Source organism: Lissotriton vulgaris, chromosome 11, assembly GCF_964263255.1.
Source record: "Lissotriton vulgaris chromosome 11, aLisVul1.2, whole genome shotgun sequence".
NCBI lineage: Eukaryota > Metazoa > Chordata > Amphibia > Caudata > Salamandridae > Lissotriton > Lissotriton vulgaris.
This window is the reverse complement of record NC_141699.1, coordinates 461,962,800-462,106,978: the sequence shown is the minus strand read 5'-3', so window position 1 is coordinate 462,106,978 and position 144,179 is coordinate 461,962,800. Positions and strand designations below refer to the sequence as shown.

Here is a 144,179-nt window from a genome sequence, read left to right as displayed (position 1 = left end):
GGAGTCCGGTGGCGTGGCTGAAGACGATGTCCTTGCTGGATGAGAAGACGGGGTCGAGTGTGTGTCCGGCGTAGTGGGTGGGAGTGGTCACCAGCTGCTTGAGACCGAGGTTGGCGAGGTTGTCCAGCAGGGTGGTGGTGTTGCGGTCGTTGTTGTTCTCCAGGTGGAAGTTGAGGTCCCCGAGGAGGATGTAGTCAGCGGAGGGGAGGGCGTGCGGGTACTGTTCCTCAAGTTTAGGATAATTAGGAAAATCAATCAGCAGGAAAGCCTTCTTTCCTGATGAAAGTAAAACCCCATCCTTGTCATTTTTACTTCTCTAAAGAATCGGAACACTGAAGAGGGTCTGCAGTAAGCCTCATGTTTGCAACTTCTGCCTGCATTTCCAGGGTGCCTTTGCTCGTTTCAGTACTTGTAAAATGAATTCCCTGCCTGTCGAGAGTATTCCCAGGTTCTCCATCTGATTAAATGTGTGATCCTGAGCAAGGTTCTTTCCATTTCACTGCCTCGTTCCCCATTTTTGTCAACTTCAGCAGTGCTTTGAAGCCGGTGGGCACCTGCATTATGTGTAGTACATATTGAACAAGCATTGGCATAGCCAATAGGTCTCACCTTTGGGTCCTTATAAGTATTTAGTTATGCAGCACAACTGTTGCATGGCTAAACACTTATAAGGTCCAAAGGTGAGACCTATTGGCTATGCCAATGCTTTTTTTTAACATTCTGTTTCACTGGAAAAAAAATGAGTTGTGCAGGCTGAGGCGGTGGACGTGGAGTTGCAGAGGTTTGCAAGTTGCACCCCATTACTTGCTGTTTATGCTCCGTTTGTACCAAGTGTTGAGGCAGCAGAGTTAAGAGCAGGGCTTCGAACCGAGCCTGCCAGAGGAAGCCACATTCAAAGCCCCCTCAGCCTCCAACCCCTCAAGGCACACTAAACAGATGCAGGGCTGCCATATTTTTGTATTTTGTTGAGCACTCCAGCATTGGAAAGCTGCTGCTCACTACCACAAACTTAAGGGAGTGTATTTATTGATTTTGGGACAAGGCTAATTTGTGTTATTTTTTACAAATTAAAAGTACACGAGTCGTCCAACATCTTTTAGTATTCAATCCGAAGCGCTAAAAATGCGGGTTTAGACATGAAACCCGAGCCTGGCTGTGTGGCCCTCCGAGGGTCTGTGAATACAATCCTCTGTAAGCTGGTCACTCCCACCTGAGCCTTTGGGCACTTTCGGGGCGCAACGGCGACGTAAAAGTGTCGCAAGGGGCTTGTAAATCTGTCCCTTAGGGTGGGACTGGTAGTAACCGTAGCACATTGACAAATGTATCACGTGTGGGTTCTCGCCTCAAACGAGATCCCAATACTTGGGTTGCCTCACGTCACCTATCTTTGGCACAACCTTAATGGTTTGGCTTGGCATCAGCAGGGAACACCAGACCTATGGGAGCCTTGGTTGCATGAAGTCCTTAGGTTAGGGCAAGCACCTGGCCTCCAGCGGTTTTTAGGGCTTTAGAAACCAAACAGCAGTGTTTGGGCCTGGCACGAAGGAAATACGTCACTGGCCAGCACGCTCTTTTTCTATGGAAACGTGTAGGTCCTGGAAGTGAGTTTTCTGAGGCACACATACACTCCCAATACCTATGCAGAGACTAGATGACAGGGCTCTCTCTGGAAACCGGGACATTTACAATTCCAGGTGTTCTTCTATCCCTTCACTCTCAGCATCTTGAGATGAGTCCTGAAGGAACAGAAGTCAGCAAGCATACTGAGGTACAGCGCTCCATGACTCTTCCAGAAATATGCAGAGTTGAGATGCTGGGGCTCGAATACGGAGTGTAAAACAACAAAGCCTTATTCACGAGCAAATGGTCTTTTAAAGACTTGTGAATTACTCGGGTGCAGCTGTGTGTGCCCGGGATGGGGTGGCGGGATAGGTGGAGGAGGAGGGGGGCTGAAGCCCTTTGAACTCAAAGGACGCTGCATGCCTGGCCGGCCAATAGCAATAATGAAAGCAGAACTTTGATAGGTAGTGCATTCGTGCCTTAGATGGTCCAGCTTTTGAGCAGGGGGGACGCCGTCCACCCTGTAAAATAAGTGGGGGGATGCCGTCCACACGAGTGGTCCCCTGACTCGTGCCCTGACAATGCCAATAGCTTAAACTTACGGAAGTGCGAGAGCTATTGCATAGCAAATGCTTGTTTTGTTCCCTGGACAGTCCCTGGCTGTGCAGTGACTGGCCTCCAAATGCAAATTTCTCTGCTCCAACCAAATTCACCTGATTGACCCACTGAGTAGCTCTGTCACGCGGCTGCCAACTTGTTTTGTGGAGGGTTGTTGGTGTGTTGAGGCAGAGGGCGAACCAAAGACAGGATAGATAGGGAGGGGGCTGATGCATTGTCAAAACAGCACTAGCACCTGTGGCATGTTATTAAAATAGTTTAAACTGAATCAATGAAGCCACGCCACCCACTGCTCTTTGTATGACCTTAATGCAGACAGCTCTGTGTGCCCTTCTGAAGGCTGGCCTTGGGTGTGAGCCCAGCTTCCCCATGCTAAATGCTTGCCATGTCTGCAACAGAAAAGGCCTGGTAACATAAAAAGTGCCATCAATAAAATAACAAGTGCCACATTAGCGTGATGCGAAAATGAATCCCCACAAACCATGCATAGCATACCTCTGAGTCTGATCCTCCATTTGCAGCAGCTACAATTCCACACAGCACACATCAGGCCGAATTACAATCTGACAGGCATCCTGTAAGGTCAGTAGAAGCCCTTTTCACGCTCACCTAGTGGCAGATGGCCTGCCACATTTAGAGATCCCTGCCTTATGGGTGAGAATTTCTATATTGAAAGTGCATACGTGGATGCAGTGAGTACATCTTCAGAACATTTGACAGTGGGACAGAGCCATGTTGTTGGGCATCCTTTTTCTTTTTTATTAAGCAAGCACCCAAAGGTGGGGCATTTTGTTCTTTTTCTGCCCAGAGTTGCCATACCTTGCATTGTCTTGGGTAGGAAAACAAACAGTGGTGGCTACCCTGCCATAACAAAGGGGCAGAGCTTCAGCCATTGGGACCCCACAGCTGTTTGGCAGACGGTGGAAGCTCAAGGGCTTTCCGATGGCAGTGCCAGCTGAGGCCCCACTGTAAGGAAAATCTGGTGGTTGATCCACCTGTAAATGAGGCAGGAAAGTTATGAGTTTGGCAGGGTAGGACAGGGACATCTTAAGGATTTCGAGAGCCCTGGGCAAAACATATTTTGGGGCCCCTGTTCAGAACAGCTTTGAACTTATGATACTATTTCAGCTCTTTCATGCCCCCTTTGGCCAGGTCACTGCAAGTACACAGGCACACTTGTCCAAATTCTAAATGTGTTTTTCATCTAACATTCAGGGATAGTGCCATGTGTTTTCAATATTATAATACAGCCTTGCCCAGAGTCCTCTCTGCCTTAAAAATGTCTCTGGGATAGGAGTACAGCGTATTTAAGCTGGTTCTTTCAAACTGTTTTATTCTTAATTCCCCCTTTTTCTTGAAGCTCCACACAATGATTTGTCTTTAAAAGAAAATTTCAAACGGAGCCCAGAGACTATTCAAAAGCTGCTACAATGCTATTGATACCTTTTTAGGTCTCGCCTAGGCAGCGCTTGTGCTGTCTCGTTGAGACATGCAGTACATGCTATAGCAGGGAAGCTTTGTTTAAGCTCCGCCCACTCTCCGCCCATCTTTTGGATTGGCTTACATCCTAAATGCTGCATTCTGATTGGTTTTTAGCTTGTTAGTCCCTCCTCCTGACATTTGTATCCTTCCCCGGCCCCTTTACTCCAACACTATTTTCTGCCCTGTGTTTCACCCAGCCCCCTCCCGCAGTTCTGACTTTTAGCACCCCCCTCACCCCCTCCCACTCCTGTTTGTGCTTTCTTAAACGTAGCCCTCACATTTGTAATGCAATACGGCTCGCGTAAATGCAAGTTGTATTGCATTGCAAATGCTTGTTTTAAAGTTGTGCGCATTGTGAGCAAAGACCGTAAGTCAGGCGTCTCACGCCTCAGTGTGGGCGAGGCTCATGTGCACCAAGAAGAGCTCCACACATTGGCCCTGTTCTCCTGTCCCTATTGCGCCTGTTTTCCCTCTGCTGCTCTACAGTGTTAAATGACACACACTTGTAGTGCGCTAAGACCATGAACTGAATGCTGCATCGCTTCCGAAGGTGAATCTCATGCACTTCACACTTACTTCCGGGTAGGGCAGGTTCATGAAAGGCAGGTTGGCTGCAGTGCGCGTGCGTGCCACTTTGACATTGGCTCAGAGAACAACAGAATGGCTGCGCCCATGCCATGCTGCCTGCCATTAGAGGTGCTGGGGAGGAAAAGCACATGGACTCTCCTACGGACGCCCGTCACTAAGGTAAGCTTTCATTGCACACAAACTGCACCACAGGAGCAAGGGCGAATATGGAAGAAGCTAATAGTAAATCTCCTTCACATTTCTTCAGAGCCTTTACCTATAGGTTCAAACAAAACAGTTTGATTACCAAGCCATGCGATGAATCAAAAGAAAGTCACTACATGTTACCTAATTAGAAGTTCCAACGCTCTTACTGTGCAGTCATTTCTCTGCCGTTTGATCTCTGAGCCACTGGCAATGTCTCCGAACTCAATGCTGTTCTAGTTACTTACTTAATGTATAATCTCTACAAATGGGCCAAAGTTTTCTTTTAAACTATTAACCTTGTTTAACTGGATAACCACGTTCACGTACAATAGCTGCCGACACCTCTTTACTAAACACTCAGGTACTCACCAGTAAGGGGAAACATTTTGGAGAGACCGATAATTGTATAAATCGATAGTTACACCCTATGTAAATTGCCTGCTTGTTTACTAATGAGATGGTTGAGCTTGAGAGTTGCTGATGTTTAGATTTCTTTGCATTTTTAGCTTATTAGATATCTGTGGCTACCTTGTTCGTTGACACGTAAAATTTTTGGGCCAATATCCTGAAGACCGTTTTTAACTACTATGACCAATCGCCAAGCAGTAGTAATATGTAGTATATAGATAGCTATAGATTTTAATACTGTTTGTTCATTTTTATAACAAAACGTTCGTATCCCTTTTATCTATATTTTATTCTGCCTAACCCATTTTCGTTGTACAGGTACATCGCGGGCGAGCTCTGACTCACCCGTTAATCTTGACAAGCCTCTCCTGGCCCCTTTCACCGCGGCTGTTGTTACGGTTGTGGTGAGGGTGGGCGGCCATCTTGAGAGTAGTCCCTCTCCCCAGCAGAACTGGTGGCAGCGCTCTAGCTGGGGGAGAGAGGACACGGCATAAAATTAGCATGCCTGCAATAGCGCGCAGCGGTCGCGCATGGCGGGCGCGCCTTAGGCGCGCCGAAGGTAAGCCAAAGGTCAGCCCGTCTGAGCCCGTCCGCGCCTCGGATGTGGCGGACGCAGGGCGGGCTGTCATGCAGGCGCATACCTTGATTACCTAAAATTAAAATGTGTTGATATTGACCCTGTAAGGCTCAACTCTTGCTCTGCCTGCGGCTTTGCATGCTGTACCAACAATATCACTCCATCAAATTTTATCTGTGACTTAGTTTCTATTTCAACGGCTTTAATAAATGCGCGCTCAATGTGCAAACATGCTTCAGAAATGTTTTCTTTGCTAGAAGAGGGTACTTTGGACCTGCTATTTATTACAGAAACTTGGTTGAACGGTCTATGTGCTCCTGACATCGAATGGGCCATTCCCAGAGGGTTCAAAATCCGAAGGAAGGACAGGGTTAGTGTAGGGGTGGAGGGTTAGCAATTATTTTTAGAGACTCTTGGGTTCTTAGTGTTGAAGATTCAGATAATCTCGCAGAGGGTGAGATTGTGAATTTTTCTTTACTTCTGTCCCCACATTTTACATTGGGTGGCTCCCTTATTTACCGACCTCCGGGCCCCTCTGGTCTCTTTCTTAAAGCTCTCTTAGAGACTCTCGTTCCCAGAGCAGTGAGGTTTTCTCGTTTTTTACTGCTCGGTGACCTAAATATTCATGTAGACTGTCAGGAACGTCAGGAAAGTAAGCTTCTATCTGACTCCTTTGACTTGGCCTCTCTAACCCAATGGGTTTCCTCCCCTACACATACAGGCAGGCATATTTTAGATGTCATTTGTTCTAACTTTCCGCTGAAGGTTGAGGCCCCCAAATATTAACTTGGACTGATCATCTACTTATCAGATTTTCGTGGTCGGCCATGAAAGATTCACCCAAGGCCTCTATGAATATGTGCCCCCCAAAGATCAATGTAGGTAATTTCTCTGCTTGGCTTGATCAGAATAGGCCTATTCTGGGAGGAGAATTAGTTTCTGCAGTGCAGATCTTTGATAGTTGGATACGAGCGGCTATGTCTGTCTCATCGAAGGTGACAGATCCTGGTAGAGGTAGGATGACTCCTTCGCAACCCTGGTATTCGCCCCAACTACGCACTAGTAAACTAGCTTGCAAAAAATTGGAGCGAATATGGAGGGTGGCCTATTGCCCACAAGTGAAGGCAGCTTACCGCTCGGCTCAGCGAGATTATTATGCTAACATCAAACTGGCTAAAACTGAATATTTTGCTAGAAGAATTGAGAGGGCGAATAACAACAGCCGTGAAATTTTTTCTATAGTTAAGAGTTTTCTTTGTCAATGTGCTGAACAAATATTGATAAACCTCTCTACTGAATGGTGTGAAAGTCTCTCCTCCTTTTTCTTGACAAAAATCGCTAAAATTCAACAAAGTCTTAGAGCAATTGGCGGGGGGAGTTGGACTGCTGATAATGTTGGACCTAATGTTTCACCCATTTACACTATGGAGAGTTTTATTCCACCTTCAGTGGATGATACCTTGGTGGCAATTAAATCGTTAAAATCCGGTGCCCCTGGTGATACCTGCCCGGCCAGGGTGTTGGCTGAAGTGGCAGAAGTAGTGGCACCTGAGGTTTCTCAAATAATGGGCTTATCTTTTACAACAGCTAGGGTTCCTAACGAATGGAAACAGGCTAAGCTGCTTCCCTTGTTGAAGAAGACTGGTGCAGATCCAACTGTGCCTAGTAACTACAGACCAATATCTCTACTCCCAGCTATGGCAAAAATTGGCGAGAAACTTGCATTTGCTCAGTTGAATGCCTTTGTAGAATCCTCGAAGGTTTTACATCCTGCTCAGTCTGGCTACCGAGCAGCTTATAGCACGGAGTTGGCTTTGGTGGAGATTACTGAGGCAATCAGGCAGAGCGGCTCTGATTTTATTGGACCTCTCTGCCGCCTTTGACACTGTCCCACACTCACTCCTCCTGACTCGTTTGGCTGAGATTAGTGTACTGGGTTCAGCATTGGAATGGGTGAAGTCGTTTCTATCGGATAGGTCTCAGCAGGTTTGGATCCCACCTTTCTCTTCCTCAATTAGGCCCCTTACTACCGGGGTTCCTCAGGGATCTACATTGAGCCCCCTGCTTTTTAATATATACCTTACCCCTCTTATTGTGCTGGCCGAACAAATGGGAGATAAAATCATAGCGTATGCAGACAATACGCAGATTTTATTTACTGGCAGGATGCAGCAACTAACACAGAGGTTGTCCGTTCGTGCCTTTCCGCTGTGTTTAACTGGCTAGCAGTGGCACAGCTGAAGTGCAACAAAGACAAAACTGAAATTTTGTTGTACGGCCAATTTCCGCCCAATTTTAGAGAACTCTTGTGGCCATCTGATTTTCCCCAACCAGGCTCAGTTACTATCTCTGCAAAGAATTTGGGAGTTTGGTTTGGAGAGGATCTGAGATTCGAGGCACACATAAAAAAACTCACAGGGGTGTGCTTCGGATCCCTTAAAGCCATGAGAATGTTCTTTCCTTATTTGCCATCTTCAGCTAGAGAGTCGGTTGCGAGGGCTTTAATTTTATCTCGGCTCGACTACGCCAACTCTCTTTTTAGCGGAACTCCGGCCTTTTTAGTTGCTCGACTGCAGATTATCCAAAATGTGACCGCACGTTTGTTGTGCAAAGTCCCAAGTAGAGAAAGTGTGCGAATACATATGAAGGAACTACATTGGCTGCCGATTGCGCAAAGGATAATTTTTAAAATCCTTACTTTAGCATTCAAGGCAGTCAATGACCTTGGGCCTTCTTACCTGAGGAAGAGATTTAGCCGCTATGTCCCCACTCGGTCTCTACGCACATCTGACTGTAATTTCTTGAGAGTACCCCGCTTTCAGCGAGTACGTCTGGGAGGTCAGTCGCTTGCTGTTGTCGCAGCTCGGACTTGGAACACCCTACCTCTACCCTTGAGATCGATTGAAAATTGTGTTCCTTTTAAGAAGGCACTCAAAACTTATCTTTTCAGGATTGCCTATTAGCTTTTATAATTCTTTTCCTATGGTCACTTGCTTGTTTTCTTTTTCGCGCCAGGATACTCTGGTAGTAATAGAGCGCGCTATAAAACAGCTAAATAAATAAATAAAACAGCTAAATAAATAGCGAATTCGTTCATAACCGTTGCCTTGTCTGAAATCTGCTAAGTGAGGTTATGCGAGATAGAGATGCGCTCTGATTGTGTTGAGATGGGTTTCGTCTTATGGTTAAGCTTGATGTGTCCGGAAGAGGTGAGATGGAGCCCCAAGTTCTACGTTTCTGTTAGGATAGAAATAAAAGATTGCAGCTGGTATTAGTTGTAATAGTTAGATGCTGCGCTTGAAGACCAAAGCAAGATGTGCTTCTTTTGTTTCGCTTCCATTTTTCGTATAGGATTATAGATGTGGAAGGGCTTGTGGTCCCACGTAAACATGTTGTAATGTGGTTGTTTGGAGGCTTGTCCGGGAATCGTTGCCCATAGGTGGTCCAACTAGTGGTAACTGTAAACATTCAAGGTGACCACTCCATTTGTAGGTCTGGTTTAGGTGTGCATCTATCGTATACATTGTGAACATCAGTTTTCAAAGTACTACTGAAAGGAGTTTTGACTCCTCTCATGTCTTGTCTGAAGCACAGTATTTCATTATGCAGAAGTCAGTGAAAATTTAGGGCAATGTTATTATTCGGTTTTAAAGGCTGGAAGCTTGTATGTTGTTACTCTGGTCTCTGATGTGGTAGGTAAGGGCTTTTTGGTGTTACTTGCTCCCTGTGGCAAACCGTGACAATAAATCTGTGCTAATCTTTGTTGGGCCCTCTGAGGAGAGATAGTATTTTATATTCCCAACTGTAATATAATGTACATTTGTAATTTTTATTAATATTCCTGGTAGGTGCCTTGTCTTGTGTGAGCTTGCGCAGAATACAGTAAGCTTGTGTTGGGGTTATGTTCACAACCAATGGTGAAGACTATGGACCGGTTTGGAAAGCTATGTCTGACGTAGGCATGGTTTACTATGGAAAGTTGTAACAGGAAGTCTAACTGTGAGGCGCACACCGAGCGGAACTTTCAGGCACCGAGTGTCCGCTTCTAAAACTTCAAACAACTGCCAAAATACGAATACCTACCCTGAATACGGATTAAAAACACCAGGGCCATCTTTCCAATCAAATTGAAAGGCAGTCTTAGAAGACAACCATTTCTTTCATGTGGGAACAGTTAATCACAACAATAATAAGCTACGTGGTCCTGAAGAGAACTACCCTCAATTGAGGGAGTTTGAAACGCCTAAACCATAGAGCCTTACGAGTGTGTTCATAAGATACAAATTAGACTATTACTAAAATGATTTCCCATGGCTGTGATTTGTAAATAACTAATGTAAAATGTATATATTGTCTTTGCAAAAAAGAAGATTTGGATAGGTTGTTGGGTGTATGTATGAATGGATGAAATGGAATGTGAGAAGGAGAGAGAGTGAATGTAATTCATTTTTGTGTTTTCTAGGATGTGTTAAGGTGCAAATGTTAATCATGCGTTTATAAATATTACAAAAAAAAGTGCTTTTCATATGTAAAATTGAATAAAAGAAATTGATTAATTTCAGACTGAAAAAGAGGTCCATGGTACCTATTGTTTCAAATCACTACGTTCCCCCTAAAAAGATATTAGAATAGAGTGGCAGTACTGGCAGTTATTTTGTTGTTTAGTTACGTGAGGCTTGGCCTTACTGCTCTGAGCCCCAACCCAGTTTTGGTTTCAGAGGAAGTGGCTCTAGCATTTTTATTGTGAAACACTTGTTTAAGCCAATAGGCCTTCCACCACAGATTATCGTACCGTTACAAGTTGTAGACATGCATTTTTGTTGTTGTTGCTTGAACTCGCACGTGCTAATACGGGCAGGCGATTTGGTGTTGGTCATCCTCTGACAAACCGTGGGTGGGGAGAGTAGAAGATTTTCATTTTGATCCTTGCTGCACCATTTTGAGAGAAAATATACAAATATCAACTGTTTTTGTATATATTTTTAGTCTTATAGCTATATGCATGGAAGTAGGCCTGTTATGGCATTACATCAGTGAAAAGGCTATAGGCCTTATTGGCTCACTGGGTAAAGCCATGTCCATTCATAGGTTAAATGTGTTTATTATGAATAGTTGTGACAAGACAGTAGGCCTGACTTATTGTGAAGAGCATGCGTTAGACAGTGGCTTTATGGAATAGATTGATAGATTACTACTAAAGGTCAGAATACTGTAGCAGATTAGGGTTACAAGATTTGCACTGTAATCATTATTGTTGCAGTCTTAGGAAAACCTGACTGGCTAAGTTGTCCATCAGGACAGACACACACTTTAGTTTTACCAATAGTCCCTCAAATGGATGCCATTTACACTTTACTATGAAACCATACAACATTGACTTTCCATTTGGGTAAATGTGTTTGATTGCAGGTGCATCTGTGTAGAAATTAATGCACTTTCGTACTATGGCTGTTGTGCCAGTAAATTAATTTTCCTTCCCCCCCTTTAAAAAACAAAAAAAAGAAGTCCCCTTTGATTAGTTTTAATTTAATTATTTGGGGGGGTGCGTACTATATATCCCTTGCCAGTGGTAATGAGACATTTGCTTGCTGCTCATCTCATCTGCTGTCGCTCGCAGCCACTGCCTCTAAAAATCTTACAACCATCATGGAATAGTATTGGCCATGCAATGCCAGAACTTTACAACAGTGAAACACTATTTGCCATACTGTTCTAAGATGGACACCAGCTGATTTGACTTTTAGTTTGTTATAGCAAGCATATTCCTGTCATATTTTGACTAATATTATTTCTTCTTTGAATTTAGCTTGCATATGTTTTATTTTATTTGGGTAAATGCAACAATGAGTCATGCAGATGAATCAATGAATGTGTGCAAGGATGACTTTGGGAGCCAAAACCATCAGTGATCAAAGAGGCAATTTTAATTATAAGCTAGGCTTATTGGCTTTGCTAGTGCTCGTTCAAGAGTTAAGGGGCAACGTGTTTAAATAACCCTCAGGAGTTAGGAGGTGATCTTCATCCCTATAAAATGTTTGCTGACCGTGAGTGTCACTTCTCGAATTCCATATTCCACTATACTAATTCACCACTAATCCTTTATGGGTTCCAGAGTAGAGTGCTACTCGCCAATAAGCGCTTCAACACCCCATCAGGATTACAAGCGCTATATAAATGCAAACGTTTTTCCCTTTTCTAACCCTTCTCAATCCAAATAACTGACTAAAATATCCACCACTCTCTCAAATTACTTCATATTTCACTATACTAATTTTCTACTCTACTCATTTATGGGTTCCGGAGTAGCGTGGTACTCGCCAGAAAAGTGATTCAACGCCCATCATGGGTAACAGGTGCTATATGAATGCAAACATTTCTTCCCCTTCTATCCCTCCGCTATCCTTCTCACTGCAAAGAGTAATATCCACCACTCAAATTACTTTCATATTTCACCATACCAATTCACCACTAATTCTTTATGTGTTTCCGGAGTGGCCTGCTTCCATACCCCATCAGGGGTAACTAGCGCTATATAAAAACAAAACTTTTTTCCTCTTCTATCCTTCCGAATCCAAATACCTTACTAACATATCCAACACTTAAAATTTACTTGCATGTTTCACTATACTAATTCAACACTAATCCTCTATGGGTCCCAGAGTGGCGTGCTACTCGCTAAAAAAGTGCTTCGACGCCCTATCAGGGGTAGTAAGTGCTGTACAAATGCAATTACAATACAATACAATACTTATCAAGACAGCTGATCCTCATTTTCCCAGCACACTTTTTAGAAGCTAGCTTTCCACTTACATTTTATTTTCTAGTTATAGGAAGCTGCTAGGATAAATCATTCATCGTTTCAAAATACTAGCCCAAGTGGAAGCAAGAAGGAGATGTAAAACTCATTAAGGGTACCCGGAGCTTAACACTTGCATATTAGGCACTTCGACTTAATAACATACTTTTAGGAAAAGCATTGCAAATATCATATTCACTTACTTCTAGGTTACTGAACCAGTGGTGTTTCTGGGACTGATTTTTAGGGAGGGCATACAAGGGGCCACAGATGGGGAACAATCAAGACATACCCATAGGAAAGAATACTTTATCTTGATTTGAACATTTTATACTTGTGTTTTTTTAACGCTTGCTGTTTCACATGGTTGGTCCGGTGGGACTTGTTTTGTTGTTTTTCCATGGCCGTTTACTCGTTGCTGCCTGTCTGTTCACTGTCTCCCTTGTGTGGTCTTAGAACATCGGTGGGATCTGGACAGGGCTCTTACAGAACCCACAATATTGCAGACAACTTCCTCACAAACATGCATTGGGCAGGATAATTGTAGAGGGGTTAGGTACGTCGATTAATTGAAAAAAACTCTCGGAACGCTGTGGCACCACCCCCACATTATGCTTTTAAAAAATAAACGATAAATTATCTATGTTGTTAGAGAAACAGGTTTGGCATCTCTTCGAGGGTGGTCTAGCGAGGATTTGGCCCAACATGGTGTACACTGGATGGGTGCTCATGGTTGTAGGGTTCCTTCTTTTTCAGATGAGCACCATGCGTTTTGGTGTTTGAGCGTGTGCTTCCTTTCTGCAACTTCTAACTGTGCATTCTAAAGTTATTTTCACATCCACTGGGCTTACTGGAACTATGTCCTAGGAGACTTAAATCTCCATTTTGACCAGAATCATGACGCTACTATCAGGAATCTTTTAAGTGATTTAGCGGCCCTGCAATTGGAATCTTTTGTCCATACTCCGACACATGTGGCGGGGCACATACTTGACCCTCTCTTTTCTAATATCTTGGAGCTTAGAGTAGACATCCCTAAATCCATGGGATGGATGGATCACTTTCTGATTAAAGCTACCATGCAGGTCAGGGAACCTTTCAAAACTATGGGGTTGAACCGGGTCCTCAAAAGACCGTGGCACAAACTTAAATCTGACGATCTCCAGTCAACATTGGGGATGTTTCCCGGTGGAGAGGAGCCAGATGTTAACGCCGCATATTCCATCTTCCAGGATTGGATCGTGAAGGGACTTGATGACCTTGTCCCTGCCAAATGGACTAAAGGGCGTAGGTCACCATCCCACCCTTGGTATAATGATTCCCTTAGAGCCTGGAGGAAAGAGTGTAAGAGAGCTGAATGCCTATGGAGGCGTGAATATAGGGATGAACATAAACGGCTGTACTTGGCCAAATTGAAACTTTACCATAAAGCCATTTGTTCCGTGCGTGCCACTTTTTACGCTGAAGAAATTAAGGTCAGCCCCAACCCCACCAAATGTTTGTTCAAACTTGTACAAGAGCTTCAAAATAGTAGAGCTCCATCCTCCAATATAACCTTGGCACAGCAGTGTGAGGATCTGGCCACTTTCTTTGTTGAGAAGGTAAATACTATATATAGCTCAGCACCCTTCTGAGTCCTGTGCTTACACTTGCCCTAGTTCTAAGGGGGCGGTCCTGGCCTGTATCCCCGAGATTGGCTATAATCTGCAAAAAAGTTAAATCTGGGAGCATGGCAGACCCTATGCGGCCTGCCCAATTTGTTGATTCCCTGAATTTTTTTCTGTTACCCATCAGATCTCTTCTTAACCTGTCCTTTTCCACGGCAACAGTTCCTGACGCTTGGAAACAGGCCTGGGTCTCCCCGATTATAAAAAAGCCGACTCTGGATCCTTCCAGACCGGAGAATTTCAGGCCAATATCCCTTCTCCCCTGGGTGGCTAAGGTCGCTGAAGCCCATGCCAACTCTGTGCTTGAACAATTTGTGCACCAAAATGACATCCTGGACCCATCCCAAAATGGGTTCAGACCGGGCCACAGCACAGAGTCTGCATTGTTGGCTACTACCGAATACCTCCGAGAGATCCTCGATGCCGGTCAGAGTGCAGCGCTGATCCTGCTTGATCTCAGCGCTGCCTTTGACACGGTGTCGCACAGGATCCTGCTCTGCCGCCTGAAGGAATTTGGTATTAGGGAGTGTGCCCTGGAATGGTTTCGGTCATTACTTCAGGACAGATCTTTTCGGGTTTCCGCCCCTCCTTTCCTATCCAAGTTTCACCATATTGGTCAGGGTGTCCGAGAGGGCTCAGCCCTTAGTCCGTCCCTTTTTAATCTTTATGTGCAGCCGCTTGCTGCGATCGCCAGAAAGTGGGGCTTGACGCTGGTATCATATGCTGATGATACTCAGCTGGTCGCCACACTCTCTGAGAGTCCATCTGTCGATGCTACAAGATTTAGGGACGGAATAGCTGCAGTTGCTCACTGGATGACCAACAACCGTCTCCAGCTGAATGCCGGTAAAACGGAGATTCTGCAGTTGGGGAAGAATATGACCTTGTGGAACGAACACTGGTGGCCTCCCTCCTTAGGTCTGATGCCTGCTCCTAAGGCCTCAGTGAAAAACTTGGGTGTCTGGATGGTTTCCTCATTGGGCCTCCAGACCCATACCAAGAGAGTGGCAGCGACTTGTGTAGGCCTATTAAGGAACCTTCGCCCCATCCTGGGCTTCTTTGAACCCGCTATGCGTCAGCTTGTGGTTCAAGCTATCATCTTGTCACGCTTAGACTATGCCAGTGTCTTACTGCTAGGTGCCAACAATACTGAAGTAGCCCGTTTTCAGAGAGTTCAGAACTCGGCTGCTAGGACCCTGGTTGGTCTTCCCCGGAGATGCTCTGCCAGAGCTATGATTAAAAAACTGCACTGGCTCCCAGTGGAATCTCGCATTAAATTTAAGGCACTTTGTCTGGCATTCAAAATTCTTAAACTTCAGAGCCTGGCCATTTTGCGCCCTCTTTTGACTCCTTATGTCCCGCAACGTAATTTACGCTCCCTTGGTCAGCACCTTGCAATCATCCCTAGGAGCAGGCTCTGCCGTATGGGTGGACGCTCTTTTCGGGTGCTGGGAGCCAGGCTCTGGAATTCCCTTTCGGTTGCCATCCGTGGTATCAAGAATCTGCTTGCTTTTCGTAAAGCTGTGAAGACCTTCCTGTTCTCCTCTTCCTAAGGCTTTGCCTTGTTTGGCCCACTCCATCCACTCCACCCTCATTGATCGCTAGCGCCGGGACGCCTCTTTGCTGGGGCAGCTGTTGCGCTCTTACAAACTAATAACATAACATAACATAACCTAACAGGCTCACTAACACAGTTAACGTAATACAGTTGAGAGGTATATGAATTTGCAGGAGAGAATATTTCCTGTTCGTTTTCAAGTCAGGTACCTTTGTCCAAGTAGGGACCTTGCTTCTACTTAGGGTAAGGGGGATACACACTTTACATAACCCCTGCTCACCCCCTTGGTAGCTTGGCACGAGCAGACAGGCTTAACCCCAAAGCACAACTAGACAATAATAGTTTTTTCAAATCTTGTATTTTCAGTGATATGACCACCTAAGGCCCTGCTTTTATATTAAAAACAGAGCTTTGGACTATACCATTCCCCACTGAAAGGCAATATTTCTCTACATGTTTTCCCATACCTACCATGCCACGCAGTTTGGTGCTTACTTTCCCTCCATATTGAACAATAGTAGATGTTTCAGCACCCAGGCTAATGTGCTTCATAGCTAAATACATATAAGACCCTAAAGGTGAGACCGATACATTGCAAATGCTTGTTTTTAAATCTAACAATTAATAGTGCATTTCTCCCGTTTAAACACTGTAAGTACCAGTGGTGGCTCCTCCACTAAGGCGGAGGAGCGTCACCCCACTGACAGGAGCAGCAAAGAAAGGGAAAAATAAAATGATGAAACTGAATGTTATTATCACTTTTTTTCCTCCTGCTGCGGCATGCGTGAGGGGGCAAGTGGAGCTGCAGGCGAGGAGTGGTAGAACACTCCTGTGCGCAATGACTGTTTGGTCAGTCCTCTCAAGTTTCCCAAAACAGTCATGCACACTTCCCTCTAGTCCATACAGGCTGCATTTAAGCCTGCATGGAGAACATGCCCACTACTACAGCCCCTGGCTGAGCACTGAGTCACGGTGCCAATCACAATGCTCCATTGGAGTGTTGTGATTGGCTTAAAGGTGGGAGACTGGCTGCCTGCTTCCTGTTCTGACCTGGAGTCAGACACATGCGAGCAGGAGAGAAGATGCAGGATGTGGCGGCAAGGTAAGTTTTATTTTAGTATCATTATTTTATTTAATGCAGCCTGCGTCCCCCACCCCGCCCCCTGCGTCTGCTTACTCACCTGCGAGAAGTGCAGGCTGCCCCTGGTAAGTGAATAACAAACAAGAACGTAGGAGGTCTATGAGCTAAGCAAATTGCTGGCAAAACTGACAAGTCTATCTCTATGTCAGTTGGTGCTCCAGTCACCATGTAACAATGTCCAAAAAATAAAGAGAAAGCGAGAGACACAAGTGTGAGAAAAAGGGAGTGGTGATGTCTAAGACTCAATCAAAAACTGGTCAAACCAGATCCAGTACACATTATTTGTGGATAACCATCAAACAAACCCAGTGATCGTTCCTATCATTTGGCCGTCCACACTGAGGCCTGGCGGGTCCTTCGATCATCTAGACCTCATGCCACCCAGTAAGTAGTGAGTACTGGATATGGTCCACAGTAAAAAAGAATTGAACCTCCAATTGTTGGTCAATTTATGATGGTTAGTGAACAGTGGTGAAAATACCGTGCAACATACAATAAAGTGGTGAATCTAAAATAGGGTGATATGTCTAAACAAACGCTTTAATAGGAACATTCCAGCGCTAGTCTAATAATAAGAACATCCAATAATTTTGAATATCGCTATTCCCGGTAGCGTCAGTTAATTAAGAAGTCTCTGAGAAAGATGAGAGTCATTATAACCATATCTTCGCATACAGGCTAGGACATGATATAAGTATATTTGTGTCATCTAGCCATTTGCAAAATTGTCAAAATGGTGGTCAGATATACACATATAGTGTGCGATCGAGACCGTACTAAATGTAAGATGAATAAGTGTGGCTTTAAAATCCACGTTATTTAGCTAAAGGTCTTTCTAACTATGAACTTTAGGGGTTTACTGATTTAGCAAAACTGATTATGTTGCAACATATAAAGTTACTAGTGTTCACAAAATGAGAAGATACACCCTTTGAATACAATGTTCAGATAAATGAATATTTAAAGAGGGCCGTTTCACAAATGATTGTTAGGATGTATATACTCAGTATGTGATGTAAATATGTGATATATGTATAGATCTTTGAAATTAAGTTGTATGTCATAGTTCTCAATCAAAGCTTCAATGTAAATTTGAACTAAGTGTCCAAATTGAAGCTTTAATGCATATCTGAATTGAGTCAGACTGGAAATCACTGTCTTTGATAGAGAGAGGTTTGGTGTGATATGTATATATTACTATTTATGTCCCAATATAGGGGATTGAGACTGTTTTTTAATTACAACTCTGTCTTTTAGGGTTTTCAAGATATGATTCATATGTCCTGAGGATGGTCTCATCAACTCAAGATTAGAGACTGAAACGTCGACATATACGCTTTGTCTGCTTAACTAATAGATCAACTGTGTACAGGCGGATAAGCGCATACAATTGTTATAGAGAGTTTTCTTTTGATTGCTATTTCTGAAATATTCTTCCTATAAAATTGTTATTTATTCTGTACCCTTTTCTCAAATCGATTCTTGAGTATTAAATACAATTTTTTCATACACACCCTCTCCCTCTCTTCCATTTTGATCACTTGAAGTGACTTACGTAAATTGACTGAATATCTGTTGTTGTTGCTTTGCACTATCGGTCTTATGTGTGCAAGGCCGTCAAGTACTGTTTGAAATTTTGTCTGAAATACATCATAACAAAATCCCTTGAAGGTACTTATACCCTATCATATCCTTTGCCCATACCCTCAAGGGTATATTGGGTTGCTAATTTCTGGTTACTACTTAATAGGAACAAGGCACATCCCCTAATTAAAAAACAGGAACAGCGCAAATGACAGTATGGAACAAATGGCTGTCACGATTCGGGCCAACATGTTTCTGCCACCCGGGCAGTACGTCCCTTGGCTTTCATCAGGGCCACTGCTCTTAAATGGTTGCTATTGTTGTGTTTATGTGAAATCAATAATACATCTATCTAATCAGTGAACATAAGTATCAATAATGATAGTAGGAACGATACAACCTGTATCTACAGTTATATACTCATCCTCCTCGTCAGTGGACACTCAAAGTGATCTAGGAAAACATATGTACAACACTCATATTAGTAACATAATTTAACCCACACACGTGCTCTCATCTTCTTTTATATGTGTAATATACCATTAAGAAGTAAGTACCAGGATTTCGTTTTATCCACTTTAAAAGCACACAATTTAATAAGACTCACAAAGATGAGTTAGCATAGTCAGGATTCCTTCTTGTGACTTGCAGATCATTAGATATCAGCCAAGAACAATAAACTCCTTTCTTGCTAGCTGTTGGCATTATGGTAATTACTGAAAGGCGGGTAAAATGACACAATAGATTCTAGCTGTGAACTATTTTATAAATAATCACCAACCAGTTTCTTTTCTTGGCAGACACACTTGTTATAAATTAATTCTGAGCGCCTATGCCACGTTTTCCTAACGCCAGCAGATGAATATGTTCAGAAATATTAAATATTGTGTCAAATCTAATTTTACACCACATTAAAAAGGTCTTGATGCCAATTGAGATTATATGGTACAGCGTTTCCCTAGAAGAGTCCTCTGATAGTGTAGAGGGCGTTTGAGAGTAGATGTGTGTCATCTTTAAAGTTTTAATGAATCCCTCTACTTAGACTAATGTTCTGTAATGTGCTTCACATATAATTTTGATGTCGTGTTTAGGATTTGGGAACCTAATTTGCCATGGTTACAAGAGCTTTTTGTGGTTCCAATTTAATAATACTTGACTGCCTTGTATATTCAGTAGTCTGACAGAATATCGCAAAAATAATATGGAGAGACAAAAATAATTTGTCAAAAATATTGGTTGCCATAATAGTGTGTGCCTATACTTTAATGGGAACAACCAAATATAATGTCAGAAATCATGTTGAAAGAGAATATCGACCAGAAGAGGTAAAAATTATGGGCCCTATTATGATGGTAGTTGGACGAGCGTCCGACCACCATCACAATGGGAGTGGGACCGCCCGACAAGTTGTCAGCAGTCCCAACTGCCAGATTATGATGCAACTGCTGTGTAGGCGGTCTGAAACATTAGCATGAAGATGGGGACCCCCTCTAGATTTGCATAGAGCCAGGGAGAAGAGGGGAAAGTATAAACACATCAAAGAAAGCGTTTCCCTAATGGCTCACATATTTTATACATTATGACATGTATGTCCTTCAAAATATGCCAATAACAAGTTTTTATGGATTTATCATTACCAGATTTTATTTCTTTTTCTTACATATATTTGTATCAAAATCTTTTTTCTAAAAAGTGTTTTTTTTAAACATTTCTTTTTTACAAATTCATTATATTTTTCTTACGCAATTTTAACACATATAAAGACATGATTCATCTTTAGAACACTTATTTGCAAATTTTTATACTCAAAAGTTATAAAAAAACACCCTGACACCACCACTAAAATCACACACACCAGCTATTCATACATATATATCGCGGAGCCTGTTGATATCTACGAGGATGCTCGTGTTAATTTTGGCTCCCAAGATGAAAGTACAATATGTCTCAGAAATATAGATTACATTGTGCCTCACTAGGTAGCGGGTGACTGGAAAATGGATCTTACCCCATGTAGGGATCTTTTCGGTAGTGATCTTTATTCAGACTGTATTCTGGGCGACTTCACTCTTCCAAATCCTATACAACTTTTTGTCTTCAATGGGGGTTTCTAAAAATATATATCAATGCATGAGTCCAAGTAGACTTTTAATTATCTCTAGAAACGCTAGAGGACTCAACGTGGACGGAAACATCCCTTATTCAATTGTGGCTTGTGCTGTGGCTTGGAAAAGCGGCACGGCACAAGCTAAAATAGAAAAGGGGATGCTTTTAAACATCCATGCACTGTGTGCCAGGCACCACATGTGCCTCCCTGGCCACATAGCGGAGGCCCACAGGAGACAGGGGCCCTAATAGGAGCCCCAAAGTCTCTATCCAACAGCCTTTCCATGGAAGTGGGACCCCCATGAAAAGGCTGTGGGAAGTGGACATCGTAATTCTTATGAAGATGTCTGCTCGCCTTCATTGTAGGGTTTGTGGTCCAACCGCTGCCACTGTCAGAGATATTGGTTATTTTTCCCTCATCCGCTGCACTCTGACTGCAGGTATCATAAACCGGCAGTTGGACCATTGCCCTGTGTTGGACTTGGCCCTTTTTGGCTAAAGTTCCTTAAACTTTTTGCCTTCCTCCTAGACCTTTTCCTGACATTATGTTGCCAACTTAGATGCTTTGGCCACTTTCCCACTGCTGATGAGTGTCACAGTGCAAGTGCTCCCTGTATAAAGTGTTATGGTAATTGGTTTTCCATAATTGGTATGTTTTTCTTACTAGTAAAGTGCACTATGTGTGCTAGGGATGGTAATGCAAATGCTACTAGTGGGCCTGTAGTACTAATTGTGCCACCCACACAAGTAGGTATCTAGAGAGAGAGTACCCCACTGTCTCCAGGGAACAGGGTACAGTGACAATCAGTCAGTAAGGAATCCCTGGGTGCACACTCACATATGGTCTTGTTCTACTTTCATGCCCATCTGTCTAAGCCCTCAGACTCGAACAAGAAAAACTGATTCAGTACACTGTATTAATTAAATGTTAATTTACACACCAGAATTGGAACGTTCACAGTCTAATTTTAATAAAAACATATACATAAATAAGTTGGCACAAAATAACAGGTTAAAATTTCAAAGAAAAATTATTTGAAAAAATAGAATAAAACAATTGATCATAACAATTCATTACATGTACAATCAAATTCGACTTAAAATTGAAAGCAAGAGAATCATACACAGATAAATGCTATAGACAAATATTTCATCAAATCACAAATCACACATAGAAGAAAATTTTGGAAAACATATTTGAAAACAACCCCCTATATTCACTGTGGCCTATTGATATTTTTGCCACTGCTGATCTCTGGATCCAAAGGTCTTGAGTTCTTACAAAAGTGATAACAACAGTAACATTTATACATGTATATCAGTTGCTCACTGGACCCTAGTTGGATTCTACATATGAGAAAATGCGTCGACGCGTTTCGGTGCGGCACAAATGATACTGTAGCACCTTCTTCAGGACTTCTGTATTTGACCCCAAATACAGAAGTCCTGAAGAAGGTGCTACAGTATCATTTGTGCCGCACCGAAACGCGTCGACGCTTTTTCTCATATGTAGAATCCAACTAGGGTCCAGTGAGCAACTGATATACATGTATACATGTTACTGTTGTTATCACTTTTGTAAGAACTCAAGACCTTTGGTTCCAGAGATCAGCAGTGGCAAAAATATCAATAGGCCACAGTGAATATAGGGGGTTGTTTTCAAATATGTTTTCCAAAATTTTCTTCTATGTGTGATTTGTGATTTGATGAAATATCTGTCTATAGCATTTATCTGTGTATGATTCTCTTGCTTTCAATTTTAAGTCGAATTTGATTGTACATGTAATGAATTGTTATGATCAATTGTTTTATTCTACTTTTTTCAAAGAATTTTTTTGAACTTCAACGTCCAGCATCCAAAGCGCCAGGAGGCGCCCACGCGGGTTCCAGACATCGCATATAAGCGGCGGAAGCCCCTACGGAGAGTTTTCATTTCCCTGCACTTGACACTCTGCTTGTCTTGTTGGGACTTCAACATACAGAGTCCTAAGTGCTAGGAGGCACCCAAATGGATTTCAGGCGACGCATATAAGCAGCCTTGGGCTCCTGCAGCTTAAGAGCCCCTACAGACGGTTTTCATTTCCCTGCCCTTGCCACTTTACTTTTCTTGTTGGGACTACAACATCCAGCGTCCCAAGTGCCAGGAGGCGCCTATGTGGATTCCAATCTAAATACCATAGAGCCACCCAATAATCCCAAAGGGACTAGGTATATTCCATAACAAAGTACAATTGTTCCTAAAGGAATTATTTTTACTGTCTTGTTATTTTGAAATTACGTCACAAAGGTGATCATTAATGAACATGTAGGAAAGGAATATCTGAATTTAAACAAAATACTCCAATGTATCAAAACATTATATTTATTTTCATTTGTATTCAAGTTTTTCTATCAATTTATTTTAAAGTTTTTGGCAACCATCACAAAGCTGATAATTTAGATTCTTATTAACAGCAATGCTAAAACACCTTTTGCTCAAATAATGGATAGTTAAAACACCATTACAGATGATAATTCACCAGACTGTTTCATCTAGTACATCAACCCATAAATCAGAAGAATACGCAAAACGGTGCTAGATGTCGACGTTTCGGTCCCTCGTTGGTCTAGTCGATCCGTAGGACCATCATCAGGACGATGAGGTTGCACAAATATACAATAATTCTAAAAAACACAAAATACTCCTTTACTCCTACAAAATAAGGTATCATTTGTTCACACACAAGGAAAACAAATAATGGAACCACATCCTCAGTGAAAAATGTGCTACCCAAAACCACAAATAGTGCCACATAAAAGACATGCCACCGTCCATCAGTGTAATAAAGACACCATTTTAACAAAACTACACTAGAAAACCAGACTAAAAAACAACTCTTTAAAACAATGTGACACTTACATATAAGTGTGAAAATTAAATTACTAGGGAGTGTCCTTTGTATCGAGCAATGTCAATCTGCCCAAGTTCTAGAAAACGCACAGATAATCAAATTTATATGCTTATGTCCTCTGTATGCTGTTAGCAGAGGTCCTGTGTAGGACTACAAAATACTCACATAGTCCTAATCTATTGTCACTTCCCAACTGCAAAACGAGAGGAAAGAAGAAAGAAAAACAAACTATTTAGTCCAACTACTTAACTGCATGTAAACCAAGTTAAGGCCCATCCGACACCACCACACGTGTCTACTGACTTACTTTGTATTTCAAATCAGTCTCTCATCACCTGTAATATAAGAAAAATCTAAATCTACAATCAATAGACTCACAGAGTCCAACAACAATTCTGGAGCTTTCCACAGCGTAACTGACTTACTTATTTCGAAAACTGCCAGCTCTGTGTCATTCAATCCGTGATCTTCAGCTAACCGAGTCAGAGTGCGGAACCATTCGTCTCATTTAGATTAAGGAGTGGAACCTCCTAGTAGATGACGTCATAAGGCCGCAAAAACGTGCGGCCATCTGTAATGGACTAAATATTTCAGAAGCGAGTAGCACTTACTATATGGTCATCTGTTATGTCTCGCTGTAGTCAACAGGATACCTTTAAAATAAGATCTGACATCCCTGTTGTGTATAAAATTCAAAAATATTCGAAAAAATTTGAGTTCATGGATGGCAGCGAGTTAATAAAAAGATAGAAAAACAGATCAAAACCAGTAATGAAGGTGAACTAAATAGTCCATCACCACCACGATAATTGATAACACTGCTGCAAACGACTCAAACCGTGACAACAACAGAAAAAAGTCGAAAGTCGATTTCAGTGGCCATATTCTAATGTGGTCATATATACAACATCTAGATCGATCCGATTTTTAAAAGCTATCAAAGCTGAAGCAGAATCACCAGGGTTAAGCCGATCAATAGGTTAAAGTCGAAAATCAGCACACCTATTAGATGCAAGGGTCCCTGCATTAAATCTGCTTAGAATCCAATTATAGAGTCGCTAGAGTATGCCATTCAACAAATGAATTTAAACCATTCTGAACTGTATTGCATGCCCATATTAATTTGGAATGTCTGACAAAATATCGAAAACAAAAATATCGATATACAAAAATATCGGAACAAAAATATCGAAGTCAAAAATATAGGAATCCTATCCCTAACAAGGTAAGTACAAAAATATCGAAAATAAAATATAGAATGACAAAAATATCGTTTTTTGTAAAATATCGTTTTTTTTAAATATAATAAAAATGTAATATTAACAAAATAATACTTATAAATGTAATAAACATATTTAAAAATGTACTATAATATTTAAAATTAATACATAATGTAATACAAATTAATGTTAATAAATATATAATACATAATATATTTTCATTAATAATAACTCTAAATTAATTATTGTCATAACTTAAAAACAAATAAAAATGTAATAAATTACTAATACATTTATTTACATAAAATATTCACATAAATAACAATTATTAACAACATAATACTAATAAAAAAGCTAAATACATTTTAGATAGCGTATGAGTAAAAATTACTATTTCCACTCCAGAGAGTGCGACAGTAGGGAAAGTGTTGGATAGCGTAGCAGTAACAATTACTATTCCCACTCCAGAGAGTGCAACAGTAGGAAAAGTGTTGGATAGCGTAGGGGTAACTATTACTATTCCTACTCCAGAGAGTGCAACAGTAGGGAAAGTTTTGGATAGCGTAGGGGTAAAAATTACTATTCCCACTCAAGAGAGTGCAACAGTAGGGAAAGTGTTGGATAGCGTCAGGGTAACAATTACTATTCCAACTCCAGAGAGTGCAACAGTAGGGAAAGTGTTGGATAGCGTAGGATTAAAAATTACTATTCCAACTCCAGAGAGTGCAACAGTAGGGAAAGTGTTGGATAGCGTAGGTTTAAAAATTACTATTCCAACTCCAGAGTGTGCAACAGTAGGGCAAGTGTTGGATAGCGTAGGGGTAACAATTACTATTCCAACTCCAGAGAGTGCAACAGTAGGGAAAGTGTTGGATAGCGTAGGGGTAAAAATTACTATTTCCACTCCAGAGAATGCAACAGTAGGGAAAGTGTTGGATAGCGTAGGGGTAACAATTACTATTCCAACTCCAGAGAGTGCAACAGTAGGGAAAGTGTTGAATAGCGTAGGATTAAAAATTACTATTCTAACTCCAGAGAGTGCAACAGTAGGGAAAGTTTTGGATAGCGTAGGGGTAAAAATTACTATTCCCACTCAGGAGAGTGCAACAGTAGGGAAAGTGTTGGATAGCGTCAGGGTAACAATTACTATTCCAACTCCAGAGAGTGCAACAGTAGGGAAAGTGTTGGATAGCGTAGGATTAAAAATTACTATTCCAACTCCAGAGAGTGCAACAGTAGGGAAAGTGTTGGATAGCGTAGGTTTAAAAATTACTATTCCAACTCCAGAGTGTGCAACAGTAGGGCAAGTGTTGGATAGCGTAGGGGTAACAATTACTATTCCAACTCCAGAGAGTGCAACAGTAGGGAAAGTGTTGGATAGCGTAGGGGTAAAAATTACTATTTCCACTCCAGAGAATGCAACAGTAGGGAAAGTGTTGGATAGCGTAGGGGTAACAATTACTATTCCAACTCCAGAGAGTGCAACAGTAGGGAAAGTGTTGAATAGCGTAGGATTAAAAATTACTATTCTAACTCCAGAGAGTGCAACAGTAGGGAAAGTGTTGGAAAGCGTAGGGGTAACAATTACTATTCCAATTCCAGAGAGTGCAACAGTAGGGAAAGTGTTGGATAGCGTAGGTTTAAAAATTACTATTCCAACTCCAGAGTGTGCAACAGTAGGGCAAGTGTTGGATAGCGTAGGGGTAACAATTACTATTCCAACTCCAGAGAGTGCAACAGTAGGGAAAGTGTTGGATAGCGTAGGGGTAAAAATTACTATTTCCTCTCCAGAGAATGCAACAGTAGGGAAAGTGTTGGATAGCGTAGGGGTAACAATTACTATTCCAACTCCAGAGAGTGCAACAGTAGGGAAAGTGTTGGATAGCGTAGTCGTTTGAATTACATACTTATAAATTACATCTATCAATTAATTAATTATTTAAAATTAATAACCAATTAATTAAATTTATTTACCAATTAATAAAAATAAATGTATGCTTCCTACTAATTAATAATTAATTCTACATAATGAAATTACTTCCCACCCTATTCCCCTATGAACCCATAACCCGCTACAGAACATATTTATCAATTAATTAAAAATAATTACCAAAATAATTAAATATAGTTACCAATTATTTTTAAATAATGTATGATTCCTACTAATTAATAATTATTTAAACATTATTACATTACTTCCAACCCTATTCCCCTATAAACCCATAACCCGCTACAGAACATAATTATCAATTAATCAATTAATTACATTTATTTACAAATAATTCTCAATTAATTAATTAATAATTCCTACAAATTAATAATTAATTTAACATAATTAAATTACTTCCCACCCTATTCCCCTATAAACCCACAACCCGCTACAGTACTAAAAGACAATATTTAATTAAATTACATTAAAAATAAATAATAAAACATAATAAATACAATATAATATACAAAAAATTTATTTAAAAATCGATATTAGTAACATCGAAATTATTTTTTTCGATATTTTTGACATCGATATTTAAAACTTCGAAATTACTAATATCATACTAATATCGATATTAAGACTGTCAATATTACTTACCTTCTATATTATGTCCCATCGATATTTAAACTTCGATATAATTGTATATCAAAATTTAAAACTCAATATTTTGTCTGTGTACCATTAATTTGTTTTCTTTTTGAGTCAACAAACAATCAACTTTAGTGTTCCTCCTATTGTTCTTTACAACATCCAGAACAAACCATTGCATTTGTGTAGGCTTATGAGACATCAGTTGGTAATGTTCTACCAAAGGTGCATTCAACACATTACAGCGAATGCGCGACTGGTGCTGTACAATACGTTTTTTACTTCCTGGGTTGTTTTTCCAATGTATGATAAAGAACATGAACACTGTATACAGTATATCACGGTTTTTGTTAGACAATTGGAATGATGACGAAACACAAATTCTTTTCCATTCAAATTGCAACTCTTAGTCGTGACAGTGGTGGCACAAGCAGTACAATTGCCACAAGGGAAATGTCCTACCACCGGGGAAAGACCCCAGATATTTTGTATTGTCATGGGTACTGGTTCATTATAGGCCCTTACCAGATGGTCGCGAAGATTCCTCGCCCTTTTGAAGCCGAACCGGGGTAGACTTAAATGTGGTTCAACCTTTTTAATAAGGTGCCAGTTGTTTCTTATTATCTTGGTGATAGCATTTGACTCTGTGCCAAAGGTAGTTACACACGTTATGGGTTGTGTAACCTCAATCACATCATGTATGTTCTCCTCTTTGTGCACCAATGCCTGCCTATCATAGTACCATGCCCTTTTCATAGCTTTCTTTACCAGCCGGTATGGATACGACCTCATAACCAATTTTGTGGACAGTAACTTGGCCTCCCTGAAATAGTCTTCCCTTTTGGTGCTATTGCGTCTTATTCTTAAAAATTGACCAAAAGGGAGATTATCCCGTAGATTCCGAGGATGATGGCTATTATACTTTAGCAGAGTATTTCTGGCCATTGGTTTTGTGTATAGGCTCATGGACAGAAACCCCTCGTCGTTCTTTATTGTTAGATCTAGAAAGCTAATGGAATCTGTATTACTTTCTAAAGTGAATTGTAAATGTTGATTCTGCGCGTTAAGCCAAAGATGAAAATTATTAAGTTCAACTTGTGAGCCCTCCCTTACAATACACATATCATCTATGTATCTTAGATATTGGTTGAGGTTGGCAATATAAGGGTTGTTGTTATAAATCACCTTTTCTTCGAACGCAGCCACAAAAAGATTGGCTATATCCGGCGCAAAAATTGCGCCCATTGCCACCCCTTTGGCTCCTAAGATGAAAGTACAATATGTTTCAGAAATATAGATTACATTGTGCCTCACTAGGTAGTGGGTGACTGGAAAATGGATCTTACCCCATGTAGAGATCTTTTCGGTAGTGATCTTTATTCAGACGGTATTCTGGGCGACTTCACTCTTCCAAATCCTATACAACTTTTTGTCTTCAACAGGGGTTTCTAAAAATATATATCAATGCATGAGTCCAAGTAGACTTTTAATTATCTCTAGAAACGCTAGAGGACTCAACATGGACGGAAACATCCCTTTTTCAATTGTGGCTTGTGCTGTGGCTTGGAAAAGCGGCACAGCACAAGCTAAAATAGAAAAAGGGATGCTTTTAAACATCCATGCACTGTGTGCCAGGCACCACATGTGCCTCCCTGGCCACATAGCGGAGGCCCACAGGAGACAGGGGCCCTGATAGGAGCCCAAAGTCTCTATACAACAGCCTTTCCATGGCAGTGGGACCCCCATGAAAAGGCTGTGGGAAGTGGAAATCGTAATTCTTATGAAGGTGTCTGCTCGCCTTCATTGTAGGGTTTGTGGTCCAACTGCTGCCACTGTCAGAGCTAGTGTTTTTTTCCCTCATCCGCTGCACTCTGACTGCAGGTATCATAAACCGGCGGTTGGACCATTGCCCTGTGTTGGACTTGGCCCTTTTTGGCTAAAGTTCCTTAAACTTTTTGCCTTCCTCCTAGACCTTTTCCTGACATTATGTTGCCGACTTAGATGCTTTGGCCACTTTCCAACTGCTGATCAGTGTCAATCAATCAATCAATCAAAGCATTTATATAGCGCACTACTCACCCGGAGGGTCTCAAGGCGCTAGGGGAGGGGGGGGGGTCCGCTACTGCTCGAACAGCCAGGTCTTGAGCTGCTTCCTGAAGGCAAGGTGGTCCTGGGTCAGGCAGAGGTGGGTCGGGAGGGAGTTCCAATTCTTGGCGGCCAGGTAGGAGAAGGACCTTCCTCCTGTGGTGGCTCTTCGGATGCGGGGGACGGCCGCGAGGGCGTGGCCGGTCGATCGAAGCTGGCGTGTGGGAGCGTAGAAGTTGAGGCGGCTGTTGAGGTATCCTGGGCCTTGGTTGTGTAGGTCTTTGTGTGCGTGGGTGAGGAGACGGAAGGTGATTCTCTTGTTGACCGGGAGCCAGTGCAGATCTCTCAGGTGTCCGGAGATGTGGCTGCGACGTGGGATGTCCAGGATGAGTCGTGCTGAGGCGTTCTGAATCCGCTCGAGTCTCTTCTGGAGTTTGGCGGTGGTTCCGGAGTAGAGGGAGTTGCCATAGTCCAGACGGCTGGTGACGAGGGCCTGGGTGACCGTCTTCCTGGTCTCGGTGGGGATCGACCGGAAGATCTTTCATAGCATGCATAGTGTCAAAGTGCAAGTGCTCCCTGTATAAAGTGTTATGGTAATTGGTTGTCCATAATTGGTATGTTTGTCTTACTAGTAAAGTCCCTAGTAAAGTACACTATGTGTGCTAGGGCTGGTAATGCAAATGCTACTAGTGGGCCTGTAGCACTAATTGTGCCACCCACACAAGTAGCCCTGAAGGAGTACCGGTAACTTCGTTACAGGACCAGCAAAGATCGGATTCAATTAGGTTATGGGAGCCTCTACGGACGGTTTTCTTTTCCCTGCACTTGCCACTTTGCTTTTCTTGTTTGAACTTCAACATCCTGCATCCAAAGAGCCAGGAGGCACCCACGCGGATTCCAGGCATCGCATATAAGCGGCGGGAGCCCCTACGGAGAGTTTTCATTTCCCTGCACTTGACATTCTGCTTTTCTTGTTGGAACTTCAACATACAGAGTCCTAAGTGCTAGGAGGCACCCAAGTGGATTCCAGGCGACGCATATAAGCAGCCATGGGCTCCTGCAGCTTAAGAGCCCCTACAGACGGTTTTCATTTCCCTGCCCTTGCCACTTTACTTTCTTGTTGGGACTACAACATCCAGCATCCCAAGTGCCAGGAGGCGCCTATGTGGATTCCAGGCAGCACATATGAGCGGCCTCGGGCTGCCGCAGTGCGGGACGTTCGTGGGGGTGCTCCAGTCCGCTGCAGGTTGAGGCTAGGCTGGGCCACGTCTCCTGACCTGCCACCGCATCTTCATTTTCTAGCGGACAATCTGATGTAATAGGATGGGGAAATGTAAATTAACCATGCCCGCGGCAAAAGATCTCCCACTAACTTTAAATGAATGAATGAACGGAAATTTGTATCATGCAACTTAGCCCAAGGGCATCAAGGCGCCAACAACAGACAGAACAAATAGTCTCATTGTACCGGATCCAAGATCTACTGATAGGCCTCAGCAAAGAGTCAGGTTTTAAGTTGTTTAGAGAAGAGCGCCAAAGAGGATTGTATTACCAGTTCTGGAGGGAGGGAGTTCCAGAGCTTGGGCACAGTGGTGGAGAAAGCTCTGCCTCCCCACCTAGCTCTTGCAAATCTGGGGACCAGAAGAAGATTTTTAGAGGCAGAGCGGAGTGCTCTGTTGGGAACATAGGCAGAAACGAGGGACCTGATGCCTTCAGGTCCAGAGAAAAACCAAAGGAAATGATGGACGGAGCGTTGACAATGCAAGCACTCACCCCCAGTCAACTGATTTGGGTTTAATCCATCACCGTTCTTTAGCCCACTCTGCCACCCCAGTTCAGACTTGGCCATATGCAAATCAGTCTGACCCTGTGCCTCATGGGAACAGTCCAGCCCGAACTGCCAAGCCATGCCTTCTCTGGACCAGAAACAAGCTACCAAGGACCGGTTTCTGGCATTCCAGCCGTCTTCAGCCCGGCTTGCTTGAATCCAGTGGCAAAGTGAGCAAGGGACTCATGTCTGATGGACGGAGCATTGACAATACAAGCACTCACCCCCAGTCAACTGATCTGGGTTTAATCCATCACCATTCTTTAGCCCACTCTGCCACCCCAGTTCAGACATGGCCATATGCAAATCAGTCTGACCCTGTGCCTCATGTGAACAGTCCAGCCCGAACTGCCATGCCATGCCTTCCCTGGACCGGAAACAAGCTACAGAGGTCCGGTTTCTGGCATTGTAGCCGTCTTCAGCCCAGCTTGCTTGAATCCAGTGGCAAAGTGGGGGTGAGTGCTTGTATTGTCAACGCTCCGTCCATCATTTCCTTTGGTTTTTCTTTGTATGGAGCCAATGCCCGCAGCCCCATTGAGGTGGTACCTCTAGGGTATTTTACAAGCTAAATCTAGTTGCAGTGCACAGGCAACCTTGCATAACAGATAATGCTATACATAATTTTGTTATTCCAACTTCTAATCATTTTTCTCTTCTTGATAATGTGGATTGACTACACCATATGGTGTTTGGATTAGATTGGCACACTAGGCGTGATTTAGAAGAGAGCTAAGGGCAGCACTGGTGGCTTGTACAAATGAACACAGGATGACCTACTACATATAGGCAGGCCTATTTTGCTTGACACATAAAGGAAAGCTTTGATAGAACCCAATAATATCCTACCAGGTGAGCAAGCCCAACTTCTGGTGCCTTCTTATATGCCTATTAAATCCCAGGCTGACTGTGAGATAACTGCCCAAACAAGTATTGAAGTAGCATTCCGCAGACACAGTAGCAAACCTGTCTATGGTAGCTTTTTTTTAAATATTGCTGGCCTGTCTAATAAGCTGAAATCTAAACAATGGCCTGATTTTATAAAAGGTTACAGTATTGTATGTCTACAAGAAACCTAATTGAGAGAGAATGTTTACATTAATGGCTATGCTTCTATATACACCCCAGCCATTTAGCTCTGGGCGGTTATTCTAAGGGTGGCCTATTAACCTTGGTAGCAACAACACTATCTGGCAGAGTAGGTAAGACCCAGCTTCACTCACCACAATTTCAAATTATTAACATTCTTTTTAGAAAGATTGTGACATTGGTTATTATTAATTTTTATCAAAATAATTTTAACTCTAAAAATCCTGCTATTGCTGAAGAGCTAGAGAATTCATTATGTAGACATATACAGGAGATAAATACGGATTTCATTGTTCTTTGTGGGGGCGATTTTATTTGCAAATTATGCCCGTATCAAAGCAGTCTGCATGTTGCTCATTAGATGGGGCCAGTAATGCTGGTTGTCATTTTTATCATAACCCCAGTGGGAATATATTTAATTCACTGCTGTCAAAATGTTCTCTCTTTCTAACAGTTGATCTTGTTGAATCAGAAGGCATGGATCCAGTTTCATTCATGGGTAGAGGTCATGGGACTCTAATTGATTTTATTGCCCTTTCTGAATATTTAGTCCTCAATCTGTGACCTTTTCTATTCTCAGGGTCTGCTTTAGTGATCACTGTCCATTATCTATCCACTTTGAGATTTGAACTGGTGACCTTCCAGGGTCAAATAAGCTACGTCCCATAATCCACGGAAAAAAACAAGGGGCTGTTGCGCAAGTGGTCCACCGTTCATTCAGACTCCGTTCTTTATCGGATCTTGACCACCAACATGACTCACGTTTTAGAATGTCTGGAAGATAGCGTAAATCCTCCATCCATGTTAAAGGCTTTTGCTGCAATAACTAAGACCATTAATGTTTCTCTATCTAGTGACTATAGAATTAGACCGCGGAAGCAATGCAAGTGGTTCAACAGCGCATCCTCACAATCCCACAATAACCTTGTTAAGGCATTGAAAAAAAAACGGGATAACTTGGTGGTAAAACATCTTTGATATGAACATAAACAGGTGCCAGGAAGATATAAACTAGATATAAGACAAGAAGCTTGGGAGCAACTGTGTGTAGCTTGTCAAAGCAAAGACCCCAGACTCTTCTGGAAAACCGTTAATTCAGATTTTTTCCAATAGTCCCACAATAGCAGCATTGACGTCACAATCATGCCTGGAGCGTTGGTGGACTATTCTTTGTGCTTATACAGTACCAATGGCGAGCACAACTCTAATTTAAACTATGGGCATTTGAGCTGGCTCAGCCAACACCTGACGAAGTTGAAAGGGCAATAAACCAAACTGTGAAGAACAAGGCACCTGGCCCTGACGGCATCCCAGCAGATCTGTTCTTAGCTAACCCTGCCTTATGGCTCTCTCTGCTGACTAATCTTCTACGCTGCATAGCATCCCAGGGTCTTCCAGAATCATGGAGCTCCGTGATAATAGTCCCCATTTTTAAAAAAGGGGGCAAGTCGGACCCAAAATGTTATAAGCTCATGTCATCAATTGACAGCACCTGCAAAGTGATGGGCAGGGATAATTAGACCGGTTGGAGGCCTGGGTAACCGATATTGGGACATTTTCAGACATACAATATGGTTTTAGGAGGGGCCTGTGAACTGTTGAACAGTGCCTTAATCTGCACCTGGTCATAAGCAAGTATACAATTGCTAGGTCTGGGTCCCGTTATCTCTGGCTTATGGACCTTACGTCTGCTTTTGACTGGGTGCAGAGAGGAAGATTGTGGGAGAAGATGCTGAAAATGGGCATTGAACCCTCTATTGTGCATTTTCTAGCTGGAATGCATCAAGATGTGACGTGGAGGGTTAGATACAGAGTAGGTGGTGAACTCTCTGCCCCAATAAAAATGAATCATGTGGTTCGCCAAGGTTGCGTCCTCGCCCCCTTTTTAATTTGTTTTTTCATTAATGATTTAGAAAGCTACATTAATTATGGGAATGTGGACGCCCCCAAGATAGGTACTAGAAATCTTCCGGCATTGCTTTACGCAGATAATTGTGTCCTAATGTCCAGAACCAGTGTGGGTTTGCAGAATCTTGTGATCAGGTTTAATGATATCATGAATGGACTTGGTCTAAAGACCAATGTACGGAAATCTTTTACTATGGTAGTTGGTAAATCCCCCACCATTTCAAAAACTTGTTTTATTAACAATGAAAAGCTGTCTTATGTCCCCACCTTCTCTTATTTGGGAATTCCGTTTGACCAAAGAAGCACTTGGCACCATTTAGTCGAAACAAGGATCAGTAGCTTTAACCAAAGCCTGGAGCCAAGATAGGTACCAGAAATCTTCTGGCATTGCTTTACGCAGATGATTGTGTCCTAATGTCCAGAACCAGTGTGGGTTTGCAGAATTTTGTGATCAGGTTTAATGATTTCATGAATGGACTTAGTCTAAAGACCAATGTAGGGAAATCTTATACTATGGTAGTGGGTAAATGCCCCACCATTTTAAAAACTTGTTTTATTAACAATGAAAAGCTGTCTTATGTCCCCACCTTCTCTTATTTGGGAATTCCGTTTGACCAAAGAAGCACTTAGCACCATTTGGTCGAAACAAGGATCAGTAGCTTTAACCAAAGCCTGGAGCCGGTATTTAGATTTACGAAAAAGCTAAGCTCAAGACCCATTAATACAATCATTAACATATACAATGCTCTCTACTGTTCCGTTATACTGTATGGGGCTGGAGTATGGTTTTTTTGTAATCCAGTGGGTCTACAAAGAGCAGAGAACATTTTTATGAGAGGTTTGTTGACTGTCTCCAATAGCCTCCCTGCTACTGTATGTCACAGCGAACTTGGCTTGATACCTTTGTCTTTCCACATACAAATAGTACCGACTCTATTGTGGCATTCCATCTGGGTGAAGAAAGAACCAGCACTTAACTGTGCAAATACTTTAGACTGTTTAAACTGGATTACATGTTAAAGTTACCTTGGCTCAGTTATATAAAAAAAAGTTGGAGTCCCTGGGTTTGGCAGATTGTTTTTACAATCCAGCTAATATTGCCAAGATTCCCAAAGCAAAACTGAAAAGGGATATTCTAACCTGCCTAAACACATCTAGAGGAAATTCAGAGATGGCAAAAAAAGAATGTGTTAGAACACTCACTTCTAGGATGCTCTCCAGGCGTTGAGCTTTATCTTTCCTCTTATTTCAGTCATACTAAATTGTTCTACCATATTAGGTTCAAGTTTGGCATCTCACATTTTGGGCCTCTTATCCCCGTAAAGTCTATTGCGATGCTAAACTGGACCTGTGCCCTTGCGATTCTAAGTCCACACAGTGCACGCTTCACTTTATTTTCTTTTGTCAACTTTATATCAAACCAAGGCATGATGTTCATACCTCTTCTAAAGTTTTTAAATATTAGGAAATGTCAGTCAGCGATATATCATCTTCAGCTTTTAAATTATGAATTTACTTGTCTAATGATTTATAGATGTATATCTTTGGCTGTTTGTTTACGCAACATTGCCTGAACATGATTTTACTTGTTTTAATGAATCATCTTTGGGGACTACTTCACACTGGGGCACAGGATTGTTATGAACTCATCTATACCCTGTCCTTGATTTACGCTGCTACTCTCTGTTGATATATTGATAATTACTTTGATATTCTGATTGTGAATTGTCATTGTTTTGAAATACATTATTTATTGTCTGTACCATTTTTAACCCGTTTAAAAGGACTTTTGATGCATTCTTTTATGGCTCATAGCCAGCTGAGTAAAGATATTTTGACTGACTGACTTAGGTTTAGTTTAAACATTCTAGATGGTGTCCAGTTTAGGAAATGTGCAGCTTAAAAACGTGTCTGACATAGAGATGGAATTCATTTATTACTAAGATTAGTGGTAGACATAAGTGGTCAATTAGTGTCCAGAATGGGAGGGATATTTGACATTTGAAGATATTTAGACCACCGTTTTTGAATGGGTGAAGAGGGTGTAACCAATGCGCTATGAAGAATTTTGTATATTTTGGATTCAACTTGACCACCTTTCTTTGTTGAATAAGAGAATAGGAATAGGAGGAAGGACATTTGATGCGGGCAATGTCCCTAATTTAGACAGCTTCACTTTGATTTTTAAAAAGCTGTTGAAGTCCATATTGGACAGTGAGGCAAAGGATAGAGGGTTGCCATCCTCCAACAGGTTGGATACCACTTTGATGGGAAACAACCATTACCATGCAGTCTGAACCACGCAAACCCTGAACCACACAGTCTGAACAGCACATGCCTTAACCATGCATGCCTTTACAATGTAATTTTCTGAACCATGCATGGCTGACAACACATTTGGGTAAGTACATATACGTTTTATCTTGATTTTGTGTTGTTTTTTAGAGGTTTATTGTTTTTTAAATGTGTGTGTGTGTGTGTTTGTTTAAATATTTATATATATATATATATATATATATATATATATATATATATATATATATATATATATATATATATATATATATATATATATATATATATATATATATATATATATATATATATATATAGATATATATTCAGTGAAAAAACCATAGGTTTCACACATGTTATAGTTAGCTGGACATTTCACTCATACAAAACCATTGAAATTCCCCCGTTATAGTTAGTTCAGCTAACTATAACTCTCGCGCCCGCAATGCACTGCTGATGATGTCACATACTACATGACTCATGACATGGTCAGTGACAATACTCATGACATCACTGATGACATCTCAAATGACATCACTGATGACATCACTGATGACATCATCCAGTGAATGTGTGTTTTTCTGAAATTTAAATATGTTTTCTATATGTATATGTCAAGGTCGATAGGAGAATAAAGGGGTAAATTGATTGTATAACTGACTTATTAAGTATATGTTCGTGAATACATGTATTAGCGAGTAATGTTTAAATATGTAAATATCTGTGACATCACTGATGACATCATCCAGTGAATGTGTGTTTTTCTGAAATTTAAATATGTTTTATATATGTATATGTCAAGGTCGATAGGAGAATAAAGGGGTAAATTGATTGTATAACTGACTTATTAAGTATATGTTCGTGAATACATGCATTAGCGAGTAATGTTTAAATATGTAAATATCTGTGACATCACTGATGACATCATCCAGTGAATGTGTGTTTTTCTGAAATTTAAATATGTTTTATATATGTATATGTCAAGGTCGATAGGAGAATAAAGGGGTAAATTGATTGTATAACTGACTTATTAAGTATATGTTCGTGAATACATGTATTAGCGAGTAATGTTTAAATATGTAAATATCTGTGACATCACTGATGACATCATCCAGTGAATGTGTGTTTTTCTGAAATTTAAATATGTTTTATATATGTATATGTCAAGGTCGATAGGAGAATAAAGGGGTAAATTGATTGTATAACTGACTTATTAAGTATATGTTCGTGAATACATGTATTAGCGAGTAATGTTTAAATATGTAAATATCTGTGACATCACTGATGACATCATCCAGTGAATGTGTGTTTTTCTGAAATTTAAATATGTTTTATATATGTATATGTCAAGGTCGATAGGAGAATAAAGGGGTAAATTGATTGTATAACTGACTTATTAAGTATATGTTCGTGAATACATGTATTAGCGAGTAATGTTTAAATATGTAAATATCTGTGACATCACTGATGACATCATCCAGTGAATGTGTGTTTTTCTGAAATTTAAATATGTTTTATATATGTATATGTCAAGGTCGATAGGAGAATAAAGGGGTAAATTGATTGTATAACTGACTTATTAAGTATATGTTCGTGAATACATGTATTAGCGAGTAATGTTTAAATATGTAAATATCTGTGACATCACTGATGACATCATCCAGTGAATGTGTGTTTTTCTGAAATTTAAATATGTTTTATATATGTATATGTCAAGGTCGATAGGAGAATAAAGGGGTAAATTGATTGTATAACTGACTTATTAAGTATATGTTCGTGAATACATGTATTAGCGAGTAATGTTTAAATATGTAAATATCTGTGACATCACTGATGACATCATCCAGTGAATGTGTGTTTTTCTGAAATTTAAATATGTTTTATATATGTATATGTCAAGGTCGATAGGAGAATAAAGGGGTAAATTGATTGTATAACTGACTTATTAAGTATATGTTCGTGAATACATGTATTAGCGAGTAATGTTTAAATATGTAAATATCTGTGACATCACTGATGACATCATCCAGTGAATGTGTGTTTTTCTGAAATTTAAATATGTTTTATATATGTATATGTCAAGGTCGATAGGAGAATAAAGGGGTAAATTGATTGTATAACTGACTTATTAAGTATATGTTCGTGAATACATGCATTAGCGAGTAATGTTTAAATATGTAAATATCTGTGACATCACTGATGACATCATCCAGTGAATGTGTGTTTTTCTGAAATTTAAATATGTTTTATATATGTATATGTCAAGGTCGATAGGAGAATAAATGGGTAAATTGATTGTATAACTGACTTATTAAGTATATGTTCGTGAATACATGTATTAGCGAGTAATGTTTAAATATGTAAATATCTGTATCAGTGTCTCACTTTGTGTATAAGTGGCTGCATGGGGTAGTGAGTACCTACATGAGTGTTTATATGGGTTATTAGTTGGTTTTTTGAGTATCAGAATGAGTGTCTGAATGGTTTGGTGGGGGTATTACTTAGGGCACAGATGCATGAATGACTGACTCACTGTTTGTATGTATTTTGAAGACAGCATGTGTGCAGGACTGTATGGGTGGATGATTGTGTGTATGGGTGTGTTATTGAGTGAATGACTACCTCAATAGTGTCTTTATGAGTAAGTACATATGTTTTAAACTAGTATATGTGAGTATTGATGTATATAAGTAAGGATATATGACAGTGACAGATTGGAAGAGTTCCTGTATAAATAAGTATGTGTTTCTATAACTGATTGTTTAAGAGAGTAAGCATGTGCACGTTTCTGTAGTAATAAATGTAGTGGTGTGTGTAGAGCTGTTTATGCAAGTAAATGGATGTTTGATAGTTTATTTGCATGTGTGAGTATATGTGTGAATAACTCTATGTATAAGTGTAGGTGTCTAACAGGATGTATAGGTGTATGAGTACATATGATGAGTGAGTACATGTATGAGTGACTATATAGAACTATTGGTGAATGAGTGGATGTGTATGTCAAGTCAAAATATATGTTTATTGTGACCATAGTCTTTAAACAATGCAATGAGAATAGCACAGAATGGAGTATGACTTATTGTTTTTAAAACTTTGTCCATTTAAAAAGTTCGTACACACCATTATCAAAAGTACAAAAAATCAGTAAAATTTACAGTTATCTTAAAACTTATTTTGTCTAATAAAACCTATTCACATTCTTATTACTCCGAACAATTTCATTCTGCTAAAAAACCATACAGTACTACATGTTATTCTTTGGCTTTCAGCGCACTCAAGGACACCTTTAAGAATTTCCCGAGGGCGATTGCAATATCGATATAGGGGATTTCTGTTAAGAGACTGGCTGCCTGTGATCTTGTTTTTACATTGTATTTTATAAAGACTGGACGCAGCAAAAGTTTCCTATGTTCTAGGAGTGTCAAACAGTCTAACAAGATATGCAGCAGGTCTCCCTTAGTTCTCAAGTTACACCTACAGTGACCTTCCTGATCTAACATTTTTAAATTAAGGTCTCTGTTTATTAGCCATGGATTGATCCCAATTCGAATTCTCAGGATCTCTTGCCAGTATCCACGATTGGGTAATCTGTCAAGATAGGGGAACCAATTATCAAGAGACCACGCATTTAGCATATGTACCACTGATTTTTTCTTTATTAAATAGCCTCTATCAAGCATTTTCGAGACTTCATTCCCTCTTTGCTTCAAATCACCTTTAGTACTAGTGATTTGATATGAGCTCAGGTCTAAGTCGAACTCAAGTGTATTACAGATTCCCTTCAATTTATCCCTACTGGACTTCGCCCATTTTAGCTCGCTTTTCTGAATTTCTTTGCGACACCAGTATGCCACTTTTTTTGTTTCAGTCTTCTAATCTCTTCCAGAATTTGATCACAGCCATCTGGCTTAATATCGTCCAGGAATTTGTGCCTATTTCTGTTCTGATGGCTTGTATCATTGCAGATTGAGGAAGTGATAAGAGCCTTTTTATGCAATTTCCCTCTATCACGTCCCAGGATCCCTTACCGCTCAAATAAAGGATCTCTGCGCCGTATAAAACTTGGGGGGGGGGATCATTGCCTCAAAGGCTCTAAGCATTGGACGATGTGACATCTCACCATATTCCCCATTGAACCTTTTAAGTCCGCCTATGGAGGAGAGTGCCTTTGCTTTTTGCGTTTCCAAATGGGTGTTCCAATTTAGTGTCCTATCGAACCAAATACCCAGGTATCGGTACTCATTTACTGTTTCTAATTTAAGGTCACCTATGTACCAACTGAATCTGCTTAATTTTTTCCCGAAACATAGGGTTTTAGTTTTATCCAAGTTGATAGTCAAGAATTTATCAGCACAGTAAGTATTAAAGGCATTAAGCTTCCTTTGAAGGCCTCTCTCGGTCTGATCTACTATCACCAGATCATCCGCGTACAGTAGGCACGGGATCTTGTTTCCATCCATTTTTGGACTGGCGCTGCCCTCCACCTCCAAATAGGCCTGGAGATCTGACAAGAAGATAGAGAAAAGCTGGGGGGCCAGCACGCAGCCTTGCTTTAACCCATTAGATATGGGTATTTTAGGAGTTAGGGAGCCCCCCGTATCTTTTATTACTTGCCCCCAGTTTTCCCTGTGTAGTTCTTTTATTATAGTCAGGAGATCTTTCGGGATATTTAGCCTCTTTAATGTCTCCCATAGGCAGGCCTGATCTACAGAATCAAAGGCTGCTTTGAAGTCGACGAAACAGCAGCATAGCTTGCCATTCTGTTCCGTCGACTTCCTCGCCTCGCCCATAGAGCAAACCCGTGGTCTATTGTCGAGTGGCCTGCTCTAAATCCACCCTGTTCTGTGGGGATTATTTGGCACTCATCTACCCATGTATTCAGTTGTTTTAATAGAATTTTAGAAAACACTTTCTCTCCAATATCTAAGAGGTTAATCAGCCGGTAATTTCTTGGCTCCTCTTTGCTCCCTTTCTTGTGTATCGGCCTAATTATGGCCCCCTTCCAGGTTGGGGGAATTACTCCATCTTTTAGCACTACCTGGAACATATTGGCAAGGAATCTTGCCCACCATGTAACCTCGGTCTTCAGGATTATTGCAGGCAGGTTATCTGGGCCTGCTGCCTGGGTTAGCTTAAGTTCTTTTATTGTGAGCTCAACTTGTTCTTCATTAAATTTGACAAGGAGTTCTTCAGAAATATCTTGCCATGTTTTAATCTCCATCTCCTGACTGGGAGTCCTTGCCCCGTACAATTCCCTTATGTACGTATCCCATGCTGCCTCACTCACCACACAGTTTAATTCACCCTCTGGTGTTCCGGCTGCTGCCTTTACTAGTTGCCAGAATTGCCTTAGATTTTTATTCTCTATGGCTTCCAAAAGTTCTAACCAGCATTTCTCTTTATGTAGCCTTTTTGTAGAGAGTACCATTTGCTTGAATTCTTTTTTCAATTTTACCAGGTGATTGTGTCTCTCTTGTGTAAAGTTCTTTTTTTGTTTCCTCTGTGCTGCTCTTATCTCCCTTTTCTTGTTTTGGCATACTACAGAGAATCCTTTACCATAATTTATTTGTTTTACCCTTTTGGGATCTTCCCTTTTTAATTTTATCTTTAGGCATTGAACCAGTTCTTCTAGTTTTACAATAAACCATTCCAGTTTTTTATTCTCAAAATTGTCAGGTGCCATTTTTATTTGCGTGGCCTTCAATTTTTCCAAATATTCCTCTGTTAGACGTGTCGTCACTCGTTTGGGGTACTCAACCTCCTGGTTAATCACTATTTCTCTCTGTAATTTCCTACCCCCCGTTATTACTATATGGAGGAGTTTGTGATCACTCATCTCGTTTTGAACTAACTTGAAGGTTCTTATCTGGTGAAAATTCCAGGCCTGCAGGAATATGTAGTCAATTGGGCAATTCTGTTGCCCTTGCATGAACGTTTTTCCTGCCGGTGTATCTGGCTCTATTCTTCCGTTAACGCAGTGGAAACCCCTGCCTCCTAAGGTGTGTATTAATTCCCGGTCTTGTTTCGAAATTTCCCCAGCTGGGAACCTTGCCGGGTTTATTCCATATACCTCTAACTGTTCCATATTATAAAGGTCAGCCTTTCTTGGGTTTAGTTTATGGTTGAAGTCCCCCAATATCATTATTGTGTCTGCGGGATACTTTTCTAAAGTACTGTCTACATCCTCTTTAAAAAACCTCATTTCCCTTTCATACTCCTCCCCATTTTCCCACTGCATGTATACATTCAATAAAATCATCATTTTATATTTTAAATCCACCGTCATGAGTTCAATCCTGCTTGATTGTACCCATTTACATTTTGTATTCAACAGTTTTATTTCCCTCATTACTCTTGTTGATACCAATGTCAACAGACCCCCAGAGGGCCTCCCACGATTTTTCTTTATGGCAGGCTGATGTATCTGGGCATAACCGACAAAGGTTGGGGTATCGTCGCATAACCCGGTCTCTTGCAAGCAGGCAATGTCTACTTAATTTATGGATTCCTTTATGTATTCCCATTTTTGTTCGTTGCCTAGCCCATTTACGTTCCAAGATAAGAGACCTAGTTCTTGCGAACCCCCTCTATCCTATTCGACGTCACTCAGCTCTCCTTCCTCATCTGTTGCCACTGTATTCCTTTCAATACTTTCCTCCGCGGGGGTGCTATGTGACGACCAGTTCCCCCATGAGGAGTCATTGCCTGTATTTCCAATTACAATGTTCAGAGAGCTTCGATCACCTTTTGTTTCTTTGTATAGGATCACTTGTCTCTTCTGGAGCCCGGCATGTTGTTTTAAGAAATTGTTATCTTTCACGGTTTTTATGTCTCTCTCTGGGATAATCCTTAGTCCCTGTTGCGTTATCTCCTTTGTGGCATTCAGGATTGCCCTTTTTACCAGGTCTGAGTATAGTGTGATTTTTGTTATTTCCTTACCCTGCCTGTTTTCTACAAAGCCAACGTGCTGAAGGTCTTTTGTACCTATCCCCCTCAGACTGCCGCATTTTGCAAATGCCGACAAAACCTGTGCCCTATTCAGGGGATTAGTATTTCTTATCGGCTTTACTTTCCTCCCTGCTGGTATCAGGTCCAGGAATAACCATTTGTTGTCAGCTCTCTCATATAAGTTCATGTTTATTTCGTTCATCTGCTGACTGGTGATTGTTCTTCCTTCTTTCCGGCTTTTGGTTCTTATATTGAGTTCTTCAGGTCTCTGTGGTCTTATACTCCTTTGTTCAGTGGCCCGATCATCCATTAGCCTTACGCTTTGTCTCGTCATACGGGTGGAGGGGGTATTCTCAATTGCCTCCCTATGAGATTGTTTTTTCTTTGGTGCTCTCGCAGTTTTAGGGGGCATAGGGGTTTTTGCCCCCACCTGTACAGGTCTTTGTGTTATAAATGTTGGGGCTAAAGCATTTAATCCTGGGGCCACCCTCCCCTTCCTTGTTTCCTTCTCTTTTCTCATTCCGGCATGGTTCATTTTCCTGTTTTTTTTCCGTCCTGTTCCTGGTCCCGAGTGTGACATACCCTCCTCGCCTTTTTATCAGCATGGGTCTTCTTGATATATACACGTTGTTCACAAGTTCTGCTACCTCCTTGGCTGCTTGTTCTGCAGGTTTGGATATCCTTTCGAGTAATACCAAACTTTCTTCTTCCGATACTATCCTGTCACTTTCCTCAATTGGTAGGACTGTGTCTGTTGGCATTACCCTGCTTGGCAATTGGCACTTTATTTCTCCGAGTTCTTCTTCTATTTTTTTAGATGTTGTTTCTGTGCCTTCATCACTCCGTTGTTTGAGAGGGTTACTTCCAGGATTCCTTGGAGAGCTCTCTGCATTAACAAGATTAACTCCATCAATGGAGATGTAGGAGTTTCAGAGAGCACTGAGTCCTGTGTGGTATTTCTGATTGGGATCGCTGGGTAGCTTGTCCTTAAGCCCTCTTGCTGTGTTGGAGATTTTTGCCGTAGTTGATGTTGTAGGAGTGTGTCAGGTGCTCCTCCCCAGATGATACTCAGGTTCTGGTCATCGTTTCCCCTGTGATCTTCGGTCCCTAGTGACATCAGAGAGAACATCTTTGGTGATGATGATAGGCGAGGCGCCGAGATTTGGTGATTTTGGCTCTGTAGTGACTGGTTTAAGGATCTACGGTTCACACCGGCTTCCTCATTATCAAGGTTGGCTTCTTCCTGGAGATCTCCTTTATTTAACCGTCTCTGGTTTTCATCTGGCAAGCCTAATTTTTCACCAATTTCTCCGCCAATTTCCACTATTTCTTCATCTAAAACAGACGATATTGCTGGATTTAATGTTCTATAGTGTTTGCCTACGAATTCCTTTATAGACTTTAACACTGCTGTGTTTTCTTTCTGTTTGTTGGTTGTTTGATTACCTCCTTTTTTTACCTTCTGGGCAGCCTTCGTTGCTCTTTTGACTTTCCTTTTCTTTTGTGACCCTTTATTATTTTCCGTAGATGATGCAAGGCTTTCCTGGCTTTCATCCAGGGATTTTGAGCCTTCCAATGATTTACTCCTTCCATGTTCATCTGGTAATTTTTGGCCTCTTTTGGGTGCCATTTCTAGGCAGAAACTGTTATACTAAGGTGGTACACTTAATTATTACTTTAGTAAGAAATGCACAATTACCTCTGTTCTGCCTCAGTTGCCTTCCGCCTGCTGCCTTGCTGCCTTGCCCCGTTTATATTTCTGTCGGGATTAAATCTCCGTCTTCTCTTAAGGTAATTTCTGAAGTTGTTTATACTTTCTTTTTGTGGGCTGGGGCGCAAATTTCACTCCCTTTGTTGCCTGCTTCCGGCTCCGAGGCTTCACAGTGGGCTGTCTTACTGACTCGGCTGGTCCAGCTTATTATCCGATCCTGCCAGGGTGGGGCTGCTTGGGAGCTCGCGGTCCGCTGCGTTCTCTGCAGCTGCTGCCTTCTCAATGTCACCACGCACTCGGCGAGTCTCCCTGCTCGCACGGCTCCCGCACGGCTCCCGCACCCGCTCCCCTCGTCTCTCTCTGCCCCTCCCCGCCGACCCCGCCACTGTCCGCGGCTGGTGAGGAGTTCTAAGTCGGCTATCCCGCTTGTCCGCCTGCAGCAGGGGGCCGTCAAACACGGGCTTACTCCGTGTCTCCCGCGCCGATTCCCCACACTCCTTGCTCCACACCACACTGTGCTTCGGCGATCGGTGACCTCGGTGATCTCTGCACTTGGTCTGGTGGGGCGTGGTTAGGCACGGCACGGCACGGCTAGGCGCAACTGGGCGAACAGAGAAAGCCAGTCCTGAGTGTCCTGATGTGTATGTAGATTTTAGAATTACTGAATAGGTTGTTCTTACTGGTATTGGTATCTCAATTGTTTTGAAAATTTGAGGTTCTATTTTTGAATGTATGTATCAAAGGTTATATTAGGGTGAGAGGAAGTCTGCCACTCTTTCACAAGGATGATGTCATCAGTGATGTCATTTGAGATGTCATCAGTGATGTCATGAGTGATGTCACGGACCATGTCATGAGTGATGTAGTATGTGACGTCATCAGCAGTGCTTTGCGGGCGCGCAAATTATAGTTAGCTGAACTAACTATAACGGGGGAATTTCAATGGTTTTGTATGAGTGAAATGTCCAGCTAACTATAACATGTGTGAAACCTATTGTTTTTTCAGTGAATTTCTAAGGTTTTTTAAATGCTAATTCCTAACTATAACGTGGCTGAAACCTATGGTTTTTCAGTGAATTTCAAAGGTTTTGTAAATTATAATTGTTAAATGTATAAATTATTATATTTCTTTCTTTTTCTACTAATTTCTTACATTTTTAATATTAATATTTATGTTTATTTTATTTTTTAAATTATATTTCATATTCTTAATGTAAAATAATAACAACACTGAATCCCAAATTAATTTTTTTATAAATACATTTTTCCCCCCAATCTTTTACAATTAAATTCTGTATAATTCCTTTTTCATATTTTTTTTGGTAATCGTACCGTATGCGTACAGTGATCGCACCACACTTTGTACAGTAAATGGTCCTCTGCCCATAGCCGCACACTCGTTACGGATACGCTTTGACCTTGCGCGTACCATCAACGCTTCTGCGTGACATCATGTACGGCGCCCGTAAGCATACGCCGCGAAAGTTTCTAATTGTTCAAAAACGTATACTTATGTATTTAATGTACATATTAAGGGAAGACATTATCTAGGACAATCATGAAAATAGTTTTTTCAAACTTTTAATAAGCGATTATTACTTTAAAAAGCAATTACGCAAATCGCAGAGGTACGTCGTACGTACTCGCATCTTAGGAGCACCGTAAGAGCACTGTAAGCGTTTGCAAAATCATGTGACCATAAAAGGAGAGTTTTGATTGGTTCATAATACTTCCTATTTCAACTGTTGAAAGACCCCTCTCATTTTGATCATCCTACTTGGACTTTCCCAGGAGAAATATCTATTCTGTGGAGCTGTAGTCTTTTCGAACCAAACTCTACAATGGCTGCTCTTTTTGAGAGTTCATCAGCACATTCCTCTCAGGAAGATTTTGTTACTGAGCCACCTCAGAAAAAGAGAAAAGAAGATTTCATTTGGAAGTATTTTTCATATCCGGAGGGACAGAAAAAGGTGAATGCGCTGAAAGTAACGTGCAAGATCTGTGAGGTTACACTTTCCAGGGGTGACCCCACTAAAAAGTACTCTTTAGGGACAGCCTCAATGGTTTGCCATGTCAAACATTTGCATCCAAATAATTATGCAAGGATGGCAACACAAAGGTTCTAGGAGAACCCTCAACCTGCAGTTCCTTCTACCTCAACTGCACCACCACCTCCTCTGAGCAGTCCGCATCCTATTATTGTGCCTCAGTTTGCGGATCTTACAATTTATTGTAAACTTTGCAGAAAACTCCTTTGTTATGGTGAGCAGTCTATTGACCTCATTGTGAAGAGGAAAGAAGAGCACTGTTGCCCAGAACAATAATATTGTTTTTTCTTTTTTGTTCCTGTTCCACAGTTTTTTTGTTACCAGTTTCATTTTTTGGGTTTAAATAAAAACAACTAAAAACTTGCTGAAAAATTCAAAAAAAATAGAAAACTAAAAAGAATAACCTTTTCTTTTCAGAACTACCTCCACTGGCTTAAGAAAGAACTATATTTCAATATTAGTGTGTAAACGTTTGTCAGAATGAATATGTATTGCATAATGAATGAATGAATTAGTAGTGAATGGTGAATGTGAAAGTGCAAACCTATAAGGGAGTGCTATTGCATAAATGTATAAGGTGTTTACCTATAGCATACTGTAGTACCTCCGAAGCACTTAAATGTAACATATCCATATAAATATGTTACAAGTCTATGCTTCAATTTGCACTGCTAGTAAAACTGCCTGGGTGAATTTGTATGTGTTAGGATGCAGTGATGCAGCGGTGGTGCAAAAGATGTGCCATGGTGTCTGATATTTACAATGTGATGCATATGGAAGGTGCATCACATTCTAAAGCCTTGCGCCAGAAAGAGGCTTTCCTAAGCAGAGAGGGGGGGGAGGTAGTGGAGGTGTTCTGGCATAGGAACGCCTCCTAAAAGTGACTGAGTGAAATCTATAAGATTTCATTCAGTCACTTTTAGGCCTATGCTACGTCAAAACGCTGCACCTGCTTGAAACAGGTGCAAGGATTGACAGAGCATTGTGAGTATAGAACCCCAAGAGCATTGTTGGAGCTGTATTGCCTTGGAATGCAAGTCAAGCAATGCACCACCTTCACAACACACATACATCACATATCTGTGCAGCTTTTGCTCTATAATACACCACATTGTAAATACGGTGCCTCTATTGTGGTGATATCACAGTGCACAATAACTGGCCTATCTCTGGGAATGTACCACTTATTATACATTTGCTGATTACTGTTTGAATGTAGTGAATGGATCACTACACACTGATCAATGAGTCACTACAAAACTATAACAGGAATGACAGAGTGTTTGGTGGAAGTGTAAGGATAGAGACTGGAGAATTCAAAATATAAAAGGTAAATTTGCAGGTGCATAGAACAGTACATGCATAGTAAATGAGAGTTTGAAGCAGTCCATATACTAAGGCCTACTTTGTTCCATAATTACTTGGGTACTGACTGCATGATTATACTTCTGCAAAGAGAGTGCATGACTGAATTTATAAGAGCTTAAGTTTTACCACAGTACATATATAAGGAAATACTGCTGAATTGCTCACTGCAATATTGAAACAGTAGAGTGAGAGTGATTGTGAAAGTCTAATGATACAGACTGGGAAATTGAATGTATAAAAAACAAATGTGCAGCTACATAGACGACTGCATGCATAGTCTATACAGGTTTAAAGCAGTACATGGCCTAAGGCCTACTTTGCACCATGAGTACTGACTGGATAATTACAGTTCTGCAAGGAGAGTGTCTGTCTGAATTTAAAAGAGCTTCAATTTTTAGCACAGTGCATACATTATGGCATTCTGCTGAATAGCTCACTACAATACTGAATCAGCAATCACAAAGAGTTTGCTGGAAGTGTAAGAATATAGACTGGATAATAAAAGCTATAAAAGAAAAGTTTGCCCGTGCATAGAAAAGGGCATGCATAGTGTATGAGAATTTGAAGCAGTCCATGCCCTAAGGCCCACTTTGCACCATGACTACTTGGGTACTGGCTGAATTATTACAATTCTGCAAGGAGAGTGTCTGGCAAAATGTATAGCAGCTTTACTTTTAGAACAGTGTATACATAAACACATACTGCTGAATGGCTCACTACAATACTAAAATACAAGAACCAAACTGTTTGGAAGAAGTGTAAAGATACAGATTGGGCAATTGAAAGTTTAAAAGCCAAGTTTGTAGATGCATAGAAAAGGGCATTTATTATTTATTAACCTTCCCAAAGCCCCAAGCGCCAGCACTCCTTTCCGAGGTTAGGATTACAATTTACAAATGCTAGCATTTTTTAAATTAAGAACCATAAAAATAACAAATACAAACCCTTTTTTTTTCTTCTAATTATAACGATATTTTTTATACCTCTTCTATTTGGATGCTTTTAATCATGAAAATGCAAAGAACACATTTTACCGAGTAACACTTTTTAAACTCTCCAACGTATGTAGATAATAATACCTTATACGAGTTACTATCAAAATCGAAACCTTTACAGCTTCACAGTTTGTACCTTTTCCAAACATGTGCAGAAGAAAAACAGTTAAAACATGAGCATGGGTAAACTGCAAAACATGCCATCTAAACAGGCGGAGCCCTATCTTCCTTCCATAGACTATTAAACAACAAAAAACTATATAAACCACACCTACTGTGCAATTAGTTTCGTTTTCGCGAGTTATTTCTGAATCGCCAATCTCCGTTGCAGGTTCCGTTCTCCAGCATCTGATTCTCTTTTTGCGTCAACAAACATATTCTGGAGTTGCAAGTTGTTTCAATTTGGCATAGGCATAGTACTTAGTTATAAATTGTGGCTATTTGTCAATATTTAAACATTTATATGTAGAAAAAAAATGTATTGCATGTTTTTCGCTTTTTCTCTGTAACGTCAGCAGCTTGTTTTTAGAAACAGATAGATTAAAACAAATATTGCTCCTTTTCTGGCTCCTTTCACCCTATACATAGTAACTTTTTATATTATAATATTGAAACTGTACTTCGCTCGAGAGGTGTTACTGACCCGTCAATGCAAACCCTAAACATTTAGAATCAACATCACAATGTTACACTTGTTATTGTGTTTTCCCCTAGAAATCACATACTATTAATATGTATATTATAACATTAACAGTCTTGGTGATCTTAGTGGAATTCACAATCCGTCATCACAAACAGTAACGATAAGTAAGCAACGATACCGGCTTGCGGCTTTCAGTCTATTTTCCCCTTGTGATCATATGCTATGAGAATATATACATATTATTATTCTCACCGTCATGATCTCAGAGGAGTTTATGACCCGTCGCCACGAAGATCAAATTTTTTCACCTCCCGGAGAAAAGAAGTTCAGTAAATAATTACCGCTCAACAGTATTTCATTATGGTTGTTCTGTTAAATACATAACTTTATTTTCATTTTCTTTTTACTGTAACAATGGTATCAATCGTTATATTATAATAGATAGTCCTATTGCTACAAAAGAGGAATGGGAGATTTTTCAGCGCCATCTATAATATAATTATCCAATATTTATAAGTATTTGATCAGATATTTTTATATACATTAAAATATAGCTATCATGCACACTTTGTTACTTTAAATATTTAATAAACCCTACATTTCTGAATGTTATTTTCTAATTTCTATTCTTATTTGCGATTCCTATTCACCTTCTCCCTAAAGATTATATAGGACCTGTACTATATATTATAAGAGAACCATTCTATATATCCTTTGGTGAGTATGTGATTTATTAGCGGAACAGTCTGCTACCTGTAAACACTATGACAGCACGTTTCAGAATTGTACAGAATACAAATTTAAAATATAATACTGCATGCATTTCTATGTAATCTGAAATAATTTATATTTACTTGTTTTACTTGTTCTCTTGATCTGAGATAATGTAGTGCGGGAGTGTTTGTTGTAGCACTTCTATTCTACTTTATCTAAAAGTAACTGATGCCCTCTTACATCAACAAGAATGTGGGGCAACGGGGGGCGGAGCTTGCTGGCAGCCAAGATGGCCGACTAAACCTAGTGCTCCGTCTCGTTGAACATACTATCCTTAAATATCCTGCATCAGCGAGAAATCTTTGTCCCACGCGACGCAGCCCTTCATCCGAGGGACAGCTGGAGCTTGCAGCAGAGCCGCCGCCGCCGCAATTTGGTGTCGGGAGCCGGAAGATATGGAACTCGGCAGAGCTGCGGTGTGACAATCCACCCAGCCACGCTCTCGTATACCGAGCCAGCCGAGCAACGTGACAGTACATGCGGCCAGAGCGTAGCTCGCACCTGGGGGACGGAAACAACAAAGCCCCGGAGGGCCCGATAAGGTGCGTGGCTCCTGGCACCTGGACCGGATTGAGGCGGCGGGTGAGCACCCCCCACCTACTATCGCTTGAGGAGAAGGCGGGATCTGGACGCGACAGGTAAAGTCGGGAGGGCAGGAAAAGGAGATCACGCACAGCTGCGACGTCAAGACTCCCAAAAGCTGGCTGGAAGCACTCGGGCCAGCAAACAGTGCAAGGCTCTCTACTGTTCCGTTATACTGTATGGGGCTGGAGTATGGGTTTTTCGTAATCCAGTGGGTCTACAAAGAGCAGAGAACATTTTTATGAGAGCGCCGAGATGCCCACGGGCCTTCGTTTTGCGCTTTACAAATGTTTCTATAAATAAATAAATGAATAAAGAGGTTTGTTGACTGTCCCCAATAGCCTCCCTGCTACTGTCTGTCACAGCAAACTTGGCTTGATACCTTTGTCTTTCCACATACAAATAGCACCGACTCTATTGTGGCATTCCATCTGGGTGAAGAAAGAACCAGCACTTAACTGTGCAAATACTTTAGACTGTTTTAAACTGGATTACATGTTAAAGTTACCTTGGCTCAGTTATATAAAAAAACAGTTGGAGTCCCTGGGTTTGGCAGATTGTTTTTACAATCCAGCTAATATTTCCAAGATTCCCAAAGCAAAACTGAAAATGGACATTCTAACCTGCCTAAACACATCTAGAGGAAATTCAGAGATGGCAAAAAAAGAATGTGTTAGAACACTCACTTCTAGGATGCTCTCCAGGCGTTGAGCTTTATCTTTCCTCTTATTTCAGTCATACTAAATTGTTCTACCTTATTAGGTTCAAGTTTGGCATCTCACATTTTGGGACTCTTATCCCCGTAAAGTCTATTGCGATGCTAAACTGGACCTGTGCCCTTGCGATTCTAAGTCCACACAGTGCACGCTTCACTTTATTTTCTTTTGTCAACTTTATATCAAACCAAGGCGTGATGTTCATACCTCTTCTAAAGTTTTTAAATATTAGGAAATGTTGGGCAGCGATATATCATCTTCAACTTTTAAATTATGAATTTACTTGTCTAATGATTTATAGATTTATATCTTTGGCTGTTTGTTTACACAACATTGCCTGGAAATGATTTTACTTGTTTTAATGAATCATCTTTGGGGACTACTTCACACTGGGGCACAGGATTGTTATGAAGTCATCTATACCCTGTCCCTGATTTACGCTGCTACTCTCTGTTGATATATTGATAATTACTTTGATATTCTGATTGTGAATTGTCATTGTTTTGAAATACATTATTTATTGTCTGTATCATTTTTAACCCGTTTAAAAGGACTTTTGATGCATTCTTTTATGGCTCCTCTCAGGAAGATTTTGTTACTGAGCCACCTCAGAAAAAGAGAAAAGAAGATTTCATTTGGAAGTTTTTTTCATATCCGGAGGGACAGAAAAAGATGAATGCGCTGAAAGTAACGTGCAAGATATGTGAGGTTACACTTTCCAGGGGTGACCCCACTGAAAAGTACTCTTTCGGGACAGCCTCAATGGTTTGCCATGTCAAAAATTTGCTTCCAAATAATTATGCAAGGATGGCAACACAAAGGTTCTAGGAGAACCCTCAACCTGCAGTTCCTTCTACCTCAACTGCACCACCACCTCCTCCGAGCAGTCCGCATCCTATTATTGTGCCTCAGTTTGTGGATCTTACAATTTATTGTAAACTTAGCAGAAAACTCCTTTGTTATGGTGAGCAGTCTATTGACCTCATTGTGAAGAGGAAAGAAGAGCACTGTTGCCCAGAACAATAATATTGTTTTTTCTTTTTTGTTCCTGTTCCACAGTTTTTTTGTTACCAGTTTCATTTTTTGGGTTTAAAAAAAAACAACTAAAAACTTGCTGAAAAAGTACAAAAAAAATAGAAAACTAAAAAGAAAAACCTGTTCTTTTCAGAACTACCTCCACTGGCTTAAGAAAGAACTATATTTCAATATTAGTGTGTAAAAGTTTGTCAGAATGAATATGTATTGCATAATGAATGAATGAATTAGTAGTGAATGGTGAATGTTAAAGTGCAAACCTATAAGGGAGTGCTATAGCATAAATGTATAAGGTGTTTACCTATTGCATACTGTAGTACCTCCGAAGCACTTCAATGTAACATATCCATATAAATATGATACAAGTCTATGCTTCAATTTGCACTGCTAGTAAAACTGCCTGAGTGAATTTGTATGTGTTAGGAGCGAATTTACAACCCCCTTGTGCCTCTTTTACACATCTTTTACGTCACTTTTGTGATGCAGTGATGCAGCGGTGGTGCAAAAGATGTGCCATGGTGTCTGATATTTACAATGTGATGCATATGGAAGGTGCATCACATTTTAAAGCCTTGCGCCAGAAAGAGGCTTTCCTACGCAGAGAGGGGGGGAGGTAGTGGAGGTGTTCTGGCATTGGAACGCCTCCTAAAAGTGACTGAGTTAAATCTATAAGATTTCATTCAGTCACTTTTAGGCCTATGCTACGTCAAAACCCTGCACCTGCTTGAAACAGGTGCAAGGATTGACAGAGCATTGTGAGTATAGAACCCCAGGAGCATTGTTGGAGCTGCGTTGCCTTGTAACGCAAGTCAAGCAATGCACCACCTTCACAACACAAATACATCACATATCTGTGCAGTTTTTGCTCTATAATACACCACATTGTAAATACGGTGCCTCTATTGTGGTGATATCACAGTGCACAATAACTGGCATATCTCTGGGAATGTACCACGTATTATACATTTGCTGATTACTGTTTGAATGTAGTGAATGGATTACTACACACTGATCAATGAGTAACTACAAAACTATAACAGGAATGACAGAGTGTTTGGTGGAAGTGTAAGGATAGAGACTGGAGAATTCAAAATATAAAAGGTAAATTTGTAGGTGCATAGAACAGTACATGCATAGTAAATGGGAGTTTGAAGCAGTCCATATACTAAGGCCTACTTTGTTCCATAATTACATGGGTATTGACTGCATGATTATACTTCTGCAAAGAGAGTGCATGACTGACTTTATAAGAGCTTAAGTTTTACCACAGTACATATATAAGGAAATACTGCTGAATTGCTCACTGCAATATTGAAACAGTAGAGTGAGAGTGATTGTGAAAGTCTAATGATACAGACTGGGAAATTTAATGTATAAAAAACAAATGTGCAGCTACATAGAAGACTGCATGCATAGTCTATACAGGTTTAAAGCAGTACATGGCCTAAGGCCTACTTTGCACCATGAGTACTGACTGAATAATTACAGTTCTGCAAGGAGAGTGTCTGTCTGAATTTAAAAGAGCTTCAATTTTTAGCACAGTGCATACATTATGGCATTCTGCTGAATAGCTCACTACAATACTGAATCAGCAATCACAAAGAGTTTGCTGGAAGTGTAAGAATATAGACTGGATAATAAAAGCTATAAAAGACAAGTTTGCCCGTACATAGAAAAGGGCATGCATAATGTATAGGAGTTTGAAGCAGTCCATGCCCTAAGGCCCACTTTGCACCATGACTACTTGGGTACTTGGGTACTGGCTGAATTATTACAATTCTGCAAGGAGAGTGTCTGGCAAAATGTATAGCAGCTTTACTTTTAGAACAGTGTATACATCAACACATACTGCTGAATGGCTCACTACAATACTAAAATAACAGTACCAAACTGTTTGGAAGAAGTGTAAAGATACAGACAGGACAATTGAAAGTTTAAAAGCCAAGTTTGCAGAAGCATAGAAAAGGGCATTTATTATTTATTAACCTTCCCGAAGCCCCAAGCGCCAGCACACCTTTCCGAGGGTAGGATTACAATTTACAAATGCTAGCATTTTTTAAATTAAGAACCATAAAAATAACAAATACGGAACCTTTTTTTTTTCTTCTAATGATAACGTTATTATTCATACCTCTTCTATTTGGATGCTTTTCATCATGAAAATGCAAAGAACACATTTTACCGAGTAACACTTTTTAAACTCTCCAACGTATGTAGATAATAATACCTTATACAAGTTACTATCAAAATCGAAACCTTTACAGCTTCACAGTTTGTACCTTTTCCAAACATGTGCAGAAGAAAAACAGTTAAAACATGAGCATGGGTAAACTGCAAAACTTGCCATCTAAACAGGCGGAGCCCTATCTTCCTTCCATAGACTATTAAACAACAAAAAACTATATAAACCACACCTACTGTGTAATTAGTTTCGCAAGTTATTTCTGAATCGCCAATCTCCGTTGCAGGTTCCGTTCTCCAGCATCAGATTCTCTTTTTGCGTCAACAAACATATTCCGGAGTTGCAAGTTGTTTCAATTTGGCATAGGCGTAGTACTTAGTTATAAATTGTGTCTATTTGTCAATATTTAAACATTTATATGTAGAGAAAAAATGTATTGCATGTTTTTCGCTTTTTCTGTGTAACGTCAGCAGCTTGTTTTTAGAAACAGATAGATTAAAACAAATATTGCTCCTTTTCTGGCTCCGTTCACCCTATATATAGTGACTTTTTATGTTATAATATTGAAACTGTACTTCGCTCGAGAGGTGTTACTGACCCGTCAACCCAAACCCTAAACATTTAGAATGAACGTCACAATGTTACACTTGTTATTGTGTTTTCCCCTAGAGATCACATACTATTAATATGTGTATTATAACATTAACAGTCTTGGTGATCTTAGTGGAATTCACAATCCGTCATCACAAACAGTAACGATAAGTAAGCAACGATACCGGCTTGCGGCTTTCAGTCTATTTTCCCCTTGTGATCATATGCTATGAGAATATATACATATTATTTTTCTCACCGTCATGATCTCAGAGGAGTTTATGACCCGTCGCCACGAAGATCAAATTTTTTCACCTCCCGGAGAAAAGAAGTTCAGTAAATAATTACCGCTCAACAGTATTTCATTATGGATGTTCTGTTAAATACATAACTTTATTTTCATTATCTTTTTACTGTAACAATGGTATCAATCGTTATATTATAATAGATAGTCCTATTGCTACAAAAGAGGAATGGGATATTTTTCAGTGCCATCTATAATATGATTATCCAATATTTATAAGTACTTGATCAGATATTTTTATATATAATAAAATATAGCTATCATGCACACTTTATTACTTTAAATATTTAATAAACCCTACATTTCTGAATGTTATTTTCTAATTTCTATTCTTATTTGCGATTCCTATTCACCTTCTCCCTAAAGAATATATAGGACCTGTACTATATATTATAAGAGAACCATTCTATATATCCTTTGGTGAGTATGTGATTTATTAGTGGAACAGCCTGCTACCTGTAAACACTATGACAGCACGTTTCTGAATTGTACAGAGTACAAATTTAAAAATAATACTGCATGCATTTCTAAGTAATCTGAAATAATTTATATTTACTTGTTTTACTTGTTCTCTTGATCTGAGATAATGTAGTGCGGGAGTGTTTGTTGTAGCACTTCTATTCTAACTTATCTAAAAGTAACTGATGCCCTCTTACATCAACAAGAATGTGGGGCAACAGGGGCGGAGCTTACTGGCAACCAAGATGGCCAACTAAACCCAGTGCTCCGTCTCGTTGAACATACTATCCTTAAATATCCTGCATCAGCGAGAAATCTTTGTCCCACGCGACGCAGCCCTTCATCCGAGGGACAGCTGGAGCTTGCAGCAGAGCCGCCGCCACCGCAATTTGGTGTTGGGAGCCGGAAGATATGGAACTCGGCGGAGCTGCGGTGTGACAGGCCACCCAGCCACACTCTCGTATACCGAGCCAGCCGAGCAACGTGACAGTACATGCGGCCAGAGCGTAGCTCGCACCTGGGGGACGGAAACAACAAAGCCCCGGAGGGCCCGATAAGGTGCGTGGCTCTTGGCACCTGGACTCGATTGAGGCAGCGGGTGAGCACCCCCCACCCACTATCGCTTGAGGAGAAGGCGCGATCTGGACGCCACAGTTAAAGTCGGGAGGGCAGGAAAAGGAGATCACGCACAGCAGCAACGTCAAGACTCCCAATAGCTGGCTGGAAGCACTCGGGCCAGCAAACAGTGTAACGGAGCTGGATCCGCGGCGCGGGACGGCACCTGGTCGAGGCACGGGCCTTCTGGGCCATGACACGCCTGGAGTCAACTCAAGAGCCGCCTAGGCCTCACAAGCCATTGCTTCCAGCAGAAAAGGAGCACCCACAGCCGTGACCGACTTAGGTGGGGGGAGCCTGATCGTTGCGCAGTTCAAACGCCGTGAGGTCCCGCAGGAGTCCACCTGGGGGTGCTTGCACGGCTTCCAAGACCCGGGGACGGCGGAGGGCTCCTGGAGCGGAGGGCCACACTTGCGCAGCAAGCTCACTACACCTGGACATAGACTCTTGGAGGCAATATGAGACAGAGCTGCAACTCCCCCTGACAGGGTGCCCACGAGGGTGGACTCATGTGCAACTCCCAGACAAACGTGAGAAGTAAGTGTGCATCCCCCACAGAGAGCGCAGCTGCCCTCTAGCCTTGATACAACGGGAGGCGGCCTGTTCCCCCCGCCCTGTGGTGCGAGCCCAGCAGCGGCAATACGTGCCATGGGGAACAGACCCCCCCCTGTCCAGCAGCGTGACTGGGATTGAGATTGGGGCCGCAGTGAAGCTGGCGAGTGTGTTGCCAAAAGAGCGAAACTGGAGGATACAGGGTGAGTGAGTTCTGAACCACAGCAATAGTTTGGTCACCTCGGTGCCCTCACATAAGTCTTATCTGATCACCGCGCCGAGCTATAGTGGACACTACCAGCTAGGAGGCAGCAGGAGGCAAATATACTCAGGAGTCTTGTGCGCTGGGAGAGTCTGGAGGGGCCTTGCAAGATGGGCAGAGGTGAGAAAACCCAAAGCAAGCTCATGTTTGAGCAACGGCGCACAAAGACACAGGAGGTATGGGGCGCGGGTGGGGGCGCCATGCAGGATGAGGAGAAAGCGACTGGTGGCACGGACATTAAATGCATGCTTTTGGCAATGGAAAAGGGACTCCAGAACAACATGACATCCTTAGGTTCGAAACTAGACGCTGTCACCTACAGAATGGACAGAATGGTGGAACAAATTGATAAGCATGCAGAAAGACTGGATATGTCCGAGAGAAGGTTGACTAAGGTGGAAGAGGCGCAAACGGAACTTGATAGAGACCATAAGAAGATTGAGAAAATGATGCAGGCCCTACACAACAAAATGGAGGATCTAGAGGCGCGTTCCCAGTGCTGCAACCTCCGAATAACGGGTCTTTCGGAAATGACCCAGACGGGCAATATGGAGAGGTTCATCGAAAAACTCTTGACCACCTTGCTAGGTGAGGAGACCTTCTCCCCGATGTTTGTGGTGGAGCATGCTCACCGCTCTTGGGCCCACCCATGCGTCCTGGAGCCCCTCCACGTCCAATCATAGCCAAGCTGCTCAACTACAGGGACAGAGATGCAGCCCTGCGCCAGGCTAGGGACAAGAAATCATTGCCTTATGAGGGATCGGAGATCTCCCTTTACCCCGATTTCACAGCTAGAGTGCAAAAGGCCCGCAAACACTTTGCTCCTTACAAACAACAGCTACGAGAACTTGGCCTGGACTACACCATGCTGTACCCGGCAAAGCTGCGTGTCAACAAACAAGGACAATCACACCTGTTCACAGACCCTCGGGCTCTACAACAAGCCCTGAAAGGCTGGACGAGGGAGCACCGCAGAAACACGAATGTGTCGCCAAGCGAAAAGGGAGGCTGGGCCAGCTGGACAAACAGGAGTGACAGGCTTCCCAACACTGACTCAGCGTGGTGGTAAGATGTGTAAGCTGTGGTAAGCAGGGAGTGCCGTACTAATTGACGCCTGTGGCGGCGGTATCCTTATGTAAAGGGCTGTGCTGAGGACATACGAGAGACTGTGCTGCAAGGTATGATCTTGTTAATCGGCAGTGTGAGTAGGCTGACCAGGCTAGCCTATTGGCTGCCCAACTCAGTCTGAAGCCCCTGGGGACTTATACTACTATCTAGGACACTTGGACTGTCTAGATGCCCCATAAATGAGGGGTCTGCCAGCGCTCGAGCATTATTATTCAGAATGTTATACAAGCTAGAAAGTTAGGCATTAGAGAATATTTTGCTGATGCATGTCACGAGGTACGGCGAGAGGTGGGCGGGGGATGCTCCAGTGTTGTGCACACTTGCACTTTTTGCTGGTGGCTTGGCAACCTCGGCCCCCACGCGCAATGCACCTGTGTGACACTTCGGAGATCAATAAGTTTGGGGATGGGAAGGGGGGTGGGGGGGGGGTGGCAACGTACTCTGCAAGGCCAGGTTGGGGGAGGTCTGCTGTGGGTGGGGAATGGCAATGTTTTTCTGTCTGTTTCAACAGTTATAAGGGGGAGATAGGGTTCTACACATTTTGTACACATGATATACTCATACATATGCTGCATAAACCCGAGACCAATGACGAATACATCTGATTTGGGTAATCACAACTCGTTAAACAACGATTCGCGCCCTCACTTGGAATGTCAGGGGCCTCAACGACTACCGTAAACTGAGGAAAGTACTAAGTTACCTCCAGCGGCATCACGTGGATGTTGCGCTCATGCAGGAGACTCATCTCCCTCTTGCGAGTAGAATGTTGCATAGTAGAGCCTTGGAGGGCAATATAACTGCAGCAGGTTTTACAACTCATTCTAGGGGAGTGCTAACCTGGGTAAACCCCAAATCAAAACTTACTATGAAATTACTGAGAGCGGACCCTGAGGGCCGCTTTGTGATATCGACTTGCAAAGTTTTGGGGATGGATTTAGTTTTAATCAATGTCTATGGCCCTAATTACGACTCCACGGATTTCTACCACTCCCTAGCGAGCATGGTCAGTACTTACGCCGATGCACAGATGCTCTGGGGGGGACAAATTTAATTTGGTACTTAACCCGGCACTGGATAGATCTGCCGGCCCGCTGCGTAGGCCTTCTGCCGTGGCACAGGCACTACATAGTGAGCTCATGTGGATAAGGTAGCAAAGGCCCAAGGATTTCTAGGCTTTAGACAACACTTAGATAAGTATGGTTAGTTGGTGGATGGAGACACACTCGAAGCTCTGGACCTCTTGGGCTTCAGGTTTGGGGAAACAGATTCGAGAAGTTGTAAGTGTGATCTCCACATAAGATTGGTTTTGTTTGCCAGGATTAATATCCGTTTCTTTCAGCTCGTAATATGAGGGCCAGAGACAATTCTGTTTGCAGCAAGGTTTCTTTATTTTTATTCAAACAACAAGGACAGCCGACACGTGTTTCGCCCCCTCTTGGCGATTTGCGCCGGGGCTTTCTCAAGGTTGTTGAAGAGGGATAAGAGAAAGTTTTAAAATGATGTGGTCTAGAAGCAGTTGACCCCAAGAGAAACCCGAAAAACACCAAGTGTGTGAGAATGATTAGATTAATTCTTGAATACCAAGACGCTTAAAGAAACGATATCTGTGCTTAAAGAATATTGGTGCCTAAGTACAATGCAGTGATCAGGAAAGTCCCAAAAGGACCGTGAAGCAAGATCGGAAGAAAGTCATGGATGAGTTAGTAGTACTAATTTACAGATAGACAGCAAGAATTGGGTGAGCGTGAACAACAGTGTGAAGATGGAATATCACTCTGTTCAATTGGTCAAAGCGAAAAAGCTCCCAAAGTGTTAAAGCACAGAAAAATAAAGGAGAAGTGATAAGCAGTGTAAACAATAAGATGCAGTCATAATACCTAAATGGGTTAAGTCACATCCAAGGTTCCTGTTTCATGATTTGTACATTGTCCATATAAAAATAAAGTTCTTCAATAAAAAACATTTCCTGTCAATTTAAACAGAACAATTCATAAATGCAATAAAATTGACATCCAGTCATGTATGTAACATATTAAATAAGACATTATGTCAGGCAGATTTCTACTATGTGAAGTCAAAAGAAGTTGGTTAGTTGTGTATCAGAACGACTCATGTAAATAAATATTTGCATAGTCTATACTTCTTATTTGTACATAATTTTTTCACGCATTTAGCACATTTTCTCGCATTCTATGACATATTTGAACCATATGTACTCAAAATTACTTAGTAGCTAGGTTGCTTCTGCATGGTGATGTTAGTGTGGGACAGGAGTAGTGATGGATCTTACAACCGAGCATATATCAAGATGGTCCGTAGAGGCCCAATCGCCCCACATGATCCGCCCGTTAATAGATATTATGTGACTAAAACTGGCTGACATGCCGTCGGGTGTATTAGTATAAGAACACCGAAAAAGTCACTACACGGGGGCCGTTTGTGGAGGTGGTATCAAAAACGAGATAACAGGCGAGCCCCAGCATGCATGGTCTGCTGGAGTGGCGCAGGGTTAGGGAAAGGCAAGTTACATACGTTTCTATTAGAAGCGTGGATAAGGAGTCACCCGTGTTAAGCACGAGGTTACGGAGAGCAGTTCAGCGCATTGTTAAAAAGTAGCGAATCCAACTTACTTTCCAGGCTAATGCCTCAGTTCCTAAGATCTTCCCGGCATGGCGATCCCTGCGTCAGGTCCTTCCGCATCTCGCAAGACGCGGGATCCGGTAGTTAAAGGGGGCGACCCGGAAGTGGAGCTATTTACTACGCGAGTTAGTTATATGTAATGGGCTTTAAACGGGACTGTTTGTTGATAATTTTGATTCCATGCGGTTATTAATCGGATATACAAAGTAGTTTTTTGCCAATTATGAGAACTATTTCGAATGCAGCAGAAAGTTTTTTTAACCGGTGCAAAAGGTCAAAAAGGTGCGTTAATCTGCACTGTAAAGCGGACGCCATTTGTAAATGGTAAACAAACCGACCAAACAGTATTCTAAGTTTAGGGCAGGTTTTCCGATCTGTTACATTTAGGATGCTTATTGGTAGTTTGTTGGTAGTTTATTAACGTATTTGGGCATACAGGCGTTCTCCTTAGTGTTTTAAATGAAAAAGTAGAGCGAGAGCATATTATTACAAACAAACTGTTTGAGCTTTAAGACTTGGGCATGAAAAATATATTAAGCGGCTCGGTGGAGCGTGTGCCATTTGTGAGTGGTAAATGAGAAGCCGGTCCATCATGATGTAAGGTTTGGGCTGCTTATAAGCTGCGAGTCTTAAAAGTGCTTATAGAAACATATACTTGTTTCGAGTAGCCAGAGAGATGTTTTTGAAATAGTGTGACCCTTTTGGCCCTTTTTTAGGAGACCCTAGATCTTATGTATAGAGTCTATTATACCATTATACCGGTGCATTTACCTAAGGGGGAAATAAAGAGACCTGAGCAGATACAATTAACTGTGACTGGAGAATATAACAAGGTGTATACACCCAGATGTCTTTGTGCATCTCGTCTCATATGTGAGTGATATAGTCCGTGCTGTCATTACAGTGTCTCACATATACCGGAAATGAGAGGGTCTATCGTCTAGAAATCATGGTGATTTATGCAGCCCTATGTTTGCAACAAAGAGAATATGGTGTCAGCCTCACAAGGCACAACATTGGGTCAATTACAACCAGTGATGCCACTCATACTCTTGATTAAGTCCCTTTGTTACAGTTTCCATCCCAATGATTAGTGAGCTCTCTTCTCGACGGAGCATCTGTTCCAAGTCTCCTCCTCTTTTGGGAATTTTCAGTTTTTTTAGACCAACGAACGTAAAACTCAGGTTGTTTTTGTGATGATGAAGGAAATGATCCACTAGGGACTGTCTAGTGTCTGTACCGTGGATGTTTCGGTAATGTTCCTGTATCCGGACTTTCAAAGGTCTTTTCGAGCTGCCAATGTAAGGTTGTCCACAAGGGCATGTTATTAGGTAAATAACATAGGTGCTTTCACAGTTAATGAGGTCTCTGATCCTGTATTTGGAGCCGTTGATTTGGACCTCTTTGGTTCTGGATTTGCCCAGTTTACAGATCGAACAGTTCATGCAGGTGTAGAAGCCCATAGTCTGTGGAGGAAACATTCTAGGTTTTGGTTGGATGTCGAGAAAGGATGGACAGATCATATCTCTTAGATTTTTACTGCGTAAGAAGCCCATCTGAGGTTTGTCTTGTATTGTGTCGGACAGAGTTGGATTGTCTTTCAACAGATGCCAATGTTTTTGTAAGGCCTTACGAATGTGTTGTTGCCCGCTGTTGTATTCCGTTGTAAAGCGGATGGTTTGTTTTTTCTCTTGCGGTTGATTGTTATGCAGTAGGCTCTGTCTGTCCGATGTTTTAAATTTAGTGACTGCTTTGGTAAGTTGTTTTTCTTTATAGCCTCTTTGTCTCAGACGTTCAGTTATGCTTGCAGAATGATTTTCATACTCTTCCACAGAGCTACAGTTCATGCGTGCTCGTCTGAATTCCCCTCCTGGAATGTTAGTGATGGTATGGGCAGGATGGCTGCTGGTGGCATGTAGGATGGAGTTTGCAGAAGTTGGTTTTCTGTACATTTTGGTGTGTAGCTGGTTCTCAGAAATATAGATAGACAAGTCCAAGAATTCGATTTCTGTTTTGGAAATGTTATGTGTAATTTCGATACCCCATTGGTTTGGTGACATGGACTTGATAAATGATCTTAGTTTGTCCTCAGTCCCTTGCCAGATCATTAGGATGTCGTCAATGTAACGACCCCACATTATTATGTTGTCTGTCACTTCTTCTGGTCTTTCTTGCCACAGCCAATGTTGTTCGACCATTCCCATCAGGAGGCAGGCATATGGGGGTGCAAATTTTGCCCCCATTGCCGTCCCCCGCAGTACATAGTGAGCTCACCAGATTACACCTAGAGGACGTGTGGAGGTACAGACGTACAGTACAAGGAGGGTATACACACTACTCTGCGTACCACGACATTCACACTAGATTCGACTATTGGCTTGCTACCTCTTCCTTGATGGGGCGATTCAGGGACTGCACAATCTTGCCTCACACGTTGTCAGATCATTCACCACTCTTGCTAGTCCTAGATGCGCCAGCTAGAACGATTCCCCCGTTCACGTGGCGATTTCGGCCATACTCACTACTTGATCCGCTGTTCAGGGGAGAGATTGCGGAAGCGATCAAGATCTTTTTTGAGGCTAATGTTGGCTCGGTCGACAGCTTTGAGTCTGTTCGGGAAGCCTTCAAAGTATACATCCGTGGCATAGCTATGTCCAAGCACTCGAGTGTTCTCAGATCCATAAGACAGAGACTGTCGAAGTTAGAGCGCCAACTAAAGCGCCTTGAAGAGCAACAACTGAGACACCCAGAAACAAAAGCAGCTGATGAGATACAATCCCTGAAAAATGAGTACAATGAAGAAGTGGACAGGGAAGTGAAACACATGGGAAAGTACGAGACAGCGCGGACCTTTGGTGAGGGTGAGAGGCCTAGCTCGCTTCTAGCTAGAATACTGAAGGGCTGTCGTAATTGGCCCGTTCGCATTAGCGATTAGCTGAACCTACACGTTGTCCTCCTTAACTTGGCTATATATGATAAACGCCAATTTGAATGTTACGGCGGCCATCTTAGATCATGAGCGGCCTCGTGGCCGACGTGCCCTTTAGTCCGTTGTCCGTTCCACTGACCACTCTTGTCTGCCCAGCAACAGGCTATTTTTAGTACTGGTCAAGCCGCACATGCGCAGCTCCCACTGACCCGTAAACCTTCAGGAATGTGCACCAAACTGACCAGCGGAGTTGTGCCCCCTCCAATGAGCTGGCAGTATTCCAAAACATGACCATATATGTCTCGAAAATGTGTCTTAACTTGTGCCGCCTATCTTTTATTGCCCCAAAACTGTATATAATATGAGGTTGCACCGATGTTCGGTGTGATACCTCTTGCATTACCGAAGGGTGCTGTTTGAGTGTACCACCACCCCATGGGGTCTTAATAAACTTGTTCTTTGCCTTTTACAGTTTCCGTGCCAACAGTTCTTGAGTGTGAGTGGGTTATCTCCGGAGCGTGTAGGCCTTGGGAACCCCGAAATACTTCAATTGGCGACCACGAAGGGACTCATCGGCGACTCGGATGCCCGAAGGAGAGGTCGTGACGAAGGCTTGGAAACCCGCCATGGGCGCGCGCTGCCACGAGTGACCCGAGTCTTGGCTGCCACGGTGTTTTTTCCTTTCCTTCCGATCTGACCTTCCAGGTGGCGCCGGTCTCCGACTGAGTCTTTGAAGTGTCTGCATCATTGAGAAAGTGCCGTTTGGCTGATTTGGCTTACAAGACCTTGGCAGTTGGAATCTGGACAGTTGGGAATTTGGTAAGCTTTGTGTTCGGTAAGGTAGTCTTCGGACGCTTACTGAAGTTCTGCGATTTGTGTTCGGTAAGGTAGTCTTCGGACGCTTACTGAAGTTCTGCGATTTGTGTTCGGTAAGGTAGTCTTCGGACGCTTGCCGAGTTCTATGAACTTTGATTTGAGTTAGCTAACATTGTGAATTTGTGATCTTTGAACTTATATGTGTAGTGCACTTCACATAGGCAGGCATGTAGAGATGTTTCTCTAACTTTATTTTTTTTTCCTTTGAGCGGCACAATCGTGTGGAGAACTGTAAGTGCCATTTTGTCCGGTGTCACGCTTTAGTGATACTTTTTGAACATGCCTGTTTTCAGCACACTCCGAGGAATGTGTTGTTTAAGTGAAGGTACCTCAATTAGGTTAGCGGAATCACAGCCGGCTCCCCCAGAGGGAACTCCAAATAGGGACATGTACATAAAGTTTGGCCTTCCCCCTATTATGTACAGTAAATTATGGCATAAATACACCAAGGCCGATCCTGAATTGCAATGGCCCCTACACGGGTCGTACGATTTGAGCAAAATACAATTTGTAGAGCAATGTATGTTTCAACGCAGGTCTAGACAAAATATGTTTGATTGCGTGCGAATGTGGGAGAAAGCGGCGCGTGAGCGAATGAAGCGTGAGGTTGCCTTGGCGGACAAAGAGCAGCGCAAGGCTGCTCGGGATAAGGCTTTACAGCTTGAGGAAAAGGAGGCTCAGGAGAAGAAAGAAAGGGAGGAACGGGAACGTAATTTGCAAACGACTGGTCAATTTCCTATTCGCCGACCGCTTTATCCTGTCCTTAATAATGAAATTGATGATTTTTCTTTGTTAGATCGGTCACCGCCTCCATACGTTACGCCGACGGCTCCAGCTGTGGATTCCGATGATGGCGGACAGGATAAGTCGGGCAAGAAGGGGGTATCTGCTCTCAGGTTTACTGCGGAGAGGTCCTCTCATCTACGTAGTTGGGCTCGCAAAGTGAATAAGCGTAGTGTTACTCAGGATCAATTGATATCAGAAAAAACAGGGTGGACGGATCTTGAATTGATGTATTTTCTGTCTTCCTTGGCTGATGAGGTTGTAGGCGCATATCGTGACCTTTCTGATACGTTAGAGCCCACAGTGTTGTCAGTGTATCGTGAAAATTTGACTAAAGGTGATTTTGATCTTTCAGATGTCGATGACCTGTTTGCGCAATTGATCAAGCTGCGGGATGAGACAACTCGATTGCGGGAGGAGCGGAAAAGGAAACAAAAGGTGTCTGAATTGGAGCATGATGGGCAGGCCAGAGAGTGTTCTCTCCGTGGTTCAGATAAGAGTTCTGCGTTGCATGTTATGCCTATGCGTGAAGCTGCGCCTTTGTATGTTCCGCCGAGGGGGGAAGGTACGGATGAGGATAAATTGTCAAAGGATGCGAAAGGGTATTTTGTGTATAACTGGGTTTACACACCATGGAATAGAGCAGATGTCATGGCATTGAAAAATTCTTTACCTGATCTTCGGAAGAATCCAGCGGCATTTTATGAAGGGGTGGAGGGGGCTATATCGTCTTGTGTGATGACTCTCGTGGACATAGATTTGTTTTTTGGGTTGATATTACCACCTGATATGTGGCGGCAGATTCGTAAAAATAATGATGAAACGATATTGGGGGGGACATGGAAAGAAATAAATGCTGCAGATTTAGATAGGGAACCAGCATGTAAGCCTTGTCAGCTAATCCTAGATCTCCCGGCAGCTATCTTGCATAAATTAAAAACGCTTGTTCCCTCCAAAAAGATTGATTGGACCATGTTAACGTCGTGCAAACAGAAACCCGATGAAACGGTTTCAGATTTCTTTACGCGCTTTGAGGAGGCCTTTCATGATTACAGTGGTCAATCTTTAACAGACGATACGGGTCGGCATTTGTTTGTAGATAAGTATGTAGCTAATCTCCTACCAGAGATTGCAAAGCGATTGAAGTCGAGTGAAAGTTCCTGGGCCACGGCGACCCCTGCGTCCTTGTTAACTATGGCTCAGTATTATGAGCGGCAGGAAGTGGAGGCTAAAGAAAGTGTAAAGAAAAAGGCGAAGGAATTGAAAACGAAGGTGATGTTGGCGCAGGTTCGGGGAACACAGGGTAGAGGGAATGATAGAGGTAGACGAGGTGGAGGAAACGCATCGTATGGTCGTACGGATATTGCGGAGGATCAGTGTGCCTATTGTAAGGAGTTTGGGCATTGGGCCGAAGATTGTCCGGTACTTCGTGAACAGCGTAGTCAGCGTGGTCGAGGCAGTGGAAGGTCAAGAGGAGGTTATGCTGGAACGAGAGGTGGCGGAGGTGATCGTAGACAGGTTGAGGAGAGGGGCCGTGGCCAGGACGAACGAAATACGTTTGATAGACGGAATCAATATCAGATTTCGGAAGGAGAGAATGTGGAACATCAGGATTATGTGCATGCATAGGATTGCGTAGGATGGGGTAAGGAATCAGTTGAAGTGCCGGTAGATCAGCAAGGTCCATATGTAACAGCGGGTATTTTGGGTTCTACTGATCAGTTCCTAGTCGACACAGGAGCTACTCGTAGCGCTCTGTCGAAAAATTTGGTTCCGAGGGCTCCCCTGTCTGGCGAAATTATTACGTGTGTAGGGTTTGATGGCACACCCTCCCCCAGCCCATTGTCCAAGCCCCTTGCACTATGCATTGACAAATACTTTAGCTTTGGCCAATTTTTGTTATCACCTCATACCCCAGACAATATCCTGGGGATTGATTTGCTTAAATATTTTCGAGCAACAATACGCTGCGCTCCAGAGGGAGTGCGGGTTATTCTGAACGATAATTACCCTGACCCTGATGATTGCCCTGACCCTGACAGATTTTATGCCATTCTAGATATCCCTGCTTTGGCCTCTCTGCCGCACACGTTGTGGGCGACATCAGATACGGATGTGGGAGAGATGTGCATTCCACCAATACACATTACTGTTAAGGAGGGGGCCCCTCTACCACGAGTGCCACAGTAAGATCTCGAAGGAAGGTGAAATTGCGCTGACACATATTGTTCAGGATTTGATTTCTGCAGGGGTGGTGGAGGAGGTCCCTTATAATGTTTGTAACAGCCCTATTCTACCGATTCTTAAGAGAGACTCAGATGGCAAGATCTACCGATTTATTATTGATTTGCGTGAAATAAACAAAATTGTCATTCCCCAATACCCAGTGGTGTCCGATATCACGACTTTGCTCACTTTGGTTCCACCGACGGCCACCACCTTTAGCGTTATTGACCTAAAGAATGCGTTCTTTTCCATCCCTGTTCACTCAGATAGTAGATATCTGTTTGGTTTTACGCTCAATAATAAATCGTATAGATTTTGTCGTGTTCCCCAAGGATATACTGAAAGCCCTAGCATCTACAGCCAGGCTTTGAAAAGACAACTAGATTCCTTTAAATTGCAGTCTGGCGTTGCGCTCATCCAGTACGTGGATGACCTTCTGCTTGCCGCCGACTCCTATGCACAATGTGAACAGAGTATGCTTGCGTTGCTTTCCTTTTTGGCACAAAACAATCACAAGGTTTCTAAGAAAAAGCTTCAATACTGTAGACCCCAGGTGACCTACCTCGGTCATCTGTTGTCTAAGGAGGGGCGTGCATTAACATCTGATCGAATTCAAGCAATTTTAGACACACCAGTCCCCCGCACGCAGAGAGATGTGCGTGCCTTTATAGGGTTGACGTCCTTTTGTAGGCAATGGATCATGGGTTTTTCACATATTATAAAACCTTTGCTAGCATTACTGTCCAAAGCCACACCGATGCCTCTTGAGTGGACAGATGAATGTCAGAGAGCTTTTGAACTGTTGAGGCAGGCCCTTTGTTCTGCACCCGTGTTAGGGACACCAGACTACACGAAACTTTTCACATTGTACGTGCACGAGAATGATGGGTGCGCGTTGTCAGTGTTAGTGCAGTTACACGGGGATAAGCAGAGACCATGTGCATACTTCTCTGCCATTTTGGATCCTGTAGCACGGGGGTTGCCTGGGTGTTTTCGAGCGGTAGCGGCAACAGCAGTAGCTATACGACAGAGTGAGGGCATAGTGTTATCACACAAATTGTTGGTGTTAGTCCCTCACGCAGTAGATGCCCTGTTAAATCAAACAAAGACCCAATACCTCACGAGTGCACGACTTACAGGATACGAGCTGACACTCTTAGCGCCACACATAACATTGAAAAGATGCGCTACTTTGAACCCTGCCACCTTATTGCCCTATCCGGCCGAGGAGGGTCAGGAAGAAAAACATCACAACTGTGTTTTCCTGACTGAGGAACAGACAAAGGGTCGTGTTGACTTACAGGATGTGCCACTTCCTGATGTGGATGGGGAACTGTGGGTTGATGGATCGTGTTTAAGGCTGCCAGATGGTACGACTTCCGCAGCATATGCGATCACGACTCTTAAGACGGTGGTAGAAACAGCTAGAATACCACAAAAATCGGCTCAGGCAGCAGAGCTGATAGCCTTAACAAGAGCCTGCGAATTGAGTGCCGGATTATGTGTGAACATATACACGGACAGCCGGTATGCCTTTGGAGTGGCCCATGACTTTGGGCTTCTTTGGAGGGAACGCGGGTTTCTGACATCACACGGGGAGCACATTATGCACGGAGAGCTAGTGCGTGATCTCCTGAATGCGTTGCTTAGTCCTAAAAAAGTAGCGATAGTGAAGTGCAGTGCCCATAAGAAGATTACGGATAAAGTGGGTCAAGGAAATGCCTTTGCAGACAGCATAGCAAGGCAAACGGCTATGTCCCGAACTAGCTCCCCCATGTACGTGGTACAATCACAGGCTGAGCGATGGAGTGATGCTAGAGCAGAGATACGGGATATTCAAAAATCAGCCACAGAATCTGAACTTGCGGCTTGGGCAGCAGATGGGGTACTAGATGACGAGGGTTGTTGGAGAAGCAAAGACATGGAGAAGTGGAAATTGCCTGCGGCTTACTTACAGGCGATGGTCCAGATGACTCATGGACTGGCCCATGTCGGAGCTCTTGCAATCACTCGTCTTTTAACACGAGTTTGGGAACATCCCGAGATTGTGAATACTGCAAAGAGAGTAGTGCAGACCTGCCTGGTATGCTTGCAACACAATCCTGGAAAGGGGACCCATACTCCGAAAGGAGGGTTCGTTCCACCTTCTGCACCGTTTGAAGTGCTTCAAATGGATTACATCCAACTCGAGCGCTGCAATAACCTGAAGTACGTCCTAGTGGTGGTGTGTGCTTTTAGCAAATGGGTTGAGGCCTACCCCACGAAAGACAATACGGCTTTGACAACAGCTAAGGTGTTGCTTAAGGAATTCTTTCCTCGCTTTGGAGTTTGCAAATTTTTGTGGAGCGATAATGGGCCCCATTTTGTTGGAAAGATTGTGGAATATGTACTGAAGGGGTTAGGGATTCAGCAAAAGTTCCACGCTGTATTCCACCCTCAGTCAGCAGGTTTGGTCGAGCGGTACAATGCCACGTTGAAGCTTAAGCTGGCCAAAATTGTGGCGTCTACATCGTTGAAGTGGCCAGATGCGTTGCCGCTAGCACTACTATCTCTTAGATCAGTACCCCACTCACGAACTGGCCTTACGCCCTATGAGGTGGTGTTTGGCCGCCCTATGAATATCTGGGGGGTGCCCAAGCCGCGATTAATACATGATGTGCCTTGTGTTATGATGAATGATTATTTGGCACGATTAACAAATGATTTGCTCTCTATTCATCAACAGGTTCGAGAAGCGCTCCCTGATAACTCCACTGGAGAGGGCCACGATCTTCGTCCTGGGGACCATGTAATGGTCCGTTCGTTTGAAAGAGCAAGCAGTTTGGAGCCCAGGTGGAAGGGCCCCGAGCAGGTCCTCCTGGCGACCCGCACCGCAGTACGAGTGACGAACAGGAAGCGGTGGGTGCATTCGACACATTGTCGCTGTGTCTCTCCGGATCTGGTGACTCCTGCTGTGTTGACTGACTATAAGGAGATCTTGGAAAAGGAAAAGAGCCCAGCTGTGACGTCGGCCGAAGTGGAGGGAGCCTTCCCGGACCAATCTGCTACCGGAAGAGAGCGTTACGATGTACGTCCACGATAAGAAGATTTTTGTTCCTTTTTATGACTGGTTGGTTACCGCTCCAGGTTTGTGAAACGGAAACCGGGAATTCCAAGGGGGGGGGATCAGTTCTGCCAGAGTAGCGACACCCGTCTTGGCCCGGAGAAGAAAACAACGGCTACCTCGGAGTTCAGCACCGCATTTTTCCTATTTTAGGTATACACGCACGTGTATCTGAGACAATTTGTGAACAATTTGTGAACAATTTGTGCCACTTGAGACTTTGCACAAACTTTCTTGAACTATGGCACCAACGGCATCTCGTGATAAGAAAATATTGGGTGCCTTTCTCTTTGTCTTGACCATTGTGGTGATAGCTGTTATAGCCTGGGTAGTCGAACTTGTGGTGCCTGTACGTGAACATTTGCTGCCGACTACCCCGGCACCGTCTGAACACTTTCATTTTACATTGCCTTTCCATGAAGAGCGCCATCGCCAAACGTACTTAAATAACAGCTTCATTCAGATTCTTCACCACACGCATAATATGACCAATACCTCTAATTGCTGGGTGTGTGGAATGTTGCCTGGGCACCAGAAGAGAGGGGGCACCCCACTTATCCCACTCCCGTTTTCGCACAATGGGTCATGCAACGCCTGGTACACCCTCCTCTTTACTCTGAGATGGCCAACCAAAGGGGGGGTGCTTTTCCGTTTGAATAAAGTATGTTCCCATGACAAGGATGGGTTTCCCCGGGCTGAGGGCACACGTTTCGAATGGGATGAGTACAGGCCTGACAATGTATCTGCTCCACGTGTATATAGCAATCAGCGAAATGTGAATGTATCTAGTGCTCATGTCATAAATGTCATTGCTACAAAAGCCGATTTATGTATTAGAAACAAGGGCACGATTGCAGTGGGGAAAAGTGAATGTAACATTACTCTCGCGTTTGATAGCCCGAATGGCATTTCATTTGTTGCATCTCGAAACACATATTTTATCTGTGGAACGAAGGGGTACCATCAGCTTCCAGTGGGGTGGTTGGGCACGTGCTACGTATCGTTTGTGCTACCTCCTGTATTCATTGCCCCTCCAATGTACCACAACGATTACACATTGTACCACGATTTCGTTTTGAACAGGGTTAAACGAACTGTTGCCCTAGAGGACATTGATCAAACGGACACTGCATTACAACAGTATGTGGATTTTAATCTGGGACTATTCTCCTTTGTGGGGGCTGCATTGAACAGCGGGAAAATTAGACGACTGACACGCGTTGTCGAGGCTGTTGCGAATGACACTGCCGTTGCCCTGGGGAATATTACCGAGGAACTACAGATTTCCAGAATTGTCACCCTCCAAAATCGAATGGTTTTGGATGTTGTTTTGGCTGATCGTGGGGGGGCATGTAGAATTATCGGAAGCAGCTGTTGCGTATACGTCCCGGACAATTCTCCATCTGTGTATGATGCTATTTCCAAGCTGCATAAAATAGCTGCTGAGATACACCCGGACAATGGGACTTGGACACTTTCAGGATGGTTTTGGTCCATGATTGCGACGTGGGGCTGGAAACTGTTGACAATTCTTTGCATACTTGTGGGAGCAATGTTCTTTATATGCTTGTGTATTCAATGTGGCCCCGCCTTATGTTCAATGTGTCTATCAGCTTGCTTACCATCGAGGCGAGCTCTTGCCCACGACAAAATGATGCTACACAAAGAGGTGACACAAATTATGTTAATAGATATCGAGGACGAACATCCTGACTATGTTCATTATGAGGTAGATTCAGCTAAACGCTAAAAGGGTCGTCTGTCGTAATTGGCCCGTTCGCATTAGCGATTAGCTGAACCTACACGTTGTCCTCCTTAACTTGGCTATATATGATAAACGCCATTTTGAATGTTACGGCGGCCATCTTAGATCATGAGCGGCCTCGTGGCCGACGTGCCCTTTAGTCCGTTGTCCGTTCCACTGACCACTCTTGTCTGCCCAGCAACAGGCTATTTTTAGTACTGGTCAAGCCGCACATGCGCAGCTCCCACTGACCCGTAAACCTTCAGGAATGTGCACCAAACTGACCAGCGGAGTTGTGCCCCCTCCAATGAGCTGGCAGTATTCCAAAACATGACCATATATGTCTCGAAAATGTGTCTTAACTTGTGCCGCCTATCTTTTATTGCCCCAAAACTGTATATAATATGAGGTTGCACCGATGTTCGGTGTGATACCTCTTGCATTACCGAAGGGTGCTGTTTGAGTGTACCACCACCCCATGGGGTCTTAATAAACTTGTTCTTTGCCTTTTACAGTTTCCGTGCCAACAGTTCTTGAGTGTGAGTGGGTTATCTCCGGAGCGTGTAGGCCTTGGGAACCCCGAAATACTTCAGGGCAACAGGGGGAAACCGCAGATCACTGAATTAAAGACCTCAGACGGCCGGATCCTCACAGACGAGTCTGAAATAGAGAATACGTTTAGGAGCTTCTACACCGACTTGTACGCCTCTAAGTGTGGAGACCTCGAAGACGAAACGAGAGAATATCTGGAGCACATAGATCTATCTATGCTAACCAACACACATAGGGAATTCTTAATGCTTCCAATAGGAAAGGATGAAATAATCGAGGCACTAGCGAGCATGCGATCGGGAAGTGCCCCTGGAGCCGGCGGGCTCACGGTAGGCTTCTATAAAGCCTTTCAAGATAAATTAATTCCCCACCTGTCTACGCTATTTGATTACATATGCGTAGAAGGTAGCATACCACTATCCATGAGGGAAGCTTTATTGATCACGATCCTCAAACCTGGAAAAGCGCATGACAAATGTGGCTCACACAGGCCTATCTCACTACAAATGTGGACGCCAAGCTCTATGCCAAAGTCCTGGAGACTCGCCTAGCTATCCTCGCCCCCAAGTTAGTCGCACCGGAACAGGCAGGCTTCGTCCCCAGTGGCAACTTAACCTATAACATCCGTACAGTCCTAGGTACAATGCAACATGTCAAACAGGACACGAAGGCCATCAAAGTATTTCTAGACATCATAAAGTCCTTTGACTCTATTGAGTGGTCATTCATGAGACAGGTACTGCAACAAATGGGTCTGGACATGACTTTCCTTCAAATGATAGGCACTTTGTACAATAAGCCTTCTGCCAGACTGCGCGTCAGTGACCTGGTCACGGCAACCTTTCAGATTGGGAGAGGGACCCAACAGGGCTGCCCGCTCTCCCCACTGTTATACGCCCTGGTGGCGGAGCCACTTGCCTGCGCGTTGCGGGAATACCATAGCAACAAAGGTATCAATTTCCTTACATATAAAATCGTGGTCTCGATGTACGCGGACGATACCCTGATGTATGTCCGTGACCCAGAACACAATTTGTCCTCGATGCTCAGAGAGGTGGTCCGATTTGGGGCTCTCTTGGGTCTAAGGGTGAACTGGGTGAAATCACTGGCCTTCCCCCTCACCCCGGCCACACAGAAGTTTGACATGGAATTCCCACTACAGTGGACCCTAGACCCGATTCGATATTTAGGAGATCAGCTCCATACGGACTCTGAAGTCTTGCTGAGTAAAAACTACGGGGTACCGGTAGGCAGACTGGAGGATGACGTGGAATCCTGGTGTAAGCTCCCCCTTTCACTCATTGGACACATAGCCATCATGAAAATGGTGATCTTGCCTAGGCAACTGTTTCTGTTCAGCGCCATCCCGATTGTGCTGTCGAAGGCCTTCTTTCAGGGATTGACGCAGCTAATGATCAAACTCGCATGGGCGGGTATGCAGCCCAGGGTGAAGTGGACGCTCCTTACATTGCCATACAGCACGGGTGGCCTTGGAGCTCTGGATTTTGAGCTATATTATACAGTGTCTCAGGCAGCTCACCAGCACACCTGGGTACATGGCGATGCACTCATCCCGCATGTGAGAATGGAACGTGTGTTTGCCGATCCGCTCCCACTACCGGCCACGGTGTTCCAACCTATGGACCGAAAGACTGGTATTTTGGACTCGATTACGGCGACAAATCATGCCTGGCACTCTCTCTTGCAGGCACGGGGGGGAGCTACTCTACTCGCCAAGCATGCCTGTGGATTGGATGCTGTGGCTTCCACCCACCAGAGAGAGAGGAGTGGTCCAGGCCTTGCACAAACTAGGCATACAGCTGGCAGGTGAACTGTTTCTAAACGGCAGGGCCAAAACCTGGGACCAGGTAACGGCAACTGGCAGGGGCGTCTCCTTATTGCACTGCTTCGATTCCATAGAGTGCGTAGCGCCCTGCTGGAACTGCTGGGGCATGACCTAGCGGGGCCACCTGAGGTCCCGGAACTCACATATACTATAAAAACTGAGGGGCATATTATCAAGGGATTTATCTTTTTTGGCTTTAAAAGTCAAGAAAGCGGAGATAAAATTATCTCCTTATCAGCAACAGGGTTCTAACACACAAATTCGCATGTTAGCACCCTTTTTCTCTACGCTTCCACTTGCATCTCTAATGAGATGCAAAGGGGGCGTTACAGAGAAAAATAATCGGAGAAATGCTGTTAAGCGACTTTTCTCCTATTATCAAGGATTTCGCTAACCCTGTTAGTGATATAAAAAAGCAGCGCTAACCGCGGTTAGCGCTGCTTTTTTTACACCTGGTATATTCCTGACTTAAACTAATCAAAAGCAGAAGGATCACTTGTCCTACATAAGTGGATCACTTGTCCTGCATAACATTGGGTATGCGGTCACGGTTCTTAAATCCCAATTAAAAACCCCTCATTCACGTGTTCAATGATGGTTGTCTCTGAGCGGTATATTTTCGTTCTCCGCTTCTTCCACACGTGTTTGCAAAATCATGGGGTTTAGTGGTTTTGCAACCTCCACCAGGAGGTAGTACCCTTTGTTACAACAGTAGTGACCAGAAATGGTGCTCGTGGAAAAGTGAAGTGAGTTAAAAGTCTCTAAGTTCCAGATACAGCTTTTTATTCATTCCGGATTTCTTAGAGGAATTAAAAACTAATGTGGGTGATTGGGGAGCTTGTTATGGCTCCATCACTCAAAGGTTGTGAAAGTAGGTCGACATGTTTCAGCCCTCGTTCGCCAGGAGGTCGGTTGGGCTTTCTTCAGGACCATAGGGTGAAGTGAAAGGAAGTGAGGAATACTGCTAAGTATTACTTAGTGTATCTATTTTAGAACATCATTTGTATTATTGTTCTAAAGAGGTCCTTTTCGGTACCTTCTATTCGGTCTACTGTGACCTCATCGGGATCCGCGTGGGTCAGCGGGGCCTGATATGATAAATTTGAATCTTAGTACACATGTTTAGAGGGTAATACTTTACGGTTTTGTAGCGGTCGTTCTTGCAGCTACCTTCCGCCGCCTCGTTACTCGTCTTGTGCTGACTCTACCACTCCAGTCCCGGGAGCGGTCCGGAGACTCACAGATATGGGAATACTTATTGCTAGGAGAGTTGTAGCACTATGCTGGATGACGGTGACCATTACCAACGACGAAACGCTGGGCACACGATATACTTTACTGTTGCACGCAATCAGAACATTCCAGCGAGCTGCTACCCCCTACAAGCTGCCCGAAGAACTTCTGGGGATTGTACCAAACGCAGTTACGAGTAAATGAACAAGATAACGCAACAGAGGAGGGGCCTGATAGCGGAGAGCCTCTCATAAGCACTGTACATAACACAGAGAGTGACACGTTGTCGAACCAAGAAAGTTGAGTCTTTTGGGGGCACTGAGAGGATACGCTGGTGGGGCGCTCAATACTCAATACATACCTGCCTTTACATACTCAGTTTGAGGAATAGTCGCAGGCGACTGCTGTGTCTACGATGGCAAGGGGCTGTGATGTGGCATTCTGTGTGTGCAGTTGGGGGGAGGGGGGATAGTTATGTTTTTCTTTTGGGTTTTGGTTTCCTTATGGCACATACTCTCACAATAAATAGGCTGACACGATGGGGAGAGATGAGATTTACTCATAAGTGTATATCTGCGCACTTCGAGATAAGGATAACAAACCAACTATTCATATTGTGCACAAGCCAATTGTCCTGAATGCTTAAATACGTATTGATGCCGCCGGACCCCAGGGTTGCCAGCTAAAGGGCTGTGCTATTCCTGAAGATACGTGACTGCTTCTTTTTTCTTGCTGCCGGCCCCAGGGTTGTAGGCTCATGGCTGTGTTACATCTAAATCTGAGGGCTGGGCCACGGTTCTTGGCTCCTTGCCGCAACCTGCATGTGTGAAGAATGTTTCCCTGATGAAGGTGAATATGTCGCTGAAATGCATTGTAGAGAGGAATATACTTGTGATGTACAACAAGAAAGCATTTTCAGGATGACATATAAGGAAAACAAAATGTGATTGGAACATTGAATAAGGAGATATTGAAAGAATAAATGAAATTTTGCAGCAAATATCGAATATAATTTTGTTTAATGGAACATTAGCTGGATAGCACAGCACACACCCAGTGCCCTGGGAGACAGCCCTATATTCCATAGGACTGCAACCTACCAGATTTAATGACCACACTCCGGGCGGGGAGTGATTCCTAGGCAGCACGGAAACAATTTAATAATTTTGAGGATAAAGAGGTTGTGCACGCCCAAATCATACGCCATATCTAAATGTGTGCCAATAAAGGTTTTTTGAAACTTTAAAAAAAAAAGAATGTGGGGCAACACTTTTACAAACTGTAGCACAAAAAAGAAGTATATAGCCATTTTTAATTGTCATTCCTTTCATATATACAGCGACAGTTACTGAAGAAAGTTTATTTGTATTTGCTTAATAAAAACTGTTTCAAACCAAGACTGAATTTTTTGCTGCGCAACCACACCTCCCCATCAGGAAAGTAAACACCACATTATAAGTAAATAGTACTACTAAGAAGTATGTCACCTACAAACTTGATAAAAGAAAACAGCGCAAGACACTGTGATTTTTCCACCGTGATTTATACACCACACAGCAATTATATAAATGGCCCTTGAAACATATAAAAAAAATTGTTTCCCTCATAATTCCTCTCCACCACCTTATGGGCACTGTACAGAGTTAATAGTGTTCCTAACCTGCCCTCTACTACTTTCTTTCCCCATTCTGAGGTTCCGTGACAATTGTAAGTGGTGTTTTCGACTCGCCCGAATATGGTCGAGTCTGGTATCTATGAACCGCAAATGACGAGTTTAGCGGGTGTACGCGTTTTCGCTGTACTAACCTAAACCGTTCGTCTGTTTCGTGGGTTTCTTCATCTGAACCCACGGGTTCCATTTTAGATATGGCATCCATTTTGTTTCTTGCCCTCAAGTAGCCGACGAACGGACACTATCCGCTTCGTGACCCTGGGATTCCCAAACTCTTGCGGAAGACACGTGTTCCTTTGAGGGTGTCTTTATGATGAGGGGGATGACACTGCAAGGCAGATGGCCCCGCTCGAGGCTCATCTTGCCGTGCCGGTCTATTGTCTCAGTTGTGCATTCATTAGGCACGTCTCCTTTGATCCCTGCAATCGTGTTTTCCGATAGCACCCCCTTACACTCTTTTCAATCTGTTCGCTATCCTCGTCTTCCTCTGCACCTGTTTCTGACTCTTCCTTGATTCGTTTACTGCCGGAATGGAATGCACTAATGGTGAGATGATGTACTTTTACAGTTGGGAACCGGCGATGCTACTGTAATTATGTTCCGGGACCCTGAATACATGAAAGCGACCCCCTATGAAATTTACTGTGGGAACCGGGTTGTAACCTTTTGTTTGCCATGTTGTCGTATGACGAAAAACTGTATAAAAGGAGCGATCCACAGATACAATTCGAAGCAGTCTCCTTGAACCTACATGCTATGTACTTCTTGTGACTTCTGTGTTCCCTGCAGTAAATAAACCTCGAATCTTTGACGCCGAAGGAAGTGTCCCGTGTCTCTGTCATTTGTACGCCGGAACAGGTAACCCACGAAGGTTTCAGGTGTTGTCCCTGGCACCGCTGGGTCTTAGCAAAACCCAGTCCTTCAGTTGGCGCCCAACACGGGGCGGCATCAGCGGTACCGGTCCAAAGCCCGACGATCGTGAGGAACTTCGTGTGAAATCTCTGAGGGAAGGTGCACCCCGCTTCATCGATCCCGTTGTCGAAATAAGTGGCCCGAAGACTTTTCCCGCAAAGATCCCCGCCTCCTGATGGCTGCGACGGACTGCTGCCCTGACTGTCGACCTGTTTTGGCGCCTGGCGTAGACCTTGGTACAGCGAGACGATTGGCGGGCCTTCCTGGTGACGCCATTGTTCTTTGAGTTAAGTATTTGTGGGTCGCTCCCCAGAATCCTTAGTTGTTGTGGGTGCTTAGTTGTTGCATGATTCCATTGCATTTGTGGTCCTTCGTATTTTGTTCTTAGTTGTTCTATTTGACGACTGCAGTCGCCAAAAACCGAGGGTTTTTGCACTTTTGCGGGGACATTGTAATCCAATAACCCTTGACGTTTGTGAAACTCGGATAGTGTGCACGATGCCTGGCCGTAGTACTTTGTTCAGTTGTTTTAGAGGTTGTGGTGCAGATTCCCGATTGGAGGACTCATGTCCGATACCTCCAGTTGGAACTCCAATTTATGAATTATATAGTCGACATGGTGTGGGTCCTATCACATTCAATGATTATTGGGTTCGTTACACTAAAGATGACGGTGTCCTTAGTTGGCCACCTCATGGTAATTTTGAGACCCCAATTTTAGATAATCTCGAAGCTAAATTGTTCCAAAGAAAAGCAAGGTATGTTCAAAGGCCATGTTTGATTCCTTTCGGTTATGGCGTAAAGAATCCAAGCAAAAAGAAATCAAAAAGCTTAAACGTAATAAGAGAGAAGGTATCGTTACGACGATGAGGAATGCAGAGCAGTTTCAGCGAGACACAGAAGAGAAGGAAAAGGAAGTTTTTGATAGATTAGAACGTATGACAGTGGATAAATGTTATCCCGCTTTGCCGACGGGTATTGATAAGAAAGGAGAGGAAGCAGTAGAGGACCCTTTATTGTCCTATCTACTGAAGTCGCCACCTCCATATGCGCAGGATACTATAGCTCCAGTGGTTCCCCCTGTTCCTCAACCTGTTGTTCCGGCAGCTGTTAATCAGCCTGTCGCTGGTCCTGTCCTTGCGAATCCTTCTGTCCCTATTCCTCTACCTGCTACTGTCCTCACTGCTCCACCGTCTATACCTTCTCAAGCTACTGTTCCCGCTACTTCCACTCTTGTGGCTACTCCTACTGCTCCTGCTCCTCCTGTTTTTGGTCCTTCTATTGTTACCCCTTTACTTCTCTCCTCTTCCCCGTCTGTTCGGCGACGTATTCCTAATATTGTTGCTAACTTTTACTCTCCTCTTGGACCGATTCTTGGGTCTGCTGATTCTGATGCTCCCCAACGACGAAATCAGCTTCCTGGTGGTAGGGAACGTGATACGCTAATTAAAATGGCGAAAAATTGGATTAGGTATCCCTTTAAGAATCCTCCACGCATAGTTGTTGAGACTTTCTCTCAATTTAATGAGCCAACACAGAGATTCGTGTTTGAAGAAATGTGCAAATTCTTACGCGACGAGATATCAGTTGACGCGGTAGACGAGGTACTGGCTGCTGTAACTGAATTTCAGCTTCAGTTTTCGAGTGGTATGATTGTGGGTAGCAATGTTCAACGTGCTGTCGAGCATCTTCTATCTTTTCGTCCCACTGTGATGCCTCGTGCATTGTTTAAAGATGAACATGAGGAATGGATGTCGACACCTGGTCAGTATCCCATGCGTGAAGTTCCGCCAGTGTAGATGCTAGGTGATCCGAATGCTAATCCTGCTATTCCGCCACATTTCCAGAGAGTGTGGATACACCTTCCTTGGAAGTGATCGGAAGTTTTGCAGGTTAAGCAAACTTTGCCAGACCCTCGCAAAAATCCTGCAGGGTATTATAAAGAATTGTCTCAACTAGTGGATGCAACGATAATGAATCTTGCCGACATCGACATGTTGTTCGGAAATGTCTGACCGCAACCGGTTTGGGCAAAAATATGTCACGAAGATCATGCAGCCGAATTCGGTGGTGATTGGGCGGCACTTACAGTGGCTGACGGTTTGCAGGTTGGCGGGGCTAAGCCTGAGCAGCTCATTACTAATCTACCTCAGAGAATAATTACATTGATGAAGACACTTATGCCAGCAATGAAAGTTAACTGGGATAAACTGTCTGCTTGTAAGCAAAAGAAGGACGAGAGTGTCTCCGATTTCTTTACGAGATTTGAGGGGGCATTCATCGATCACAGTGGCCAAGAAATGAGCACTGAGGGAGGTCAGAGATTGTTTGTGGATGAATTTGTATCAGAAGGGATGACACTAGAGAATCTCTAGTGTCACTTCTCATGTCACTTTGCTCCTCCTACATGTCCCTTTGAGGTCATCCAGCTGGACTTTATCCATATGGAGCGATGTAATAACCTGAAATACGTTTTAATTGTGGTTTGCGCATTCTCCCGATGGATCGAAGCTTACCCTCTCAAAGACAATACTGCCCTGTCCACAGCGAAAGTCCTACTGAAGGAGTACTTTCCTCGGTATGGAATGCCACGGATTGTATGGTCTGATAACGGAAGTGAGTTTGTGGGAAGTGTGATGAAGAGTGTGTGTAAGGGTCTTGGAATTACACAAAAATTCCACAGTGCCAATCATCCCCAGTCAGCAGGTTTGGTTGAGGGGTACAATGGTACTCTAAAGCTAAAACTTGCAAAGATTCAGGCTACAACTGGTCTCTCGTGGCCCGACGCTTTGCCTCTGGCTCTTTTGTCAACTAGGGCGACTGTACACTCTCGAGTAGGGCTCGGCCCATATGAGATTGTGTTCGGCCGTCCTGCAAATATTTTGGGGGTTCCTAGACCTAGTTCATTCACAAATCTTGAATATCCAATGCTAATTGATTACCTTCATGATCTGACTGCTAAACTGAGGTTAATTCATCAACAGGTCTTTGAAGCACTGCCGCGCAGACGGAGGGTCCAGGCCACCAGCTCCAACCCGGAGACTGGGTGGTAACCAGAAATTTTGGCCGGAAGCGAAACCTCAAGCCGAGGTTTGTTGGACCCTTCCAAGTGCTACTCGCCACGAGAACCGCTGTTCGTTTGGAGGGCCGCAAACATTGGGTGCACGCCACCCACACCAAAAAGGTACCAATACCTTTACCAGCGGACTCGTGGGTGAGGACGGGCATCGCCGCATCTGAAACAGAAGCTTTGCTGAACTTTGTGCCGTTCAGTGACGCTCAGCCTGTGGGAGATACTTCAGTGCAGCCAGATAACTCTGTTGAACCTTTGTCATTGGAGAATTCAAGATCTGAACTATCGTCTGACCGACAGGACTCTGCTCCATAATCTGACCAATTGTTTGAAGAGCAGACTCGTCCTGGAAGAAGCAGATATTTTCTTCGTTCTAATACCAGAGACAAATAAATGATTTTTGTTTTTTTCCTTTTTGAAATCCACGTTACCCCATTATCACTCTGAACATTTTTGAACAAACTGTGGTTTTTATCAAATTCTGAGTTCTTTTCCACATATGTGTGTTTTTTCCACAGCTAGGAGATTTTGTATATATTGTTTGATTAAAAGAACCTTACATACGGGTTGACCGTAGGGCCGTGCGGGTACTTCCTTCTGTTTAGTAGGTCCTGACACTAGGTCGGAGGACGTTGATTCCTAGGAACTCCTGGGGATTGACCATTGCTACACAGAACGAAGTGTGTCAAGAACGTTGCGGATGGTTTTAGAGGATGGCATTCTCAAAGTTGTCGGAAGTGGAGAAGACTCAAGCGCAAAGATTCGAACTGCATAGAGTTGTACGTACCAAATGCTTTATGTTTCAGGTGTTCCTACTGTTCCTAACTGTTTCTTTGTTACTGGTGGGTGGAGTATACTATGCGATACAATCATTATTGCCTTCTGCTTCACCTACCCCTTCCTCTGAACCAAAACCTACTTCCACTGTTTCTCCTCATTCCTTTCACATCTTACCCCAACACGAGCAGGTTAGACGTGCGGAATTTATGAACAATTCCTTCGTTCAGCTCCTTCATCAACATCAGTTGGTGATGAACACTACCAACTGTTGGGTGTGTGGGTTAATGTCACATACCACGGATAGGGGAATTCCGTACTTGGTCCTTCCTTACAGTTCCCAGAGTTCAGCTCGAGCATTCCAAACAATGTTTCGTAGCGCACTGGATTCCTACCCCCATCGAGAGCCACGCACTGCAGATCATGGTCCTGGCCCGTATCACAAGCCTTTGGCAAGAGCGATTGCCGATTTAGACAGGGATATCTTTGACGCATCGCTTATCCCAGAGGAAGAGGTGCGAGCATACCGAGATCTGAGTGAGACTGAGTATAGCATGTCAGTGGGTGACCGGCAGCTTAAAAGCTCGTCTCCGATCTGGATCGTACCCCATCTCGGTAATTTCTGTCTGAAAGGCCTTGGCCGAAGCCCGCGAGCTCAGCTTGGGAGGAGTGCCTGTACCGAAACTTATGTTTTGCCGAAGGCCTCTTCCCCTGTTCTTCTGACTGCCAAGGGTACTTACTTTGTTTGTTACAACCGCGCATATACATGGTTGCCATGTGACTTCTCAGGCACATGTTATATTGCGAATTTGTTGCCGCTGACCTTTACTGTTGGGTCGGAATATCACAAGACCAGAGTTGTGAGAGGCGTGATTAGCGAAGAGGACACTGCCGGTCAAGAAGCAGGAGACTTCTTTAAGGGTTTCTTGCCGTTTTGGGGACCTATGATCAATAGTAGGAACCTGAGACAATTGACTCGAGTGGTGGAATCGACCGCTAATATCACTGCGAGCGCCCTTGGTAATATTACAGCAGAGCTTCAGGCTGACAGGCTTATGACGTTACAAAATCGTATGGTTTTAGACGTTGTCCTTGCAGATAGAGGTGGAGTATGTAAGGTGATCCATTCGAGTTGCTGCATTTTCATTCCTGACAACGCTCCAACTGTCTATCAAGCCATCTCGAAGTTGCATAAGATCTCCGAGTCCATACACGTGGACGTAGGGGATTGGACGCTACTAGGGTGGTTTTGGGGCCTGATGTCGAAGTGGGGTTGGAAAATTCTGATGATCATTGGGGTTGTTGTAGCATTTCTGTTCACGTGTTGTCTTTGTGTGCAGTGTGGTCCTGCCTTATGTGGCCTCTGTGCTACAACATGTATAAGACGGCCACCTGTTACCAAGGAAGCACTGATGGATAGAATAATGTTGCAGCAACATCTGGATGGTCTGATGAATATCGAGATCGATTCTGATTCCGACTAGTGCTTGCCTACATGAGGGCAAAAGGAGCGTTTGAGGTTCCGTGACAATTGTAAGTGGTGTTTTCGACTCGCCCGAATATGGTCGAGTCTGGTATCTATGAACCGCTAATGACGAGTTTAGTGGGTGTACGTGTTTTCGCTGTACTAACCTAAACCGTTCGTCTGTTTCGTGGGTTTCTTCATCTGAACCCACGGGTTCCATTTTAGATATGGCATCCATTTTGTTTCTTGCCCTCAAGTAGCCGGCGAACGTAAACTGTCCGCTTCGTGACCCTGGGATTCCCAAACTCTTGCGGAAGACACGTGTTCCTTTGAGGGTGTCTTTATGACGAGGGGGATGACACTGCAAGGCAGATGGCCCCGCTCGAGGCTCATTTTGCCGTGCCGGTCTATTGTCTCAGTTGTGCATTCATTAGGCACGTCTCCTTTGATCCCTGCAATCGTGTTTTCCGATAGCACCCCCTTACACTCTTTTCAATCTGTTCGCTATCCTCGTCTTCCTCTGCACCTGTTTCTGACTCTTCCTTGATTCGTTTACTGCCGGAATGGAATGCACTAATGGTGAGAAGATGTACTTTTTCAGTTGGGAACCGGCGATGCTACTGTAATTATGTTCCGGGACCCTGAATACATGAATGCGACCCCCTATGAAATTTACTGTGGGAACCGGGTTGTAACCTTTTGTTTGCCATGTTGTCGTATGACGAAAAACTGTATAAAAGGAGCGATCCCCAGATACAATTCAAAGCAGTCTCCTTGAACCTACATGCTATGTACTTCTTGTGACTTCTGTGTTCCCTGCAGTAAATAAACCTCGAATCTTTGACGTCGAAGGAAGTGTCATGTGTCTCTGTCATTTGTACGCCGGAACAGGTAACCCACGAAGGTTTCAGGTGTTGTCCCTGGCACCGCTGGGTCTTAGCAAAACCCAGTCCTTCAGTTGGCGCCCAACGTAGGGCGGCATCAGTGGTACCGGTCCAAAGCCCGACGATCGTGAGGAACTTCGTGTGAAATCTCCGAGGGAAGGTGCACCCCGCTTCATCGATCGTGTTGTCGAAATAAGTGGCCCAAAGACTTTTCCCGCGAAGATCCCCGCCTCCTGACGGCTGCGACGGACTGCTACCCTGACTGTCGACCTGTTTTGGCGCCTGGCTTAGACCTTGGTACAGCGAGACGATTGGCGGGCCTTCCTGGTGACGCCATTGTTCTTTGAGTTAAGTATTTGTGGGTCGCTCCCCAGAATCCTTAGTTGTTGTGGGTGCTTAGTTTTTGCATGGTTCCATTGCATTTGTGGTCCTTCGTATTTCGTTCTTAGTTGTTCTATTTGACGACTGCAGTCGCCAAAAACCGAGGGTTTTTGCACTTTTGCGGGGACATTGTAATCCAATAACCCTTGATGTTTGTGAAACTCGGTTAGTGTGCACGATGCCTGGCCGTAGTACTTTGTTCAGTTGTTTTAGAGGTTGTGGTGCGGATTCCCGATTGGAGGACTCATGTCCGATACCTCCAGTTGGAACTCCAATTTATGAATTATATAGTCGACATGGTGTGGGTCCTATCACATTCAATGATTACACTAAAGATGACGGTGTCCTTAGTTGGCCACCTCATGGTAGTTTTGAGACCCCAATTTTAGATATTCTCGAAGCTAAATTGTTCCAAAGAAAAGCAAGGCTGGCCATGTTTGATTCCTTTCGGTTATGGCGTAAAGAATCCAAGCAAAAAGAAATCAAACAGCTTAAACGTAATAAGAGAGAAGGTATCGTTACAACGATGAGGAATGCAGAGCAGTTTCAGCGAGACAAAGAAGAGAAGGAAAATGAAGTTTTTGATAGATTACAACGTATGACAGTGAATAAATGTTATCCCGCTTTGCCGACGTATTGATAAGAAAGGAGAGGAAGCAGTAGAGGACCCTTTATTGTCCTATCTACTGAAGTCGCCACCTTCATATGCGCAGGATACTATAGCTCCAGTGGTTCCCCCTGTTCCTCAACCTGTTGTTCCGGCAGCTGTTAATCAGCCTGTCGCTGGTCCTGTCCTTGTGAATCCTTCTGTCCCTATTCCTCTACCTGCTACTGTCCCCACTGCTCTACCGTCTATACCTTCTCAAGCTACTGTTCCCGCTACTTCCACTCTTGTGGCTACTCCTACTGCTCCTGCTCCTCCTGTTTTTGGCCCTTCTATTGTTACCCCTTTACTTCTCTCCTCTTCCCCGTCTGTTCGGCGATGTATTCCTAATATTGTTGCTAACTTTTACTCTCCTCTTGGACCGATTCTTGGGTCTGCGGATTCTGATGCTCCCCAACGACGAAGTCAGCTTCCTGGTGGTAGGGAACGTGATACGCAAATTAAAATGGCGAAAAATTGGATTTGGTATCCCCTTAAGAATCCTCCACGCATAGTTGTTGAGACTTTCTCTCAATTTAACGAGCCAACACAGAGATTCGTGTTTGAAGAAATGTGCAAATTCTTACACGACGAGATATCAGTTGACGCGGTAGACGAGGTACTGGCCGCTGTAACTGAACTTCAGCTTCAGTTTTTGAGTGGTATGATTGTGGGTAGCAATGTTCGACGTGCTGTCGAGCATCTTCTATCTTTTCGTCCCACTGTGATGCCTCGTGCATTGTTTAAAGATGAACATGAGGAATGGATGTCGACGCCTGGTCAGTATCCCATGCGTGAAGTTCCGCCAGTGTGGATGCTAGGTGATCCGAATGCTAATCCTGCTATTCCGCCACATTTTCAGAGAGTGTGGATACTCCTTCCTTGGAAGAGATCGGAAGTTTTGCAGGTTAAGCAAACTTTGCCAGACCCTCGCAAAAATCCTGCAGGGTATTATAAAGAATTGTCTCAACTAGTGGATGCAACGATAATGAATGTTGCCGATATCGACATGTTGTTCGGAAGTGTCGTACCGCAACCGGTTTGGGCAAAAATACGTCACGAAGATCATGCATCCGAATTAGGTGGTGATTGGGCGGCACTTACAGTGGCTGACGGTTTGCAGGTTGGCGGGGCTAAGCCTGAGCAGCTCATTACTAATCTACCTCAGAGAATAATTACATTGATGAAGACACTTATGCCAGCAATGAAAGTTAACTGGGATAAACTGTCTGCTTGTAAGCAAAAGAAGGACGAGAGTGTCTCCGATTTCTTTACGAGATTTGAGGAGGCATTCATCGATCACAGTGGTCAAGATATGAGCACTGAGGGAGGTCAGAGATTGTTTGTGGATACATTTGTATCAAATTTGTTGCCTGAACTTAGCAACAAATTGAAAAATTCAGAAAGTGCGTGGGCTGTTTCTACCTCTGCTCAGATATTGGCCACGGCTCAATATTATGAAAATAGAGAGGAGGAAAATGATTGTGCGGATAAAAAGACGAAAGAGCTCAAAACGAAAGTTTTGTTACAACAAGCGTATCCTCCGCGTTCAAATCAAAATGATTCTCAACAGCGGAATAGATCGCAATCGCAGCCCGCTAGGTCGCAGTCGCGGAATGACTCTTCTTCCCAGAGATCTATGCTTGGGTACAATCAATGTGCCTATTGTAGAGGTGAGGGTCATTTGAAATTTGATTGTCCGGTTCTGCGCGATCGGAATAATGGCAATTCATCTAGAGGGGGTTGTAGTGGTCCTCAACAGGCTTCACGAGGTAGAGGTCGTGGTGTTACTCAGAATCAAAATGAGCGTTCTAATAATTCCTCGAATTCCAATAATTGTTTTGATCAGCGTGGTTCATCATCAGGTAGATCCACGCAGTACAATGTGGACGACTTTTATGTCGACCAGGGTACTGATGACGGTAATTACTAGGACAGCCATAGACAAGGAGAGGGAGTAGTATCAGTTCTGGTTGATCAGAGAGGGCCTTACGTCGCAGTTGCCACATCGGGCGTAGTTGAGCCTTTTCTGTTGGACACTGGTGCAGCGAAAAGTTCCATCATGCATTCGAAACTCCCTGGCGCACCTTTGTCTGGCTTAACAAATGTTTCCGTTGGATTCTCTGGCGCCCCTGTTAGCAATCCGGTTTCTCGCCCTTTGCCCCTTACAATTGGGCCTCGTGAGCTGAAAGCTCCCTTGATTTTGACTACTGGTTGTGGGAAAATCTCTTGGGCCTGGATTTGCTGAAACGATTGTATGCGACTTTGTATGGTTCTCCTGCAGGAGTGGAGCTTACATTGGGTCAGAGAGTGATCTCTCCTATGTACTTGTCAATTGATAAGCTCCCACCGGAATTGAGTTCTCTTCCTGCCTCTTTGTGGGCAACGGGTCCCAATGACGTGGGCCTGCTTGACATCTCCCCTTATGTTGTCCAATTGAAATCAAATGTGCGATTACCACGTATTCCCCAGTATCGTATCTCCCTTGATGGTGAGCGAGCGTTGTTAGCGATCATCTATGACTTGATCGAGAAAGATGTTATCAAGGAGACTCGGGGAAACGTGTGTAATAGTCCTGTGTTACCTATTCTGAAACGCACTGATCCATCTAAGCCTCCTGTTTATCGTTTTGTCATTGATTTACGGGAGGTGAATAAAATTGTGGTTCCTCAGTTCCCTGTGGTGCCTGACATTACGGCTTTACTGACTCTGATTCCAGCGTCTGCTTCTTGGTTCTCAGTGATAGATCTGAAGAATGCTTTCTTTAGCATTCCGATTGCTGAGGAAAGCAGGGATCTATTCGGTTTCTCGTTAGGTGGCCGCAGCTTTAGGTTTAAACGCGCTCCTCAGGGCTATTGTGAGAGCCCATCGATATACAGCCAAGCCCTGAAGAGTCAACTTGACGCGTTTGTGTTACCGGCTGGTGCGGCTTTGATCCAATATGTCGATGACTTATTGGTGGCTGCGGACACGCGAGAAATTTGCAAACTGCTACGGTGTCTCTGTTACAGCATCTTTGTGACTTGCATCACAAGGTGTCACCTTCTAAACTGCAATATTGTTGACAAGAAGTAACCTATCTAGGTCACTTATTGTCAAAGGGGGGAAGAAGGTTGACCCCAGAGAGAATTGCAGCGATCGCTCGAATGACTGTGCCAACAACTCAGAGAGATGTGCGTGCCTTTCTAGGTATCACGTCATACTGCAGGCAATGGATTCGGAATTTTTCATTGCTAGCGAAACCATTGGTAGCCCTCACGTGCAAGGATGTTCCATCTCCTTTGCCATGGACGGAAGAATGTCAGAAAAGTTTTTCTGAACTGTGTGATGCGTTGTGTTCGGCCCCTGTGTTAGGTACTCTTGACTACAGTAAGCCGTTTACACTAAACATTCACGAGAGGGAAGGTTGTGCGTTGAGTGTTTTGACGCAGCAATTTGGTGGTAAGCAGTGTCCATGTGCATATTTTTCCTCGACCTTGGACCCAGTAGCTAGAGCATTGCCGAGTTGTTTAAGAGCAACAGTGGCAGCTGCGGTGTCCATACGACAATCTGCGGGATTGGTCATGGATAATATGCTTACGGTGATGGTTCCGCATGCAGTTGACACTCTCTTAAATCGTACGAAAACCCAACACTTGACGAGTGCAAGGTTGTCCGGTTACGAGTTGACGCTTTTGGCGAGTCATATCCAAATAAAGCGCTGCAATGTTCTAAACCCGGCGACGTTGTTGCCTATTAATATGGAATCAAACGAGGTATTACCACATGATTGTTATTTGCGAACTGAGGAAGAAACGAAGGGTCGTGTTGACCTAAAAAACACTCCATTGGAAGACCCCGATGGTACTTTGTATGTGGACGGTTCATGTTTTAAGTTGCCGAATGGTGATGTGACGACTGCGTATGCTGTGGTAACGTTGAGTACGGTTGTGGAAACTGCGAGACTGAATCAGAATTCTGCCCAGGCGGCAGAATTAATTGCATTAACGAGAGCGTGTGTTTTGTCGAAAGGGAAGCGGGTGAATGTGTTTACCGACAGCCAGTATGCTTTTGGTGTTGCTCATAGCTTTGGACGATTGTGGCGAGAGAGAGGTTTTATGACATCGCATGGTACGAAGATCCAACACGGACAGCTCGTGAACGATCTTTTAGACGCACTCACATTGCCCAAGCAGGTGGCGATTATTAAATGCAGTGCGCACCGTAAGGTGACGGATGATGTTGGTCGTGGCAATGCGTTTGCTGATGAGATCGCTAACGAGACTGCGAGAAACCTTGCAACTAGAATGTATGGGACGAGTTCGGTAAGGTGGCCTGCAGACACTGGTATGTGTGAGGATACTGTCGAAAGTGTGAAAGCGATTCAGAATGAGGCCACCGAAACTGAAAAGACCAAGTGGAAGGAGAGCACAGGAAAGTTGGATGCGAATGGATGTTGGATTGATTTGTCTGAGAATCAAAGATGGATGTTGCCGGATGCATATGTGCTAGCTGTTGTGACCATGGCACACGGTTTGTCACATATTAGCGTGAAAGGTATCTGCAAGTTGTTGTCCCCTGTATGGAAGAATGATGGTATCGCTAAGTGTGCTGAGAGATTGGTCAAGAATTGCATGGTATTTATGATGTACAATCCTGGCAAGGGCACTCCGACACCCCCTGGCCACTTTGCTCCTCCTACATGTCCCTTTGAGGTCATCCAGCTGGACTTTATCCATATGGAGCAATGTAATAACCTGAAATACGTTTTAGTTGTGGTTTGCGCATTCTCCCGATGGATCGAAGCTTACCCTCTCAAAGACAATACTGCCCTGTTCACAGCGAAAGTCCTACTGAAGGAGTACTTTCCTCGGTATGGAATGCCACGGATTGTATGGTCTGATAACGGAAGTGAGTTTGTGGGAAGTGTGATGAAGAGTGTGTGTAAGGGCCTTGAAATTACACAAAAATTCCACAGCGCCAATCATCCCCAGTCAGCAGGTTTGGTTGAGGGGTACAATGGTACTCTAAAGCTAAAACTTGCAAAGATTCAGACTACGACTGGTCTCTCGTGGCCCGACGCTTTGCCTCTGGCTCTTTTGTCAACTAGGGCGACTGTACACTCTCGAGTAGGGCTCAGCCCATATGAGATTGTGTTCGGCCGTCCTGCAAATATTTGGGGGGTTCCTAGACCTAGTTCATTCACAAATCTTGAATATCCAATGCTAATTATTACCTTCATGATCTGACTGCTAAACTGAGGTTAATTCATCAACAGGTCTTTGAAGCACTGCCAGCGCAGACGGAGGGTCCAGGCCACTAGCTCCAACCCGGAGACTGGGTGGTAACCAGAAATTTTGGCCAGAAGCGAAACCTCGAGCCGAGGTTTGTTGGACCCTTCCAAGTGCTACTCGCCACGAGAACCGCTGTTCGTTTGGAGGGCCGCAAACATTGGGTGCACGCCACCCACACCAAAAAGGTACCAATACCTTTACCAGCGGACTCGTGGGTGAGGACGGGCAACGCCGCATCTGAAACAGAAGCTTTGCCGAACTTTGTGCCGTTCAGTGACGCTCAGCCTGTGGGAGATACTTCAGTGCAGCCAGATAACTCTGTTGAACCTTTGTCATTGTAGAATTCAAGATCTGAACTATCGTCTGACCGACAGGACTCTGCTCCACAATCCGACCAATTGTTTGAAGAGCAGACTCGTCCTGGAAGAAGCAGATATTTTCTTCGTTCTAATACCAGAGACAAATAAATGATTTTTGTTTTTTTCCTTTTTGAAATCCACGTTACCCCATTATCACTCTGAACATTTTTGAACAAACTGTGGTTTTTATCAAATTCTGAGTTCTTTTCCACATATGTGTGTTTCTTTCCACAGCTAGGAGATTTTGTATATATTGTTTGATTAAAAGAACCTTACATCCGGGTTGACCGTAGGGCCGTGTGGGTACTTCCTTCTGTTTAGTAGGTCCTGACACTAGGTCGGAGGCCGTTGATTCCTAGGAACTCCTGGGGATTGACCATTGCTACACAGAACGAAGTGTGTCAAGAACGTTGCGGACGGTTTTAGAGGATGGCATTCTCAAAGTTGTCCGAAGTGGAGAAGACTCAAGCGCAAAGATTCGAACTGCATAGAGTTGTACGTACCAAATGCTTTATGTTTCAGGTGTTCCTACTGTTCCTAACTGTTTCTTTGTTACTGGTGGGTGGAGTATACTATGCAATACAATCATTATTGCCTTCTGCTTCACCTACCCCTTCCTCTGAACCAAAACCTACTTCCACGGTTTCTCCTTATTCCTTTCACATCTTACCCCAACACGAGCAGGTTAGACGTGCAGAATTTATGAACAATTCCTTCGTTCAGCTCCTTCATCAACATCAGTTGGTGATGAACACTACCAACTGTTGGGTGTGTGGGTTAATGCCACATACCACGGATAGGGGTATTCCATACTTGGTCCTTCCTTACAGTTCCCAGGGTTCAGCTCGAGCATTCCAAACAATGTTTCATAGCGCACTGGATTCCTACCCCCATCGAGAGCCACGCACTGCAGATCATGGTCCTGGCACGTACCACAAGCCTTTGGCAAGAGCGATTGCCGATTTAGACAGGGATATCTTTGACGCATCGCTTATCCCAGAGGAAGAGGTGCGAGCATACCGAGATCTGAGTGAGGCTGAGTATAGCATGTCAGTGGGTGACTGGCAGCTTAAAAGCTCGTCTCCGATCTGGATCGTACCCCATCTCGGTAATTTCTGTCTGAAAGGCCTTGGCCGAAGCCCGCGAGCTCAGCTTGGGAGGAGTGCCTCTACCGAAACTTATGTTTTGCCGACGGCCTCTTCCCCTGTTCTTCTAACTGCCAAGGGTACTTACTTTGTTTGTTACGACCGCCCATATACATGGTTGCCTCGTGACTTCTCAGGCACATGTTATATTGCGAATTTGTTGCCGCCGACCTTTACTGTTGGGTCGGAATATCACAAGACCAGAGTTGTGAGAGGCGTGATTAGCGAAGAGGACACTGCCGGTCAAGAAGCAGGAGACTTCTTTAAGGGTTTCTTGCCGTTTTGGGGACCTATGATCAATAGTAGGAACCTGAGACAATTGACTCGAGTGGTGGAATCGACCGCTAATATCACTGCGAGCGCCCTTGGTAATATTACAGCAGAGATTCAGGCTGACAGGCTTATGACGTTACAAAATCGTATGGTTTTAGACGTTGTCCTTGCAGATAGAGGTGGAATATGTAAGGTGATCCATTTGAGTTGCTGCATTTTCATTCCTGACAACGCTCCAACTGTCTATCAAGCCATCTCGAAGTTGCATAAGATCTCCGAGTCCATACACGTGGACGTAGGGGATTGGACGCTACTAGGGTGTTTTTGGGGCCTGATGTCGACGTGGGGTTCGAAAATTCTGATGATCATTGGGGTTGTTGTAGCATTTCTGTTCACGTGTTGTCTTTGTGTGCAGTGTGGTCCTGCCTTATGTGGCCTCTGTGCTACAACATGTATAAGACGGCCACCTGTTACCAAGGAAGCACTGATGGATAGAATAATGTTGCAGCAACATCTGGACGGTCTGATGAATATCGAGATCGATTCTGATTCCGACTAGTGCTTGCCTACATGAGGGCAAAAGGAGCATCTGAGGTTCCGTGACAATTGTAAGTGGTGTTTTCGACTCGCCCGAATATGGTCGAGTCTGGTATCTATGAACCGCAAATGACGAGTTTAGTGGGTGTACGCGTTTTCGCTGTACTAACCTAAACCGTTCGTCTGTTTCGTGGGTTTCTTCATCTGAACCCACGGGTTCCATTTTAGATATGGCATCCATTTTGTTTCTTGCCCTCAAGTAGCCGGCGAACGGACACTGTCCGCTTCGTGACCCTGGGATTCCCAAACTCTTGCGGAAGACACGTGTTCCTTTGAGGGTGTCTTTATGACGAGGGGGATGACACTGCAAGGCAGATGGCCCCGCTCGAGGCTCATCTTGCCGTGCCGGTCTATTGTCTCAGTTGTGCATTCATTAGGCACGTCTCCTTTGATCCCTGCAATCGTGTTTTCCGATAGCACCCCCTTACACTCTTTTCAATCTGTTTGCTATCCTCGTCTTCCTCTGCACCTGTTTCTGACTCTTCCTTGATTCGTTTACTGCCGGAATGGAATGCACTAATGGTGAGAAGATGTACTTTTACAGTTGGGAACCGGCGATGCTACTGTAATTATGTTCCGGGACCCTGAATACATGAAAGCGACCCCCTATGAAATTTACTGTGGGAACCGGGTTGTGACCTTTTGTTTGCCATGTTGTCGTATGACGAAAAACTGTATAAAAGGAGCGATCCACAGATACAATTCGAAGCAGTCTCCTTGAACCTACATGCTATGTACTTCTTGTGACTTCTGTGTTCCCTGCAGTAAATAAACCTCAAATCTTTGACGCCGAAGGAAGTGTCCCGTGTCTCTGTCATTTGTACGCCGGAACAGGTAAGCCATGAAGGTTTCAGGTGTTGTCCCTGGCACCGCTGGGTCTTAGCAAAACCCAGTCCTTCAATACTCCTTTGGAAAATGCATCACAATATCACTGACAACAATGAATCGTTCCCACCCAAAAAGGAGAAAACTTGTGCTCGGAACACTTTAGCCAATAAAATGTCCATGTTGTTCCACAGACAAGCAAGGAATGACTGCTAAACCTTCTACTTTTAATACTTTACAGCCAATGAACATTAAACTTCGTAAAGTCCCGCTTGGAGCACGTTACCCCAATACTCCCCGAACAGGAAGGAATCCCTAACAAAACTTTCCCACTGACTTCTTCTACGACTAATGGTTCCTATGAAAAAAAAATATATAAATCTCCAGCACAGTAACTATTTCAATTAGCAATATATTATGATGAACTTCTAACCTCTATACTTACGCAAGTGATCCATGAACTGTTACTATGGTAACATGCAGAAAGGTAGTGGCTGTACAAAAAAACCTTTATATTTACCCTGGATCCTCTACAAGACAGAAACGAAAGCAAAATACCACATTTACAAACTCTTTGCACAGTTTTTTTTAATAAAAAAGGCCCCGGGGGTCTCGAGTGGAGGAGGAGGCGGTCCCTGGAACTCCGGGGGGCCATGAGCCCCCCGCATACATATAGTTAAAGATGCGGGGGGTAGCGATCCCCATGCAGGGGAGACCGTCTAGGCCCCCCATTATGAAAAATCAATTGCCCCAGGGATTTGGCCCCCCTGGAGGCTATTTAACAATAAAGCGGGCTTCGTGTTTTTTTTCTTTTTCTCCCAAAACGCGTACCCTGCGTTTAATAAAAAAATAATACAGGTACAGCGCGAAAGATTCTAACTGTTCAAAAACATATATTCATGTATTTAATGTACATATTAAGGGTAGACATTATCTGAGATAATCAGGAAAATAGTTTTTTAAAACTTTAAAAAAGCGTATATTACTTCTAAAATCAATTACGGAAATATCGGCCATACGTCGTAAGAGTAAAGATAGTTTGAAGACTTATACATTTTATAAAACAATATAGTACTGCACGCTAAAGAAGAAAAGTCAGCACAAATATTGACCCCTCTCCCAACATTTAAAAGCCCCTGGGGGAGGTGGTAAATTAATCGAGACTGAATACGTTAGTACAGCCTACTGTGCTTTCACTACCAGGAAAACACAACAACAGTACAAAGCCCAGATTTCCATTGTAGTGATTTCTTAGTTGCAGGTCTAGTTGTCAGATCGACACACTCTCTCATGGCTGGTATACACCCACACCACACCCATCCAGCACATCCGTCACTACACACGTAACCCTATGTATAAAAAAGACGGGGCGCACGCATTCGACGCCATTTTAGAGTTGTTCTGAAACTACCGAACAAGGGGCCCAATACTACATGCGTGGCCTCTTTGGTCACTGAGTTAGTGGTGCCCGAAGCACTGAGTGGGTGAAGAACCTGCGATGATAATGATGGGAGCACGAGTATGTCTTTAGCCATATACATTTACCACCCATGATAAAGGCATAAGCATGATAATGGCTTTCTGGTGACGGACAAGCGTTGTAATGGCTGTGGCTTACGTGCTTCAAATTAGTTTTTAGGTATGCGTGTGACCAAGTCTGATAACATCGGAGGCCAAGGACAAACACTGTGGTGTCTGTGGCAGGAAATCTCATTGACCACATAAAAGATAGGCGGAGGGTAAAATGAAAGTAACAGGTATAAAAAAAATAACGGAGGAAAACTACTAAAATTGCAGAGGACGGAATATTTAATCAACGTTTGGCGCCTCGGCAATATGATTATTAATATATTACAAAAGTATAGCAGCGGATGACACACACGGCCCGAGAAAAAACATCGGCAAATTTAATACCTGAAATGAGGACAACTTTGCTTGGCGAACTTAAAGAAAAAGAAAGAAACATGGGCTTGGAAACGAGGCTGCTCATGCATAGAGAGTACAACTGGTGCACAAAAAAAACGGAAAGTTTCACATACTATCATAAAAATATAGCTCTTATTTTTACCAGTAAAGTTAGTTCTTAAAAAGAAGTGTTTTGTTTTTTAGCCCCAACGCCCCCACGATCCTCCCCGCATCCTTCAAGAGCCGGCATTGCTTTGTCAGAGAGAGCAACTTACATGCTGCTCTCTCTAACAAAAAGCAATCTGCTTTCCTACTTGAAAGAGAGAGCAGATTAACTTGCTCTCTCTTTCGAATAGGAAAGCTGTTTGCTGTGGTAAAGTGGGAACAGCGACGCTCCTGCCCTACCATAGCAAACAGCAGTGTCCTGGAGGTAGGCACCCCCGAGACACTGCAGGAGCCGGCCCTGGGAGGCGGTTGTCCCCATGGCCATCAAGGGCTCCAGGAGGGGGGCCGTGCGACCCCCTCCCAACATTAAAAAGCCCCGGAAGGTGCAGGTCCCCAGGGCTGAAAGGCCATTTTAGATATTGCTGCCCCAGGAAGGTGGCGGTCCCCGGGGCGTGTACGGGGGGAGGGGGAACTGAAAACATATATTTTTATTTTTTTATTTTTTAAAACCCCGAGGGGTTGGCGGTCCCCATGCCTGCGGGGGACCTTACAAGCCCCCTTTATGGATAAAAATTTACCCCGAGATTTGGCACTCAAGAGGCTAATTAGGAATAAAACAGGCTTCCAGTTTTTTTTACCTATACGTGTACCCCGCAATTTATTATTTATTTATTTTTTTAAAATTGGGGGCCTAAAGATCCATGTGGGACCCCTGAGCAGGCCTATAAGGTCAGGATGTTTCTACACTGCCCCCTTTCCTTTTTTTTCCACTTTGTTTTACTGTTTTCTCGTGACTCGGTTCTACTAAGGCACAAGATGGCTGCCAACACTTCCTGGTTTGGAGTGTTGACAGACAGTTGACATCCAATCAGCATGCAAGAGGTGCTCGTAATTGTACGGATTTCCATACGCGTGCAGTACTTCGGCTCTAGATATCACTATGATTTTACTTATGATTTTCTCAGGAACTACTGAACAGATTTACACCATGTAACAAAAATCACAATCTGTGAACTGAACTCTACCTCTCTGCCAAATTTGGTGTAATTCCGTTCAGCCGTTCATGCTGTAGCCCTGGCTAAAAGTCCCTAAGGAAAATTGCATGGGGAAAACATGTTTGGGACCCCCCTTTTTTTTGGCCCCCACTCGATGAATCACCCCCAAACTTTCAGGGAAGGAGCGGAGCAGAGCAGGCCGTTTTCTTGGAGAAATTCGCAGAGATTTGTTTACCGGCACCAAAGTCATTCCAAAAAGAATGTTGTGGATTTCCTATGGAAAGTAGGTCCTAACTATAACTACCTACTGACAACCACCAGTAGGTAATATATATATATTTATAGAATATATATAGGTTATTAGTGGGGAAGTACCTGAATATTAATATAAAATTGTAGAAATGTTTTTTAAATTAACCTAAATAATTTTCTAAAAACGGTATCACCCTCCTATAAGGATGGGATGCAAAGAGGGTGAGGAAGTGTATTAATACTTAGATATTAATTTTAATACCTGAGTACTAATATAATGGTAGAAATATATTTAAATTTAATTTTGTAAGTAAACTTAAATAATGTCAAAAAACGGAAACACCCTCCTATAGTGACGGGTTGCAAGGGATAGAGAGATCAAGGGTAGGAAAGTTTGTTAATACTAAGTTATTCATTGTAATACCTGAAAATTCCTTTATAATGGTTGTAATATATAAAAAGACAATCACAACCTCTTTTAGGGATGGGATTCAAGGAATATAGAGGTTATGGCTGAAGAAGTGTATTAATACTCCGGTATTAATTTGAAACCCTGATTATTATTAATAATGAAAGAAGTACACTTAAATTGAATTTTGCATTCAAACATAAATATTTTTAAAAAATCGCTTACACCCTCTTTTAGGGATGGGATGCAAGGGATATATGAGTTATGGGTGGGGAAGTGTATTAATACTCAGGTATTATTTCAAATTATTGGTATTTATTTATAATGATATTTAAATGTAATTTTGCAATTAAACATAATTATTATATTAAAAACCTGTAACACCCTCCTTTAGGGACGGGATGCAAGGGATATATCGGCTATGGGTTGGGAAGGGTATTAACACTCAAGTATTAATTTTAATACATGAGTTTTACTTTATAATGATAGATGTATATTTAAATGTAATTTTACGATATACATATTATTTTATAAAAACCTGTAACATTCTCCTTTAGGGATAGGATGCAAGGGATCTAGGGCGTATGGGTGGGGAAGAGTATTAAAACTCAGGTATTCGTTTTAATACCTGAGTATTCGTGTTTATAATGTAAAAACATCTTTTTTAGTTTGTTAAATACAAGTAGTTGAAAGGGGAGAAGATATTTTAAAATTACACTTTTGTAAAATTTTGATAACACATTAAAATATTTTTAACTACTGCCTTATCCACAATGGCAGTGTGGACACCGCCGCACTGGTGACCCCGCCACTTCATTAAACCTTGGGTGTTCCAACCACTTTGGCACCACAGCAATTGCCAGGGATCAGAGATCCCTGGCGGTGTTGCAGTGGTCTTGAATCCACTTTGCTTGGCAAGGCCGCTGCGAGTTTCCTCACTGCCACACTTTCATACAAGTGGAACCCCTTGTGCCTCTGCACCATGAGGTGCAGGCAAAGGGGCACATGTTGTGGCCTCCTGTCTGCCGGCACCCCCAGTTCCTGCAGGACATGGACTTGACAGTCCATGCCCTGCAGGAACCACCTTTGATGCTCCCACTGCGAGGCCTTTTTCAAAGGCACCACAGCAGGACAGCCAAAGAACTGCCGGCAGAGACTTTAAAAGTCGTACTCTGGTGGGCGGTAGTTTATGGCTGTGGCTATCTTGAAGTAGGGCTGCGGCATGGCAGCCCGCTCAGAGACCACTAAAGTCATAATACGGCCTTTAATCTAGTGTAAGTGGTATGGCAAAAAAAAAACACCCTTTTTGAAAATTAAACATTTTATTAGAAGTAAAATAAAAACACAGAAACATTAAAAAAATCGTACAAAATATGTAATGTATTAAAAAAATATAATTTTAATTTTTAGCAATTAATAACATATTCAAAAATAACTTTTATGTATTTTCCCACACTTTTCAATTGGTTGCAATGGTGAAAAAGTTCCTTTTTTTCTTTTTACAGCTTTGCCTCACGTATGAGGTAACCCTGGGAATGAACCCCTGGGAATGAACTACGCTCCGCTCTCAGAGTTTGCAGAGATTTGTTAACTTCGCATTCCATGATTAAACAAGTAATCAGGGAAAAAATCAGCTCACTCACTAAGCGTAGCCAGCTTCTAAACTGCACCCACAAATGTGTTAATAAAGCAATTTTACATGTTAAAAAGCATATAACCAATTCACAAAAGTGAAATTTGAAATAGAAAAATATCAGGCAATGAGGGAGGTGATGATTTTGAGGTCCCTCTTAACCTAGGGAAGGACCCAGCAGATGCCTTGAACACAAAGAGCATATCATGCTGAACGATTCAGTGGTGGTCCCATTCTCTTAGGACCACCCAAGCACAGTTATTATGGGCAAAAATACAATCCCAACCAAAGGCCCTGCAAAGCATTATGGGATGAGATCAGCAGTGGGCAGTGAATAATATTATAGTATCCAATATAAAAATACTTCTACAAAGAGCTACAGTTCAACTCCTCATTACTAGGTGTCCCTCACGAGTCAAATGCAAAAGCGCTACGGATATTGGAAACTGATTGCTCACCTTGCTTAGCGATTGCTGTTGCCAACTTTTTAAGGTGGGCCTGGATTATACGCACACGCACTTTAAATTCCGTGGACACCAGCCAATGATTTGATTATTTAAGACTTCCAGTAAGATGATTGATCATGTTTTTGTATACATTAGTTTTTTAAACCATCCTGTTAGAATAACTGTTTTTTAATCTGCAAATGACAGCCACAAGATTTAATAACTTTTTAACATTGTATTTTTACTTGGTTAGTATTTATAACGATTTTGTTTAATGATGTAAGAGGATGTATAATTTTGCTTTTATGACATGATGTCGATTAAAGCTTTTTGAAATTGTTGTTGATAGAGGAGGACATGGATCTTATGGTTCGTCCTTTCCTTCTTATACTCGTTCGAATTTATCTGTTGACCAGTGTGCGTACTGCAAAAAAATGTGGACATTGGCTTTATGATTGTCCAGTACTGCGTGCTCAGCAGTGTCCACGTAGTCGGGGACAAACGAGAAATCACTCAGGATATTCAGGGCCTAGAGGAAGCATGAATGATCGCGCTCGGTTTGATGCTAATACACGTGGCCAGGATGGTTTTAACACTATTTATAGAAGGAACCAATATCAAATCTCCGACTATGTGCCCTCTGATTTTCAAGATTTTTTTTTGCATAGGATTGCCTAGGATGGGGTAAGGAATCAGTTGAAGTTCCAGTAGATCAGAGGTGTCCCTATGTTACAGCACATGTTTTGGTTTCTACGGATCAGTTTCTGGTTGATACAGGACCTACTCGTAGCACCTTGTCTAAACAATTGGCTTCAAGGGCTCCCCTGTCTGGCTTAACCATTGCATCAATAGGTTTCGATGGAACACCTTCCCTTAGCCCATTGTCACAACCACTCGCATTCCATGTTGATACGTTTACTGCTCCAAGTCCGTTTTTGCTTTCTCCAAACACACCAGACAATATTGTGGGTCTTGATATGCTTAAATATTTCAGGGCTATGATACGATGTTCTCCGGAAGGAGTACGGGTTATTTTGAATGACAACTACCCCGTGATTGAGTGATCCTGTATTGTTAAAGAGGACATTGCATTAGCTTTACTCCCTAGTACCTTTTGGGCTACTTCTGACACCGATGTTGGGCAAATGGTTATTCCGCCAGTGCATATTAGTGTCAAGGAGGGTGCTTCTTTGCCAAGACTGCCTCAGTATAACATTTCTAAAGAAGGAGAAAAAGTACTTACACGCATTGTTCATGATTTGATTAAAGTGGGCATTGTGGAAGAAGTTCCTTACAATGTTTGCAATAGTCCGATTCTTCCAATTTTGAAAAAAGATACTGATACCAGGATTTATAGATTCATCATTGATTTAAGAGAATTCAACAAGATTGTAGTACTGCAGTACCCTGTGGTTTCTGACATGACGACACTACTTACTTTGGTTCCTCCGACAGCAACTACATTCTCTGTTATAGACTTGAAAAACGCTTTCTTTTCGATCCCTTTTCATCCTGATAGCCGATATTTGTTCAGTTTCACTTTGAATAATCGATCGTATAGATTTTGTAGAGTTCTTCAAGGCTATACCTAGAGTCCAAGGGCTAGATGTAGGTAGAAAAGATTTACCGAATTTAAATTACCGAATTTTACCGATTCGGTAATTTAAATTCGGTAAATCTATGGGTCCGATATGTAGGTATTCCAGATGTGCTGGAATACCGAATCGCATGAATTCGGTATTTACCCATTCGGTAAATACCGAATCGGTAATGCCCATTCATTCCTATGGGCTTTGAAGCCCATAGGAATGAATGGGCATTACCGATTCGGTATTTACCGAATCGGTAAATACCGAATTCACAAGCGTGCAGGGGGTGTCACTTTGACACCCCCTGGCACCCCCAAAACAGGCTTGGGTGCCATGTGGCAGGCATACCTGCCCTAAGGGCAGGTCTGCCTGTCACATGACATAGGTGTGCATGCACACATGTGCATGCACACCGGAATCGGTATTTTACCATGGATTTGTATTCCATGGTAAAATACCGATTCTGTAAGCCATGTGCAGAAGGTACATTGCCTACCTACATTGCATTTTCGGTAATTTTACCGAATCGGTAAATATTACCGAATCGGTAATTATTTTACCGATTCGGTACATATTACCGAATCAGTAAATTTACCGATTCGGTAATGATACCAATTCGGTAAAATTACCGAAAATGTGCCCCTACATCTCAATAGCCCTTTACCGATCGGAAACGGCCGAAAATCGGTATTTTCGGCCGATTCCGATCGGTAAAGGGCTACCTACATCTGGCCCCTAGTATTTACAGTCAAGCATTGAAGAGACAGCTTGATTCCTTTACTTTGCCTGAAGGAGTGGCTCTCACACAATATGTCAATGACATCTTGTTGGCAGCTTATACGCCTGAGCAGTGTGAAAAATGTACTTTGTCTTTGCTTTCTTTTCTTGCTACACACCATCATAAAGTATCACAAAAGAAATTGCAATATTGTAGACCGAAGGTAACCTACTTAGGTCACCTTCTGTCTAAGGAGGGCCGTGCATTGACGCCAGATAGCATTCAAGCAATTTTAGACACCCCAGTACCTTCCACACAGAAAGATGTCCATGCGTTAATTGGTTTGACTTCGTTTTGTAGGCAATGAATATTGGGCTTTTCACACATTGTTTTACCCCTGCTAGTGCTTTTGACTAAAAACACTCCGATCCCCCTTCCATGGACAGATGAATGCCAAAATGCTTTTCGTCAGTTAAGGCAAGCTCTTTGTTCTGCACCAGGGTTAGGCACACCAGATTACTCGAAGGCTTTTACACTCTATGTACACGAGAAAGATGGGTGTGCATTGTCAGTTTTAGTACAGACACATTGTGATAAGCAGCGTCCCTGTGCATATTTTTCTGCAGTTCTTGATCCTGTTGCTCGTGTGTTGCCTGGATGCTTCCGTTCAGTTGCAGCAACAGCTGTGTCCATACGTCAGAGTTAAGGGATAGTTTTGTCACGCACACTGTTGTTGCTAGTACCCCATGCAGTAGATGCCCTTTTGAATCAGACCAAGACAAAACACTTAACTAGTGCTCGCCTGACAGGATACGAATTGACCCTGTTAGCACCTCATATTACCTTGAAGAGATGCGCAACACTGAACCCAGCCACTTTGTTGCCATATTCTGCGACTCAGTCCCAGTCAAAGGAACCTCACGATTGTATATTCCTTACTCAGGAACAGACAAAGGGTCGTATTGATTTGAAAGATACGCCCCTTCCAGATGTAGATGGGGAACTGTGGGTTGATGGGTCCTGTCTGAAGTTACCAGATGGCACAACTTCAGCTGCCTATGCAATCACCACGCTTGAGACAGTAGTGGAAACAGCTTGCATACCTCAGAGGTCGGCTCAAGCAGCTGAACTATTAGCTTTGTCACAAGCGTGTGAACTTAGCACTGACTTGTGTGTGAACATTTACACGGATAGCCGCTATGCTTATGGAGTGGTTCATGATTTTTGGCCTACTCTGGAAGGAAAGAGGCTTTCTTACTGACTGCACTTACATACCCAAAGAAAGTTGCTATTATGAAGTGTAGCACACAAGAAAATCATTGACAAAATAAGACAAGGCAATGCCTTTGCAGATCGCGTAGCTCGTGAGACTGCGATGCAGTGAAGCACTACTTCCATGTACGTAGTTGTAATGGCAGAGTTTTTGGGCTCTGTTTAGCAGTGATATAGACCTTAGTCTTGCTCACATCTAGTATAGGTATTCTTAGCCTGTGTTGGCCCTTTTAAGCCCTTTTTTCCAGACCTAGAAGAGGATAGCTGCTTAATATGATAATAGATCCTTTATTCTTGACTTTAACCTGTCTATTGCCTATTGGCTTTGACATATTAGACACATTGGTATGGTTTATGTAGGTATTCTGGCAGAGCTAAGGGGCATTTCATCCCTTTCAGGCCTACAGGCCTAGAGCTAGAGGGACTCCATCTTGATGAAGCTGAGAGGCTTTTCAGGGTAAAGGCAAAGTTTATAGTTAAGGCTGTTGTTCGCCCTAAGCGAACCGGAGAGAACCGGCCAGAGCTGAATCTAATCAGGAATTGTTCCCGGGCTCAGGTCTCTAGACGAAACAAGCAGACTGGTCACTGTGGGAGCGTCTAGCGCAAGGAGCCTGGTGCATGAGATTGGTGGGAGGAAGCTGCTGGCTGGAACTTTCCATGAGGAAACAGCATTCTATATCAGTGAAGTGCAGAGGCGGAGTCAGTGAGTCGAGTAGAGTCGAGTCGAGTGGAGGTGGCGAAGCCAGTCAGTCGTGTTGAGGTGGAGGAGTGGAAAGCAGTGGAGTGGAGTTGGCAGAGAGAGATGGTTCAAGCTGGAGAGAGAGCTGAGTTGAATAGTGAACTGGAACTGAAGGAAGCAGTCAGAAGCAGTTACTTATCAGGAGGAGGTGTGAATAGCTGGAGTCTGAAGTAATGCCTTTTAGAAGAGACGGAGGAGAGATCGTGGACTAACCTATGGGAGCAGATGGAGTTATTTGGACATTGGTGCAGAGACAGAGTGAATAAGCTAGTGGAATGAACGGTGATCAGAGCGGCAGGAACCATTAGATTGAAGCTGGAAGGTGGAGACAGTTCGTGGAGGAGAGGAGTCCAGTGCAAAGTGATCAGCGCAGAGGTGTACCCAAGAGTGCAGGAGAGAGAGAGAGTCTGAGATGAGCCAAGGCACAGACGAGAGAGGAACCCAGATGACAGCTAGAACAAGACTACACACTAATCAGGTGAACTCCACCCTTAATTTTGTCTTTATTCCCTAAGCTATTGTATGTCTAATCTTTTCTCTTTCAGCGGTGTGTTCTACCTATAGTCTTTGTCAGTTACAGATCTGTGTAAATGTTTATATTGTTCTAATAAAACCAAACTGTAAAGTGCCTTATATCCTTGTTCAATCTAGGTAAATGTATCTTCTAGGTGTTTACTAGGTACATGAATGGATGAGTAATCCCAATCAGGTAAGTGGTGATCACATAAATAGGGAGTGAGTGGACCTATGATGCCAAGAATAAGAGGTACATTATATTAATTGGCTAACTCCTAATATTGTAGTAGCAGACCCTTAGTGAAGAGACTTCCCAATATATATATATACAGGTGTTCATAGGAATGTGGTCGTCGTTGATATGCGGCGTTAGTGAGAACGTTGGGTAGGAGACCAGCGTGGATACCCACAAGATTGTGGCTTGCGTAAGTGAGAGCGTCAGGTGGGAGACTGGCGTGTAGGTTTGCAGGATTGCGAACCGTTTGGAAAAGGGAGCATTGGGTTCTGCAGGCCCATGTGTAGACGCACCGGATTGTGTGTCATATCTGCCCTAGGGTAGACCGGTCTGGGTCGGGGTGGCCGCGAGACTAACTGATGTATGAGTGTGGTGTAGGGTATGGATATCCCTAGTAATCAGTGAGTATTCTTAGTATCCCTATAGATTTAGTGGTGTTTTTAATAATATGAGCTTGTATATTGCGAGTTCCCCATCCTCAGGTAGGTACCCAGGTGCCTGGATGGATATTCCTGAGGAGGGATGTGATTACGTTCTGGCTGGGTTGGAGGGGCCCCTAGGGGCTGATCCCATCTAATCAGAAAATCCGGTCATAACATTTGGCGTAGTCGGCATCTTACGAATCCTGTGTGTCCTGGCCATGTGCTTAGAGAGTTTCCCATGTGTTCTGAGGGAGTGCCCTGAGCGCCGGTTCCATCTGGCGTAATGTTGCAGTTTATGTGGCCTGTGTGACCTATGGGCTTGAACAGTTACAGCGTGAGGAGATTGCATTACATCATGGCATTTGGCTTATTCAGGGTGGAAGGAATGGTTTTCATCTTGGTGTTTAAACTGTCAGGGTTGAAGGATGGCATTACATGAGGAAGCCAGTTACATCTTTGTGATGGTCCAACTGTATAAATGTGTGTAAAAAATGCTTTTAAATTGCCCATTAAATTGCTTGCTGCATCTGCTTATGCTGTGCAATGTGAAATGTGTTCATTGTTATATGATTTGTGGAGTTCTTTGTATATAGCTCCTTGTAAATATGACTTGTGAATAGCGCCATGTTAATGTGGCTTGTGAGGTGCATGTTCTCATGTTGATCTGCTGTGTTCCTTGTGCATTGCGCCTTGGATATATTGTTTGTGAAAAGCTTGTCTTGTAAATATGGCTTGTGAATAGCGCCATGTGGTCATGGCTTGGACAGGGCATGTTATCATTACGTTAGGCAGGAGAGAGCTGGATCTCTCTCGGGTGCTTGGGGATAACGTTTTGGAAATGTGTGTACGTGTTATCTGTAAACGTGAAGAGATGTGTTCATGATTTTCCCATGTATCTGCAGTCATTGGGAATTGATTGTGCTTGAGCTGCCAAAGGGTTAATATCTTGAATTGAGATGGCAGTCTTTATTTTTAACATGCTGTCAACATGCATGGTTATTTGACCTGACTATAAAAGTCAGTGGATTATTTTAAGGATTGATGGTTTGATTTTGCCTTTTTTTATTTTTTATTTTTGATTCCTTGGTCTGCCTACGTGCTTTGTCAGCTTCTTGACGGAAAGGTAACATCTTGTGCTTTGCGAAGGGTTCTGTTCATTTCACATTCTTTTTGAACTGCGTCTACGAATTTGTGTGGGTTTGCCTTGGAACTGTAAGTTATAAATCAACCAGTCGGATTGAGATAAGGGTTTGCACGGAGAGAGCTGTGTTCTTTTAAATACGCTTCTTAATATGCATCCATAGACGTGTGGAAAATTATTTTTGAATGCATGATTTAAAATGAGTGAAATGTTAAGGAGGTGGCCCGTTAGAATGCATGCTACGGGCTGTTTTCATTAATTATTTCTTTGAGGGTTTTCCATCTAGAAAGGAATGTGCTGGTTGCAATGATCACAGGTTGCGAATAATCAATCTTGCCCGCCAGTGCATGGTAACATGTGCTTTTAATTAGTGAAAGGCAACCGTGTGCTTTTGAAGAAAAAAAATGATACGTATTCTTATTATTATTTTCCCAAATGCAAAATGAAACTTTTTATATAAATGTGTCTATATGAAAAGTTTGCGCTATAAATTACACTGTAACGCATAATTACATGTTGTCCCTGGTTGAACAAAACACAATGGTGAAATATGTCTGCATTTTGTGTTGTTTTAAAATTATTTCTCTTTCAACAGCTGACAATGGTCCATGTTAATTCGTTTTTTAAATACAGACTGTATGTGCAAAACTTAGTTGCCCCTTTCTAAATAAGTGCCCTTATTTTAATTATCTTGCCTTTAGCTGAATTAGTTAGACAAAAGTCTTTTTAGAAACTGGAGCTTTTAAGTAGCAGTACACTGTAACAGAATTGTTTTTTTTTTTTTTTTTTAAATGCTGGCTTTCGTTAGTTAGTGCAATCAGGCCTGGGAACAAGCTTGCAAAAAATGTGTTTGTCGACCTTGGCAGACCAGCTGGTTTGTGAAGACAAGTTTTTTTTTTCCTTCCTCTGCAGGCTCCGAACACGGCCCTGTCTCGTTATGATTGGCTATAATCCAATTTTGTTCCGCGGACGGCTTGTTTATGTAAGGGTGGGGTTAACTGGCTCTTCCTGGCTGTTGACACAGGCAGCTTCATTGCCTGCTGATAAGGGACTCTTGCACACTCTTGGCCCTTGGCAGTAGGCCTGGGCGGGCTTCTCTGATCAGGGAAATAGAGGCTTGCAGTGCCCTGCTCCTGCTGTGAGATCATCATTTGGCAGTGATTCAAATTACTACATACTGTAGCCTGGCTCCTGCTCTGAAGGGAGAAGGCTGTCTTAGAGAGGATTAGGGTATGATTAGGCCCTGCTTAAATTTCATTAAAAGTAAAATTTTGAATGTTTTTAATTAATTAGGATATTTTATTTTCAATAATGAAAGGCACCCGGGGTGCTTTTTAAATTAAAATTTTATTTTTCAAGAATAATGATACTTGTTTTCTTGTCCTAGGTTGCTGGGTTGTGGTGTTGGTGTGGGTCGCCCCCCCCACTTCCTTTTCTTATTTTAGTTTTTTACTTTCATGTTTTTATGTTAGTTTATTATTTTTGGAAGATGGAACCAGACCAGACCAGACCGGAAGGGTGATGGATGGCCGCATCGGAGGAAGTGTCCGGATACCGAAGATGCAGGGTGGTGGCCTACACTGAAGTAACAAAATTGACATTGGACTCTTTTTTTTCTTTTTGATGATACAAAGCAAATGGATTTGGTTATATAATTCCTTGGCCTGCATTATTCCCATGTTTGCACTCACTATGAGCAGGCCCCACTTTTAAAGCAAAAACATGTCACCTATTATAGTTTTCCTGTTTTCTTCAAAACAGTTTTTGCCAATGAAGGACTTTTTTTTTTTGAATGGTGGTGCACACATGTGTTCCACAGTGTGAAGAAACTATGTGATATATATATACACCAGCTATCTTGTAGAAATAGGGTTGTTTTTTACTGTTCTTACATTTTCACCTTGATTGATCAAAGGGTGGTTACCCTAGACTTTGGGTTGTCCTGGGAGGTGTGTCTTTTAGTATGATTATGTATTGATGTTTGCCCAGACCTTGAGAACAATTTGTCATGTTTCAAATGTCAGTAGGCCTCATTTAGGCCCATTGTTATTTTTATTCAACAAACAAGCCCCTACGCCAATAGATTTCATGAGTCATCATTAGCTTAAGTTGACTATAGTAGGTAGGCCTCATTTAGGCCCTTTGTTGTTTTCTCTTTAGAAGTTGAAACACATTTAGTTCTTAAGTTGTCCGAAGTAGGTAGGCCTCATTTAGGTCCTTTGTTGTTTTAGTTGAAACACATCTAGTTCTTAAGTTGTCCGAAGTAGGTAGGCCCCATTTAGGCCCCTTGCTGTTTTCATTCAACACATAAGTCCCTACATAACTAGATTTCACCAGTTATCACTAGAAGTTGAGGCACATTTAGTTTGAGGATGCTTTGGTTAGTTTCTGTTGTTATCAGATCCAATTTCAGATATGTTTCAGCATTCAAGTCAAGGGTGCTTTGATTTGTTTTCAGTTGGTTGTTAGGTTTGTATTCCCTACAATTGAGTTTCAGGTGGAATTTCCTTAAGTTGTCATTCTTTTTAGAGAGTTTTTTAGTTTTTGATTTGTTGATAGATTGTGTTGATGTTTGTCTATATGGATGTTATTGTTTATAAGATGTTCGCAAGATAAGGATCTAAGGGTGGATGGCAGAGTTTTTGGCTCTATTTAGCAGTGATATAGATCTTAGTCTTGCTCACATCTAGGATAGGTATTCTTAGCCTGTGTTGGATAGATTGTGTTGATGTTTGTTTATATGGATGATGTTGTTTATTGATGTTCGCAAGATAAGGATCTAAGGGTGGAATGTAATGGCAGAGTTTTTGGGCTCTATTTAGCAGTGATATAGACCTTAGTCTTGCTCACATCTAGTATAGGTATTCTTAGCCTGTGTTGGCCCTTTTAAGCCCTTTTTTCCAGACCTAGAAGAGGATAGCTGCTTAATATGATAATAGATCCTTTATTCTTGACTTTAACCTGTCTATTGCCTATTGGCTTTGACATATTAGACACATTGGTATGGTTTATGTAGGTATTCTGGCAGAGCTAAGGGGCATTTCATCCCTTTCAGGCCTACAGGCCTAGAGCTAGAGGGACTCCATCTTGATGAAGCTGAGAGGCTTTTCAGGGTAAAGGCAAAGTTTATAGTTAAGGCTGTTGTTCGCCCTAAGCGAACCGGAGAGAACCGGCCAGAGCTGAATCAAATCAGGAATTGTTCCCGGGGCAAGGAGCCTGGTGCATGGGATTGGTGGGAGGAAGCTGCTGGCTGGAACTTTCCATGAGGAAACAGTATTCTATATCAGTGAAGTGCAGAGGCGGAGTCAGTGAGTCGAGTAGAGTCGAGTCGAGTGGAGGTGGCGAAGCCAGTCAGTCGTGTTGAGGTGGAGGAGTGGAAAGCAGTGGAGTGGAGTTGGCAGAGAGAGAGGGTTCAAGCTGGAGAGAGAGCTGAGTTGAATAGTGAACTGGAACTGAAGGAAGCAGTCAGAAGCAGTTACTTATCAGGAGGAGGTGTGAATAGCTGGAGTCTGAAGTAATGCCTTTTAGAAGAGACGGAGGAGAGATCGTGGACTAACCTATGGGAGCAGATGGAGTTATTTGGACATTGGTGCAGAGACAGAGTGAATAAGCTAGTGGAATGAACGGTGATCAGAGCGGCAGGAACCATTAGATTGAAGCTGGAAGGTGGAGACAGTTCGTGGAGGAGAGGAGTCCAGTGCAAAGTGATCAGCGCAGAGGTGTACCCAAGAGTGCAGGAGAGAGAGAGAGTCTGAGATGAGCCAAGGCACAGACGAGAGAGGAACCCAGATGACAGCTAGAACAAGACTACACACTAATCAGGTGAACTCCACCCTTAATTTTGTCCTTATTCCCTAAGCTATTGTATGTCTAATCTTTTCTCTTTCAGCGGTGTGTTCTACCTATAGTCTTTGTCAGTTACAGATCTGTGTAAATGTTTATATTGTTCTAATAAAACCAAACTGTAAAGTGCCTTATATCCTTGTTCAATCTAGGTAAATGTATCTTCTAGGAGTTTACTAGGTACATGAATGGATGAGTAATCCCAATCAGGTAAGTGGTGATCACATAAATAGGGAGTGAGTGGACCTATGATGCCAAGAATAAGAGGTACATTATATTAATTGGCTAACTCCTAATATTGTAGTAGCAGACCCTTAGTGAAGAGACTTCCCAATATATATATATATAGGTGTTCATAGGAATGTGGTCGTCGTTGATATGCGGCGTTAGTGAGAACGTTGGGTAGGAGACCAGCGTGGATACCCACAAGATTGTGGCTTGCGTAAGTGAGAGCGTCAGGTGGGAGACTGGCGTGTAGGTTTGCAGGATTGCGAACCGTTTGGAAAAGGGAGCATTGGGTTCTGCAGGCCCATGTGTAGACGCACCGGATTGTGTGTCATATCTGCCCTAGGGTAGACCGGTCTGGGTCGGGGTGGCCGCGAGACTAACTGATGTATGAGTGTGGTGTAGGGTATGGATATCCCTAGTAATCAGTGAGTATTCTTAGTATCCCTATAGATTTAGTGGTGTTTTTAATAATATGAGCTTGTATATTGCGAGTTCCCCATCCTCAGGTAGGTACCCAGGTGCCTGGATGGATAGTCCTGAGGAGGGATGTGATTACGTTCTGGCTGGGTTGGAGGGGCCCCTAGGGGCTGATCCCATCTAATCAGAAAATCCGGTCATAACAGTAGTGAAGTCTCAAGCTGAGCGTTGGCATGACGCTAGAGAGGAAGTATTGGATGTACAGAGATCTGCCTCTGTGGAAGAGCTTGAGCAATGGTCTAAAGAAGGAATGTTAGAAGATGAGGGTTTTTGGCGTAACAAAGAAATGAGTAAGTGGAAATTGCCTGCAGCTTATTTACAACCTATGGTTCAAATGGTACATGGGCTGGCACATGTTGAAGCTCTAGCAATAACTAAATTGCTTACGCAAGTTTGGGAGTACCCTGAAATTGCCAGCACAGCTAAAAGAGTGGTACAGTCCTGTTTGATCTGTTGGCAGTATAATCCTGGAAAAGGGACACAGACTCCTACAGGAGGGTTTGCTACACCAACTGCACCTTTTGAAGTCTTGCAGATGGATTACATTCAACTTGAACGCTTCAATAATCTAAAATATGTCCTAGTGGTGGTATGTGCCTTCAGTAAATGGATAGAGGCATACCCTACAAAGGATAGTACTGCTCTCACCACAGCAAAGGTGCTTCTAAAGAAGTTTTTTCCTAGATATGGTGTTTGTAAGCTTTTGTGGAGTGACAACGGACCTCATTTTATTGGGCAAGTTGTTGAGCATGTCCTGAAAGGGTTAGGGATCCAACAGAAATTCCATACAGTCTTCCACCCGCAATCAGCAAGATTAGTGGAAAGATACAATGCTACTTTAAAATTGAAGTTGGCAAAAAAACTGGCTTCCACATCTTTAAAGTGGCCAGATGCAGTAGCCTTGGCTTTGTTGTCCATAAGATCGGTGCCACATTCACGATCTGGTCTCACCCCGTATGAAGTGGTCTTTGGGAGACCGATGAATTTTTGGGGAGTTCCTAAGCCACGCCCATACATGATGTTCCTTGTGTTCTGATGAATGATTATTTGGCACAGTTAACCAACAGTTTGATCTCTATTCATCAACAGGTTCGAGAAGCGCTTCCTGACAGATCTACAGGTGAGGCTCACGAACTCAGTCCTGGCGACTATGTGATGGTCAAGGTCTTCGACAGATTGAACAGCCTGGAACCGTGGTGGCGAGGTCCGAGCAGGTGCTCCTGACTACAAGGACAGCAGTTCGAGTGACGAACAAGAAGAACTGGGTCCACAGCACACACTGGAAGTGTGTCGCCTGCCTTGGTGGAACCTGCTGTGCTGACCAACCATCGAGAGATTCTGGAGACAAAGAAAGGTCAAGCTATCTCACCTGACGAATCTGCGGAAGTCTTCCCGGACCACATGATTCCTGGAGCATCGCAATACCACCTGAGACCAAGGAAAGAATCTGCAGTGTTGAAAAAGACTGGTTGAGCTACCGCCCTGGGTTAGTGAAACGGGGAGTCGATGTGGCAAGGGGGGGGGGGATCAGCCCTACGTTAGTGTATTGACACCCGTCTTGGCCATGGTGAAGAAATCAGCGGCTGCCCAAGGGATAAGAGCTCCAACGATTGTTTTCAACGAGTTTTTAGGAAGATCAATTATCGCTGTTGCTGAAATGAATAACAAAAGAATCATTTGTGCTGTAGGGTTTGTTGTTGCTCTGGTGGTTATGGCGATAATCACCTGGTTTGTTGAGAAAGTGGCTCCTGCTCGACAGCTTCTTGTTGCCACTACTCCAGCTTCAGTGGAACATCACTATTTTACAATTCCCTATCACGAGCAGAAGCATCGACAATCCTACCTAAATACCACATTCATCCAGATGTTGCATCATACACACAATCCCACAAATACTGCCAATTGTTGGGTGTGTGGGATGATAGCTGCACACCAAAGGAAAGGATGAACACTTTTTATTCCTCTACCGTTTCCCACAATGGTTCATGTCAAGCTTGGTATGCCCTTTTGTTTGCTTTCGGAAAGCCCTAAATAGGTGGAATCATCTTTTGGTTGAATAAAGTATGCTAGCAAGATAAACATGGTTATCCTCAAGCTACAGGTACTAAATGGGAATGGGAAGAGTACCAACCGGACAATATTTCGACACCATATGTCTTCACAAATATGAGGACTATCAAAGATAATGGACCTTTTGTTTTTTGTGTGACCAGAGCTAAAGCAGAACTGTATATAAGTAGTGTTGGGAGAATTCCCATAGGATGGAGTGAATGTATTTTGACAATAATTATTGAAGGAGCTAACAACAGTAGTTTTATGTCTTCGCATAATTAGTATTTTATATGCGGTAATAAAGGATACAATCAATTGCCTGTTGGGTGGTCCGGGATATGTTACATATCATTTTTGTTATCACCTGTGTTTTTGGCCCCTCCATCATATCACCTGAATTTAAAGTTGTATAATGACATTTCCAAGAATAAATATAAACGAACAATAAGTGCAGATTAAGTTGATCAGACCAGATACCACTTTGCAACAATATGTCGATTTCAATTTGGGTTTGTTCTTCTTTGTGGGTGCTGCATTGAATAGCAGAAAGATAAGGCGATTAACTCGTGTTGTGGCAGCTGTCACCAATCAAACAGCTATGGCACTTGGGAACATTACAGAAGAACTACAAATTGTGAGGATTGTTGCACTCCAAAATCGGATTGTGCTAGACGTGATTTTGGCTGATCGAGGTGGTGCATGTCGCATCAACGGTAGCAGTTGTTGTGTATTTATACCAGATCACTCACCTTCAGTATATGATGCAATCTCAAAACTGCATAAGATTGCTGCAGAAAATCACACAGAGACTGGTACATGGACATTTTCAAACTGGGTATGGACACTCTTTGCTACTTGGGGCTGGAACCTCCTGACTATTCTATGTATACTACTGGTGATACTATTTACATGCTGTACTTGTATACAGTTTGGTCCTATGCTTTGCTCCAGGTGCATCACTGCTTGTCACCTGCCAAAGGAAATACTGCAAACATAAAAGCACAACAAATACTAAATAATGAAATTACTGAGATGATGAACATCAATGTACAGGATGCATATCTAGATTACTCCAGATAAACATTAGATTACTTCAGCTAATGCTGAAAGTGTCGTCTGTTGTAATTTAGCAGCGATTAGGTTAAGCATTAGCAGAAGACATCTTGTATTTAGAGACTATCTTGTCCGTTGTGTGGAATCCATTTTGTATTTCTGGCAGCCATTTCGTTTGCCATGTGCTCGCCATGTGCTCTGTCCTACCTTCCTGTCAACTGCTCTTGAACTCTGCCTAGAGACGAGATATATTTAGCCTCTTTTGCTTCACACATGCTCAATTGAGCTTACAGCTGTCCCCAACGTGTAACTGTCAGGATGTGTCCACCAGAATTAGTTAACTGTCAGCCCCTCCCACTTGTTGCCAGCACACTCTCTGTATGACCTTATATGTATTTAAAACCAGCATTCTGTACTTGTACCACCTTCATTTGAGCCCATGTGTGGGAATAAAAGGTCCAAGCTCCTTCCAGTCAGTGTGCTACTTCGTACATTGTCGAAGGGTGTTGTGTGAATGTAGTTCCACCTCATGAGGTTTATTAAACTCTGTCTTTTCTATTCCAGCTTCTGTGCCAACTTCTTTCTATTGGTCTGAGGACTCTGTGCAGAGAAGGAAGTACCCCTCGCACGGGTAGGCCTTGCTGAGGCTCACCACCACACCTAGTCACTGTCCAGCACCTGCACTGAGGTAAGTACATGTTGGAGTTAGAATAGTAATTTTGCCCCCAGTCACTGTCCAGCAACTATCTTGAGGTAAGCACCTGCGGAGTTTGAATAGTAATTTTGCTCCCTAGTCACTGTCCAGCACCTTCCCTGATGTAAGCACCTGTGGGACTTTGAATAGTAATTTTGCTCTCCAGTCACTGTCAAGCACCTGCCCTGAGGTAAGTACCCAGCAGAGTAACAATAGTAAATTTGCCCTCCAGTCACTGTCTAGCACCCGCCCTGAGGTAAACACCAGGCATAGTTTAAATAATAATTTTGCCTCCTAGTCACTGTCCAGTACCTAGCCTGAGTTGGACCCCTGGCGGAGTTGGAATAGTAATTTTGCCCTCCATTCATGGTCCAGCCCCTGCCCTGAAGTAATACACAGGGGAGTAGGAATAGTAATTCTGATTCTGCCCCAAACACTCTCCAGCACTTGCCCTGAGTTAAGCACCCGGTGTGGTTTAAATTGTTTTTTTGCCCCCTAGTTCCTGCCCAGTTCCGGCCCTGAGGTGGACACCTGGCGGAGTTTGAATAGTACATTTGCCCCCTAGTCACTGTCCATCACCTGCCCTGAGGTAAGCACCCGGCTGAGTTTGCATAGTATTTTTGCCCTCCAGTCACTGTCCATTAGCTACCCAGAGGTAAGTACATGGTGTTAGAATAGTGATTTTTCCCAAAAGCACTGCCCTGCACCTGCCCTGAAGTAAGCACCAAGTGGAGTTATAATAGTAATTTTGCCCCCTAGTCACTGTCCAGCACCTGCTCCGTGGTAAGCAACCAGCGGAGTTTGAATTATTTAATTAATTAATTAATTTTGTCCCTTGGCCAATGTCCAGCAACTGACTTGAGGTAAGCAACCGGAGGAGGAGTCTGAATGGTAATTTTGCCCCCTGAGTCACTGTCCAGCACCTGCCCTGAGGTAAATACCCATTGGAGTAGGAACTGTAATTTTCCCCCTGACTTTGTGCAGCACCTGCCCTGAGGTTAAGTACCTGGAGGAGTTTGAATAATAATTTTACCCCCCAGTCACTATCTGGATCGTGTCCTGAGTTAAGTACTTGGTGGAGTAGCAATAGTACACAGCGGAGTAGGAACTCACCTACCCTGAAGTAAGTGATTAGCATTTGCCATGTGTAGATATAAAGAGTGAACTGCCTTTCTCTGTTTTAAAAAATCAAAAACATTTTTTTTATTACCTGCCATTATAATAATTTTTTGATTATTTACCTTCCGATGTTGAGGTTTAGTGAAGGAAACTAGAGGTCACCCTCGAAGTAATTTTTTCAAAAGTCTAGAGTAATTTTAAAAATACTTTCTAAATACATGTTTTCTATTTCATGCTGATTTGGATTTGATCGAATATTCCTATAGATTTACCTTTTTATATGGCTGGATGGCAGTGTTTTTTACTGGATGGGGATCTCATTTTTCTGCTCACAACGGAGCGTGTGGTCACAAAGGAATTCAGTGTACCAAATGGTGGACGACACTTTAATATATGTTTTTGACAAAAACATGCTTTGAACATCATTTTTAAAGGAGTGTTTGCTTGTGACATAAAGTGTATTTATTTTGTACGTTTAAAAAAATGATGTTTATTTGCAAACCAGTCATAAAAAGTCAGCCATTTCACAAAGGAATGCAATGTTTGGTGGGAATAGAGGAAGGACTACTTTAGCAATCTGGTGCTTTGAAACTCGTTTCAGCTTTTAAAGTCACTTTTGTACACGGTTTGCATTTACTCTTATCGTTCGAAATATGGTGTTGGGGAAGTAATATGTTTTTTTCCATTCTTTGGACATTTGAAAAATTGATATAAATATGTAAATTTTAGTGTGTTAAAAGGCATATTCCCTGTGCTCTAAAACATGAGTTGCTACAGTATGCGTGGTTAAAGCATGCGTGGTAATGGTATGCATGGTTAAGGCTTGTTTAGTCGGTTTAATGTATTTGCGTGGTTCAGACATGCATAGTGCTTACTTGCGTTGCTCAGGAATGGTCATTTTTGCCCTTGCGTTGGATAGACAAGCCTGGTTTAGGCAATTGTGATTCCGGCATACAACCCACATTGATACCTTTGGTGGCCCATCAGGGCCCATTTTGGCTGAGACTGCGGATGCTGTTTTTGGGTTACTCCATAAAGAGAGGGCGTAGGATTTTGATAGGATGGGGGACGAAAATTTGTCCACCGTCTTAAAAGCGTGAATTGTATCAAAGAAAATACAGGAGGAAGAAGGTAACGCCAGAATGTTAATTGTTAGCGCCACAACCAGGGAGTATGGAAAGATAAGGAGGCATTCTATCAAGAGCCAGTGAACTGCTATATTGGACTGAGCATCAAGCCAGCACAGGTGCAACAAGAAAGGGCATTTGGTAATCCAACCAATTGGGGAGATCATACCCTCCCATCAGACGTGACAAGCTGATCTTTTTGAAATACAGAATGGTTTTTATTTTGGACCATTGAAAGCTTGAAGATAATTATCAACTGTAGAAAAAGCATTGGAGATAGGCGTACAGGAAATATCATGGCCAGGAAATTCACAAATGGAGTAATCATCATGTTCAACATTTTTTAATCTCACCCACCACAATATACATTTTGGTGACCAGGAAGGTAGTCGGCCTCTAATTTTATCTAGGGTTTTCTTCTCATTAACGGCTACTGACTCTGAGAGATTACTAGAAAACCAAGATATTTCATCATTTTTGGTTGCCACTGAAGACCAGACTGTCCAATACAAGAAGAATAACAGTAGACATCGAGAGGCATAAAGTCTGTCTTGTATCTATTTAAAGTGTAGCCCAAAAATTCAGGAAAAAGATTGAATCAGCGAAAGTTCTTTGGGGATTGTAGTGTCAGGGTTCTCTGAGAAAATAAGTATGTCATCTGCATATGTAGCTGTTTTAAATGTATGTAGACCAATAACAAGACCACTGATATCAGGGGACTTAATAATCAAAATCAACCGAGGGTCTATCACCAGAAGCAACAGAAGGAAAAATTGAGGACAACCTTGATGAGCACCTTGATGTAGACAGAAAGGGGAACAGAGAGGCCCATGAATTCATATTCTAGCAGTGGGAGCGGCATATAGAGGCATAACCATTGAAGAAAAGGTATCACTTCACCCAGATTATAACAGTCCAGAGACGCCTCAAGAAAGGTACTTTATCAAAGACCTTTTTGGATTCCAGTGCAATAGCTATAGTGGCTGGACAGAAAGGGGAACAGAGAGGCCCATGAATTCATATTCTAGCAGTGGGAGCGGCATATAGAGGCATAACCATTGAAGAAAAGGTATCACTTCACCCAGATTATAACAGTCCAGAGACGCCTCAAGAAAGGTACTTTATCAAAGACCTTTTTGGCTTCCAGTGCAATAGCTATAGTGGCTGGACAATGGGGAAGAGTGGCTTTTTCGAGACAAGTATTATCACACGCCAATCTATGCTTGACAAACCTGGACTGCGTTTGATGGATTGATTTAGGAATCAGAGGTTCTAGACATTTCGCTAGGATTTCCGCATTGGTTTTTGCCTCCATATTCAAGAGGGAAATGGGTCTATAATTCTTAGCATCAAGGTGGTCTTTCCCCTCTACAGGGAGGACAACTATGGTAGCCTCTGCTGCCGAGCCAGGCAAAAGACCAGAAATGGCAAAGTGGTGGAGCAATGCTTCCAAGGGTGGCAAGATTGAATCAGGAAGGAACTTGTAGAATACGATCAGAAGCCCGTCTGGACAATTTCTCTAGAGTCAATCAGTATGTTAAAAGGGGAGTGTTCTTTGCATTTGAGAGAGATTTCACTGGTGTAAGTTTGAGAAAGTGTGCACAGACATATGTTGAGGCTACAATCTTCAGAGTGTAAAGTGTGGCATAAAAATTTCAAAAATTTACTACGATTTCAGATTTTTTAATCTTAGTGATGCCTTGGGGATCTTAATTGCAGACATAAAAGAATTATTGTGTTTAAATTTGAGGTGTGCTGCTAGTGATTTGCCAGCCTTATTAAATAGAAGAAGCTCTTCCTCTTTTGGGCCTGTACTGCCAAGTGTGCTCTCTTACTGATAATGGAATTATATTCATATTGGAGTCTCTTAATTTCTGTAATTTGATAGAGGTCCTGGGAGGTTCTGTATGAAGATGTCTTTCATTAATAACCTTATTAATGTTAACTAAAGAAGTTTTGGTATGCTTATTTTCTTTTAGCCATGTGTCCCATAGGACCACAGGTGAGGAAAACGACCCAACATTTTCTTTTAGGAATTGTGAAATTTCTTTTCCTAAGCCATAGCCTGTCATCTTCAGATTCTAGGAGCTCCTTGCTCATGTGCCAATCTAATCTCTCTGGCGGTGGGGGAGGATTTAAAAGAGTAAGTAGTAGCAGTGTGGTCAGAGACTAAAATCGGTTCTGTTGAAGAGTCCAGAGTCAGTCAGTCAGTCAGTCAGGCAGTCATTAAAACTTTATTTAGTTTGTTACAACCATAAAAGAATACACTATACAGTTATAAAACTTTATAAAAACACATAGGGGCTCATTATGATGGCGGACGGAAGTGCGACCGCAGCCCTGGAGTATGCGGAAAAAGCTGTTTCTGTGTCCGCCTGCCGCGGTCACTTCGTCTGCCATATCAGGATAGGAAAGAGTGTCAAAATTCCGTCCGCGACGGAAGAGCACGCACCGCTGCCTAAATACACCCGACCACACAGCGGACGTAACCAATCCAGAGACACCGCCGTACGGACTGATGTCAATGACCGGCCCTGACATCGCCGAAGCGTTGCCTACTGATTATGCCATTGTCCGAAATGACCGTCCTAAAAGGACTGGAGGTGGTGTAGCGATCATTTTTAACAAAAAATACCAGTGCCACTCGGACCCTATCACTTTGAGCGGATGTGATGCTCTTCACTTCAAGCTCACTCTAAATCCCAATAACACTCTTACTGGGCTCCTAATGTACTGTCCCCCTGGCACTGTAAACTCTTGGTACACCCAATTCTTGGATTATATTGCATCAGTGCTCGTTTCTTCCAGTAACTTCTTTGTCATTGGTGATTTAAATTTACACTTGGACAACCCCTATGATAAATCAGCAGGAAACTGCATTACTGATCTTGCCGCTATGAATTTAATCTTACATAACAAGGGTCCCACCCACAAGGGCGGGCATCTTTTACATCCTATTTTCTCCAATTCTTCGCTAATAACAAGCTCTCCTGCTTTACCTGTTTCTTGGTCTGATCATTATCTAGTTAAATTCACTGTAGCTACAAACAAAACACAGACCATACCAAATTCCTCTTTCAATCTCAAGAAGAGAGTCTGGAAAAATCTGGACATTGCAGCTCTTAATAAAAAATTGTCCGATCTCATGCCTAAATACCTACCTAACTTAGACAATATGAATGCAGCTGCCAACTCGGTGAACTCCTGGCTCTTCGATGCTATAAATACTTGCCTCCCTCTCACAAATAAGAAAAATATTGTCCATAATTCTCCTGCCCCTTGGTACAACGAAACCCTCCGTCTACATAAATCCCAATGTAAGAGACTAGAACGTACCTGGAGGAAGGACTATTCCACTGCTGCTGGGCTTTCGTACAAAGTTGAATTGAAACTTTACCACAAGGCTTGTGCTCACACTAGAGCCACTTATGTCAATAACCTGATTACAGAAGCCATGAATAAATCAAATGTCTTATTTAAAGTAGTAAAAGACCTTGCTGGCTCACAGACAGTTGCTATACCCCCTCCTCTTCCCAGCAAGAAATGTGACGAACACGCCCAGTACTTCACGTCCAAAATTGACAAAATTCACAAAGACATAATAACCCATGAGGAATCCAATGCCAGTCCTTGTTCATCCCCCACCACTTCTTGCCTTCCTTCGGCTTCTTTGAAGACTTGGCCTGACCTCGTACCTGCCACCCTTTTGGAAATTTTAAACAATATTAAATCTGGCTCACCCATGGACCCCCTACCCATTTCGGTTCTACGTAAACTTGAGTCTTCCCAACTCAATGTGATCTGTTCCTTACTAAATGCTTCTCTTGACTCAGCCACGGTCCCCCATAGCTGGAAGCATGCAATGGTGACCCCGCTCCTTAAGAAACCCACTGCAGATCCTAATGCTGCCGCCAATTTCCGGCCCATTTCATTGTTGCCGGCTTTCTCAAAAATTTTTGAAAGGCACATTCATTTACATCTTTCACGTTTTGTCACCTCTAACAATCTCCTTCACCCCTCCCAATCAGGCTTTCGTCAAGGCTTCTCCACTGAAACCACTCTATTAGGAGTAACTGAGAATATTCGCCAATTACTAGATCGAGGTGAAACGGCTGCACTGATATTGCTCGATCTCAGTGCAGCCTTCGATACTGTCTCTCACAGTATCCTTCTCAGTAGCCTTGCCTCCTTTGGCATTTGTGACAAAGCCCTGCACTGGCTCTCGTCTTTTCTCACTGACAGGACTTTTCAAATCTTTTCTAATACCTCCACTTCCAATACTTATCATTCCCCTCATGGTGTTCCCCAGGGTTCTATCCTTAGTCCTCTTCTCTTCAATCTTTATGTTGTTCCGCTAGCACATGTCGCACATCACTCTGGTCTCAATCTCTTTCCTTATGCCGATGACTCTCAGATTGTGTTTTCTCTATCCCAAGCCGATCCTTCATCACCTTCTTCTCTGCAATCTGGTCTCAGTGACATTTCCCGCTGGATGAGCCGTAATTTTCTTAAGCTCAACAGCGACAAGACGGAGGTGCTTGTCTTTGGTAACAAGCCTGACCTTTGGAGTCCGAGACATTGGCCGTCGACCATGGGTGATTTACCCATTCCATCGGAACGAGCAAGAAATCTTGGGGTTCTTATCGATAGGGATCTATCGATGAAAGACCAGGTCAATAAAGTTACAGCCACCTGCTTCACTATCCTAAGATGGCTGAGAAAAATCTTCTGGATTCTGCCATCCGACACCCAGAGATCTGTTGTTATGGCCCTGGTGACCTCTAGATTAGACTACAGTAACGTGCTCTATCTGGGGGCTACCAGAGCGGTCATACGCCGTCTCCAACTAGTCCAGAATGCCGCTGCTCGGCTTCTGTGTGGATGCCGGAAATACGATCCAATTACGGAGCGCATCAAGCAACTCCACTGGCTTAATCTTGACAACTGGGTAAAATTTAAGGCACTATGCTTCATGCATAAGATTAAAATTGAAGCCGCTCCCACTTATCTCCAAGCACTCGTCAAACCTTATATGCCCGCACGCTCTCTTCGATCTTCCTCCCAACACTTGTTCTGCGTGCCTAAGTTCAGGCTTTCTAGAGTAGGTGGCCGTTCCTTTGCTGTACTGGGACCCAAACTCTGGAATTCTCTTCCCCTGGACCTACGTATGGAGCAGTGCCACCACCGCTTCCGAAAAGCCTTAAAGACCTGGCTCTTTGCCCAATAATTTCTTCTTCAGGATCAATTATGCTGCTCACTGTCAATTAGCGCTGGGAAACCCTCACGGGTAGCTGTCGCGCTCTATAAGATTAATAATAAAATAAATATAAAATAAATAAATGACCGTCCCCCAAATCAAGATGGCGGAAAATACACATAAAACCGCTGCGGGAAAACAACCTGCCTGAACACGGCGGATTCCCCACAGCGAAGATACCATACATAGCAGAGATACCCACCACAAGCTGCTCGCCGTCATGGACCCAGCACTACACGCTTTCCCGATACTCTTCGCAATCCACCACCTGCAAGTCATGGCCCACTATCGACGACGACGCAGGTACGCTACAAACCATTCGCTGTCTGAAGGGGAGTACCTGCAAGGGTCGTGACGTGTGTCATGTTTGAGAAACCACTTATTTGTTGCAAATACAAATCCACAACTGGAGTACACAAGCAGGAATGACTACTACAAACCACAACACATGATTGACTTGCCTTATTACACATAAAGGGGGTATAATCACAGAGTATGCTTGAGCATGGGCATTGTGGACACCAGAACAGGTGCATCAGAGGCAGCACATGAGAGGGCAGACTGCAGTATCAGAACAGCAACAGGGCATTGTGGCCAACACAGCAGGTACATCAGAGGCAAAACATGAGAGGGGCACAGAGCATCAACAGTCCATGGCAATGCACAGAGTAGGTACATTAAAGGCAGCACATGAGAGGGCATACTGCAGTATCAGAACACCAACAGGGCATTGTGGCCAACACAGCAGGTACATCAGAGGCAGCACATGAGAGGGGCTAAGTGCATCAACAGTCCATGGCATCGAACAGGTACATCAGAGGCAGCACATGAGAGGGGCTAAGTGCATCAACAGTCCATGAAATCGAACAGGTACATCAGAGGCAGCACATGAGAGGGCAGACTGCAGTACAAAACACCAACAGGGCATTGTGCCCAACACAGCAGGTACATCAGAGGCAGCACATGAGAGGGGCCAAGTGCATCAGCAGTCCATGCAATCGAACAGGTACATCAGAGGCAGCACATGAGAGGGGCTAAGTGCATCAACAATTCATGGCATCAAACAGGTACATCAGAGGCAGCACATGAGAGGGCAGACTGCAGTACAGAACACCAACAGGGCATTGTGTCCAACACAGCAGGTACATCAGAGGCAGCACACGAGAGAGGCCAAGTGCATCAACAGTCCATGGCATCGAACAGGTACATCAGAGGCAGCACATGAGAGGGGATTTGTGCATCAACAGTCCATGGAATCGAACAGGTACATCAGAGGCAGCACATGAGAGGGGCTAAGTGCATCAACAGTCCATGGAATCGAACAGGTACATCAGAGGCAGCACATGGGAGGGCAGACTGCAGTACAGAACACCAACAGGGCATTGTGGCCAACACAGAAGGTACATCAGAGGCAGCACATGAGAGGGGCCAAGTGCATCAGCAGTCCATGGAATCGAACAGGTACATCAGAGGCAGCACATGAGAGGGGCTAAGTGCATCAACAGTCTATGGCATCGAACAGGTACATCAGAGGCAGCACATGAGAGGGCAGACTGCAGTATCAGAACACCAACAGGGCATTGTGGCCAACACAGCAGGTACATCAGAGGCAGCACATGAGAGGGGCACAGAGCATCAACAGTTCATGGAATCGAACAGGTACATCAGAGGCAGCACATGAGAGAGCAGACTGCAGTACAGAACACCAACAGGGCATTGTGGCCAACACAGCAGGTACATCAGAGGCAGCACAAGTACGTGGTGCAAGGTACCCCTCACAAGGACAAGAACAATGCAAATGTCTTTTACATGGACAATATACACACCAACTCCAAATAGATGTGAGTGAAGGGAAACACACCGCACATCACGGAGCACTTGGACTGCCTGAAGTACCCCTGACACACTGGTAGCACCAGAAACTGGAGTGTGAGACACAGCCACAGTCCTAGTGACTGACACATGAGCCATAGACCCAGACACACTGCCAGCACCAGAACCAGGAGTGTGACACACATCCACAGATGTAGTGACTGACACATGAGCCATAGACCCAGACACACTGCCAGCACCAGAACCAGGAGTGTGACACACATCCACAGATGTAGTGACTGACACATGAGCCATAGACCCAGACACACTGCCAGCACCAGAACCAGGAGTGTGACACACAGCCACAGCTCTAGTGACCGACACATGTGCCATCGAACTAGACACACTGCCAGCACCAGAAACAGGAGAGGGCACAACTGAGACAGTGCCACAACATGATGCATGACAGCAGACAACAGACACAGTGCCACTATCTGACAACTGAGAGTGAACCTCTGATGCGCCACTGAGAACACCGGATTGATGAGCCACAGGGCTGTATGGGCCAGGTGGCAGGTTGGCTCTGGGAGCTGGGGATAGCCTGACTTGAGCCACATCGGTGTGGTCATGTGTCAATGGTGTGTGTCTACGTTTCTTTGGGATATGTGAGGGCACCCTGGACATGACAGGACTGGCAAGTGGTGCGGACTCCATGAAACATCACCCACCAAAGGTGGAGTATCTGCTGCTGGGGCTCTGCTCTCTGGGGACGTGCTGGACCCTGCTTGTCGTTTGCTGTGTTCCTGCCGCCTGGACTCAGCATCATGTGTAATGGGGGATGCAACAACAGGGGACTCCTTCCTCAGCTTCTGACGGGCCAGGATGGGAGTGGAGGTATGGGGGTACTCCGCCGTGGAGACATCTGTTTCCGTTCCATCAACAACATCAGCCTCAGTGCAGCCAGGGGTGATGCATGCCTGTCCTTGATTGCGCCAGTGTCTATGGGAGAAGCCTTGTCCCTTGGATGTGCCTTGTCCGTAGGAAGAGTGTTGTCTCTGGACTTTCCCTGTTCCTGGACGGTGCCCTGTTCCTGGCAGCAGACTTGTCCTCTGTGGTGTACCTGTCTCCAGAAGACACCTTCTCCCTGTGTGTGTCCCTGCCCTTGGGAGATGCCCCTTCCTCTGTTGTGTGCCTGTCCTTGGGAGTGTCCCTGCTCTTTTGAGGTGCCTTTGTCTTTGGACAGTCCTTGTCCCTGCCATTGGGAGTGGCCCCTTCCTTAGTAGTGTCCCTGTCCTTGGGAGTGTCCCTGCTCTTTTGAGGTGCCTTTGTCTTTGGACTGTCCTTGTCCCTGCCCTTGGGAGTGGCCCCTTCCTTAGTAGTGTCCCTGTCCTTGGGAGTGTCCCTGCTCTTTAGAGGTGCCTTTGTCTTTGGATTGTCCTTGTCCCTGCCCTTGGGAGTGGCCCCTTCCTTAGTAGTGTCCCTGTCCTTGGGAGTGTCCCTGCTTTTTTGAGGTGCCTTTGTCTTTGGACTGTCCTTGTCCCTGGCCTTGGGAGTGGCCCCTTCCTTAGTAGTGTCCCTGTCCTTGGGAGTGTCCCTGCCCTTTAGAGATGTCTTTGGACTGTCCTTGTCCAAGGGAGTGTCCATGGACTTGGGAGTATCCCTTGCCTTGGGAGCACCTTTTGTGTGGGATGCCTGTGTAGCATGTGAAGGCATTTCCCCCAACACCACTTGTGGATCCTGTGTGTGAACTCCAGTGCATCTGACGTTGTCTTTGTGAACAGATTTTTCTGACCTAGGGGATGGTGTCTGTGCCCTCCGTGCCCTGACATGCTGTCTGTGGCTGCTTCTAGTGCAATAACCTGTATTAAAATCCTGGTCAGAATATTCACTCCCCACTGAGATATCCAGTGGTGTAGATGGGGTAACAGAAGGAGCACCCTGTCCATGCGACTGTACAATGGCAGACGACTTACTGCTTGCCAATGACTGAACTGTCCTGTGTAGACCAGCAACATCGCCATGTATCCCTTCCATGAATGCCACCACCTGCACAAACTTCCTATTGTGGTCTTGGAATGTATTGATTATATTGGTCTGCCCCACACACAGCTGTCGCAGCAGATCAACATCCTCAGCACAAAGTGCATTTTGGGTCACCGGGGCAGGGGCAGCGGTGCCTGCACCGAATGCCACTCTGCTCCCCCTACTTCTGCGTGCCAACAGTGCTGACTCACCAACACTATCTGACTCACCAACACTTTCGGAAGATGAGGACGATGGTGTCTCGACATGCGAGTCCTCAGGGACGGTCCTATCCCCCTCTCCGGGGCTGCCCTTTTCTGTGTCAGTCTGCGTGTGCGTGAAGTCTGATCCGGATGCATTGCCACCACTCATCTCCGCCGTCTGTGGCTGAGTGCCCTCTGCCAAAGCTGAAATACACAGAAAAGAGGTGTAAGTCATGGGCACACTCACGTACAGAAGGACAAGAAATCTCTAATTCCATTGCTGACAAAGAACATCTAGCCCCCATCCTGCACATGCCCACCCCTACCAGTCATCCTCATATGAAATACCCGGTGCTGGCCGTGAAACATGTCCAGCATGCGGACAGGGCAAGAAGAGCATGTAGATCTGCACACATGTCTTGCCATGGGGCCACAGACCTCTACGGCATGTGATTCAACACTCAACTACTAAGCAAGTGGCGTGTCAACATGCCGGACCTGGATGTCAAATTACACTCCGCCAATGGCACCAACATGGCATTGCTGCGATACATACCCACCACGTAAGTCACTACTGTGTCTGAGCACCAATACATGCATTGCACTCCCAAGTAACATACACAGAAGGTGTGCTTACTGCTAGTTTGCTGTTAATCCACACTCAGCCGGTCGGACAGGTCAGGATGCGTCACAGCAATGATACGGTGCATGAGAGAGGTTATGGAGCGTTGGGCCAGACGTGGCGTTCTTGGAATCATCCCCAGTGTCATCTCCGCTACATTCTTGCTCAGCCTGGAAATGTCGTCCCAGCGTTTGTGGCAGTGTGTGTGTCGTCTATTGCACACCCCCACTGCCCGTACATCACGTGCTATGCTCCTCCACACGGCCTTGCGAAGGTGCAGCTTCACCTACCATGACGGGATACAAGAGGATAACGTAAGTGGACAGTATGACATGCACATACCACGTAGATAGACGTATCTACATCCAGCCATGCTCTGCACAACACATGTGAAGGTCCCACAGCACACCGGCAGGCCTACAGAAGACAGGAGCCACTGACCACCTCAGGGCCAACAACATGTACACCACTGCACTTACCACCTGTCCGGGTGCATCGTACAGCTGTTTGTAGTGGCTGAGCTCACCGCCCACAAGAACATCTAGTTCCGCGGCGGTGAAGGGACGAGACCGGATCTCTCGCACTCTCTGCATGGCAAGGTCCTGGACTGTGGCACTACAGCAGCAGTCGGTGGCCAGCTCAGCAGCAGGAGGTCGAGGTGATGGTCACAGGCAGCAGTCGGTGGTCAGCTCAGCAGCAGGAGTTCAAGGTGATGGTCACAGGCAGCAGTCGGTGGTCAGCTCAGTAGCAGGAGGTAGAGGTGATGGTCACAGGCAGGAGTCGGTGATCAGCTCAGCAGCAGGAGGTCGAGGTGATGGTCACAGGCAGCAGTCGGTGGTCAGCTCAGCAGCAGGAGGTCGAGGTGATGGTCAGAGGCAGCACTGGTTCACAGCGTTGAATGTGTGCTTTTGGAAATCACACATATATAGGGCCCTGAGCCCATGTTAGTGGCATTCGTCGGCAGCAATTGGTCACCCCTGGATGCGTGTTTGTAAAAGGGCCAATGACTGGCCCTGGTGTTGCGGTACACTGCTTCCGCTACTTTCGATTGGGCATACGCGGCCCGCGTTCCATCTTCCCATTGGCTGCATGTGCACGGACCGTCACGGTCACACATCGGCAACCGCATGTGCAAGCTTCTGGGATGGATGCTTCTTTTGCAACAATGTTCAATCACTGGCGCCAACATGGCGGTGCACGTATTCCGGGGGGGAGGTGCAGGCCAACACATCTCTCTGATGATGTCAATGGACATGGCAGTTTATGACCCCCCTTACAGTCACATTGCATCATCCACCGTACACCGGCCGGCCCAGCCTGGCCCAGGACCGCCGTGCCAGGCCTGGTCCAGGACCACCGTGCCAGGCATGTCACCCAGGGACGGCACAGCCCCGTCCACAACCACCGTGCCAGGCCCGGTCCACAACCGCCGTGCCAGGCATGTCACCCACGGCCGGCACAGCCTCGTCCACAACCGCCGTGCCAGGCCCGGTCCAGGACCGCCGTGCCAGGCATGTCACCCACGGCCGGCACAGCCCCATCCACAACCGTAGTGCTAGGCCCGGTCCAGGACCGCCGTGCCAGGCATGTCACCTATGGCCGGCACAGCCCCGTCCACAACCGCCGTGCCAGGCCCGGTCCACAACCGCCATGCCAGGCATGTCACCCACCGACGGGTGTTCACTCACCTGGCACGGCGGTGGGTGACATGGCCGGAACGTTGGTCCTGGACCGGGCCTTCACATGGCAGCATTCGAAGAGGAACACGTGTACAAAGACTCTACTTGGATGGAGCGCATTAACCTATATGTACGTTTCATAGACGACATATTTGTAGTCTGGAAGGACAGTCATCAGAGCTTAAAACACCAACTAATTAAACTGGATTCTAAAGATGACAGAATAAAGTTCACTTAGAATATTAATGCAAAAACAATTCAATATTTACATGTAGAAATCACACAAATGGAAGGCCAGTTTACCACAAACCTCTACCGGAAGGAAACAGACAGGAATAACTTACTGAGATTTGATAGTCATCATCCCCCAGCACTAAAATGACATTTACCATATTCCCAATTTCTTAGGGTGAAAAGAGTGGTCTCTGAGGAAGAGCAATTGAAACAGCAACTGAACATAATGAATAAAAGATTTTTGGATAGAGGCTATTCGGACACTGTAACGCAACAAGCCATACACAGAACTACTTTAAAAACCCGAGAAGACCTTCTGTCAAATAAAACACGCATTGAACAACCACGGATAACATGTGTGAGTAAATATTCTACTGTAAGTCAACAATACAAAGCTATCATTAAGAGACATTAGCCTATGATGAGGATTGAGCCGAATTTCAAAGCAATATTCTCCAATGAACCTATGTTCGCATATACCAGAGCGAAAAATGTATCAGACTTTTTGAAAACACCATCTGAACCTGGTGAAACCACAAATTACCGAGGAACAGTTCCGTGTTTAAATTGTAATAATTGTAATAATATGATGAAGGGCAACGCCATCACCCACCCTATGAAAGGGCATAACATCTACCAGAAAGTCAATGGAACTTGCGACTCAGCTAACATTCTATACATGTTGAAGTGCCCTTGTGGGTGGATATATGTGGGTCACACAGAAAAGAAATTCAAAATAAGGTTGAACGAGCACAAGAGCAACATACGAACAGGTTCACAAAAATCCACTGTGGCTACCCATTTTCAGGAAGAAAAACATCATATAAGCCAACTGAAAGCCTGCATCCTGGAACAGGTCAACAAAAGAGAAGGTCTGACCAACAAGAATAATTTACTTAAGAGGGAAAACCATTGGATTTTCAATTTGAACAGTTTGAAACCCAACGGGTTGAATGAAAGGATTGAGTTTCAGTGTTACTTGTAAGGACTATTAGTGGTTAATCATTTATGTTTTTTAACTGCAATACTAGATTCTAACAGCCTTTTAGGTGTGTCAGATCCATAGTCAGACCATGCAGCAGCAATTGATTATATACACTTTGCTAGAGCGGCATAGTTAGACATCGCCCCTCCCTACAGACTTATACATTGACTTCCCTAGTTCAGATTATGTTTAAAATACGTGAGTTAATAAAGTTTCACAGCTGGAATATCTCTTTAAGAAACAAGTTCAGCGTGTAACGCTCTCATGTCACACGCATGCGCAGGAGATGCCCACTCTATTAACTACCCGGAGATGCTAGTAACGCAAACCCGTAGTCGTTTCGTAGAGACGCGAGCGAAGATCAAGCAGGTAAATATCGAAGATATGCCGTTAGAACGCTTGGGTACTTAGTAACGAAAACCCGTTAAGGGTTGTTTAGAAGCTTGCAAATGGTGAGTGGAACGGCGCACATAGTTAACTATATTGCCGACCCAACGGACGTATATAACTTGAGCGTAAGGAGCGCGTTAGTAGTGAGTGATACATCTAATATCTGGTACAACGAAACGTGGGTAGCGTAGAGCACAGATTACCAGAGTGAGTTGGAATAACAGTAACACTGGGAAAATCGATTTTTAGGCTTGGTCACTCAATGTGATAGATAGTGAAGTGGCATAGTACAACGCCGGGTAATTGTATGAAGTGTTAGAATTGTGTAGAATCGTTTATATAAGACTGACAATCATGTACAGCAGTATGCTCAAAATGTCCATCAACTGTGTTTTTTGCAATTTTCACCCCTAGTGGGCTGGGTATGCTCAGACGTGAGTCCCAGGCTCTACGCATCACTAGAGTCAAGATATCCAGGCTGAAGAAGGCTGATAGCCAGAAACCGGTCCTTGAATGCTTGATTCCGGTCTAGGAAAGACATGGATTGGTAGTTCAGGCTGGACTGTTCCCATGAGGCACAGGGTCAGGGCTGATTTGCATATAGCCATTGTCTGACCTAGGGTGGTGTGGAGTGCAAAAAAACGATGGATTTAGGCCCATATCTTTGTACTAGGGTGAATGTAAGACATTGTTCTGCATTCTGTCCATCAACTGTGTTTTTTGCGTAGATGGTTTTTGGCACAGATGCCTTGGACCCTGGTTTTCAGGTCATGCCACCGCCTCTGGATCTCGTGCTTTGTCGTTGGCACGGTCCCTGACGCATTCACCCGACTTACGATCCTGTCCCTCATGTGATTTTTGTGAGCCACGGCGGTCTGCTGGACTAGTGTCCCGAATATGTGGGGTTCAACACGGATGATTTCATCCACCATAACCTTCAACTCTGTCTCCGTGAATTTAGGGTTTTTCTTGGGTGCCATGGTGTGTGGTGCTCAAGGTGTGGGTTGAGTGAGTTGGGAGGTGCAGGTGTGTGGTGTGTAGGAATGGTGTGGTGGGTGTTTGTGTGGTGGGTGTGTTTGGGTGGTGGTTGTATGTGTGTCCGTCGTCTTGGGCCTCTTGCTAGCAGCTATGCTGTGATGCAAAGGATTGTGGTAGTGGGTGGGAGTCATTTTATAGTCTGTGTCGTGGTTGTGTCCCAATGGTTGTTGGCAGTCAGGTGCTAGGTGGGTGTGTTGACTAGTGTGGATTAGTAGGTACTTGGGGGGGTGTCATTGTAGCTTGTGATTGGTGTAGGTGTTTCAGGTGGGTGGTAGTCCTGTTTCGCGTGTTTCCTATTAACTTCCGTCACACATTTTGTCATTGGTTTGACGGTATGGATGTTGTTCGTGTTGGCCTTCAGCTGAGATGCACCATTTCTCGTTGCATTGTTTCCGCTGCGGCCGTGGATTGAGGTGCGTACCGGGGAACAGGCGGCGTTATCCTAATTGCGGACACGGAGCCTCCGCAGGTATTGCAGTGGCTGTGGCTGTTCCCGCGGTCATGTTCGTCCGCGGCGGTCGGTGTTTCTTCGGTTCCGTCCGCTTGCGGCGGTCTCAGGTGTACTCCGTTTGCTGCGGACGGAGTTTTCTGTGGTCCGTCCGCTGCGTCGTAGTTTCGTCCCATTTTTATCCTAATTGCTACGGAGGTTTATCCACAGAGCGGTCCGGAGTATCTTGGCCGCTTCCTTGGCGGACGGAACACGTTTCCGTCCGCGATCCTAATCGGCTCCATAATATGAAACTTTTGTAAAATTGCAACTCAATCATTTCCCGGAAGATAACCCCGACACTCATGTGATTTTAACAACCTGTGAAAATCACATGAGTTAACATGAATAAACACAATACATACATTAAAATGCAATCTCATTTTTTATATAAAGGGTGGGTTACATACACCTATAACTCCGTACTCTGGAGAAACCTCCTAACTCTACTCATGTATTTCCCCAAAGCACAGGCTAGATCCAGATTTCTCATTCCCACCAGAAGGTCTGCAGCTTGCTTCCTATTCATAGTCCTGTATTTTTTGAATATCGTGCCTAAAATCTCCTTACGTATATCAAGGACCATCCTACAGTCTAATAAAATATGAATAATAGCACAGGAAGTACCTAACGTACAAGTACAGTTGCCATTACTATTTATCATGACATTTTTTACCTTGCTATTTACATAACAGGGATTTATTCCCATTCTCAATTTTAATACCTCTCTTCTTAAGTTCTGGTTCGGCAACCTGTCCAAGTAAGAGTATGAATGGTCTTCTGAAATCCATTCTTGGATCATATGGGACACCAATATTTTTTGCCGAAGATACTCTTGATCGCTTATACGGGACACGTCCGCTCCCAAAGACCGTAGTTCTTTTTGCCTATATTGACGTGTCCTAGCTGCGTATCTAGTTCTATTTCTAGCTTCCCATATGCTTATTTTAATGAGGCTCTTGTTTCTTTTGCCCAAGATAACTCGCTAGAGGCAATTTCCTCTCCACACCACTCTGATATTTTTCTGGGGGGCTCCCCTGTCTCCAGACGCTGCCAAAACCGTATTAGTGCCATCCTAGTTGTAATTCCCCAGGAGGTAACTCCCAGCTCCAGTCTTGCTGCTTGTACCATTGCTGATTTGGGCAACGAGAACAAGCTGAACAAGAGTTCAGAGTCTCTTGTGATAGACCAGCGCTAAGCAGAATGTAGTCGATCCTGAAGAAGGAATTATAAGGGGAAGAAAAAAGTCTGGTCACTTCCTGTGGGGTTCTGGAAGCATCAGATGTCCAATAGTTTATGAGTCATACATAAATTGAGCATGGCTTTATGTGCCCTCGGAGGTCTGTAGGAAAATACTGATTGTCTGTCAAGAAATATATCCATGGGTAAGTTGAATTCCCCACCTAGAACAATATGCACCTATTGAGGTAAAGGAGGCAATCTTGGAATTTACAGTATGCCAAAATTGGTGATTGTCACCATATATATTAATGGCATAAAGTTTGCCATCACCGTGTGAGACTGGCGAAAGACCACCTGCCCTCGTTCTCCTGCTCCACTGCAATTATAGAAAGTCCAGATAATTTTGTAATGAGTGTAATCATGCCATTTGTTTTTTGAGATCGCAGGGGAATAAGCCAGGTCAGAGGTTGGGCCAGAGCGAAGGGAAAGGAATTGTCTGTAACTCATTTTATTTTCTTGGAGGAAAAATGTATCTCCTTTGAGACCAGTTCATTAGTTTAGTATGCTTCAGCATTTTCCTGGGTGATTTAAGCCTTTAGCACTGAGAGTATACTTTCAGCTCAGATATCTTAGATAACAGTGGTGGGTGAAAACAAATTGGAGCATAGATGCCCAAAATAAAGTGCTGGACATGGAAATCATCTCAGCTTTAATGAGGTGTGCTCTATGGCACAGGGGATATGTTGAGGAGGTGAGGAGAAAGTGAAGAAATGGAAGAGAGAAAAACTAAAGAAGAAGCAAACCCAAAAATCCACTATGTAAAAATAGAGGAAAAGTTCCGTCCTAAGGGACAAAGTGTTAGCCGAAGAGGCTGTAAGAGCATCCGTGTAGGGAATGAAGTGCGGGGTATCCCACTGTGCTGGCAACATAGTGAACAAAAAATCCCATTTGGGGGGATATAACTGTCAGCCAAACATATAAGCAAGTGGGGGAGCTAGTGAAATGATAATCCTAGTCTAATAATACAAAAGCAAGCCCTAGGAAAAATAATGTAAGTCCATGAAGGAACACAGGATATAATAACAAGGCATATTTAGGAACAAATATGTACAAAACCATATAAGACAGAAGAAATAACTTGAATAGGAATAATTGCCAATCAACATCCGGTCCGAAAGGAAAGGCGATAAATCTAATGCACATATTAGACATTACAATCTGTGAAGAGATAACTATATAGCAAATGCACCACTTTTACTGCAAAGTCAAGAAAACAAATCTCAGGGGAAAAAACAGCATTCTCAATCCAGATCCCAGCTCAAAAAGGATTTAAGACAAAAGAAAATCTGATAATTACTAACAATTAAATCTTGAGACAACCGTAATGTAACAAAAAGATACAATTAATCTTAAAATACCTGTGAACACACATTGCATATTCAATATAGAGAGATCAGGGTGAGGGCAGAGCATTAAAAAAATAATTGTACATCACTTGAAAGGATACAGAATGTAGTTTATGTAAACAGATACACAGATATCAGCACTCTGAGTGATAAACGGAACTCTGCCACAAACCAGAGGTGGTAGGGTCACTTCACCAGTAAGTATATGTATAATGCCCTTTGAATTCAGAAGGAACACAACAGATAAAATCCAGGAGGAGTCAAGTGGGGGCAAAATTTGAGAAACCTGTGGCACCATACTCATCCATATGAGTTTCAGAAGTATTATCCAAATACGTTACAAGATCCACAGTCTAATCAAAGATTTGTGTTCTACCTCTGAAGACAATTCTGTATTTTGAGGGAGTAGTGAATGAATGTGGGATGTTTCTGTCAGTGAGTCTATTTTGTAGGGCCACAAAGCCCTTCCTTCTAGTCACAGTATCCTTCGCAAAGTCTTGGGCAATGGAAATCTTGTTTTCTAGCCAAGTGACACCCTTACATTTTCTCACATAAGCGTGCTGTTGGCATAGAGGCTTGAAAACTACTGGATGTAAAGTTGTAGAGTTTTTACATTGCAAGGTAGGGATGCAGTGGGCACACTCAATTTCAATGTTTCTTTGAAAGGTGATTTGTAGGGTGGCCGGGATCCTGGATTCTAAAAACTCATTCACAGAAGAAGCTTTTGCCTCTGCCCCCTTAGGAAGCCCAAATATTCTGAGGTAGCCACATCTACTGTGGTCTTTCAAATTGGTGATGTCCCATTTGAGAGAGCACATAACGTGCTCAGACCACTGTTTCCAATGAGCCGCATTGCGATCCTCTGCATTGCTCTTCTAACTTCAGGATGTTTGAATCTAATGCTTAAATCTTTCAAGTCTCTTCTGACAGCTGTCACCTCCACTTGAAGGTGATCGATGTTTGTCTTGGTACTCTGTGCAATACATGCATGGCATTGAGTTTTTACAGGATAACTTCATTGTTGTGAAATGCTCAGATTTATCTTTGATAGGGTATTCAGGGAGTGTAGGTAACTCTTTGGTGCATTTCAATTTTCCTTTAGAGTCTTTATCCTTAGAATCTTTGGGTTCAGACATGATGTCATATTTGAATGTGAGTTAGGCTGCTCAGAATAAGTAGGTCTTGAGGTGGGATCACAGACGTGAGACCGAAAGCACAGAACACTGCAGGTAGATCTCAAATTGAGAGGAGAACACTCTTGAAATCCCTTTGGAGACCAGTCCTACAAGCCCAAATACCCTCTCTGATTAATGCCAATGACCAGTAGCCTGTTGAGCTCCATCAAGGAATGAGGACCCTGAGAGACACAGGTCATAACAAGTCTACTATTGTTAATAGCCAAAAACATTTCTCCATCTCACCATGTGTAATGAGCAGGACACATAAATGACAATGATAGCTAAGAAAACCTGGGTCTGATGCAAGAAAATTGTAAGCTGTAGTCTGTTATTGGAAAAAAAACGAAGAGAAAAAAAAAGTGAAGAGAGCAAGTATCATTGAAGAGTCAAGATATTATTTGCATAGTTGCACTTGAGACATAAAAAGGGAATATAGAAGTAGCCAAACATGTGCACAGGCGTATATTCAAGACCAAACCACATTAACAGTAACAGAGAGGTGATCAGGCTGAAGCTTAAATGCATTAAATGTAAAGGTCGTATTTTGTGTTCCAATACAGGGGATCCCAAAGGCAGTCAAAGCAGTAGGTAAGGGGGGCTTCAAGGAGGATTCCCCGACATCCTCAACTCACCCGACCCAGTTTTGAAAAATCTTTGGTTCCCGGATCCTCCATGCACATCGTGGCCTCCAGAACAATAGGATTACTCAGGCAGGGCCATTTTGGGAGCCATCCTTCTTCTTCATGGTCAGCCTGCAAGTGAGGAAAAAGTGCACCCCAGGATGCCGAACAAACATTGAATGCCTGATGGAGCTCCAGGATTCCCCTGTATCAAAGATCAAAGCAGAGCAGCAGCATAGCAGGCACTGGAAGTGCCAGCATGGTGGCAGCTCAACGGAGCTCATGAGCACCGATATGTATATACATACACATTTAGATTTACTATCACCATCACTGTCTATCCCACAGTAGAGAAGGTATTGGCTTTGGAGGAGTTAGATTTACTATGACACTCTATTCTAAGCAACAGTAGGGACTGTGTTTAACTTTGGGAGGGTTTACATTAACTGTTCTCACTCCAATCCCCCCTTCTGGAGCGCTGAGAGACCTGTCGATGATTAGCGCTATATAAAACACAATTACAATTACAATTACAATGTATGCAAAATTATGAAAAGGGTTGAACTTCGTAAGATTATATGCACCATTACAACTCATAAATATTTTATAGAAAACATTGAAATACCTAATACATTTTAAAACATATTTTATGTAAAAAATGCATAGAGTATAAACCTAAAGAAATCGAATATTACAAAATAATTCAAAAAATGATTACATGTAAATTCACTTCGCTCTCTCAAAGCAAAAAAAACAAAAATACCCAAAAATGTAATAAAAAACATATAGATTAAAACATTCCTAAATTAAACAAATAAAATTACATCGATATAAAATATTTATGTTACAAATATTAATATTAAAATGTGTGACACTAAATTAATATTCACATAAAACCAAATGATTTGATGTATAAATTGGTAAAGAACACGAATGCCCGAGGGCGTTTAGGCGCTAATGTCAGTGGGAATAGGCAGGTTGGCGAAGAACTGTGATGAGAGAATTTAGTTGGTAAAGAGCCAGGTTTTTAGTGATTTTCTCAAGGACAGGAGCATTGAACTGTTCTTTATATCTGCCAGAATCAAATTATTCCATACCTTAACTGTCCCCAAAATGAAACTTCTTCCACCCCAATGAGCCTTTTTAAATCCAGGCGTCTGTGGAGGTTTACTGTGTGAAGACCATAGGTTTCTAAAAGGCATGTACCACAGCAGATGTCTTTTCAGATATTGAGGGCCGGCACCATTCTGTGCTTTGTATGCTAAGCATTGTGATTAAAATTTTATCTTTTTACTGACAGGAAGCCAGTGCAATGTTTTCAGACCGTGGGAGACTGGCTGAGATCTAGGGATATCCAGCAGCAGTCTGGCTGCCGCATTTGGAGTTCATTTAGCTTTTGTAAGTGCTGTGTTTGAATGCTTTGAACAAAGCATAATCCAGTTCGGACCGAGCTAATGCTGTTAGTACTGTTTTTAGAGTATCCAGTGGTATGAAAGGACATATATTTTTTAATAATCTTCAAGATGAAAAAGATTGTAGAGGTAAGAGTGGTGATCTTTTTTTTAATAGTCAGATTATCAAAGAAGAAGAACCCTAGATGTTTTTACCTTCTTTACTGGGACTGGCACTGGGAGGTCTCCCAGATTCAATGGCCACCATCTGGGAGACCAAAAGGAGGTATCTGAACCCAGTAGGAGAACCTCTGTTTTTTCACTGTTAAGTTTCAAACAGTTGGAGCTCATCCACTGATCTACTTGGGCCATGCAGCTATTAAATCAGTCTGCAGTTTCTTCCATATTACTAGAGACTGACACTTCTAACTGAGTATCATCGGAATAAGATGCAACTGAGAAGCCGAAATCCCTGATAATTTGAGCCAGAGGGGTAACATTGAGGCTAAACAAAGTGGAGCTTATGAACGAACCCTGTGGTACCCCACATGGTAGTCTAAATTAGTTGGATGAGAAGCTCCCATCTCTAATGATTGAACCCTGTTTGCGAGGAAGGATAAGACCAGTTTAAGTGCAGTGCTTCTTATCCCTAGCTCTAATAACCTATTGGCCTGTATTTCGTGATTCACTGTATCAAAGACCGTCAATAGATCCAGCAGAATCAGGGCGGACTTACCTCCGGCGTCCAGGATTAGTCTTATCTCTTCCACAGCCATGACAAATACAGTCTCAGTGATATGCCCCTCCCAGAATCTGTATTGAGATGGATCAAAAAGTTCATTTGAGGAGATGAAAGATATAAGTTGTGTGCTTAACACTTTTTCTAGCACCTTAGCCGGAAGGGGTATTCTAGAGATTGGTCTATAGCTACTAGGAACCGCTGGGTCAAAATTAGGTTTTTTTAAGAGATGGAGAATCAAGGCTATTTTCCAAACAATCATTTAAATAATAAACAAATTATTACAACTATAGATAATAAATTATCAATAAAAAACAAAATTAACAAGTAATTACAAAAAATATAATTTGAATAACGTCCCACCCTATCCCCCGGACACCCTGCTACTAACATATATATCACTAACAAAAGTATAAAAAATAAAATATACATCCTAACTTACAAAATTCACTTAAATAAATAACAATTACAATTATATTAAAATAATTATCAAAAAAATTAATTTACAACAAAAAATAAATTAACATATACATTAGATGAATTATAATTAAATTCACTTTCCACCCTGTTCCCCTACAACCAGCATTCCCACATTGTGACTCACATTCCCCCATATCACCTACATGTGTGTAGAACATTAGCATGAAGGTAGGGGTACCCATCAGATGATATCCATATCCAGTGATTCCCACCTCTGCTCACACTATACCAGTATTAGGTTTATGCCATGTATTGCCCCCATTATGACAGGGTAATCACTTCTATGCCTATGATAAATATCATTATGCATTTGATGGCCACCATTATGACAAAGACGACCACAGCATGTCAAGGATGCTCAGAAAATCATACAGCTGTCATTACACCAGGAATAGCCACCCAATTGCCATAGAGGTCCACAATATGGCAAGGTTGGCCACCATTATATAGGAAACAATATTCCAAGGGCTGTCAACACTATGCAAAGAATGCCCACTATATTAAAGGTGTGGTCACCATAATGCTAATGATGCTACGGATATGTCCAGGATACCCACCATAAAACCACGAAAAGTCACAATATGCTAAAGAGGTCTACAATATGCCAAGCCTCATGTTATTCTGTGGATAGCAAGGATGGCAGCAATATTCCTGGGGTGGCCATCATTAGGCCAGAGAAGGTCAGGTTTATGCTAAGGATTACCACAAGCAAATGACTCACACAGTATGAAATTGGTGGCCACCATAACTGCTAAAGATGCCACAACATTCTAAGGAACATAATGCAAGGAGGGTCACCAACACACACACAAACACACCCATGCACGCACACACACATACACGCACGCACACACACACACACACACACTCTGAGATACATGACTTTGCTCATTGGAAAGGAAGTTGTGAAGTGCCTGCCCTGCCACAAAACCAGATGGATGTATAATATTAATTATTTTATCATTTCGGGAAATACCCCACGATTCATTCTACACCACACAAACCCACACTTGTTGAAGAAATACCTCCCCTACTCCACTGCACTCTTAGGGATTCATTCAGACCCTCTTATGAGGACAGAGAGCCACACACTGCCACATGTTCCTCATTCCAGTCATTTGTTTTATGCGTAAAAAGGGACTATTCTTCTGTGAGAATATACTAATCAACAGCTCAAAAAGAGTGGCCTAGGGAGGACAAAAGGCTCTTCCAAATGTAAAGAATAATTGTTTGGTGATCGTTTGGTTAGCATTCTCATAATGTCACGATTTTAAATGCCCCTTTAAGGGCCCTGCAAACTATCACGGTCCTTCAGTTTCCTTGAGGATTATTCCAGGCTGAAGGGACAGTTGAAAGAAAATGATTTTAGCCAGTAAATCTTCAAGGATTGCTAAAATCTGGCTTGTACAGTTAGCCAGGGCATTAATAAAACAAATAAACAGACCCCATTAACCCCCACAGGCCTTGGGGGCATATGTAGGTAATTTCCATTTTGCGATTCTCAAATAGCGATTTTTAAGGAATCGCTATTTGAGAATTGCAAAATGGAATGTAGGTAAAAAATCGATTTTTTTTTGGCGATTTGCTAAAATTCCTTAATTGCGATTAGCAAATTGCGAATCGCAATTAAGGAATGAGTGTTCCATTCATTCCTATAGGACAAGAGGCCCATATGAATGAATGGGGATACATTCTCAAATTGCGATTTTCTATGAGAAAATCGCAATTTGAAAATCGCAATTCCAAGGGTGCCAGGGTGTCCAAAGGACACCTGTTGCACCCCTGGAATGTGCATGTAAGTACATGTGGTGCACATACATGCCAAAAGGGAATGTCTGTGCGCCACATGGCACTTTGATTTTTTTTTTTAAATGCGTTTTGACAGGAAATCGCAAAATACCATCTACTTGGAGTAGGTGGTATTTTGCGATTCCTTAAGCCAAAATCGCAATTTTCAAGGCACCCCTACATAGCATTTGAGGAATCGCAAAATTGCGATTCCTTAAATGCTTGAGCAAAATAAGGAATCACAATTTTAGCAATTCCTTATTTTGCTATGTGGCCCATACATACAATTGCGAATCGCAAATGGCTTCCTACATATGCCCCTAAGTCTTTAACTTGTATCCTGGCCGGAGTGGAACCTTGCCGTAGTGCTTCCTAAGCAGCAGACCACACTCACCTCTTGCCGCATCCGCTTCGCGGGTGCCGCTTTGCGCGGGAAAACCAACGGGAGCAACAGCCCACCTGGGCAGCTGGGGCAGTGGCACCTGAGAAAACCGGCTACAGCGAGCGGGCGGTGACAGGCGAGAGGCACAGCAGGGGGCCTTCAGCTGAGATGCACCATTTCTCGTTGCATTGTTTCCGCTGCGGCCGTGGATTGAGGTGCGTACCGGGGAACAGGCGGCGTAATCCTAATTGCGGACACGGAGCCTCCGCAGGTATTGCAGTGGCTGTGGCTGTTCCCGCGGTCATGTTCGTCCGCGGCGGTCGGTGTTTCTTCGGTTCCGTCCGCTTGCGGCGGTCTCAGGTGTACTCCGTTTGCTGCGGACGGAGTTTTCTGTGGTCCGTCCGCTGCGTCGTAGTTTCGTCCCATTTTTATCCTAATTGCTACGGAGGTTTATCCACAGAGCGGTCCGGAGTATCTTGGCCGCTTCCTTGGCGGACGGAACACGTTTCCGTCCGCGATCCTAATCGGCTCCATAATATGAAACTTTTGTAAAATTGCAACTCAATCATTTCCCGGAAGATAACCCCGACACTCATGTGATTTTAACAACCTGTGAAAATCACATGAGTTAACATGAATAAACACAATACATACATTAAAATGCAATCTCATTTTTTATATAAAGGGTGGGTTACATACACCTATAACTCCGTACTCTGGAGAAACCTCCTAACTCTACTCATGTATTTCCCCAAAGCACAGGCTAGATCCAGATTTCTCATTCCCACCAGAAGGTCTGCAGCTTGCTTCCTATTCATAGTCCTGTATTTTTTGAATATCGTGCCTAAAATCTCCTTACGTATATCAAGGACCATCCTACAGTCTAATAAAATATGAATAATAGCACAGGAAGTACCTAACGTACAAGTACAGTTGCCATTACTATTTATCATGACATTTTTTACCTTGCTATTTACATAACAGGGATTTATTCCCATTCTCAATTTTAATACCTCTCTTCTTAAGTTCTGGTTCGGCAACCTGTCCAAGTAAGAGTATGAATGGTCTTCTGAAATCCATTCTTGGATCATATGGGACACCAATATTTTTTGCCGAAGATACTCTTGATCGCTTATACGGGACACGTCCGCTCCCAAAGACCGTAGTTCTTTTTGCCTATATTGACGTGTCCTAGCTGCGTATCTAGTTCTATTTCTAGCTTCCCATATGCTTATTTTAATGAGGCTCTTGTTTCTTTTGCCCAAGATAACTCGCTAGAGGCAATTTCCTCTCCACACCACTCTGATATTTTTCTGGGGGGCTCCCCTGTCTCCAGACGCTGCCAAAACCGTATTAGTGCCATCCTAGTTGTAATTCCCCAGGAGGTAACTCCCAGCTCCAGTCTTGCTGCTTGTACCATTGCTGATTTGGGCAACGAGAACAAGCTGAACAAGAGTTCAGAGTCTCTTGTGATAGACCAGCGCTAAGCAGAATGTAGTCGATCCTGAAGAAGGAATTATAAGGGGAAGAAAAAAGTCTGGTCACTTCCTGTGGGGTTCTGGAAGCATCAGATGTCCAATAGTTTATGAGTCATACATAAATTGAGCATGGCTTTATGTGCCCTCGGAGGTCTGTAGGAAAATACTGATTGTCTGTCAAGAAATATATCCATGGGTAAGTTGAATTCCCCACCTAGAACAATATGCACCTATTGAGGTAAAGGAGGCAATCTTGGAATTTACAGTATGCCAAAATTGGTGATTGTCACCATATATATTAATGGCATAAAGTTTGCCATCACCGTGTGAGACTGGCGAAAGACCACCTGCCCTCGTTCTCCTGCTCCACTGCAATTATAGAAAGTCCAGATAATTTTGTAATGAGTGTAATCATGCCATTTGTTTTTTGAGATCGCAGGGGAAGAAGCCAGGTCAGAGGTTGGGCCAGAGCGAAGGGAAAGGA

At 43.4% G+C, this 144,179-nt stretch overlaps 1 protein-coding gene across 1 annotated transcript; it reads right to left on the bottom strand.

The window, feature by feature from the left end:
- Positions 1-64,242: 64,242 nt before the first annotated feature.
- On the bottom strand, positions 64,243-132,458 carry LOC147679977 (uncharacterized). Its single transcript, XM_086942485.1, has 3 exons — positions 132,363-132,458; positions 126,937-127,500; positions 64,243-64,413 (listed from the first exon to the last, which is right to left on the bottom strand). The coding sequence occupies exons 1-3, from the start codon at positions 132,456-132,458 to the stop codon at positions 64,243-64,245; spliced, it is 831 nt and encodes a 276-aa protein (XP_086798611.1).
- Positions 132,459-144,179: the final 11,721 nt, after the last annotated feature.

Coding starts and splice junctions, on each gene's coding strand:
- LOC147679977 (XM_086942485.1), bottom strand. CDS start 132,458: ATGGTGGATGAAATCATCCGTGTTGAACCCCACATATTCGGGACACTA. Junction 127,501..132,362: donor ATCACATGAGGGACAGGATC/GTAAGTCGGGTG, acceptor CTGCTGCGACAG/CTGTGTGTGGGGCAGACCAA. Junction 64,414..126,936: donor AGGAAGGGGCCACTCCCAAG/GCCAGGGACAAG, acceptor TAACTTCGACAG/TCTCTGTCTTATGGATCTGA.